Here is a 121,896-nt window from a genome sequence, read left to right as displayed (position 1 = left end):
CCAGAGACAATCAGGGTGGGGTATTGTTTATAGGTTGTTACTGGGGACAAGATTTAGTTTTGGATATGCATTATATGTTGCTGTTATCTTTATTATCTTCTTGTATTTTTATTAGACCTTACTGTGAATGATCAGTCAATTGTTTAATTTTACTGTATATTTATATTGTATATAGGATATTTTCATTATTCCATTGTTTATATGACTATTTAAACGGCAGCTAATGAATTATCTTATCTTATGGTAAAGCATGGCTTACCATGGAAAAGCAGCACACAAATAAATGAGAATGACAATGATCTCCGGTCTGTCCTGTGAGCCCAACACAAGATGCCATCACTAAAACTCAAACCCATCCAAATTGTAGCTCCTTCTTCTCACATATTTATCTATACCCAAGATTGGTTCCAATAATGTTTTACAATTAAAAGATACAAAAAGATACAATATATTTAGGATATGTGGAGATGTTAAGGTAGCCTATTCTGGCTCCTGGCAGTTGATGTGTTGGTCCAGATTCTTCCCTCTGGAGAGGGAGGAAAAAAGGAGCTGTGGATAGACTCAGGGACTGGCTGACCTATTTTGTTTGATCTCAACACAGAGAAGCAGTCCTTTCTGTGATCTGTTTTCCTTTCACATACATATGCAGGTGCTGCTCCATAATATTTTAAAGTATGATTAATTATTTCCAAAACCAAGCTTTTATTAAAGAGGACATTCTTATTCTGGAAATGAAAAAAAAATCTGCCACATTTTTTCCCCTTTCCTAGTCTGCTTGCACTTCTTAAATTGTACATTATTTGCAGTGATTTGTGAACATTTGGTTACTGGTAGTAAGAGTTTGTTTTCTTGCTTTGTTGCTTTCTGAAGGACCCTTTTGAAAGTTGTCCTATGGTGATAACTGCAAAGCTTCAGATCAAAGTCTACTATTTGCCCATAAGATAACTCAGCTGAATCTCAACATGTATAAATACAGTCTGGCTCTGGCAGTGGATGAGCAGATCCCTACCACTCCCTACATGCTGCAGTGGGATGATTTGTTTTATAGATCTTCCTGAAGAGGTTGTTGCACAATTTTCTCTGTCAAGCCTGGATTCATAAAAGTAGCTCATTCTCTCTTCGTGGTGTGGAATTGAACCCAATGTCAACCATGTTAACAGAAAATAGTAAGTTAGCATTGTAAGACAGTATGTGAACAACACTCCATTACCAGCAGGGGTGAGAAGCCTTTCTTTTGCGGTGTTTTTTACACTTCATATGCAATGGTTTTTCACCAAATCAACGAGACCGTGAAATATTTGTATCATAATTTAAATTTGCAGAAGGTGAAGTCCTGTAAAAGAAGTTGAAGGCATGGTAGGAAAAAAACTATGATCAAACACAAAGGACCCTCATAAACTACAGAAACTATGGCTCTTTTCATTACCTTTTAAAAAAATGGGCCAGATTCTTCCTGCACTCAATAAATTGTGTCAAATTTCATAGGGATAGGACAAATTGTCTGTGGCACTTCCACAAGGTTTATAGTGAAATCTGTGCAGCTCATGCACACAGGTTTTGTGCACCATCCATGTTACAACTTTGTAATCAAAATGCCAGCTCCTACTTTTTTTAAACTTTTAATCCAGATTTCCTCTTAACAGACTTCTGCAGTAAGTAAAAAACAACCCATTACACATCCACAGTCATTGCTGGTATGGAACCTCATTACTTTTTTTGGGGGTGGGAGCTGGTTTGTCACATGTGTGATGGTCCTTCACTGGGTGGTCCCTATCACCACACCCCTACTTCCATTTGCTCCTCACCTGAGTACACCCTAGCCATTTGTTTCCAGCAAGCAACATGAGTGTGCCTATTTCCCCTGACTGCCACATGCTGAAGGCTTGCTGGAATTTAGAGCAGCTATTCTCTCAAGGTAATTTTTTAAAAATAAGTGGTACACAAGACTGCAAAATAATAAATAAACAAAATCCCAATTCCAGGGGGAATTACCTTGGAAACAGTAATCATAGTACATACATTAGGACTTCTAAAAAATGTTTTAATGCAGAGGTCTTCCATAAGACTTCTTTATGAGAATTCCAGTAAGCTAAACATCAGTCATTTACACAAGACCTGAATCAAAGATAGAGATGGATGTTGCATCCCATTGGGGGGGGGGAGAACCACCGCAACCCTCAATTTTGACCACAGTGAAACATGATAACTAAAGGCTAGTAACATTTACTCTGGCTCACTTTTTTGTTTTGTTTTTAAAATGTGTGTGCTCACAGGTACAAAAATACCTGCATGCATGCCCAGAACAGAAAAAAGGTAGTGGGTGGGGGGAGTGATTGAGGGAAGAGGCCGCAATACAAAGGATGGAAACATTCCTTTGCGGACTGCTTAATGGTGTGGGCAGGGAACAGTGGAATAGTTATGGAAAATGTGGATCTGAACTACCTGTTTGCAACATAAATCCCGCATCTGGAAGCACTCTTTGACTTTATAATAGATAGAATTCAGACTATATAACATTGGGGGGGGGAGGAGCCTATTGCCCCAACTATGCAGCCACTTTCATAGCTGTATAATTTTCTGTGTGCAGCCTGGAGAAGCAAACACATCATGATTTTGTACATAGTAAAACATTACTGTGTGTGTTTTTAAAAAGGACAGCCAGTTTAGTATTAAGCTGTTACTAGCTTGCAACATCATGAAGTCAAGATCACAGTGTAATTCTAGTGCTCCTAGAGCTTCCTGGTGCTATTGTACTGCATGTTTAATAATCAAAAGTAAAACAAAAAGAAAAATAATTTGGCTATAGCTGCTTCCAAATTCTATTTATACAAGTACGAATGTTTCCCTTGACTTTTATAGGCTATTACAGCCAAACCGGCTCAGTATTTTCCATAAGGAGAACACTTTTTTCCTATTAAATTGAACAGAACCCATTCTCAGTTCTTGGCCTCTTCTTCTCCTAAATTCTATTTTTTTTTAAAGTATTGCACACTTCTACTGTGGTAAGTAAAGGACAGCTGTAATGGCAAAAGAAAACCCAAGTGATAACCCAAGTAATATTTGCTTTTGTGAGCAACAGATTATGAATATTTTTCTCCCCTTGGTCTTTAGTTGCAAGAATATTTGCATAAGCCCCAGATACTTTTCTCTGTAGAATTCACCTTCTGCTGCTGCTTATTCGCCTTCTGAAATAAATGCCACATAAATATCATTTCAGGTATAAGGGAAGCATAATAAATAAATAATAAATTTTATTTTTCAGCCGCCTATCTGTCCGGGTTAGGGACACTCTAGGCGACAAACAACAAGAATAAAAACAATACATATAGATCAACATAATCAAATTTTAAGCTAAAAAACCATTCATTAATTCAGAACACAAATTAATCTGTCCCAATCTTGTAGGCCTGCCTGAACAGCCAGGTCTTCAAGGCTCGGTGATAGCTGGACAGGGAGGGAGCATATCTGAAATCGAAAGGGAGAGAGTTCCAGAGGGTGGGGGCCACAACAGAGAATGCCCTCTCTCTGGTCCGCACCAGCCTAGCTGTTCTCACCGGTGGGACTGAGAGAAGGTCTTGCGAGGCTGATCTCGTCAGGCGGCACAATCGGTGATTCTGGAGGCGTTCCTTCAGATATACTGGGCCGAAACCGTATAGGGTTTTAAAGCAGTATGAGCATTGCCAATGGATGCATGAAGTAAGAGATTATACATCTTGTGATTTGGGATTTCCACTCCATGCAAAAATATGTAGAGAAGAAATCATGATAATAATAGGATGCTAATCTCTTATGAGGTTAAACAAGGGGTAGCTAACCTGTAGCTCTCCAGATGTTACTGAAATGCAACTTCCATCACCCCTTACTATTGGCTATGCTGGCTGGGGCTGATGGGAGTTGTTGTTCAACATCTGGAGGATTATGGGCTAGTAACTCATTTATACAAATATACCACTGGGATGAATTACAACGTGTGAGCTTAAAACCGAATATTCAGAGGTCATTGGAATTATTTCTGTTGGCTTTCAGAAAATTTGTATAAGGAGCTTTTCTGAAAGAAATTAAATTCTTACTGCAAATATTTTTAAGCAGACAGAGCCATTAAGATTGAAAAACAACAACCCATAGCCCCATAAAAGGCTACATGGAGGTTTTGGAGAGTTTGTCTGGCAAATATGTGTGTATTGGGGGGATGGGGAGGACAGACAAAAAACCTCATTCCGGTATTCAAATAATACAGTACCCAGTGAAAACTCCTCAGTCTGTCTTGAATGTTAATTTCATATTAGTATATGACCAAAGTTGTGTTAAAGCTCAGATCTACGAAGTAAAATATAGAAATGATCTATATGCCCCAACAGAATTCACAGATGGTTTAAGGGCTGTTAAAACTTTAAAAAGAACAATGTGGAGATAGATAGCATGATTCAAATAAAACTTGACAACCTGAGAAACTTTAGCAAGCTTTCCATTAACTGTGAGTAGCAGCAGAAATAAAGAACAATGAGAGTTGTGTTGGGCCTTTTTGAAGCTAAAAGATTTTGTACTATACCAGTTTTCACTGGAACTATTGTGGGGGGGGTGAAGAGAGATAAATATAAATTGCATGCACATCTTTATGATGAGAAAAATAATACATGGGACAGCATGGCTAGAATTCTGTGTGTGCACATTTACTGCACATTGACACAGTGGGGCTTGCATCTGAAAACCTTCATAGGATCGATCTGAAGTTTTTAATAGGATGAACAGAGAACCAGTTCAGAAATTCTGTCAGAAACTTAGTGAAAGATGAGCTCTTAAATTTTCTCTTTGAATGTCCAGTCTTTGGGCTATATCCCAATACCCCACAAGCAGCATTCTGCTTCTATAACAGGACTTCACCTTCCTCTCCTCTCCCTGTGCCCTGTCAAATCTGCTCAGAGGATCCCCCAACCCCCCGAAGATCTTAAGTGTGCATGGGGACGCTGCAGAGGAGAGGAGGGGGAAGATCTGTTGTGCAAGTAAACATCTGTTGCACAAGCAGAACAGCAGCTTTGATTTCAACCCTTAATCTTTAATGTGGAAATTAGGGGATACCATTCAAACAAATTTCAGTATTGATATATATATATAGATTAGTGCTACACAGTAACAGTACAAAGCTGCAACCTCTGTATGAAATAACTGCTGTGACATTCCAGATGGAGAACTGGCAAGGCTACATGGCTAACAAATGTTTACAATGCTTGAAAATGGTTGCTGGCATTATGACAAGAGCTATAGAATATGGAACAGATGAAGATAAATGTGAGATCCAGGCAGTAACACACTCGGCAGATGTGTGCAGAAATTAATGGTGTGGTAGCAATAACAGATTCAGATGTGTCACAGTTAATTCATCTCCAAACCAGACTGTAGCGTACCAAATGTTTGAACAGCAGGAAAGGGAAGGTAAAATTCTTGCTGTGCCAGGGCACCATTCATTGTTACAAACTGCACCAGAAATTTTGCAAATCACATCTGGAACAACTGGATTGTTAATTGTAAAGGTTAAAAAGTTACTTTAAAACAAAAAACAAATATTCTCTGGTTTTATGGTATGAACTTTCATGAAATAGAATGTTAGAGAATCAAAACATCAAAATATTGTCACTGTGTTTACTCAACTATCAATAATAACTGGGTAAAAATGCTCCTGTTGTATCCATGAGTTTTTATAAGATTGAATAATAAGGTAAAAAGCTAAACATGTTCAGCTTAATAAAAAGTTTTAGAATTCACTAAATCACATTTCCATTCATTCTAGTTTTAGAAGTGCATTAAGATCATGTTTGTAACTCTGTAGCATTTTAAGTTGCATACAGATGCACACAGCTTCAGCAGTGAACATATTCATTTCTGTTTAGTCATTAGTACTGTGCTCTCACTGGATCAGGTGCTGGGGCAACCTGTCTTTTTGGTTTTCAGCAGAAGCCAGATATGCACAGCGCTGATTGGCTGGCCATGAAGCTCTCTTTTCACTTTTCAAAGCAGGGCTGTGCACGGCATTAACTGGCTGGTTCTTGTGTCAACCACAAAACCTGCTTCTTCCTCTCTCTGAACAGTTTTAAAACAGTGTAAAAATCCTTTCTCAAGAGTGCTGAACAAATATTTTATCAGATAAACAGATCAGGCACTTGAAGAAGAATAAAAAACCCCAAGCAGCATACATAAATCATTTTATTGTTATGTGCCTTCAAGTAGATTACGACTTATGGTGACCCTATGAATCAGTGACCTCCAAGAGCATCTGTTATAAGCCATTCTGTTCAGATCTTGTAAGTTCAGGTCTGTGGCTTCCTTTATGGAATCAATCCATCTCTTGTTTGGCCTTCCTCTTTTTCTACTCCCTTCTGTTTTTCCAAGCATTATTATCTTTTCTAGTGAATCATGCCTTCTCATGATGTGTCCAAAGTATGATAACCTCAGTTTCATCATTTTAGTTTCTAGTGATAGTCCTGGTTTAGTTTGATCTAACACCCAATTATTAGACTTTTAAAAAAAGAAGCAATCAGGATGGGCAGAGCAAGCCAAACCCCCAGTATGCTAAAAGGAGTGACACAAGCATCAAGCTGCCATACCAGACTCCCACTTCTGCCCTCCGGGATTAGTCAGCAGAGGGCCTCAAAACAGGGTGGGACTGAGCTGGCTTGGCATCCACCACCACATCCTGAGTTAGTTTCACTGCCATTGCATGATGCCGTTAGACTGGATGAGGCCAGATCATCCTGCCCCTCCTCATTTTGCTGTGGCTGCTGGGAGCAGGAGGGGTACAGGTGTGGCAGTGGCTCTTTTATTTCACAAAGCCCCCCCACAGGAGGGGGGAGTTTGAATTGCACCCTTAATCCTCAGGTTGTGCAGGCTGGAAGTAGGGCTCAGTCTGCAGCCAAATCCCCCTCATCTGCTCCTGTTCATAAACATGGCTCTGCATTCCCTTTGCTTAGTTTTGCAGCCCACCATTTTGTGTAGTTTGGAGAGTTAGGAATCACTGACCTGGTGCTTAATGGGGTGAGTTTACCCCTGAAGGACCAGGTCCACAGTCTTGGGGTCATTCTGGACTCCCAGCTGTCCATGGAGGCTCAGATTACAGCAGTGAGCCGGGCAGCTTGGTATCAATTATATCTGATACAGAGACTGCGACCCTACCTTCCTGTTCATCTGCTCCCCCGAGTGATACATGCCCTGGTCTCCTCTCGCTTAGACTACTGCAATGCGCTCTACGTGGGGTTACCCTTGAAAACGGTCTGGAAATTACAGCTGGTACAGAATGCGGCGGCATGCTTCCTTAAGCAGAGCCGTCGCTGGGATCATATCACCCCAGTGTTATTAGATCTCCACTGGCTACCAGTTGTTTACCAGGCCCAATTCAAGGTGTTGGTGTTGACCTTTAAAACCCTATACGGTTTCGGCCCAGTATATCTGAAGGAACGCCTCCAGAATCACCGAGTATGCCGCCTGACGAGATCAGCCTCGCAAGACCTTCTCTCGGTCCCACCGGTGAGAACAGCTAGGCTGGTGCGGACCAGAGAGAGGGCATTTCCTATTGTGGCCCCCACCCTCTGGAACTCTCTCCCTTTCGATCTCAGACATGCTCCCTCCTTGTCAAGTTTTCGCCGAGCATTAAAGACCTGGCTATTCAGGCAGGCCTACAAGATTGGGACAGATTAATTCCATGCTATATGAATTGAAGGATGGTTTTTAGCTTACATTTGGTTGTGTTGATATATATATGTATTGTTTTTATTTCTGTTGTACGTCGCCTAGAGTGTCCCTAACCCGGACAGATAGGCGACTAAAAAATAAAATTTTATTATTATTATTCCTTTTCACTTGTGTGTAAAATGGCATATTAAACAGTTTTCATCCCAAACAACTTTTAAAAACAGTGCTTGCTTTGATTGTTGGTTTTCAAAGTTGTGATGGATGCTGCTGCTTATAAGCCACTTTACTTTCGGCATTAGGTGATAAGGTAGCTTCCGAGCCATTCATTAAGGAATCCATTTACCAGGAACCCTATACACCAAGGGTAACAGTGTTCTGCTATTACACCTTTAGTTCTCTGAAAAATTAAAATCAGGCTTCAGCTTCACCTGTTGATGTTGTTCTCCCCTACAAACCACACAGGGTAGATATTCATCATTTCAATGTGTTTGTATAAGTGAAGGAGCCACACAAATGTCTGCTAGTTTTAAATTATTGGTACAGGAGCTGCGAGGTACTCTTGTGTAAACAGGAATGCAAAGAAGCAAAACGAGCAGCCAACAGAAATGGAGAGTCTGAGAAAACAGGAAGAATATTTCTTTTCATGTAGCTAGCTCAGTCACTGTAGAGCACAATTAATATAGATACTCTTTGTGAATAGTATGCGAGGCAGGATGGGGGGGAAATAACATGAAAAACTGCATTAGTTTCTGATGATGGGTAAAGACTGGAGTAAACAGGTGCATATAATATAAAGCAAAAAGTCTCAGTGTATGGGAATGTTGGCTTCTTTTACAATCTGATGCTAATCATCTGCTACCTCCTTGTATTTCCATTTGGTGACAAAATTCTCTTTTCTTTTAAAGAAAAAATACTTTTATAAATGAAGCTGAACTGAAAGAAAAGCTAAACATTACATATGCCATTTCAATCTTGGGGTAACCACAAAGTAATACCTTTTCCCAAGAGGCCAAAGACTGGAGGAGATCTTTTTTGGGGGGGGGTGTCCAAACCAGTGCTTGCTTCCATTTCACTTTCAACAACTTAACAAGTGAAAATCCTCTTTTTTCTTCCCCCAACCCCCTGGCCTTTTTTCCTCAGCTTGCTAGGACTTGATACTGGATACCAGAACCATACCAGCACCAAGTTTTAAATTATTGGTACAGAAGCTTCAAAGTACTTACACACAAATAGGAATATGGAGCACATAGGAATAAACTGTGGACAGTTGTCTTTTTCAAGTGGGATTCAATGCCAAATTCAGGTCACACAAATTTGATTTAGAGAGGCAGCGAACTCATTTCTCCCCCAAAATCAGGCTTTTTGCAATAAGGAAAGGGACAGGAAAATGCATTTGAAAGTGTGGGATAATACTTGCTTGACACAACGTTGTATAACCTCCCTGCAAACAAATCGGGATGAGTGCTCAATAAATAATGTCATCAAACTTCCCTGCAAACTATGTGCAAACAAATCAGTATGAATGCTCAATAAACATGTCATCTAGAAACAACCTATATGCAACAAAGCACTTCCCACTGGGAGAAATAGCTGCAGTTACTTCAAGAGCAAAGAATAAATCACGCAACATGACAATAATTCATGCAATGCAATCCTTTACATGTCTACTCAGAAGTAAGCCCCACTGAATTCAATGTTATTTAGTCCTAGGTAAGCATGTTTAGGATTGAAGTCTTAAAGAGAATGGGTGCATTGAATAACAACAAAAACACACAATAGTTTTAAATAATTATAGTAGTGCTAGCCCTGTTCTTTGATTATTTTGTAGTAACGGTGAAAAGGGGAAAGCAGTCATCTCCAGGTCCAGTAGTGCCCAGCTGCCTTGGATTTCTATCATGAAAAGAAAGGTGGGGTATAAATGTAATAATAAATAAATAAATAAATAAATGAACAAATTTTATTTTCAATTTCTTTCCTAATAATCCATAACATGAAATTAGCCATTTTCACAGCAGCCACACATTGGATCAACATTTTCCCTAATCCACTACAACCCCAAGTTCTCCTTGTTCATTCATCTCCTCTTCAGTTCATTCATCTCCTAATAGTGTACATGTGAAATGATGATGATGATGATGACTATTATTTGCCCCAACGTACGTAATTTTACACTTGTTTACGTTGAATGGCATTTGTCATTTAACTGCCAAACACCATGTTTGGAGTGAACTTTCTGGAGTTCCTTGTAATCTCATTTTTAACTATCTTCAAACAATGTGGTATCATCAACAAACTTGGCTCATCTCTAATTCTAGATAATTAATTAACAAGTTAAAATGCTCTGGTTCTAATATTGATCCTTGACAGACCCCACTTCTTACATCCTTCCACTGGAGAACTGTCAATTTATTTCTACTTTCTCCTTCCTGTTATTAATCAAACTATTATCCTACTCCACCAGTGATCTACAGTAATCTCCAGAAGCAAAATTCTCATTTTTATCAAGGACAGAGGGAGAAACTGCCTATGTAGTGATATATTTTGTAATGTATATATAATGCTAAAATAGGTTTGTTTCCATCATCTGTAAGAAGCTAAGAAACATTAAAATGCCCCCTGAAATGTGTTATTCATCATTCTACACACACACACAAACACACACACACAGAGAGAGAGAGAGAGAGAGAGAGAGAGAGAGAAATTCCTTTAAGATGAGAACATGAATGTGCATCTGCTTGCAATCATCTTTCTTTCTCTTTTGAAATGCTATCCTACTGATTGAGCAGAAATGTGATTCCTCCCAATTCATCCGTAAAGTGCCTAGTGGATTTTTTTTTCTGAAAAAGGCTGGATTCTTGCAAAATGGAATAAATGTGTCCTTCATAGGTTGGTCCTAGTGGTTTTTTAAAAAATGTAATGAATTTTTCTTGTACTGCCCAGTTTCTTCTTGCTTTTACTCCCAGAAGTTCAAGGTGTACTTAAATAAAGAGCAACTTGTTGCTGTAACAGAAAAAGTCATTTCTTCTGGCCAAGCACAAAGACAGGAAGCCAATTACTTGAAAGGTAATTAATACAGTATGTGTTTACTATAGGGTTGGGAATTTTTTTAAAAAATAACAATTTGAATTTAGAGAGAGAAGAAAAATTTCATATTATGCTAAAAAGTCAAATGCAGGCTGGTAGAGATTGTGGTTTAAACGTTATGGAGTTGTATACTGTAATATTTTATTAGCTGAGGGAAATATAGCTTATGAAAGAGGTTTCATTTAGTTCATTCTGTATATATTAACTGCAATCCTCCACCTACTAGCATATTTAACAGAGCTTAGAAAAGTTACTTTTTTGAACTACAACTCCCATCAGCCCAATCCAGTGGCCATGCTGGCTGGGGCTGATGGGAGTTGTAGTTTAAAAAAGTAACTTTTCCAAGTTCTGCATATTAAGCTGTATTCAGTGTGACTTCTCTCCAACAACTCTAGTGATATATAGAGATCAGCCTCGGAAGAGCGTCTAAAAATTCTATAGCAGCAAAATCAATCATGTTTAAAAGCTGAAAGGTTGAAAAACTATAAAACCCTTCACTGTTATGAAACCTAAATCTGGAGCACATATGAAATAATATTGTTTACAAGGAATCTGAAGCCTTTTTACGCTACTTCTTTTGGGCACAATCTACATGATCTTACCAAATCAAGGGTGCAATCCTATGCACACACAGATCCCCTAAACACGGTAAGACAATTCTAAATAAACATGCGCAGGATTTTGTACGATTACAGACCTGTTCTTTTGCAGCTCTCTGTAACTTTAGTGGAGGTTTCACATGAGTTCAGAGTATATTGTATCTTATATCAGTTGAAACTGTAAAGTCTAGCCTGTCTAAGGACTGATATTTTGTTAGATTTTAAAAATTCTCTTGATTTGCGGAAGGGGTAGCCATGTTGGTGTGTACCTGCAGAAACAAAACAAAACAAATAATTCCTGTTCAGGTAGGCATTTGGGACACATATGGTTGCTTTCTTTTAGAAATTGTTTCAATTGTTGTGGTTAAGGCTGGATTCCTATACACACTTAACTGAGTGTAAGTCCCACTGCAGTCAATGGGGCTGATTTCTGGATACACAGCACTGCTAATAACTTTAGATGGTACTTTGTATTTTTATCCTTAGTCTCTCTCTGCTGTCTTAGTGGTTTCATTGTTGTTTTACTGTATTTATTGTTATCCAAATGTTTTTAAGGTTAATCTATTGGATTAACTGTCAGACTCACTGAGGAAAAGTGAAGTAAAATGTGTTAAATAAATCATAAATAATAAACGACACCGCAAAGACTAACATTTATTATGGAATAAGCTTTCATCAACTGAAGTAGCATTCCCAAACCTTCAATCCCCAGATGTTGGATTACAACTTCCATCATCGCAAGCAAGCATGGCCAATGGTCAGGAATGTTGAGAGCTGTAGACTAGCAACATCTGGGGACTCAAGCCTGGCAAAGATTGGACTAGAGTCTACTTTGTCAAATAGGTCATGCTTAAATACATAAAATGTATAAGAAATTGTTAAGTATTTAAGGTGCAGTAAATCTCCTTGTTATTCTTCTCAGCTGGATTTTAATTGCCAGTTCAAAACAAGGAAAAAATAAATGTATGGTTAAATAATCAGTATGAGGTTTGCTCAGCCATAACTTTGATTCAGATGCTTTAAAAATCACTTAAACTACTGGTTCATCACATTGCAATATATGGTATAAAAGGGTGAAGTATTTTGATGCATTTAACTGAGTGACTACCATTTTGGCTCACAATAAAAGAGCAACCAAGTCAGGACAGCACATGTTACCAAATTCTTCTAAGCTACACAGGAAGTGGATTGGACTGTGAAAGACCAACCCAAATTCTGTTTACATTTTGACAAATTTGTAGGGCAGTCCAATATCTCAGAGAGGAGGTCAGGTCTCCTGCTCCCCTGGTGCATTCACTATAGCTGCCCAATTTCCCTACTTTTTAAAGTTTGAGAGAAATATCTGTTGGCTATAGATATGTTCTTAAACCACAAGGTTTTTTGCCTATTAGTGTATTTCTCTGCTTTTTAATCCAGGAGGTAAGAAATGGGTTCCTGTGCAAGCTTGGTGAGAATGGATTGATCATTTGCATGCTTATTGAGTTCAGTGGGATTTACTCCCCTGCAATCATGCTTAGGATAGGTGAAACTGACCACAGGGAATGGGGAGGGGAGCAGGAGGAAGGAGGGGAGGAAGGGCAGAGGGGAGCAGGAAGGAGGTGCAGGGGAGAAGGACAGGTTTGATCATTTTCATGTTTATTGAGTTAAGTGCGATTTACTCCCGTGCGATCATGCTTAGGATAGGTAAAACTGACTGGGGGGGAGCGAGGGACGGCTGGAATGGGCAGGGAAGGAGGAAGAAGGAACAGGGGAGAGGAGAGGGGAAGGAGGGAAAAGCCAGGTCTGATCATTTGCATGCTTACTGATTTCAATGGGATTCACTCCTATGTAATCAGTGTGGTGTAGTGGTTAAGGTGTTGGACTACGACCTGGGAGACCACGGTTCATATCCCCACATAGCCATGAAGCTCACTGGATGACCTTGGGCCAGTCACTGCCTCTCAGCCTCATGAAAACCCTATTCATATGGTCGCCATAAGTCAGAATCGACTTGAAGGCAGTACATTTGCATTTTTAATCATGGTTAGGATAGGTAAAACTGACCATGGGAGAAGAGCAGGGGGAGGGGAGAGGAGAGGGAAGGAGAAAGGAAGGGGAGAGGGGAGCGGAAGGAGGGGGAGAGAAAAGGAGGGCTTTAGAGGGGGAGAGGCAAAGGAAGGGGCAGGGGAGGGCAGGTTTGATCATTTGCATGCTTATTGAGTTCAGTGGTTTTTACTCCTGTGCAATCATGCTTAAGATAGGTAAAACTGACCATGGGGAGAGGGAAGGAGGGGATTGGAGGGGGAGGGGGAGAGAAGGGGCAAGAGGGAGGGGATAGGAGGGAGGAGAAGCGAGGGTGGGTTTGATCAGTTGCATACTTTTTGAGTTCAATGGGATTTATTTCTGTGCAATCATGTTTGAAAATGGAAATGGACTGCCTTCAAGTCAATCCTGACTTATGGCAACCCTATGAATAGGGTTTTCATGGTAAACAGTATTCAGTGGTAGTTTTACCATTGCCTTCCTCTGAGGCTGAAAGGCAGTGACTGGCCCAAGGTCACCCAGTGAACTTCATGGCTATGTGGGGATTCAAACCCTGGTCTACCAGGTCGTAGTCCAACACTGACCTGGAGGAGGGAGGGGAGGAAATTGAATGGGTGGGCACTGGGCAGAAGGGAAGCCCCTTTCCTTTCCAAAAGGAAAACATTGTGAACAGTATCATTGCTTTTTAGGGTTTCCCCCACTTTTTTCTTCTACACATGCAGGCACATGTAGCCTCTCACCCAAATTTAAACCAAAGCTGTCCCTGGCCACATCCACACCAGACGTTTCTTTCACTTTCGACAGTCATGGCTTTTCCAAAAGAATCCTGGGAAGTGTAGCTAGTGAAACGTGGTGAGAGTTGCTAAGAGATGCCCTGTTCCCCTCACAGAACTTCAGTCAGAGTGGCTGACTTAAACCACTCTGGCCACTGGAGCTCTGTCAGGGGAATAGCAGTCTCCTCTCAGCACCCTTCACAAACTACACTTCCCAGGATTCTCTGAGGGAAGCCATGACTGTCTCACTGAATGAATGAATGAATGAATTTATTTTGGTCATGGACCAGCCAATGACTGTCTCACTGAAATCAAAGTCTGGTGTGGATGTGGCCCCCTGATGAGCCAAGCCAAGCATCTATGAGTCTGGCTTTTAGAACACTGACAGTTGGTTCTTACTGAACATGTTTGACATTATCATTCAGTTCACTGCAACATTTCTTAAATTAATTAAAAACCACCCAGGCATTTTAAAAACTTTTAAACTGAAGAATATGAAGGTCAGAGTATGGGGCAAGGTCAGTAACAGGATTACAGATCCTCTGTGAACATGGATGATTTTTAATGAATTTTAACAGAATATGAGAGCTCAGAGAAAAAAGTCTAAAAGTGGTCTGGATTTTCTCTCTCTCTTTTGACTTTGAACTCTCGATGCTTTCTGACTGTTTTGTTTATCGAGATGAAAATTGAGAGGGTTGTCAAGCAAGCGTTTCTGAGTTCAGGACTATAAGTTTTGTAAGGTTTTGTTTTGAAATGAGCTTATGGGAAGCATCTGAATGGCATGGGGGGTATTTTCAATTTAACACTGTGAGATGTGAAAAATTCACGCTGGCTATAGTATACAGCCACTCTTGCGGCTGTATAATCTTAAACGTGGCAAACACAGCAGCTGCCAATTATTTTCCTAGAAATTTTCCTTCTTTTGTTCCTCCCTTCTCCCCATTCCCTCCTCCTAATAAAATTTCCGTCCATCCACGAACACTGGGCTGCGTCCATGAGCAACAACTTGGTAGTGGCCCGCACAGCGGGTCTGCTACCAGGCCGGGCTTCTAGCGCCTCACACTCTGCAGTGCACACACCGCTCAGCTTCGCCTTCCTGCGCCTGGAGCCTCGCTAGGACCTCTCTGTTCTGCCAGCTCCCCCTCTGCCCCAAGACCCTTGCCTTTTCCTCTTGGGCGCCATCCGTCTTTTGCTTTTCTTCTGGTAGGTGAAGAAAGGAGCGCTTGGTAAAACGCCCTCGGAGATTGCCGCCAAGATGTTGCTGCCGCCGACGGTGTCTTGCTGGCCCGGCCGGCGGGCGCTCTCCTTAGCTGCCCTGATGCTGGTCATTTTCATCTGCTTGAGTCCCGGTGAGTCAGCCCCGCGCGCACAGGAAAGGGTTGGGGCGAGAGAGCCTGCCCCACAGTCAGGAGAACTTGAGGTTCATTCCTCCAGGAGCTAGGAAGAGGGAAGGGGAGGCTTGTGTGAGGAAAAAGGCGGCGGTGCGGGGGGGGGGCGCATGCAGAATCAAGGCAGAGGGGTGCTGAGCGTGGGAGAGGCAGACCATTTTCCTTCCCGCCAAAATTCCTTAAGTAGTTCGTGCCCGGACGGGGGATGTAACGGCACTGGCAGAATTACTGTGTGGTCAGAGTCGTAGAAATGAGCCCCCCTGTAGGAACACATTAATCGAAAGGAAATTTTGAAGAAACTCTGTCCTGGTCATAGGAAGGTTGACAACGTTTTTCTTTTCCCAGCAAGGGTTCTGTGCCACTTAATAAGCAGAAAGAGAATAGATAACGGGATTGGTAGAGCGGTATAGCCCAAAGTATAACGGTTACCTTATTTTAAAGCAGGGCTGTCAAACTTATGTGAACTGAGGCGGCACAGATTCTCCACACAGCAGGTGCCCAGGGACCAAACGCACACGCTTTAAAACGTAGCGAAAAAGTCAATACTACTTTTGTTCGTATATTTTTTTCCAGTTATTAAAAGTGTGTGTGCATGTGCTCAGCTCTGCAAAGTTATCTCACCTAAAAAAACTTGTTGCATGAGTATACTCAATATTTTATGTATAAGTGCATTTACTTTGCTGTAATAATTCCCATGCCTTAAAGAGCCAGCTGTGGAAACAATGATATAAGTGCTTTTTCACCACCACCCCAGAACTCAGTCTCTTTGCTCTTCCAGAGGCATCTCCTGCTGGCAGTTTAATACTTTGTGAAATAAGTACCACAGGGCAGTCTCTTCCCCACCCCCCATCCCCTAAATGATTGTATGTTTGACACATCTGTTTTAAAGGCATAGACATAATATCTAGGCTGGCATATAGCAATCCTTGCAAAATTACAGCTGGCAGTAGAGTCCATTATGCATCATTCCTTAGATCAAGGATAGCCAATGTTCCAACTCCCATCTGCTCCAGCTAGCAAAACCCATTGTCAGGAATGGCGAATTATATACTTCGACGACATCTGGAGTGCACCATGTTGGCTCCCCCTGTCTTTGTTATATAATTGGGCCTCAGGTGCCAAACTCGAATTACCATGACATCCCTTACTTCACTGGGGCATGCATAAATTCCCATTGCTTCAAAAGGATGTGTGTGTGTGTATTCTTCCGTGAAATAAACATAGAGAAAGGGACCTTCATTCGACTATGGAAGCATCTTGTTTTCCCTGCAGGCTAAACTTTCTCAATTAAGAAACTTTCCTATTAAGAAAGTAGTACTTTGTAGGAAACCTTGTAAATATTTTGAACCTTTGGTATCCTGATTTATTTAATTCGATTTTGGATTCATTAGGTGTTTCAAGAGGAAATAAACTTAAGCTGATGTTTCAAAGACAGGAAGGTAAGCTTGCACTGTCTCAGATGTCACACACCCTCTTTGCTGCTACTTGGTCAGAAAACAACAGCTAAGTCAGGCCAGAGTGACACATTCTGCCAATAGATGTGCCCTGTGTGAAAAATACTGAGTGGGTCTGATTGTTCCCAATTCTCCCAGAGACCTACTGGGATAACTGGTTCAGGTAGGTTTTGTTGGTGGGCTCTTGCTGTGTTCGTATAAGGTGTTTAGGAAGAGTCTTAGTAAAGAGGAACATGGGTGATGCCACCCCAGTTTCAGTGATCGTGGGTAGATGAGGGCAAGGCTATCTATGCCTTGTTCCTCACTCCCACTCTTCTCATGGACGGGTTCCTCGTTGCTCATCTGCTATGTCCACTGGCCTGTGTGTGCTGTTGTTTAACGCCAGATCGGTACACAGTAAGACTACACTCATCCATGGTTTGATCACGGATGAAGATGCCGATTTGGTGTGCATTACTGAGACCTGGGTGGGTGAACTGGGAGGAGTTGATCTGACTCAGCTTTGCCCACCTGGATGCTCGATGCAACACCAGCACAGGCTGCTGTTTTAAAGTGTTTTTAGTGCTTTTGTTTGACGCCCTGGGCTGCTACTGGAAGGGTGGGATATAAATCTAATAAATAAATAATAATAGTTTGTGGCCTGAAGCCCTATCTGCCTCAGATAGCTGTGAAAGGAAGTAATTTGCAGAAGACAGATGGCTTGTAAAAGAAGATACTTAATCCTTCTCTCATTTATCTTTCCCCTTCCACAACCCTCCCATTAGGGTTCCAGACCATGTTTGCAACAGAAACATGTCAGGAAGCCCAGTTGCAGAGTGTTTAATCCTGCATTGGGTGCGTAATCCCATTCCCAGCAGGGAACAAGATCATGCAGCCAGCACTGCAGGATTCAATCCCTGCTCATCAAATAAGTTTTTTCAAAGGCTTTAAGACAGCTCATGAGCTTCTGTTTGCTCAAACGAGAGCACAGGGGCTTTTTGCAAGTCTCCTCCCCACTCCCTCTTTAAGTCCCCGACTTCAGAATCTTAAAAGGGAAGCAGAAGGGATTTTACCAGGTTGGCAGGACTGCCTATTTGTGAATCATGTGATGTCACAATGATGTCATGTTATTGACAGACAGGCAGTCCTCTCTCCTGTGAAATTTGGGAGATCCTGATAAAGGTTCCCCATCCATTTTACAAGGTATATATGATGACTGCTGTTTCAAGATACGAGATGAAGGTGGAACATACAGTTCTAGACTCCCATTTGATGACATATACCCAATCCTTTATTTTTATGCTAGTGCAATACACAGGGAAACTTCGCAGTCATTGTTGAGCATCGCAGAATACCTGTTATACCGAGTTCTCACAAATGTTTGATAGTTATTTTTTGGTTATATGATTTTTAGAATAGATTATGTATATAATTTATTGTTTATAAGAATTTATACTTATTGTACTTTAGACAGAGCTGGGGAACCTGTAGATGTTGTTCGTCTCCAGCTCCTATCAGCCCCTTTCACCTGTAAAACCTAAAACACCTAATTGCTGTAAGCTTGGAAAAAGTGACATTATCATCTGAGTGAGCAACCTTGTATTTTCTGGCTCTTTCATTTCAGCTCCTGCTCCAGTAAAGGCAGATGTGTCTGTCAAAGAAGATAAGGCCAAGGAGTTTTTGAACAGCCTGAAACGTCAGAAGCGCCAGCTGTGGGATAGGAGTCAACCTGATGTACAGCAGTGGTACCAACAATTCCTCTACTTGGGCTTTGATGAAGCTGTAAGTGGCAACATTTCCTGCTTAAAACATCCAGAGACAAAGATTGTTGTATGTAGTCACTTACAAAAATACTCAATGAGTGGTAGATAGACCTGTTATGAACATTGTTTCAATACTGACTGTGCAGGAATCTGAATCCACTTAAGGTGATTTAACTATGTCTTCAGGATATTGCCCCTTTGTTGTCTTAGCTGTGTAGGGAAGAATTATTTTGAAGTATCAGTTGTCACATGGTATGCAAACGTTTGCCCAGTGTGTAGCCATAGAGAATATGAATATTTACAGAAGCATAAAAGGGTCTATTCTAAAAAAGTTGCCTTGCAGTGGCATCATGGAGGCACTATGATTGTATTGTGATCACCTGCACTACTTTACTGTTAAGTCCTCAAAGGAATTTGAGAATGGCAAGGTATTACCCTTTTCTCTCTATTCCTAGAACCCCAATGTTTTTTTGCCAGAAGTTGTTCTGACAATTAAACCATTTTGATTTGTCTTGTGCACTCTCTATTCAAGGTGCACATGATTATTGTGAACCTAGCAGGGGTACAGCAGTTCAAAAGTTTTGATGTACATTTAGAAGTCTCACAAGTCTGAGCATTGAGACATCTGGTTCTTACTGCCCATCAATTTTAGGTGTAAAATTTTTGGTTTTGAACACATAACACATAATGACGCTGTCAGAGGAAGGCACCTTGAGGTGTCTTCCCACCCTTTAAAGAGAGTAACAGCAGAAGCAGCTTTTAATGTAGAAGAGATATAGATTGGCCATCAAGTTAGAAAAGCAACCATTTTACTACTTGGTGTATAGGCAATAGAAAGAACACCTTTTACACTACTAAAGACTATCTTTAGGAGTGTCGGCAATTCCCTTTTTAAAAAAGAAAATATAAATTATAAAGTGTAACTTTTTGATAGTTTTCTTCTAAATATTGTGCAGAACAGAACATACAGATTTTGCTCTGGTGGATTACACGACAATTTGCTAGCACACATTATCTGAATAACTGGCAAAGGAAAATTTATTGAGTTACATTTCATAGCTGTTGTGTTTGTTGCACATTTTGGGAGACAGACTGAAGGCAGTTTTTTTAAAAAAATAGCAAGGCTAGGAAAACTAGGATTACCCCCCCCAAATGTAAACTACTATTATAATTTCCTTGTTTCTAAATCTTACTTTTTAAAAAAAATCATAAATGGGTTCCTAAAATTAGGCAGATAAGAAGAATTCAATAACACTAATGAAGTCATTATGGTCTTAAAAAGCCACATTGTAACCCAAATTGTTATATTTAAATAAAGCATACACACACACACACACACACACAAAAGGATTTTTTTGCATCCTTTCCTGAGCATAGACAACAATGAGATTGTTTTCATTTGTAGTGATAGTGCATCATCATTGGGATAGAACAGTGAAATGAGATAGTGCCTTATATAGGAAGCAAGTAGTGACTTTATATAGCAAACATTTTGTGGGTTAGGGGGACATAGGTCACAATTTGCAATAGAGTTCTAATTTTATAGAACTCCAAAGTTCAAAGTAAAATGTGAAGCAAAGTTTTGAAACCTCTCTTCCCCCATCCAAGATACAACTGAGCTTGGTAAATTGTTGAAAACAGCTTGTTGTCCCTTTCCATGTCTAGAAATTTTCAAATACCTAGCTAGCACAAAGTGTTTAAATACATAAGGCTTTTGATTTAACATAAATACTGTGCAAAGTGTGTTCAACTTGATGTTGTATAAGCATCAGTCATGGGTTATATTTTAAAATGTTAAAGATGCATGATATACAAACTTCAAATCAACTTTTTAAAAATTGTTTAAAAAAATTATAAAACTTCTCATCGTTTACTGCCAGATACCCAACTAGAAGAATATTATCTTGGCCTGCATATAAAAGAATTGCATGCATTAGTTTAGGTAGCAGTATGAATAACCGAGAAAATCTTCAAATGTGGCACAGGAAGTTATTACTATTCTTGTAGCAGCGTACTTAAGCATTTATACAATGAAGCTGCAGCTTTTAGCTAATTGCTACTTTTTTTTGTATGCAGAAATTTGAAGATGATGTCTCCTATTGGTCAAACCTAGGCCGTAGTGGCCACGAGTATTACGGTGGTTATTACCATCACCATTATGATGAAGATGCACCTATTGGCCCACGAAATCCACATACCTTCAGGCATGGAGCAAGTGTCAATTATGATGATTATTAATCTCATTTTTTCTTCTCTTTGCAATACACGAGGAAGACTGATAGCCTTTTATGCTCCTTTGAAATTAATTAGTTGATTATAAACACTAAGAAAAAATTAAATGTTTTTATATCCACTCAGTAGCATACAATGTATGAGTTAGAATTAAAATTTCCTGGGGTTTTTTTTACCAGTGTTTTGGTGAAATAATTTAACTCAGCATGGATCATCTTATGACATTTCTGTCGCTTGAATTACATTCCAGTCTAACAGTGGACAACCTATGTCATATGGCTTATTGCAGAAACAATGGCTTACTAATTGCAAAGCAGTATGTAGGATTACAATAGTTTATCTTTAATCCTCCAAGGCAGCAGTATAGCACAGCTGCATTTATAAAGCATCATTATACTATAATTGGACAAGGGACACCACCACCTCCTATTTAGCACCCTTGTCAGATGCATTTCAGGAACAACCAATTAGGCAATTCACTGCTCACAAGCATCTAGCGGCAACTATACTTCCAATACTGCAGAGGTAGACCTGTGTGAACAATGTATATAAAAGAGTTCTCTCTGGCCAGTTTCACATCTTAATACTAAACCATGGTTTAGTGCTGGGTGGATGAACCTGAATGAACCCAAGCAAAATATGGGGCTCACATGCTCTCCTGCCCTCTCCACCTCCTGTGCAGCCACAAGGATGACTTTGGCAGAGCTTCATTTCACTTTTACAGAATCCCAAAATAATTTTGAAGCTGTCTTGTTAAACAACAGTTTGTGTTAAACCACTGTGCCTGGTTTAGACATGCCAAAGTTGGCATTCTGTAAAAGTGAAACTAAACTCTGCTGAAATCCTCTTCCACATTGGGGGGGGGGTATGGTTGAGCCAGATGCTTTGGTTGAGCTCATTCATGCCTGTCCATGTAGTGTTAAACTATGGTTAGAATTACATGTGACCACAGACAATGTGCTTTACTTAAAGCAGGGATGGGAAACTGGATCCAGTTGGTAGGTTGGATCCTTACTTCCCCCAGCCTCCACAGACCAAGTTTGACAGGTGGGCAGAGCTGTCTATCTGACGTCAAAACTGACTTAAAAGGATTACTGGTACAGGCTAGGACAGACAAAAGCTGCCTGTACTGCTGTCACAGCTCTGATGTTTTAAACACAGCATATTACTACAGTGGCTGTGCATAATTCTCCTGCCACTGTAGTCCTTGATGAGGGCAGTCAGGAAGAGCAGAGGTTGAACAACCATCCCTACAGGTGCATGCATTCCATCCAAACAAACTTGTTCGGTGTTAAAATGGTAAAGAACAAAGCAAATATCAGGGGACTGGAATGTGGGTTACTTACTAAGATCCAGATCATTTTCTAATCCTTTAAATAAAGATCATACTGTTTGTGTACTTGTAAACTAGGTGAACATGAATAACTGGTGGGAATGAGTGAATTAGTACTGCAAATAGCAGTGTAGTGTCATCTGTGTTTGCTACAGGTAACAAAAAATGGGCAAGGTATATTATTATTAAAGTCCATGGGATTAGCCTTGACTAGCCTGCACTTCATGAAAAGCACTCAGCTTAAAACCTTACACACTACTGGTCAAAGACTACCAGTTACTGGGGGGGGGGAACACCACAAATGTAAGTTTGGTTTTGGTTGCTATATCTTTTGTCAATATGCATGAGCGCACAACTACCACCATGGTATTCTTACATGAAAAAGTGAAATATGTAAGTTTCATATTTTATTAAAATAGCATATTCAACCACTGGTAACCAATAATACATTAACTTTTCCCCTGCACAACACAGTAGTGATTTAAAATAGCATTTATCCATGAAAGTCAGTGAAAATATTTTCAAATTCAAGTGTGCAACTCTAACTAAACATTTGGGAAAAAAACAATTTAATAAAAAGAATACATAAAGCTCTCATACAGAATTTTTATAACCCTATAATACTAGATGCCAGTGCTTTTAGTCATCTGACAATACTGCTTGCCTTTTTTTCTTAATGCATAGTATCTCTCATTTAAAGTACCCACTTTTTATAAATAAATTGGCATGTTCCCATCCCATCTGCAGCTTCACAAAGAAACCAGGAAATAAAACTGTCAAGGACAGTCACAACAAAATGATCTCACAGTAAGATATAAAAACTTGAAGATACTAGAAAAGAATGCTTCTATCCTATTTTACATAAAAAGACAGATTTAAAAAGTGCAAGGCAAAGATTGCAGTTTTCTTATTTAGGCACATCCACTTCTTTAAAAGCAAGCTTCAGAGTGAAATTTCCAGTTTTTCTTCATGATACCTGTTTTGAAGTCTTTTTTCTTTTAAACAAATCTTTTCAAACAAGGAATTTTTTTATTTCCTGTCCAGCTTGAGGAGTTTTTAGTTATGTCTGGTTCTTCCTTTTTTTATCCTGGCAGGTTTTGGTTTAGGAATATATTGATTATTTGCTTGATATTCCAGTTCTTTGCGAAAGTAATGAATTGCTTTATTTAATCCTTCTTCCAATGGGACCTATTATGAAAGAAAAGTGATATAGCCAATGATTCTAGTCAGTTCTTTACAAATATGTTACAAAAATGCTTATTTGGTTATCGCTATTGTCGTAAGTATATCAAATATGTTTATAGATACTCTGCCAAATAACTTAAAGACACCTTCTGCACAGCGGCGTCACCAGCAGGAGTGCGGGGAGGTGCGGACCTCCGGTGCGCGCCCTCCCATGCGTGTGCGCTCCAGGCTGGTGGTGGAAGGCCCGTCCCGGCTTCACCGCCAGCGAGCGGGCACCTGCTTTCCGTCTTGCCTGCCCGCCTCCGAGGAGGAGTTGGCTGCGCTGACCCGGAGCGCTTCTCGGCTCCTTTGCTGGGCAACGGCGCAGGGTGGGGTGGCTCTGGGTGTCACCCCCCTCAGGGTGTCACCTGGGTGCGGTCCGCACCCTCCGCACCCCGGTAGTGACACCCCTGCTTCTGCATTCAGAGACAATTCCTCTGAAAACTGAACGATTCTTTCAACTGGCCTGTCAAATAGGTAACTAGCTTTCTTGAGATACCACTTTCTCATTTGCCCACCTGAGTTCTTTCTCTTCTACGTTATTAGCAAAATATTTGGGATGAAGGAAGCATATCTCAGCCTTTCCCAACCTTTGGGCCCCCAGATATTGTTTGACTACAATTCCCATCAGCCCCAGCCATCATGGCCAATGGTCAGGAATTATGGGAACTGTAGTCCAGCAACATCTGGCAACCCAAAGGTTGGGAAAGACTGGCATGCCTCTGTCTTCTAGTGAATCTTCCCTTTTCCACCAGCAGTCAGCAGAGGAAAGAACAAAAGACACTGCTATGACATGAGCCCGGGACTTCTTCAAAATGGATCTCTAGTTAAATCTGTCAGCAACCACGGACTAGAGTACTGCATTCATTAAAATGTGTACTGCTCTCAAGTCGATTCTGACTTATGATGGCCCTATGAATAGGGTTTTCATGAGGCTGAGAGGCAGTGACTGACCCAAGGTCACCCAGTGAGCTTCATGGCTATGTGGGGATTCGAACCCTGGTCTCCCAGATCGTAGTCCAACACCTTAACCACTAGGCACAGCCTCTTCTGTTAGCTTGGGGAGGGGAGGGAGAAAGAAGAGTTGGGCTCCTGTAGGAATTTTTAAAGCTACCTGACAAGATATTAGACTAGAGTCCCAAAGCCCTGTCTGAGGAGCTTTGTCAGGCATCACATAGGGTAAAGTGGCTGGTGAGTTTTGAGGGCACAACAGGTGGAGTGCACAAGCTGTTATCTCCACTTTTTTATGCCTCTGTTTATCACTTCCCAGCCATGGAAGCACATACTGCTTCTGCTTATCAGCCTACTTCCTGCTATGGTTGTCTGGAAGTCCCCTCCCAAGCTTACTAGATGTCTATTGGAGCCAGTTGACAAACTTAGTAATCAGCTTTCTCAATTCTACTTCCTCTAAATGTTCCAGATTTTCTTCATTCAGGAGTGGTTTGAATCATTACCCACTCACTTAAATAAACTGAAGCCAGGATTATGGCAATTAGTTATTCTTCAGGGAACTTTCATCTCTTGCCCCAATATTTTTCCTGACTCTCTTTTGCACGTTTACAAACTATGCAACCTAGAAACAAGTTAGTGAAACTTAATAAATGACTGCTCAGAAGTAAGACTCAACAGTTAACTGGGACTTACTCCAGGTAAGTGAGTATAACATTGCAGCCCAAGCACCTTGCCTTCACAACCTGGCAGAATCATAATTAGGATGTAAAAGTTCATACACCAGCTGATATAAACATATAGTAAAATAAGGACATTCTTGAATGCTGCTTGCTCCTCCATGAAAAGACTTTTACAGGCAGGCCCCGCTTTACCTTTCGGTGTTCTGCTAATGCGGCGGCTTTCAATTAGGGAAAGTCCCCACTTTAAGGCGCTTGTTCCACTTTTACGGTGGTTTTTGCTCGCTGTGTGCCATTTTTGCGCAACACGCACCATTATCTTCAATGGGTTCTGCTTTTCGACGGCAGTCCGGAACGGAGCCTGCCATATAAGCGGGGCCTGCCTGTACTAGAGAAAATGGAAATTAGCACTTACTATGAATTTCTACTTGCAGATTAGGTTGGAGGACATTCATGATGCCTCTCTCTGGACATGATAGGCAAGGTCTTTAAAGCCTTTTGCCTCCTCTTCCAGGGGGAGGAGTTGCCCCGCCCTCCAGACCAAACTGGCAGAGCAGAGAACAACTCCTCAACCCCAATATGCAGAATGCACAAAAAAGAAACAGAACAAAGTGAAAAAACAGGAGAAAAAAGTAGCAACACGTAGACGCAAAAACTAAACATAACGTGCAGTATGTAAGCAGCAGGCAGAAGCCCCAATCCCCATACCCAAAATATTCCAGAGGGTAGTACAGAAGAAACAGGAGTGGGAAGAATGTCCTCCAACCTAATCTGCAAATAGAAATTCATGGTAAATGCCAATTTCCATTTTTGCCAGATTAGGTTGGAGAACATTCTGTAGACAGGATGTAGCAGAGCAGTGAGCCATACAGGGAGGGTTTCCTCTGATCCCAAACTACTAACGAACTGGCCTCTGGAAAACCTTCCTGCCAAAAGCTGCATCTGCTGATGAAAATGAATCTATCCTGTAAAGTTTGATGAATTTGTGTGCAGAAGCCCAAGTAGTCACCCTACATATCTCCACAATTAGAAAACTCCCTTTATATGCCGCTGAAGTGGCTGCTCCCCTCAGGAAATGTGCTGTGACACCCTTATGGGGATCCTTGCTCAAGGCTCTATATGCCCGAATGATGGACTCTCTCAACCACCTAGAGATAGAAGACAATGAGACCTTGTGGCCCTTTGAAGGACCAGAAAAGGCTACGAACAGAGCTTCCGATTTTCTGAATTCCAGCGGCCTACTGAGATAAAACCATAGGGTGCATCTTACATCAAGTGAATGCCATCAGCACTGCTGACAGCATTAAGGGTTAGGCCAAAAAGAAGGGAGAATCGCCTCCTGTGTCCTGTGAAAAACTTTCACTTTAGGAATAAAACCCGGATCGGGACACAAATTGACCTTGTTCTGATGGAAAATGCAGAGTTGGGGGTTGGTGGAAAGCGCCGCCAGCTCAGAGACTCTTTGTGCTGAAGTGATTGCCATGAGAAAAACAGTCTTAAATATCAACAACTTAAGGTCACAAACTGCCAGAGGTTCGAAGGGAGGACCAGTTAAGGCGGACAAACTCAATTTAAGTTCCAGGTCGGAAACCTGTGAACTACACGGAGCGAAATCAACGTCACCCCTTTGATGAACCTCTTATACAGGTGATGGGAGGACAGAGACTCACCTCAACAAGAAAGAATACTGCTGCGTGCCGCCACCTTCCTCCTTATTGTATTCACTTAAACCCCTGTCAACTCCAACCTGTAGGAACTCAACATCTTTCAAAAGGGGGTCCACCTTCGACTGAACACACAAGCCTTCCATGTAAAACTATACATTCTATTGGTAGATGCTCTTCAAGATGCTAGCAGGGTGTCCAAAACAGACCCTGAGAAGCCCAAATCCATCAGCCAGACCCTCTCAGCCTCCAGGCTGTTAGATAGAAGAGATTTGCTGAAGGTGAACCACTGGGCCCTGTATCAGAAGGTCAGGTAGAGTGGGGAGATGCCAGTGATCCTGAACTGACAGGTTCAGCAGGTCCAGAAGCCAGGGAAGTCTTGGCCAGAACGGGGGCAATGAGGATGATCTCTACTCTGGTGTGGCAGATCCACCTGATTGTGCATTGAAGAAGACTGAACAGAGGAAAAAGCATAAAGTAGCCCCCTGGGCCAATCCATTTTGAGGGCATCGGTCCCACTGACTTGTGGATATGGAAGGCAAGGGAAGAACCACTTCAGCTGAGAATTCGGCAGTGATGCAAACAGGTCCAACACTAGCATGCCCCATTTTGCTGTGATCTGCTGAAACACCCAAGGGTTCAGTTGCCACTCCATCTCCATGATGATCCCAGGCTATGGTCTGAAGGCACATGAGGCCAGCACCCTGCTGAAGCTAAGCAGGGTCAGGTCTGGTCAGTGCCTGGATGGGAGACCGCCTGGGAACCATATGTAAGCTGCCTTGGGTTTCTATCATGAAAAGAAAGGCGAGGTATAAATGTAATAAATAATAACTGTATTGCTGAGCCAATCTGCCATCACGTTGGAGACTCCTACTAGGTGTTCTGCTTTCATTGACGCAACATTCCTCTCTGTCCACCTAAAAAGATGTTGGGCTTTGGCTATCAGGCCCTTGGATTGAGTGCTGTTCCACTTGTTGATATAAGACTTTACCGAGGTATTGTCTGTTCTGATGTGAATATGTGCCCCCATCTTTGGACCGAAAGCGCACAACACCAGATGGATGGGCCGCAATTCCAAAATATTATGTGCAGTTTCATTTCCCTCAGGGACCACATACCCTGGACCATCTGGGTCCGCTTGTGGCTCCTCAACCTAGGAGACTGGCATCTGTTGTGATAATCAGGCGACTTGGTTCCTCCAGATCTGGCTCTGCAGAGAGGTGCTTCGGTGTCATCCACCACCTGAGGTGACCTGCCACGCACCAGCTAGCAAGTCTCTGTGAGGTGTAGAGGGAAAGAAGGCATAGCACGTTGCGCCAGCTCATAATTAGTGGTCCGGTTGAAGTTAGCTGTGGGATCCGCCAAAAACGCAGCCCCTCTGCTGCCGCTGTACAGCCATGGAGGGAGGGAACTGGGAAAGCAAAACTTTTTTTTTAACAGGGAACAACCAAGGGGAAAGAAGGGGGCACAAACAAGGGAGAACCCCCTGCCCCAACAAACAACTACAAACACTCAAACAAGGAAGAGGAGAACAATAAAACACAGAAAATAAAAGACTAAACAAAAAATAAAGGCTCAAGACACTGGGAATTTTCTTCCCAATAGAAAAGGCGATACCACTCTCCAGCTGAGGCAGGTCAGGTCTGGAGGATGGGACGACAACTCCCCCTGGAGGAGGAGGCAAAAGGTTCTAGAGACCCTGCCTATCACGTCCAGAGGGAGGCATCATTCTGTCTACAGAATGTCCTCCAACCTAATCTGGCAAATACACACCAGCACAATTTTAAAACTTTGACAGCTGTCTAGACTGGACTTGCATAAATAATTAACACAACGGAATCTATTAATGTATAGGATTACACTGTTGTATTACTGCCTTTATTACTTTATTTAGGCAATATATACCTTGCTTTTCATTACAATTAACCCCAGAGTAGAGCACCATATCAAAATATATAATACATAATAAAACAATCTGAAAAATCAAAACTACCACATATAAATACGTATGCATGTGTATGAGCTAAGAGGACTGGTATTAGTCACACAATTCTACTCATATTAACTTTTACCACTCACTGGACTATATATAGTACAAAACTACTAGTTTCCACTGGAAGCAATAGCAGGGCACCACATAGGCTTAATTTCAAATCTACACATAACCTGGTGGGATATGCAGACAAAAAGCATTATACTTTTCTATCAGCAGAGCAATACTAAGAAAATTGATGTTAAAAGATCTCAAGGCAATTCAGTTCAAAGGTAGAAGGCACAATTAGTCACTACCACTCAATAATGACCTACCGTTCAATAAAACTGGTTTTAAAAGGAGCAGAGTTAGAAGCACATGTACACATTTTCTTTCACTGTCTTTGTTAAATCATTGGCTTTTAGGAGTCCCTGCTGATTTGTTCTAGATTTAACTAGCTTTGCTCTAGATTTAACTAGCTTTGCTGTTTGTATCAAGAATGAATACCAGAAGTATGGCTATTATCCATCAAGCAGTAGCAGTAATATTGATTTCTGTTAAAAATGCTCTTTCTGCAATTCTCAAAAGGAGGTAGCACAACACACAAGAAATTTCATTAGATCTGCCCTAATCCAATTGATTAGGAACAAAGAGCAGTATTCAGTTGCTAATGATGTTACATTTCAAAAATATTCACACACAGCACTGTTACTCTAGCAGTACATACCACAGGTTCCCAACCAAGGAGTAACTTGGCTTTCCTGATATCGGGCTTCCTTTTCTGAGGGTCATCTTGAGCTTCTGATAGAAACTGGATTTCACTTCCACTGCCTATAAACCCCCCCCAAAAAATATTACTATATTTGTTACTGACAATGACTGTATGTTATATTTTCAGCCATTACAAACAAGCTGAAACAGAGCATTCTCAATCTCGTCCTACATTTCACATGTATTCCAAGACAAGCTGCATCAAAGGCTTCACAATAACACAGCTTCCCTAACGTATAGAGCACATAGTCAACAAACCACACAGGTTCTATGCAGTTATAATGCAGGCCCAATCTTCCTTACCATTGTTTGGAGATTCAGAAGGTTCCACCCAGAGTTAAGCATAAGTAACAGGACTGGGGAATACTAACTTCCTTGCCCTCTCTTCCCAACCCCCCCACCTGAAAATGCTCCACTGAGAGCTTGGATATTCTGCTGAGTGGACTGGGCTGTGGTACAGGTGGTTGCGGGGGAAGGGAGGCACTTTCCATGAGTGGCGCTTCTGCTACTCCATAATACCTGATCGAACTTAATTCAATCCAGAGTTTTCTGTGGGCATGCATGCCTTTCTTCCCCTCACAAGTGAATTATTTCCTTTTATTTTCATCATTACTCTTATTCCACTGTTTAATTCCTCACCTGATGGGATAACTTCTGAAGCACAAAGTATGCTCTGATTGTGTAGTCTTGTGAATCATGCAGGGAATATGCAGGCCCCTTGCAGCAGCCATCTACCTCAAACTTGTGAAGCGGGGCAGTGGGTGGAGCTAGCACGCTTCTTCCCAGTTTACCTCATGAGGTTCTAATTGTGTGGGGGATTAGAACACTCAAATAGGGCGATGGTTAGCATGACATTGGCATCCTATTTCCTCCAATTATAGCTCCAGGCCACAGCTTGCAACCTTGCAGGAGCAGCTCACCCAGTAGGGCAGCTTTCCAGCAGCAAGGTTGCTGTTGCTTACTGGGAGAAGGGACAAGGCAGCAGTAAGGTTGACACAGTGTGTCTGCACCGTACTGACCTCCCCACTGACTCACCCCACACCTCTTGATAAGCAGCAATGATCCTGCTACCGGGAAGTGCTAGTGCTATGGCTCCATCCCATCAGGTGATTTGTCTCTGTACCCATGCAGCACAACGATATATATCAACTGAAAGAAGTATGCAAGATGTACAGTTTGTTCAAAGTAAATTATACGTCATACTTACCAACAAGTTTCTTAATTAACTGGGCAAATTCTAGAATAGAGTGCTCTTCTGGATTCCCCTAAGAATATAAGTAGTACAATTAAAGGGTTGTTTTTAAAAAGCTTTATTTTGCAATAAGGTAACTAGTAGAGTGATATGGATTCAATCCTAACCTCTGCGCCATAAACAGAATGGGTTTTTCTGCCTTCCCCTTCCCTCTGCAGCCTATGAAAGACTATCCTGAGAATTGATAAACCCTCTAGAACAGAACGGCACATGATGCAAGGAGTTGCAGCAGAATGATCTCCCAAATAACAGGGACACCCCTCCTTGTGCAAGTGGAAGAGCTAACTGCTTACATACCAGCACCCTTTGACTGAAGACTATGTCAACAATTCTTACTAAGTTTCAGAACCAGAGTGAAAATCTACAAGTAATATTTACAAACATGAGAGTTAAGGTAATTTGGTTTTCCTATTACAAACATGGGAGATGAAACTTAATTTTAGTGGGGACAGTCAGTTTGCCGTAACACATGCAGACTGCCACACACTGAACTGGAGTTATAAATTTTGGCCTACAAAGATTTCACTCGCAATCAGAACTGGTAGTATCTGAAGAGGAGGAAGAATGCCAGCAAATTCACAATGTTGATTGTTCTCAGTATGTACTCTGTTGCTGAACATGTGCGTAACAAAAAGAGGAAAGGAAGGGTATGTAGCTACTATAATTCTCATAACTTCACGGTATCAAAGATTTCCCCCCATTACTGGATCCAACTGATTTTTGTCTCTTCATTTAATTCCTGTACAGGATCTATATCAAGGAGAAGGTTGGAAGAAAACTGCTTGTTTACCAAGTTAACAGGACTGCTGACATTGCTGTTCATTAAGGCCACCAGCCCATTCACAAGGTCACTGGGGAAACAAACAAACAAACATGACAATACAGCTTGAGTAGAATGTAGTATCCTCAGACATTTACTGCCTGACCTCCAAAATGCTGATTCTAGGAAAAACTAATGGCAACAGTTCCATGCAGAGGTAGCTGTAACAAAGTGCTGGCCCTGAAATAAGAAACCATGGAGCCTTATTGGGAGTCCAGCAGAGCACATTACGGAGTGAAGCAATACATTTCTCCCTTAACCATTTCCACATAGATTTTCTTGGTACCAACCGCAATGTCAAAACAGGATACATTCAAGGAGTGCTTAGAGGGAACCATGTGAATCCGTTATCAAGCACCATACAATCTAAAAGTGCTGAACACTTATTAGGCCAAGAATTTGGATTCTGGTGGTTATCAGGGCATGTGGACAGCCTTGGGCCAAATACTGCTATTCAGTTAAAAACCTGGTGAAATCAGAGAGCCTTCTCCTACCCCTCAAGCTTCCCAATCGATCAGGCTGTTGCTTCAGTCAATGAATGACAACAATTGACAAAATGATACAAAAACCTCCAAAAAAAGTAGTCATAGTTGACTATAGCAGCTAAGATGACGGCAGCACTGTAAAGATTAACCAATTTTATTGTGTCTTTTGTAGTCTAGAGCTTACTTCCGTTGTTAGTGCAACATAATCTAAAATCCCTGCTGGCTAAAAGCATAGGTTCTCTTTCCAAATACAAATTGCATATCCATACTGTAAACACAAGATGGCAGTAATGGATTGAGGTTTCTAAAATGACAATCGTTTTCAACTCTAGAAATATCAACTAGTGTCTTTTGAAAGCCTGCACCTGCAGTTTGGATTTTAAACTTCAGATAAAACTAGTCACTTCCAAGGTACTTATCTCCTAACTTTGTGAACACAGAACAGATACAAAAATTTAATATTTATTTAATTGCAGTGGCATCCTAGACACTGGAGAAGCGGGATACTGAAAGGAATCTTTAAAGGAACACAACAAACTGGTAGCTCCATGAAAATGTTTGCTTCCAGTGGATCAACTGTGAGTCTTATTTAAATGCAACAGTCAACATGCCACTAAAAAAGCAACCATCTATGCAAGCACTCTACATGGCTAGGATTTGTATTCAGAAAGCTCTCACACCATTTGCTAGCCAATCGTAAATACTGTCTGCATTCCAGCACAGCATCTACCTGTGCCAAGGATTGCTGGTGTTCCAGTTATGTATACATATGATCTGGCATATAGAGGTAAGAGCTTTTTTAAATGTGATATCGGCTGCATTCATGTACTTTAAGTGCTTTTCAGTGGCATATGTAGTTATGGTCTTTAAAATGGCGGTAGAACAGTGATTCTAGGGCAAAAGTTATTTACCATACACAGTTTTAGTGCTGGGGTTTTATTGCAACCATCAGTAAGAATCCTAATCTGCATAATTATGATAGTCATTTGGGACAGTCACATATATGTGCCATCAGGTGGACAGAAGTTCTGCCCAGCAAATGGAATGGTAATCTACAGAAGACCATATGCCCTGGATGGCAGGTAATTCTGGGTAGAAGTCCCTGACTTCTATTGGTGCTGAGACATACTTTCGCCCTAGAGCCTAGAGAGCCACTGCCAATTAATCACAGTAGACAATACTGAGCAGGATGGAAGAATGGTCTGACTCTGTATAAGGCAGCTTCTTCAGTTCAACTAGTCAAAAGGATCTCTCTGAATCAGCTTTATGATAAATGGAGCAGTGTTAACATTCAGAACAATGGTTCATTTTTCCCCCAGCTCCCTCTTTTTTGGACTTCAGATTCCATGAGTTACTGTGCCCTCAGTTGCTGAGGATAGACAGAAGTAGAAGGGGCACTTGGTGAAGTTCTCATCCAAATTTCTTCCAGTCATTTATGGTTTCAAATTACCAGATTGTGTTTCCAGAGCAGGACCAAGGAATTAGAATATACTTACTGCTCATTAGATATGTTGTAAGCCACTTTGGGGATATTCTTGTGAGAAAGCGGCATACAGGTAATGAGGATGATTTTTCCTTAATGTCCCAGTTTTGTTCACACTGCTATACCTGAGCAGCTTGAGGCAGTTTTTAAGTTAATGTAATTTTCCTTTGTTCAAGACTACTTATGTGCACCACTGGTATGTGCCCATTGATTAAATCGCAGCCCAAAAAGGAACTGTAATTGATCATACAAATGTATCAAAATTCCTTTTTGCATGACAAATATATGCAAAATTTGTCATGCAAAAAGAAATTTTGATACATCTGTATGATCAATTACAGTTCCCTTTTGGGCTGCAATTTAATCAATGGGCACATACCAGTGGTGCACGTAAGTAGTCTTGGACAAAGGAAAATTGCAAGTACTGATATGCATCAACAGCTATTTAAAAAGCGGAGGCAGGGGGAAGACATGAATGGGATACTGCAGAAAAAACTGTGTATGTCAATTGCAAAATTAACTGAAGAAAATCTTAAAGTTAAATCAGAAGGCAGAACAGAGTGAACCCACAGAATTCTTAACATTCTGCTCAGTAGAATTTCAAGCCTCAATTTCTGACAATACATCAGCCAGATTGTGAAAGAAAACAAAGAAAGAGGCCTGCTCACACAGACAGTGTACAGTGCCTTGTAAAAGTAATCAGACCCCTGACCAATGCTCTCCTATTACTGAATTACAAACGGTACATTGTAATTTCGTTCTGTATTATATTTTATTTTGAAACACTGAAACTAAATATCAATTACTGTAAGGTGACATTGGTTTTATGTTGGGAAATGTTTGTAAGAAACATAAAAAACTGAAATATGTTGCTTGCATAAGTATTCAACCCCTGTGCTATGGAAGCTCCCAGTTTACACAGATGAAAGAAATTGCCCTATTGAAGGCACAATTACTTCACCATTGGCCTCCACCTGTGAACCATTAAAGTTGTTGTCATACTGTCAGGATAAAACCCCCACTGTTGAAGGATCATTGGTCAGGCTGTGGACCTGAAGGAAAATGAAGACCAAACAGCATTCTACAGAAGTGAGAGATAATGTAATACAAATGCATTGATTAGGGAAAGGGTACAAAATAATATCCAAGTGTTTGGATATCCCAGTGAGCACAGCTGGATCAATCATCAGGAAGTGGAAGCTGCATCACATTACTCAGGCACTGCCAAGAAAAGGCCGTCCCTCAAAACTCAGCACTCAAACGAGAAGGAGACTTGTGAGAGAAGCCACAGAGAGGCCAACAATCACTCTGAAGAAGCTACAGAGTTCAGTAGCTGGGAGTGAAGTAATGATGCACCAGTCAACCATATCAAGAGCTCTGCATAACACTGGCCTGCATGGGAGGGTGGCAAGAAAGAAGCTGTTACTAAAAAAGTACCATCTGAAAGCACGTCTGGAGTTTGCCAGAAAGCATGAGTGCCCCAGCTGTGATGTGGGAAAAGGTTTTGTGGTCAGATGAAACCAAGAAAGAGCTTTTTGGCCTAAACTCAAACTGCTATGTGTGACACAAACCTAATACTGCCCATGCCTCAAGACACACCATCTCTACAGTGAAATATGGTGGCAGCATCATGCTGTGGGGATGCTTCTCATCAGCAGGGACTGGGCATCTTGTTAAAATCAAAGGAAGAATGGATGGAGCGAAATACAGGGAAATACTGCAAGAGAACCTGATTCAGTCCACTAAAAAGTGAGGCTTGGGAGGAAATTCACTTTTCAGCAGGACAATGATCCCAAATACAATGCCAAAGCAATCCTGGAGTGGCTCAAGAACAAAAAGGTGAATGTCCTACAGTGGCCCAATCAAAGTCCTGATGTCAATCCCATTAAGAATCTGTGGCGCTCTTTGAAAATTGCAGTCCACAAGTGACGTCCAACCGACCTGAACAACCTGGAGTGAATCTGCCAAGAAGGCCAAAATCCCTCCGACACTGTGTGCAACGCTGGTACATACCTACCCCAAAAGGCTTAAAGCTGTTATTGCAGCAAAAGGTGGCTCTACCAAATATTAATATGTGGGGGTTGAATACAATGTATGCAAGCAACATGTTTCAGTTTTTTTATGTTTAGAAACATTTCCCAACATAAAACCAATGTCACCTTACAATAATTGATTTTGAGTTTGTGTTTCAAAATAAAATATCATACAGAACAAAATTACAATGTACCAATTGTAATTTAGTAATATGAGAGCATTGGTCAGGGGTCTGACTACTTTTGCAAAGCACTGTATATGAGCTATGTGATGGAGAAGGAAATGCATGTACGATTGCCTAATCCCATTTGTAAAACAAAAAATTCACTACTGATGCTAGACTTATATTAGTGGTGTTTTTGTAAAATTCAGTCTCAGACATATCATGAACTGACTCCACATGGTAGGGATACACACTATCTGGCTGCTAGTCATTGAAGAGACTAGGTTTCAGAAAGAAGTTAATCATGGACTCCAATTATTCCTCCTTTTCAAGTTTAAATGCAAGGAAGAGGCATTGGTTTGAAATATTAAGAGATGTTATTATTCATAATTTATGTACTGATTGTTAAGACAGGAGAAATCACACATTAAGCTGCCATTCAAAAGTGTTGTGAAATACTGATCTAAAGACTTGGGTATACATATTTTAAATAAATAAATAAATAAAATAGTTAACAATGCAGAGAAAACAGCAAAAAACAAACTGATGAAACCACTAATAATGAAAAGAGATAAAAAGCAACATATTGAGTCACTGCATGACTAATATTAAAATAAACTCTTCTTTTCCCCAGTACTTCATGTTAATTTTATTGTTTTGTTCAGTGTCATTCGCAAGGTATACTGAAACAAGGAAGATAAAACAAAAGTACCTGACATACTGGAATGCTCTGGTTTGAGTGCCAGGCCCGTATACCTAGGGGGAAAAAGTAAAATCAGTATGCTGTTTACTTTGTACTGATATAACTCCTATAATTCATTTGTGAAAGTGTGTTGAAAACAGAATCTGTCCTGATCCAATTAGTAATTTGCGTACCTGTGGCTAGATGCACAGTAAAGGTGGATCATATACCTCAAGAACATTTGAATAATTTTCATAGGGTGGCATAAATGAGTTTCACTAGTTTTGCAACCAGAATTTGGCAGGATTCAGACTGACCTAGCTACAGATTTAATTCTCCTTTATCTACGTCATTCACTTCTCATAGCACCTCTACACCAATTTCTGCCAGTCTTTTTAGTGTACCACCTACAAAAAACATTTTTAAAGAAAAAAAATATTCCGTTCCAGTTCATATTACATAAATTTTACTTTTGCTTTGTCAAGTGAAAGAGAAAGAATCTGTGAGTTGATAAAGGAAATAGACTTGAAGTCATCCCCAGTGCCTTTTCTGACAGTTTGCAGAGCTGAAGAATTTGCACCCTTTTTCTTTTCTTTAGTGGAAATTGAGTGACTGGGCACATCGTCATGTGCTCTAGCAACAGTCTTGTCGACACACACAGGCTACAAGAGCTCTGCTCGTACACAGTTTGCCAGAAAACAATGCATTTCAATCTTCTGTAATTCTCCAGGGTGAATCTCATGAGATTTTACCGTTCTCCAAATTGAGTGTAATATATCAAAACATCCATGCTGGAGAGCCCTCCTGAAAAAAAGGTTTATTTTTGCAACACATCTCAGCTCTGCCCTTCTAACACAAAGTATTAATGCAACAGAAAAAGCTAGTTAGGAAACAAATGCATTTTTAAGAGATCTTTAAAAAAACGTAATGGGCAGTTTTTCTTATTCATTTGGTGGTAATCCAATGGTGTCATCTGCCCTTGGAAAAGGTAGGGAGGTGATTTTTAGTAATTCCCCCTCACCCCTCCCTTAAATCTGTTCTGGACTATTGGGGGAGTTTCCTGAACAGTTTGATGGAGGGCATGGAGGGAAACTGTCCCAGAGTTGTCTCCCTCCCTGTTTCACTGATGGATGCCTTCCATCAAAATACCTCTGGATGCTACCCATAGCATTTACAGATACAAGAATGGTAACTGAGGCATCCAACTACCAGATACTGTTTGATCACATTAGATAAGACTAGGGACTGGCTTACACATATATGCTTGTCATTTCTTAACTGTAGCATCAAGTGGTGACTGGATATATGAACAGCAGTCACAGATAAATCACCAGAGACAACTGCCATATAACCCAATGTCAACTCAAATACATAGTTCAACAGAGGTGGTTCACACATTTGGAAGAGAGGCATCAAGTGCTGAAAACAGCAACAACAATGTACATGCATGTATCAGTTCTGTGTGGAAAACAATAACGAAGATCTATCTCCCATTAACAGTGAAATATATTAGTTGACACGATGGAATTTTTCAAAGCAGAATATAGTATGTAGGCATGCAACTGGGCAGTCACCATAAGAACTGATTTCTTAAAAGGTATCATTTCTGCACAATTTTAAGACTTTTTAGTGAACATACTGATCCAGGACCTTTCAAGTCCAGAGTTCATGCTCTTAAACCTACATAATTCAAATGTGACATTTCACAAAATGACAAGCTATTCACTTGTGTCTTCTCTGTAAATCCAATGAATTGTAATTACATTCAGACAAGGTGGTGAATACATACAGTTAAGGGCTCTCCCTGAAGAGCTTGCAGGATAAAGTTACTAACAACTCTGCCATCGTTCATGTGCATCCGAGGGCCAAAAGTATTGAATATTCTTGCAACTCGTACTTCTACGCCCTCCTGAAAGAATAAGAGAAATTATATATATATATAAATCCAACATTCCCACAGTGTTCAAATTACATCAGAATAGGGCATAAACAAATCCTAATCACTTAATATAAATATAGTATGGTTTTAACACATTCCATACTATGCTGTCTAATGACAGATGTACTACCCACACAGTACTGCTGTTCTCGGAACTATTTCTCAGAGATCTGTCTTTGGGTGTTTAATACAGTAGTCTGTTAAAGAGGCCCCAGTCTGAACTAAACGGGCTCCTAATTATTTATTGTTCATCTACTTAGACCATCTGGTGCATGAAACACTTCAAGCAAACAAGCAGAACTAACACTGCAGGGTTTAGCCTCTGAGCCAAGGTGTTTATACCCAAGCTTGAACAAAAATAGGAGGCAGTCTGTGCCACTGGTATAGTATCCTCTCTTATTTATATGATCTGAAGTGACTCAAAAATTCTCCAGTGAGACAATCTTGCATTTCACCAGGATTGTTCACTGACACTGGCCAAGTGATATTATTATTATTAATAATAATGATAATAATAGAATAAATAGAATTTATATCCCACCCTTCCTCCCACAGGAGCCCAGCATGGCAAACATATCAACAAAAACAACTGAACAACAAGAAAAAGAAAAGCAATCAAAAACACAGTTTAAAACGTTTAAAAAAAATAGTTGTGTAGTAACTCATATGCCAAACAGTTTTGACACTAACGAAATGTTATGATCAATACCTGCTTCATATAGGCATAGCACATTGTTTCAGCAACTCTCTTTCCTTCATCGTAACATGCTCTAGGTCCTATGGGGTTCACATGACCCCAGTAATCTTCATTTTGTGGGTGAACTTCAGGATCTAAAGAGAGAGAAAAGAGAGCTATCATGAGTTTCCCCCACTATCCAGTAACATGGAATTAATGTTATTATGCTCTCTACAGAATGGTGGATACCAGAGCTGAGCTAAATACCAGAGCTGAGCCACAATAGCAATTTCATTGAAGCAACCCCCACCCCACAAAGCATTGATCTTACTTTTGGGGACTATTTTCAGCTACCATTTCATCTACTGGTGTTGCTTTGATGCCGTTTTTCTCTTAGCTTTGTTCCTCTTTGAGCGATCCCAGCCAATCAAGGACCACATGTGGGATGCAATGTCAAGACACTACATAGCCAAACTAAGGCATTCACTGGCTTCACCAGGTGCAAATGAAACCCACTTAGGGTAAGGTCAATGCTTCTTATATTGGTCACATGGCTCAATCACAACTAATTAAGGATGATAAACACCCCACAGCCTTTTTACAGTACCCCCCATCTAAACTGGAAGAAGGGGGTGGATTTTTGACACCAACAGTTTTTTCAAAATAGGTTTCCTCTTTCAGCTCAGCTGTAGTTGATACTTCATTCTTCATGCAAAGTGCTTCAGTGTTTTGCCTCAGTTAATATAAAATAAAAATAGTTATATAAAAAGCAATTGCCACTCCCTCCCAATCTTGACTTAATGTTTCCTTTTTCCTGCCAGCTGTGAAAACCAGATTGAATCCATTCTTATGTGCCACAGTATCATTTGATAAAGGATACTTTAATCTAATGAAGAGCCAGATGTTATTCAGAGCTAACCATTTTTATTTGGTCTGAAAGGTAAATGGAAACACACTTATCTTCTAAAATACTTTCCCATGGATTGCTGGATAGAGGAAGACAAGCCCAGGGGTGGGGAACTGGATCCATCTCACAGATCTATGCAACCACTGACAATCGGCTGATTGTTGGGGCTTGTGAAGAGCAATGCAGGGGGCTTGGCATAGGGCTGGTGCCTGCAAACCCCTTTCTGGCCCACCCACTTCTTTACCTGCCCCACCCAACGAGGTGGGTGTGACTTGATCAAAATGAACTCTTAGGCCCATGGATTGGAGATTCCCTACTGCTGGGCTAGGATAAAATACAGGGACTCAAATACACAGAGCCCTTTCATTACCACAATGGTGGAAGAGTCACTTGTCTGTGGCTTTGTCTCACTTCACTGTTACAATACATACTACAGAGGCTGAACATTATGCCAAATTTGTACAACGTTCACCAAGTCAAACAGCAAATGAATACTGACTGAGGCAATACAACGGCTTCAGAACCCTGTACACCTCAAAACAGGAGGCATCTGAAGAGCAACACATTCAAACAGCAGTGTCCAACAGGTTTTTTTATATTTGCCAAATTGTAGCGAATGTGTTAACATTTTTGCCACATGACCAAAAAAAATGATTTAACTGTGCTTTGAGGGTAGAAAAATACACAATAATGTTTTGAATTATTTATTGATATAATTCATGAGAAATCTGACATATCTTTTCGTTAAGTAGTGTAGGAACATCAGGCATACAATCAGTTAGAATACATCACAGCTCCACCTCCAAATTTTTGTCCAGTATCTGCAACCTGTATTTTGATTTCACCATTTTTAACACAGAAAAAGTTGATTCACAGAGCCACATTGAAAAATTGAAAAGAGTTTTGGAATAACTGTATTTAGAACTCTGAACTCATTTTGATTTAAAATATGTCCACATTATAACAATTGAATCATCTTTCAGATGCTCAGTGTTTTGAAGTAAAATCACATCATCTCAAAAAGGTGCCTCTCCAAGGAAAGAAGCCTCACAAGCTCTTAAGATAGTTGAGAATTGTAGATGTTAAACTGCAATGGATCATGCATGAATTCAAAAACAATTCTGCACTTTTCAAAGTCAGAAAAGTGTATAGGATCCAAGGACAAATCTGTGATTGTTAAGGGCACAGGGTGGACACTTCTTTTAATTGGTATGTGTACAAAATTATTATTTTTTAAAAAATTAAAAAACAGGTGGTAGAAGTAAAATACCAGTTCGCCACAGGTCAATAACCATTTCACCACATCTGGCGAGTGGAGACTGTGTTGGATACCAAGGCACTAGAAACTCCCAAGAAGGATGTGTCAAGGCTTTATGGTGCAGCATCAACTAAGCCATATTATACCACACACTGGTGTTTTATTTGCTGAATGCGATAAAAAATATCTTAGGAACTGGTGACTGAAAAGGATAGTAATCTATAGAGAAGGCTGAGAAAGGATCAACCCTGGGGCATTGGTGTAAAAAAAATATATCACAATTATCTACTCCAGTGATTCAGGGAGATTAATGCTCCCCACTTTGAAAATGGAGACAACATTTAACCAAATGTTAAACATTTACTTAGCCTTTTATTTGCATGGGAGTGGAGAAAGAACATCTTTAAATAACATGAAGAAGCACAGAAAGTTCCAGACTGCAGGGCAGGGGGAAAAATTGTAGGAAAACAGCAGACTGTAAAGAATGATGAACACTTAACAAGCGACGCTTAAAACAATTCTAAGAGGTTTGCATATTGCCTTCAGCAAATGACCAGTTCCCAAATCAGCCACTGCCAAGCAAAGTTCACTTCTTACCTCCATATACTTCAGAGGTGGATGCAAGAAGAAGCCGTGCTCCAACACGTTTTGCTAACCCTTTAACAAAAGAAATGAAAATGAACAAACTCACATTTCTTATACACAATTATGACCAAAGCTGACTAAGCAGCTAAAGTTCCGCATTTCTTTCAGTAGTGGGCTTTGTTGTAATAGCTTTCAAATCAAATTTTAACTCCTTGTCCACAAAACATGAAAAACAATGCTTTAGAGAGTCCATGTTACTCCTGCAATGCAAGCCTCCTGCAACTCTGCTGAACCAATGTGGGTTAACACAACAGAAGAGCCTTGTGGCATCATAAACAGTCATTACTGTACCATAAGTTTTAATGGACTACTAGAGCTCAAATTCGTGGGTGCATCTTACTTGTTTTTGCTGTGAGAGACCAACATGGACACCCCACTGGAAGTTATATGGCTTATAAGCAATTCTCGAGAAATGCTTCCTCTTTTCCTGCCATTCAGGATCCTGCCATGAATGAAAACATACAGTAGGGCCCTGCTTCCCGGTGCTCCACTTCCCGGCGTTCCGCTAATGCGGCAGCTTTCCTCCCCTCTTTAAAAGCTGGTTTTGCCGCTTTTGCGGCATTTTCGCACAACGCGCCCCATTAAACTCAATGGAGTTCCGCCTTACGGCGATTTCCGCTTTACGGCGGGGGTCCGGAACGGAACCCGCCATATGAGCGGGGCCCTACTGTACTTCAAATTTTCTCAGTGCTGCAAGAAATTCCCTGCTACTTTGTTGAAGATCACAAGTATCCATAATAGTAAATGAGCCATCCACACCTACATATCAGGTAGGGATACTACCAATTATAGGTCAAGAGTCCCAAATTACAGCAATGTAAAAAGAAGTTAGGAATAAGATTGGCAAAAGAATACATATTTAACTGACCCCACAGTAACTGACAATAAGCAATCTCTTCACCTGTTCTGTGTAATACCCATTTATATTTGTATATAATTATAGACAGTAGTCTGTACAACTCAATTTGCCTGGGATCCTTGTCACCGACCTTTTACTTTCAATACAATCCCCAGACCCAGCTTTGTGTCCTGAAAGCTGTGCAACAATCCTATACACCGTGCTGTTAAAGAGCCCTTGCCCATCTGTATCAAGCAATTGCAATGCATATCTCATCTCCAGATTTAGGAATTCCTTCCCACCCTTCCTTGTCACGCCACCTTTTGTGGTTGGCATGGGTCGAATAGGTTTGGAACTCTTCCAACATGTGTTTTGACAGCAGCATCGAATGCAAACTTCTGAATGGCATGAAAAGGCATTTGAAGATGGTACAGGAAGTTATTTGTGCATTTCCTGTGACTAATATATTTGGCCTTCCTAAATTGCCAAGAACATTCTCTTCGTAATACCATCAGTCCAGCCTCCCTATGACCATTGGCCATATCCATGGTTCACCCCATCACATTTGCTCATGCAGGTGCCCACCTTGTGACTGCTCATGCAGGGCAGAATTACACTATGTGATTGCCCCCAGGTATGTAGTCATCCAGGGTCTCAGGAGGATTTACTTTTTTGGGAGCAGAGTCCCAGCAGGGTCCCTGTGTCTCCAGCATCCTATCAGCCAATCAGCATGAAAGGGGTGTGTGTTCAGCACTGATAAGATGCTTCCTTGTCCTTTCCTACTGAAAGGAAGTGAGTCAGCCACCGGGGAAGATTCTTTTTCAGTAGGTAACACTCTCCCCTTTCATCCTTATTGGGCTCCTAGGGATGTCTGCTGCTGTGGCAGAAGGCATCAACAAGGATCTCATTCTCAACCCAGAAGCAAACAAAAAAAGTGTGTGTGGCTATGACTATCATGAAAGGTCCCTTCACTTCTGAATTTGCCACAACGCTACTATTGCCCCTAAAAATAGGGGTGAGGAACCTGTGACACTCCAGAAGTTGCTGGACTACAACTCCCATCATCCCTGACCATTGGCCATGCTTGCTAAGGTTGATGGGAATTCTACTTTATTTATTTATTAAATTTATATTCTGCCCTTCCTTACAGAAGGAGCCCAGGGTGCCAACTGTAGGCCATCATCTTCCACAGATTTCTCACCCCTGCATTTAAGTGTTTAGGTTCAAACATGGACACCAACTTGAAGCAAAAAGGGTTACCTTGCTGGTCTTATAAGACTATTTAAGGCATTTATAGACAAATATAAACATTTGGAATCAGGATGCTGTGGCTTTCTTCAATACAAATTAGCAGGAAAGTACCGTATTATTTCAATGAACATTAAACTGCTCACTTCGTATCACCCATTAATTTACTCACCCAACATGTTCAGTGTCCCTATCGTGTTGGTCTTTAGAGTCTTGATGGGATTATACATGTAATTTGGAGGAGAGGCTGGAGAAGCTAGGTGGTAAATTTGGTCCACTATGAAATAAACAATAAGAAAGAATAATTACTTTACATTACAACTTAGAAAGCTGTAGAAATGATTTGAACGTCAACAAATATGATTTCATAACTTTTCCAATATTCTTCTAACATTACTGTGCACAGCAAAGGTGGGTAAGCTCAGGTGCCAAAGACAGCCCTCCAGACTCCTCTCTCCACCCTCAGGACTTTACCCAGGCAATACCTCCTCAGGATGCACCCCTTACCAGCCTTGCTCTTCACTCTCCTCAATGCTTTTGCCAGGCTGGGATATGTCCTTATTTATTGTTTGAACTGTGATAATGCCTCTTCCTTGCTGGCGGGGTATGTGTGGAGAGACAGAGAGGTGCATGTTGTGACTTTTGCATAGCTGGAACATACTCTACAGTACCAAGGTAAGAGTCACATCTGTTGCGCCACCAGCCACTGGCAAGCAGCCTCAGGGTTGCCCGCAAGAGAATATGAGCCTCTGGCCAAAAATGGTTCCCCCATACAGGGAAAGACATACATGTATATCTAAAATGCAGCTCCAATCTCACATGTCATAACATTTGTTCCTGTAAGGGCTCCTAAAAGATGCAGCCTGGGATACAGGGAACATAGCCAACTCTAAACAACTAGGGCTGTTTTGCACATAGCTTGATCTCTCATCACTTGATTATTCAATATCTGAAAAGGGGAACTCTCTTCATTGAAAGCCACATGGAAGTTTTATCAGTGATGATCAGTGCAGTAATCAAACAATGGATGTTGAGTATTCAATTGTGGGATCTTCTGAATTAGATTACAAGGGAACATGGGATGGATACATCTTGGGAAACAAACTTGGGATGAAAAGGGGATGGGAGAGTAAATGACGGAACTGGCAGAAGAAAATGGAAGGTTGGGTGGGGGACAATGGTGAACAGCAGTCCAGATCTGGAGGCAACAAGCAACCAGCTCTTCTAGGCAAGAAACAGGCAATCTGGAAAGCTGAATTAAAAAGGCAAATGGAAGAAGGGGCTCTGTGGCCCTGTCCTGCCAATAAGAGAACCAGGAGTTATAATTAACATGTGTTGCTCGGGAAGAGCCCAAAGGGCCCTCCTTTCTCAGGCTTATCCTGCTGCCCTCCCACTAGTTAAAACCTCAAGCTCAGTGAAGAGTACATTAAAAGAGGTGAAGCAGGCAATGATCATGTTACTATGGGTGTACAAGTAGGGTAATGGTCAGGTGGATATAAAAGTGGGGAGAATGTAAACGAAGAATAGATCAAATTGGTAGCTGAACACCACTCAGTTTGAAATGCACGTGCTATCTATTAAATCTTTCTTCCAAACACCATTTCACATCCAATGTAGATCTTTTATAATTGTCCCCCAGACAGATTATTGAAATTTTAGTACTAATTTTTTGGTATGTGTGTTAAAGCCAATTGGATTGCTATTTCTGGGACACAAACTGACTTTCAAAACAATATTAGAGAGAAATATTCATCTAGATTTTGGCAAGCCAATTCCAAGCATTCACTTTTTACAGGCCAGTGTGATTCCCATATTCTGTGTTTTCTCCTTGAAACAGACACACACAGACGCTTTAAACTGTGAAGTATCTTCCCGTTAAGAGAGTCACGTTGGAATTGCCTTTCATTATATTCAACAAAAGGAAAACTCATGCCCAGCCAAGGCTGAGATTGTGTACTAAAAACAGGCTGCTGATTTAATAATGTCCCACTGATATAATTTAACCAAAAGCTCTTGACAGTTTAAGAGAGGTGTTGCAGGCCATTAGCAAATTCCAACTGTGCAGCTACACCCCCACAATCCAGAAGCAAAGTCATTAGGGGATCCAATTAAGCTGGAGTCAGGGATTGGTGGAGAATCTCATTAATCCTAGTTTACAATACAGTCTTGCTAACATGGCAAATGCCCCCCTTCTCAGAAAATGTGCACCTACTTCAATATTTAATAATATTTATGATGTTCTGTAGTCTTATGATCACAGAAGCAAAGGCATTCTTACTGAAATAAGTCCAGCTTTTAAAAAGCACTTGTCTCCAAGATTCTGTTCACCCAACTTGACAATATTTGTAAAGACAAGTGTATTTTGAAGACAAGGGGACAAAGCAACATGCCTGTACACATGTAACCTTTAAAGGAACTGAGAGCCAGTGTGGTGTAATGTACTGTGACCTGGGAGTTCGAATCCCACTCAACCATGAAGCTCACTGGGTCACCTTGGGCCAGTCACTGTCTCTCAGTCTAACCTACCTCACAGGATTGTTGAGAGGATAAAAGGGGGAGGGGAGAACCATGTACACCACCTTGAGCGACTTGGAGAAAAAGTGGTAAATAAATGTGATAGATTAGGATGGATCGATGGATTGGATGGGATGGGAGGATGGGTGGATGGATGGAGTGTCATTCCAATGCCTACATGCTGGAAATGTGACCGTTACTTCTTGAAATCAAGAAATAAAGTCTGAATATATTCAGTGTATTTATTTTGAAGTTTCCTTTAGACTATGTCCATATGTCAAAATGAGGTGCACTGGAAGGCAGGACTGGGCACCATCTCACTGCTTCATTAATCTGATTCCCATGTACCACTTAGTCAAACCATAGCTTAGCATGAACCATCAAACACATGAGCTTCACAGCGAGTAGAGAGCAAGCACTCCGTTCCTCGTTCACTCCTGATGTTACTGCGCTGCTGTGAGCTCAGAATAGTTTGGCTTAAGGTCTGAACCAAGGCTCATGATCTCTCTCAGTCCAGACAAACCATGAGCTGTAGGCAAGGTCTGTTCAAAGAATTACCACTCATGGTTTTTGAGGGGAGACAAGTCACAAGCCTGGGTGTTGACATAATGCTAAGCCAAACCATGGTCTAGCTCACAGCAGCAGGACTGGAGGAGCAAAGCTGCTGTGATTTTCTCACCGGGAGCCCACAGAAAAGCTCGTCTGTGATAAGTCAGGGTTTGGCTTAGCATCACAATTTTTATTTGTGTTTTTATTTTACTCCTATTGTCAGAGTGTGAAGAAGGCATAGGTAAAGAGATAAAAGTGAAAGAAAAGGAGCACAGGGATAAACAGCTCTATCTCTGTAATGCTCGCCTATGGGGATGTGACAGAAGCAGAACCCACTCCCAGGTTCCTGAGCCCACTTCCATGGCAATAAGCAGAGTCAAGAACTCAAGGATATCCCCACATGGTTTCATTGAATTCAATCATGTCAAGGGAGAACAGTATTAGGTACTTGTGATGTCAAGATGAAGGCAAATTGGTGGTGGTGGTGGGAAAGCCTTCTCCACTGTTCTCGCCCAAATTCAAAGTGGCTCAAACTTGGAGAGCATTTGAAATCAATCAGATTCTAAAATGACATGATCTCTAGCCACAATGTGCATCTGAGATCACTGGGAATATGGGTTATCTCCAACCAAATCTTTCTGCTCATGCAAGGACTTCCACTTGTGAAATAGAACTTCCCCTCTCTTGCCAACCCGTGCCCCCCTCCAAAAACCATGTCCTGCTTCCCGCACAACTCTCCACAGCAGATCTGGGGGGGCCCTGGAAGGCACATGGGGAAAGAAGTGGGAGGAGACGTTCCGTTGCACAAGCATTTGCACACATGGACCAGCTTTGATGGAAATGACCCTCTGGCATTGCCCAGAGTCCTGTCCTCCACCACCCCCAATTTTGTGGGTTTCATATCTTCAGCTGCCCCTGTGGTGACAGAGGTACTTTCTACGCTCTCAGAAGCAATCACATAAAGACTTTAGGAAGAACTATGGAATCTGCCAGACACACAAAGATGTTCATTTATGAGAAGACAGGAACAACTCACTAGTGTTTGTGCAAAAGACAAAAGCTTGTGTTGTCAGGCAACTCACCTTCAATGTAGAGGGGCTCTACGACATCATGATTAATCAGTTCAAAGTTCTCGTGGCCAATCCAGTGTTCCACGTTTCTTTTCCTGCCCGTAAAGAAGTTGTCCACAACTGTAACTTCATGGCCATCCATCATTAGTTTGTCAGTAAGATGTGAACCCACAAACCCTGCTCCTCCAGTTATCTGCATTAGGACAGTTTGCATATAAATTTTTCTTCTCTTTTAAAAGGAAAACACCAGACAAAAAGTCCACAAACATGAAATGAATCAACAGCAGCTTTCAGAGTTTCTAACATCTTGACAGAGCTAGGGGAAGGGGGAAACAACTCAGTTTTCTTTTTTATATTAAACTTCAGAGAGATATCAGATTCATTTCATTCTTCACTTCATGCAACCATAAGCCTTGCAGGACTCAGTTGCTCCTGGGAGATCAAAAGTTAAGTAGGGCTTTTTAAATTATTATTGTTATTATGGTTATTATTATTATTATTAATTCCATTTGTATCCCACCCTTCCTCCCAGCAAGAGCCCAGGGCGGCAAACAAGGCACTAAAAACACTTTAAAACATCATAAAAACAAATCCTAAAATACATTACCTGTTAGGTAAAATAGCCTGCCACAATCTCAAGGTAAAAAGATTTCCCACCTCAAAATTCGCCAGAAGAAACAGAAATAAGAAAAACTAGGAACCGGAACCACACAAGATTTCCACCAAGAAGTATTGTGCAGAATACCTGTGTTTCTTGGTATAGGTGTACTTTTTTGCAATTCCATCTTCCAAGAATGGATCAGAAAACAGTAAGCACTCATAGAATTGTGTGGCTTGTATCCCTTTATTTTATTTAAAATCAGAAGTACTGTCTGGATCAGTGATAGACCCAGATGATGTTGAACTCTCATCAGCCCCTGTCATCAGTCAGTGGTCAGGGATAACTGGAGTTGAAGCCAACCTTTGGCTTCTGGGCACCATGTTGATTTTTTGGTCTGGATTAACTCCAAATGGAGATACAAACATACAGAAATAGCATTGGATGTCATGCTGCAGGTGGGGAGAAAGTTCATATTTGATTTACTACCATATATTAAAAACAACAACACTACCTCCCTGCATTTGGAAAATTCTCATATCTCATCTCACTTTCTGACAAGCGAGCTTTCCATACATGGGAATGATTGCCACGCAGGAGGACTCACACACACAATTACCACCAGACTGAAGCACAATTCTAGCACATTGCCCCATGGCAAATGTCAAGGCAAAGTGGAGTAAGTTTAACACTGTTACACCCTCATTTTCACAATATCCAGGTTAGGACTGTAAGAAAGATAAACTGATAAAAGAGTAAGAAAAATGCATTTTGATCAAATGTGCCTTTTCCTTACACCTCATCCAAGTTTCTTGCATCAACTCTGCACGGACAATAAGCCAGAGCTATAGGTCACTCGGTCCACAGTTGGGATACAGAAAGCTCCATGGTTGGTGCTTTTTAAAAGTTCTCTCATTTCACACAACATTCCAAAGGGTGTAGAAAATAACCAAGTACCATTGAACAAATGGGCTTCAGTCTGATGAGGCAACTTCCTAAGGGTCAGTTACGTAACAGCCACATTCAGTACTCAACTCCAAATAGCAACTGTGAGACTACAAGTGATTACTGATCCGCTAAATAATGAACAGTAGAAGACTCTTATTGCTACTGAAAAACAGTGAAGATCTCCAACAATGCACTAACTTTGCTGTTTATTTGTTAATTAGCATATTACACATATATTAGTATATTACACTGGTTATGCATACTTTATAACAGAGGGAAATTAATTTGCTCCTTAGACGGAATTCATTAAAAAAAACCCAGGTGTTAGCTTTATGAAATGTGTCTTTCAGCAATGGGATTGGATCTAAAGAGCTGCTTGTATTGGGGGGGGGGTGCAGGAGCAAGAAGAGGAAAAATGTCCTGTTCTGCAAGCTCATTGCTCTTAGAATCCAAGCCACTGATGAACACACAGTTAAAGGGGGGGGATAAAGACCTTTAAATGGAACTGAATTCTATCTTAAGAGCTGATACAGCACTCAAGACACTAGATATCTGAATGTGTCTTAAGTTTTTAAGATGTAAGCCATGACAGACAATATATAAATAAATAAATCTGAAACATCAGAGGGGAGGCAGTAAGTTGGCAAATATATTTATAAATACAAAGGTTTGATAAGTTAAGTAAAATTTCCTGACAATTGCAGATAAGAGTACAAAATGTATCCCAGTTACTAGACCTTAAATATATAAATCAACACAATACATGGAAGGGTGTAGCTTACAAAAGGTTATGTCGCAACAAACAAAATAGTTTGTCTTGGAATAGGAACAGGGAACACCAATACTGTAGATTAGAAGTTTACACCAAATGTAAGATTTGGCAATTTGGAAGGTGGTCCAGTTCACTATTATGGGGAAATCAAAACACATCAATAACTCGTTTACCTTTGGACAGAATTGGATGAAATTTGTAGACACAATAGCCCCTTCTGAGGGGATGCATGTCGCCAAATTTCAGAAGGATAAGTGCAGACTTTCTCTGAAAGACCAGCCTTTACATTTTTGGAAAAGTTAAAATATATGAAAACATATATTACAGAGGTGCCCCTAGAGAAGTAAATGGCAAGATTTCAGTTTTGGTGCAGGGGTTAAGGAGGCATGAATTTTAAAAGTATGTGGGTTTAAGGGGTTGTTTTTTGATCAATTAACAAGAGACAAGTTCCTTCCTTCTGTATGCCTCCCAAGAACATTGAGATTTGAAGTCAACCATAGAAAAGTAATTCCCTGATTAGAAACTAGAGCTATCAGTCACCAAACCACACTCCCCTCCTCCTATTCCCATCTTTAAATGGAGAGCTTGCGAAGATGTAATAATTTGAAAGGCAGTGACAATCCAACTTCTCTGTGACCTCAAGCTTTTGAGACAACTCTCAGGTTTCAGCAGTAGCCCGATTCAGTTTTGGATGCCTTGGAACAGTGGCGTACCAAGGGTGGGCTGGGCCGCCCCAGGTGCAGTCAATAAGGGCGTGCCACTACAGCCGCCGCTCACTCCGCCATGTTGCCGCCCCCTGCCTGCAGTAGTTGCCAGAATGCAGGAGAGGAGGGTCCCCTGGGCTGAACGACTGGAGTGGAGGCCCCAGCAACAGCATCCCCAAGCAGGGCCAGATCATGGAAGAGGAAGAGGGGGGCCATACTGCAGAGAAAGAGACAGGCTGCAGGCTGGGATGTGCGAAAAACTGGGGAGGGGTGGAATTAAGTGGGTATTTGCCCACCCAACCAGGTAGCCTGTGTCTTGCCCACTGTGTGGTGCCTTGTCTTCCTGTTTCTCTTTCTCCTCCACAGTATGGCCCTGTTGGAGAAGCTATTGCTGAGGCTTCCACTCTATTGTTTGGTTGGGGGGACTCCTCTCCTGCCGCCTCCTTCTCTGTGGTGACAGTGGCGGATTGGCAGCAAATCCATAGTGGCTGCCGATCTCATCCCTACAATCTCCTTGCATGCTGATTGGCTCCCACAATCTGTTGTGGGAAGGAGAGAGTCAGGAAGAAGAGATTCATGAGCAGTTGAGAGTAAGAGGTTTAAAGAGAGGCAAGGAGAGCAGACAGTCAAGCCCAGGTATTATACAGCCACAAGAGTGGTTGTATACTATAGCCAGCGTGGGTTTTTCATATTCCGCAACGTTAAATTGAAAATACCCCCCATGCCATTCTGATGTTTCCCATAAGCTCATTTCAAAACAAAACCTTACAAAACATAGTTCTGAACTCAGAAACGCTTGCTTAATAACCCTCTTAATTTTCATGGCAATACACAAAACAGTCAGAGAGAATAGAGAGTTCAAAGTCTAAAAAGAGAGAAAAAAAACCCAGAGCCCTTTTGGACTTTTTTCTGTCAGAGTTCTCGTAATCTGTTGAAATTCATTAAAAATCAGCCATGTTCACAGAGTACCTGTAATCCTAATACTGACCTTGTCCCATACTCTGACCTTCATCTTCTGCAGTTTAAAAGTTTAAAAAATGCCTGGCTGATTTTTAATTAATTTAAGAAAATTTGGCTGGCAGCCTATGATAATGTGGGGCATGCTCAGTAAGAACCAACTGTCAGAATTCTAAAAGCCGGACTCACAGCTGCTGGGCTTGCCTAATAAGGGGGCCACACCCACACCAGACGTTGATTTCACTTGAGACAGTCATGGCTTCCCTCAGAGAATCCGGGGAAGTGTAGTTTGTGAAGGGTGCCGAGAGGAGACTCCTGTTTCACTGAGAGAGCTCCAGCGGCCAGACTGGTTTAACAGTCAGCCACTCTGACTGAAGGTCTGTGAGGGGAACAGGGCGTCTCCTAGCAACTGTCAGCACCCTTCACTAACTACACTTCCCAGGATTCTTTGAGAGAAGCCATGACTGTCCGAAGTGAACTAAAGGCCTGGTGTGGATGTGGCCAGGGAAAGCTTTGGTTTAAATTTGGGTGGGAGACTACATGTGCCTGCTGTAGAATAAAAAGGTGGGGGGAAACCTGAAAAAGAATGATACTGTTCACAATGTTTTCCTTTTGGAAAGGAAAGGGCTTCCCTTCTGCCCAGTGCTCACACACCCAATCTCCTCCCCCTCCCCCTCCCCTATGTCATTGTTGGACTATGACCTGGGAGACCAGGGTTCGAATCCCCACATAGCCATGAAGCTGACTGGGTGACCTTGGGCCAGACACTGTCTCTCAGCCTCAGAGGAATGCAATGGTGAAACCACCTCTGAATACCGTTTACCATGAAAACCCTACTCATGGGGTCAACATAAGTCGGGATCGACTTGAAGGCAGTCCATTTCCATTTTCAAACATTATTGCATAGAAATAAATCCCACTGAACTCAAAAAGTATGCAAATGATCAAACCCTCCCTCCTATCCCCTCCCTCTTGCCCCTTCTCTCCTCCTTCCTTTTCCCCTCCCTCCCCATCCCCAACCCCTTCCAATCTCCTCCTTCCCCTTCCCCCTCCTCCCTATGGTCAGTTTTACCTATCTTAAACATGATTGCACGGAAGTAAATACCACTGAACTCTATAAGCATGCAAATGATCAAACCTGCCCTCCCTTCCCCCTTCCTTTGCCCCCCTCCAATATGCTCCTTCCCACTCCCACTCCTCCTCCCCCATGGTCAGTTTTTACTATCCTAACCAAGATTGCACAGGAGTAAATCCCATTGAACTCAATAAGCATGCAAATGATCAGACCTGCTTTCCCCCTTCTTCCCCTCCCCTCTCCTCCCCTCTTCCTTCTCCCTTGCCCACTCCAGCCCTCCCTCCCCTCCGGTCAGTTTTACCTATCCTATGCATGATTGAGTGTCTCAATTTGCACAAGATAAAACAGTGGAAGGTGAAATATATTCTAGCAAAATGCTAGGTGTGCTCTATGTTTTTAATTGACCATGCCCACCTTGCCTTAAATGAAGTGGTTTAAACATAGGAGGCTGAAAACATGCATCTTGGGCAGGCTAAGTTTGTTTTTTCCAACAGCTAGAGTCACTCCTGAATTAGCAACATATTGTAATCAGTCTGATTTTACATCAAACTGCAGTTTCAGATTCAACTGTTAACGCACCCAAAATAGAAATAGAACATAACCTCCAATTTGAAACACAAAAGGCTGTCTTCACCATCATGTGACACTGACCAATAAAAAGGCTTTGAAATTAATAAAAATAAATTTGAGACAGGTTTCTAGGATGAATAATGAGGGAAATGAAATTTTTAGATTACATTCTCTGTAGAAACAATAGTAACACAGGAATGAAGCAAAGTAAGAACACCAACAAATATACAAAAATGTAATTCTCCATCTTTGGAGATGGCAGGTATTGCCACCACTCACTATATGCTCAGAGGCATATGTTACCAAATTCTTCCAAGATGAGGGCTTGCTTTTAAAAAAGGTTATGGAGGGAAGTGGAGGGGGGGAGAGGTATGTATGTAGGTGTGCTTACTTACTGAAGGGGGGCTTGCTCAAGTTGCGTGTGTGTGTGTGTGTGTGTGTGTGTGAGCGAGCGAGAGAGCGAGAGAAGCTGTAAGGGGGCATGGCATGACTCATGAAGGGACCCTGCACTTCTAAATTTGCCACTACACTACTGTTTCAAATTAATAACAAAATAATAACAAAATAACAACAACAACAACAACAACATAATAATAATAATAATAATAGTGTAGTGATTAGAGTGTTGGACTTGGACCTAGGAGACCAGGGTTGAATCTCCACTTGGCCATAAAGCTCACTTGATCTTGGACCATCAGCTGTTTCTCATCCTAACCTACTTCACAGGGGTGTTGCAAGGATAAAATGGGGGGGGAGAGAAGCATGTGTGTATGCCTCCTTGAGCTCGTTGGAGAAAAGGTGGGGTAGAATATAATAAATAAAGTGGTCCCCAGGGAGAATGAGTCCCTTGGGCTGAAAAAGATTCCCCACCCCTGCCTTAGAGAATGGGAAGAGAACCTTCAGCAGTGGACTCTGCAACAAAGAATTCTCTATAGCAGGGATAGGGGCCACGTCATCCTCTAGACGCTGTTGGATGCCAACTCCCATTATTCCCAGTCAACATAGCCAATGGTCAGGAATGATGGGAGCTGTAGTCCAGCAGCACCTGGAGGGCCACAGGTTAGCCATTCCTGCTTTATAGTGCTGCCGCCTTCTTTTTAAACACGGACGATGCTTTCCCCATCACTGATGTTGGAAAAAGAGCTTAATTCTTGCCTGCCATAGAGCTTTTAGAGCAGGGTTGGGCAGCATGTGGGACTTGTTATTTATTGTAGGCGGGGAAAGCTTGGAGAGAGAGAGAGAGAGTAAGGGCTGGAGTGGGTAAAGCTGAGTGGATGGAGCGATGGAAGGAAGAGGGAGGGGAAAAGCTCTATGCAAGTGATCGGTTCAGACCTCTGGCAGAGTGATTTACCCCTCCTGGAAATCTGCTAAGTGTAACCTGCTAACCACAGAATTTCAAATTTATTCATAACCTTTTAATGCCATCCTTTTTCTACGGAATTCAAAGTAGCATTTTAGCCTACTGGCGGAGTTAAATTAGGCTGAGAGATAGTGAGGCCCAAGGCCATTCAGCCAGATTTACAACTGACTGGGGATCGGAACATAGATCTGCCATGTGGCTGTAAACACACTAGTCACCAGATCAAAACGTTTCCATTCACCACACCTGAAGGGGGAACAGATTGATCTGCTGATCAGCTGCAAAATCTTTGAAGCTAATTAAAAAAAAAAAACATGCTCAAGCTGCTCCCAGGAGTTTTAACAGTAAAAAGGGGCAGCATTTGACTCGCATTGTGTGCCCCCATTTTCAGAAAAGAGAGGTGGAGACACACTGGAACCGGAAGAACAGGGAGTGTGTTTCTGAATGTTTCCGAAATAGCTGTTTTAGAACTGCAACTCCCTTGCAAAAGCAAAAAATCTTCTACAGCCAGATCCCAACCAAGGCCAGTGGAAGTGAATCCTACTTATTTCCAAGTCAACATGTTTAGGATTACATCCTAGCAATCCAATCCCAAGCAGGTTTACTCAAAAAGTAAGTTCTGTCAGTAGTGCCTGGAGTCTTAACAGGATTCTTATTGTTTGTATTGGTTCAGCCTCTCCCTCCATTAAGCCACTTTCTCCTCCACTTTTTACCTCAGCCTATCACCCCATTGAGAGCCAGTGTGGTGTAGTAGTTAAGGTGTTGGACTATGACCTGGGAGACTAGGGTTCAAATCCCCACACAGTCACAAAGCTCACTGGGTGACCTTGGGCCAGTCACTGTCTCTCAGCCTCAGAGGGAGGCAATAGTAAACCACCTCTGAATACCGCGAAAACCCTGTTCATAGGATCGCCATAAGTCGGAATTGACTTGAAGGCAATACATTTACATTTTATCGCCCCATTAAGCCACTCTCTCCTCCACTTTTTTACCTCAGCCTCTCCCCCATTAAGCCACTCTCTCCTCCACTTTTTAACCTCAGCCTCCACCCATTTATACACCCTTGCTCGCCGCCTCCTCTTTTCATCTCAGTCTCTCATGTCCCCCCAATTTGCGTCTCCCCTCACTTTTCTCCCTCAGCCTCTTTTCTCTCCACACCTATTTGCCCAATTCCATTTAACTCTATGTCCCCTCCCCCACCTTAATTTAAAAAAACCCTCAAGCCCCACTGACCCTCTCAGCCTGAGAGTGCATAGTGCGGAGCCCATGGGAGGAGTCGCCAAGCTCCCTCAGCAGCCCCTTTTCCCCTCCTTCCCATCGCTGCTTCCCTCACTCGCGCCAAGAAAGACTGTCAAGCGGCAGATCCTACTCATCCACCGAGGCTCTTTCTCTCCGCCTTCCACCTTCTTAGTCAAGGTGACAGTGGTGGTAGATCGGACTATTGCAACTGTGAGGGGATTATACAATGGGCAGGGTTTTGTTTTTGCTTTTTTAGCTTCCCCCGCCTGCCTGCTAGAGAGACAGAGACAAGTCCCCATTTCCCCCCATTGACACAGCAACTGCCACACGAGAAGACATGGAAGCAAAATATGTCTATAGGAAGCAGTTGGTCCCACCTCATTAGGGCCCCACGCAAGGTCGTATAGAAGAGGGGGGTGTTAAAAAATGATCTGCTCCGGGTGTCAAATACACTAGGTACGCCACTGCCTTGGAGGACAGCTCTTCACATCAGAACCACCCCAAATCTGCAGTTTGGCTCGGGAGTCACCCAAACCAAATGAACATCCCTACTGCAGATTTGTTGTCAGTATCTAGCACTTGTATTGCGCAAGCTGTTCATTTTGATTGATAGGGCTTGCCAAAGGTTAGCACAATCATCCAAGACATTTAACTTACTGGATGATATACATCTCCTTCCTAATAAAAAATATCCTTCTGGGTATGGAGGAATGACAATTACTACTTTATTTTATTAAACTGGTATTTTTCTCTTCATCAGATTTGCATATCTATGGTTCCCAGACTCTCTTCCATGAAGTGCTCAATGTTTAGGATCAGACCCTCTTAGTTTTACATGCCTTCAGCTTCTGCCATAATTTGTACTTTGTGCCATTCTGCCCTTCTCTGGAGACTATACATTTAAAAGCTGAAAGCAAACATATTTAGAAGAGTAGACATCAATGGGGCTTCTTGTAAGTAAAGGGGCTTAGAATTGGGATGCCAAAGAATTCTGAAAGCCACATAACAATCTTGGGGTGTTACGTGCAGGTTATAATGCCACTGAAGACTACAAAGCTCCAGTTCAATGAAACAATAAAATGCTTATCAAAGTGACATACACCAACCAAATGCTTTAATCAGAGACCAATGCTGCACTCATATTAACATCAACAGGATTTTTCATTCACAGATTCAACAGAAAGCTCATGACAAATACATTACTATTAGCTAACAGTCAATTAGCTTTCCTGTCATTTAATTATTAGGAATATTTTAAGTTCATATTTGCATTCTGCAACTTCTACATGTTAGAGAGTTACGACAGCCAACATTCTACTAATGTCACCTGTTCACTTGGGTCACTTTTTAAAAAGCTTTCCAGAAGTTCGACACTGAGCGATTCTATTGATATCACCTGCTCATTTTCATCTTAATGAAAGGTGCATTAATTGTTTTTAAGGTTATACCAGAAATTCTAGAGTTTGAGCTCCACCATTTGAACAGTTTTAATACCACACCTATTATCTTATAATTGCTTTTTAAAATAATGCAATATCATGTAAGAAACAACCAGGAGAAGAAAGTTTTGTTTCGGGGGAGGGGGGTTCCTGCATAAAAACGGTGTGAAAATAAGAGCCCATAAACAGAAGGGCAAATTGCATAAATGTTAATTATTTGCACCCTGGATACCCAGTCTCTAAGGCAGTGTTTATTTTATTTATTTGTTTCATTTTTAAACCGCCCATAGCGGTGTTTCTCAACCAGTGTGCCTCCAGATGCTGTCGGACCACAACTCCCATCAGCCTCAGCCAGCATTGCCAATGGTCAGGAAAGATGGGAATTGTGGTCCAACAACATCTGGAGGCACACCGGTTGAGAAACACTGCTGTAAGGTCTACTTCACAGAAGTCTCTTTAGTGTAGAAAACAATTTAAATTGTGTCATAATGGTTTGTCATGTGATGTATGCACATGTGCCTATTTCTAAGCACTTGAAGGTAGCTTATATGCAGGTTGCAAGGGCCATACATAGAGCATGCAGACAAACATGTACTATGCACATGATTCACACTACTTCTGACCTGGAGGTCCCTTTTATATAGCCAATTTTGCATTGTGAGTACTGCCTGAACTAGAGGTTTGGATTGGCAGCTGGAGCAGGTTGTCTCTAGCACTTAGTAACTATAGTTATTCTGCCTCCGATGTCAGAGCTAACTGCATCCACAAATTTGTCTAAGCCTTTGAGAAACCATCTAAGCTAGTGACCTCAACCACCACACAATGAATTCAATAAACCCTAAGGATATGTTTTTCCAATGTTTGTCCTTTAAAAACTGCAACCATCTGTTTCTGCTGCAGAATTTCTGTTCACTACAGTCCTTGCAGTGGGAAGAGGCCCTTTCAGTGGTGGCACCCCATTACAATATGTTCTCCCCAGGGAGACTTGTCTGGTTTTCACTTTGTACTTCTTTCAGCACCAGGTGAAAACCTTTTTATTTTCCCAGGCATTTTAATTTCAACACTCTAAAAATCTGAAATTGTTAAAAGATTTTTAAAGATATGCTATTTTCTGATGCTTCTGAGAGTTCCATTATATTGCTTTTAACCTCTGTTGTTGCCTTTATGATGATTTTGTGATAATTGTTTAATTTTATTTTGCTTTTATATTTACTGCAAGCCGCCAATAGAACTTTCGATTAAGGGGCAGCATGCAAATACTGTTAATAAACAAATGCACACACTGAAAAAACAGAGGCTGCTAAGTCAGACCAAAGATAATCACACAACACATATTTTGGAAAAAAACCTATTCAATTAAGAGCATCACTTCCCAAATCCTGACCTTAAGCCAGTTGCCCATATTTTGCATTTTAAAACAGAGAAATGTTAACTCTTTCTAACTAGCTGTCCCCACCCCAGGGTTCATCATGGTATTTTAGCCTTTCCTTCTGAGATTTCAAACGACAGCTTTCATGTGACTCCCCACAGATGCCCACTTAGCTTCAACAATATTACAACACTGGGTGCTCAGACCACTCATGGGACCTCCATTTTTCAAATGATCAATTATTCCTTCTTAATTATAACATTGATGCACCAAATTAGAGCTATTGCCAAAATTAAAATCAAATCAGAAGAAGCTAACAACCTAATATAACTTTGTTTTCAATCTGTGCCATGCCAGAGATGTTGGCTGCTGTAAAGTTTCTTCTCAGTAAACCTATTTGATACACTAATCAGTTCTGAGCAAGCTGCTAACTTACCAAAATTCTTTTACGATCCTTTTCGGATAGGAACTTCACCGGTGGATACTTCTGAGTAAAACTATGAAACATTTCAAAATGGAAGCATAAAAACGTTAAGCCTTATTGAGGTTGGTATATACTTCTGCATGTACATGCCCTGTGATGTACTGTAAACATGGCATAATTCATTAATAATTAATTAATGTTGGGTTGTATCCAATGTTATTCCTACTCAGAGTAGACCCACTGAAATTAATGGATATGACTAAAGTCCATTAATTTCAGCAGTATAACTAAGTTTTACCATTGCTGTATCTGCCAATTATATTTTGCCTCAACGGGCCACCATAACTGTTTGCTGATGCTTGACATATTGTTGACTGTAGCTTTGTGGCTTTGCACTAGGGTAAGGTGGGGAACCCCATTTTCACCAATACCCCATCTACCAATTGCAATTCATTATGCAATATCTAATATCATTACAGAAGATCCCTCAACTTCAGGGGAAGTTTATGATCGGCACAGTGGGCTTCACTGGGTAGGAGGAATTGGTCAAAATCAGGTGCTCTGCCTTGCATAAGCAACTACTTGAAACAATGGGAGTTGTAGCCCAGCAACATCTGGAGGGCCACAGGTTTCTTAGCCCTGATTTAGGCATTATAGGAGCAATGTGAAACGAAGCCACAGAAGCCTGCTGGTAACATATGAATTGGTTCAAGCATGGAACTCAGTGATATGTTCACCCACATTCTGAATCTTATGAGGGTTGCAGATATGTTTGTCTCAGACTGCATTCATTGACACACTTGACTACAGAAGACTCACATATATTAAAATAACTAGGGCAACTGGACAGGTATACAAAATAGGCTTTCAAAAGACCATGCAATATTTCCTTCTGTGACAATGTTATTTGATTTTTATTTATTTATTTATTTATTGTTTCGGTATGGAATAATTAGAATAAGTATTAAGGTAGTAGATGAAAAGCCAGTTTGCTAAGAAGCACCCCTGCAGCTTTCTTAGCAGCTCTGCATCCTAACACTGAATACCACTGAGATTCACAGGCATGCTGCCCTGGTCAACTATTTTTGACTGACCAGCATTAGCCAGCAGATTTTTAGCATCACAACTTCCAAGTGACTCAGTGTGTCTCACTTTTGACTCCAGATTTTACCAATCGCTCTTCATTAGGGTCACATTCTAGACACAAACCCCATTTAAAAAAATACAAAAGAGTAACTCCAGGAACATAAATAAGTTACAAATGAAAATATCTCAGGGAAGATTTTTTTTTTAACTGTATGTTACAGGGACTGGAGTGGGAGAACTTTGAAGTCTACTGAAAATACACATTTTACTGGTTACAGCACTGGTTAAAACACTCTGCAGTTATTTACACATGAGCACCAACCGCAAGGAGGAAGAATATTGAAGGTACACCAAGTACCACTTTTCACCAAATATTTTATTTGGTACAAATGCACCAAATCAATAAACCAGGCCAATAACCTGGGAAGCCTTGCCTACTAAACCTTGCTGAACTTTAAAGACTTAGCTGATCAAACAGCAGAGCTCTTTTAGAAGTCTCCAATATCAAATGCTGTGGCATAAAGCACCTGAGATCAGCTGCTTGAGGTCCAAGGCTAGTGTTTGTTTACACAATGAACTGATCTGCAGCTTCTGTCACTCTTATCTCAATTTAGTGGATGAAAACAGAAACAGAAAATGCTTCTTTGGTGCATAGTGAACAATGCCAGATGTACCAGCAGTCTGTAATAGTACATTCTATTACAGGCTACTATGAATATAAACACGCAGTGAAAGGGAAAAAAATAAGTGGTGACAGTTTTAAATATGTAACTAGGTCATGGTGACTTTTTTAAAAAAATAATTCCCCAGACTCCTGAGGATTTAAAAAACTAATTCCTAATTGCTAACATCTCCTTTTTGAGAAAGGTACTCAAGAGAGTTATTCACATATAACTGCAGGCCTACTTGAATGAAACAGACTATCTTGATTCATTTCAATCTGGTTTCAGCACTGAGATGGCTTTGATTGCTCTGGACAATCATTTGTATTGGGAGAGAAACAGGGGAGTGTGTCCCTGTTAATTCTCCTTGATCTCTCAACAGATTTTGATAACATTGACTATGATATTCTCCTGGAATGGCTTTGCGGATTGGAACCGTTGTAATGGTCCGGGCATTGGACCAGTGCCTGGATGCAGTGGTGGGATGGATGAAGGAAAATAAGCTAGTTTCAATACTGGCACAGTAGAGGCACTGTGGGTGAGTGGTTTCCGTGTCCAAGAAATTGGTCAATTGCCTGCTCTGGACAGAGTTGTACTCTCCCTGAAGGAGAAGTACACAGTCTGGGGGTGATTCTGGATCCAGCTCTGTCACTAGAGGCCCAGGTGGCCTCAGTGGCTAGAAGTGCCTTTTATCAGCTGCACCTGATGAGACAACTACAACTATTCCTGGACTGGGACAGCTTGGCCACAATAGTTCAGGCATTGGTGACTTCAAGATTGGATTATTGCAATGCATTCTAGGTGGGACTTTGCTTGCACTTGACCCAGAAACTGCAGTTAGTGCAGAATGCTGCAACTAGATTGCTGACAACTGTGAGACCATGTCAGCATATAACCTCTGCTCAGAGATCTGCACTGGTTGCCAATTTGTTACCAGGCCAAGGCCAAGTTCAAGTTCAAGGTGTTACTGCTAGCATGTAAAGCCCTCAACAGCTTGAGACTAGTTTACTCACGAGATGGCCTTACCCCGTACGTGCCCACTCAAACACTTCCCTCTGTGGAACAGGCACTGTTACAGGTGCCACGTAATACACGTTCCACACTTGTAAGAAATTATTCTTTTAGAGTGGCAGCACCTACTCTTTGGAACTCCCTGCCTATTGGCATCAGGCAGACGCCTTTGCTGTAATCCTTTTGGCACCTCCCTAAAACGTTTCTGTTTAGGCAAGTGTTTTCAGACACATAGAAGTTGGTCTGTTTTATTATTTTCAGTTGGTCGCTATTTTAAATTTGCTTTAATTACTTGTTTTTAACTGTTTTCTTTATAATTTTAATGTTTTTTGTAAATTGCTTAGAGTGGTATATAAAATTTTGTTGAATATAAATAAATAAATACATACATACATACATACACACACACATACAGTAGTTTTACACAAGGACATTTCCAGAGAGTAGCTACTGGGCGAATTATGCTCTGCCCCACTGCAGTTGTATTGTGGGATGCCACAAGATTCTATTTTGCCTCCCAATGCTGTTTAACATATGAAGCCACTGGGAGCATCAGGAGGCTTTGTCATCAACATGCTGACAACATCCAACTCTATGTCTCTATACCATCTGAACCAGATTAAGCTGTATTGGTGTTGAACCAGTGCCTTGAAGTTTGCAGAGAATTGGTTTCACCTTCTTCCTATTCATAGGTTTTCACCTCTCCACCTTGTCCAAGTTTTAAATTCCCTGTTATTTAGAGGAAGAACTCTTAAGTTTAGTTTTGTAGGCAGGCAGATATGGTAAAATAAGATATCCCCCACCTACTACTGAAACATGTCCCCACCCCAAACTCTGAAAACATCACTACAGCAGTTAAAACAGAGTTGCCTCAAAGATATATACACCCAGGAGCTCTGCTATAAGCACTACCCTTAAGCTAGAAGGGTTATGTTTTCACTGAAGAACTGCCATGCCAGTAGGAGCTCTTTCAATGTTGTAAGGCAGCACTCAACTCAAATATTACTACCAAGGCTTTTTATATTCATTCAGTACAAGACACGTGGCCAAATCCCAAAACAGACATACCTTTTCTCCAGTTCTCGGATCTTCTCCCTTAAAGGTGCAACAACCTAAAGGCAAAATTAAAGGTAAATAACCAGTATGTATCCTTCTCCACAAGAACAAAAAACCAAGTTTTCTTCTTTGCTCCTTAACCAAGATCTGTAGCCAAGAGCTTAACCATAATCTCGAGTTCAAACGACACACTAAGCAAACCTTGGCTTAGCTGCTGCACTGAACTGAAAGGATGAGGAAGAAACAAAGTGGCTGTGATCTCCTCCTGGGAAACAGTGCATTCACACTAAATCATGGTTCAGATTATCACTACGTGTTAACACAGACATAGAAGAATATAGAATAGGTGCTGCAAGTATTTGCGCATTAACACCACTGAAACTAAGATTAAGAATGCCAACATGGTCTCATGACTCATTTCAATGGTTACATAACACTGGGGGCTGTCAGGTACACATTTGGTGTGCAAAGGAAAGGAGGGCATTATTTTGGTTGCATTAATAATATATTTTTATATTTTACTGATGAATGGGCCATTACCCACTCTTAGAGGCTGAGGACATGGTGAGGGCAAATAACAACAACAACTATATAAAACCATGTCCTACAAACATGTAGTATCTCAAAGTAAGAATACAAAGGGACAAAATCTACAAAAGAGCTGAAAGATTATGAGCTCCAGCAACATTTGAAGAGAAATAAATAAAAAGGAGGCTGCTTCATTGAGGAGACAGAATTAAAAGGAAAGAAGGCACACAACTGGCAAGGTAATAATGATTGGAAAACATTGAAAGTCTACAAAATGAAGACTATGGGGAAAGCAAAAATAATGCTGAGTACCCAGCGTACTGACCTCTTCAATCTTATTTTCTACTTTCTGGTCACCATTATCTTGGATAGATCTGTTGGAAAGAAAACAACAAGAAAAACTTTTTAAATGGCCAATGTTTCATCAACCCAGCAGTAAAAATTAAGCTAAAACAGGGATGGAGAACCTGCAGCCCTCCAGATGTTGTTGGACTCCGAACTTCCATCAGCCTCAGCTAGTACAGCCAATGGTCAGAGGCAATGTGAACTGGAGTCCAACAACATCTGGAAGACTGTAGATTCCCCATGCCTGAGCAAAATTAAATGTTAAATTCATGAGCGTATTTCAATATCTAAGGTTTAGCACTATGCCTCACCATAGTCGCTGTGTAGCTCAGGGATGTGCAACCTGTACCCATCTACCCCCCCAGATGCTGTTGGACTCCCAACTCCCAGCCCCAGCTAACATGGTTAATGATGTGAGTCCAGAAACATCTGGAGGGCCATGGGTTCCCACCATTGCTCTACAAGGACCATACACTTTCAACAATTGCCAGCCACATGTTTCTAGGAAGTTCACAAGCAGAACACAAGGATGATGATGATGTTTCTCTCCAGATTACAGTAATCGAACGACTCTGAAGAGTTGAAGCTACACCCTTACGTATATGCTATGCTATAGTGATCTCAGTTCCCCAAATGCCAGCCATTATGTAGCCAAACATCACCACCCACAGACAAGACAGAAGTATCAGCAGACTCGGGGAAACCCCGAGGTTTGCTAATGTACAAAAGAAAAAAATCTTTAGGAAAAAAAGAACTTCAGGGAGGGAAATCCCCTAAAACAGCCCAATCCAGAGAAAGCCCAGTGGGTATGGAATGATAACTGACTGTCGTGGGGAGGGATACAGAAAACAAAGAGGAAGGGGAATAGAGTGACTGGAATGCTATACAGAAATCACTCTGCACTGCAATATTTTATTGAGCATCCCGCTCATCATCAATAGTAATCAATAGACTTAGTCTCCACAAACACATAATAATGTCAAGGCCAAACCTGGCTGGGCAACAACTGCATGGCAAGATCTGCAAAGCTGGTCCTACCCACATGCTAGCCTTATGTCAGTGGTTCTTAACCTTTTTTGTGTCACAGATCCCTTTGAGAATCTGATGAAAAAATAAATAAAATTTATTTTATTGCACTGGAAATTGATTTTCTTTTGCACCCAGTTCATGGACCCTTGAAGTCCATCCATGGACCACTTAGGTGTCCATGCACCATAGGTTAATAACCCTGCCCTATGAGGAAGCCATTCCTATGCCACTTTTTTAAATCAGAAAATGTACCAATTCCCACTGTTCAACAATTTAAAAAATCTTTTAACAAGACTAATTGAAAACTTAGGAACAGTTTTCTCAAGAATATTCACACAACTCAGCAGGAAATATCTGTGGAACACTTCAGTGCATGTTGGTACATTTAATTACTTCCGACACTCCCTGGAAATAAATAAAGAGTATATCACTTATTTGAGAATCCCTATATGGATGGAATCTTCAAGGGGAAAAAACCCTCCTCAATTATTCTTTAGTTTATGTTTTAGGGATTGGTTCACTACACACATGAACAGCATGTAGGATCTACATGTGTTGAAGCACAAGAAAAACTCCCAGGTTCATGCACACCCACCTCCTGTACACAGAATGTCATGTTTGGCCTTGAAGGTTGGCTTACACAAGCACTATCCCAAAACTGACATTCTACAAGAGGCAGGAGAAGCACCTGTAAGTTACGACTTAATCCTGTGCCCCCTCATATGTCAGAAGACTGCGACTATCAATCCTTGGTAAAAAAAAATAAAAATAAAAAAATAAAAAGGGCTGATTAACCTCTGGCCCTTCCTGGTGGACTGCAACTCCCTATCATCCCCAACCACTGGACATTCTGTCTGGGGCTGATGGAAGCTGGAACCCAGCAACAACTGGAGGGCCACAGGTTAGCCACCCCCAAATCAAACTGTTGGTTACTTTACGAGTCATTTGTAAAAAAGGTCATTGGGTGAAACCATGTTCTGAGCTGAACCCGATTAATCTTATGGGCTTCAAGAGCTGAGACCACAATCAGAGCTATGAAACACTCCTAATTATATGGATCTGTGCAGTGCAGAACCCAGCTCACTTTCAGCTATGCCGCCTCTGCAGGATAAGCACCAGTAAACATTTATTTTTATCACCAGAGTAATCCAATCTGGCTCTCCACATACAACGGAAGGAATGTTGTTGTTGTTTTTGAAGTAGCATACAGTTATTTTTGGAAACATAATACCGCTGTATGTGATTTCATAATATGTAATAGACGTCGTGTAATATTGACTGCAAATCATGAAAAACTAACTTTGCAATAAGAACCTATCACTGAATGGTAACTAGAATTAAACTCCATATCTTTTTTAACAAAAAGAAAAACATAGCTGCAGAACTTTAACATTTTGTTTTGCTTCAGTGTGCTCTATAATGAGAATAATATTGATATGTAGGGTTCATTTTCACTGAACCTATAAAGTACTTAAATGCTTTTTTAAAAAAAACTTGCTTTATATATATGGGTTTTAAGTAAGAGTTTGAATTTAATAAGGAGTACAGACAGCAAGCGGCCTGTTTGCAACCATTCCCCCGCCCCAGCAGAGAAAAATGCATATCAAGTGCTCAGAGCCAGTTCATATAATTAACTGCAAATACTGTGGGGGAAACAAGAACTTACACATGTGGTCTATTCCCATGAGCACTGTTAGCATTGAAGGGCCACAAGGGGATTCACAGACTTTGATGGATCTGCTTTTCTGAGGAAGGTACACTCCTCAAGGCAGAAATCCATGTTCTATGAAGTTCAACAACCCTCACGCCAATGTTACACTGCTCACAGTCTGAGAACCAGCATGGCACAATGGTTCAAGTGTCAGGATTAGGAATGGGGTGACCTAGGTTCAACACTCTGCTTAGCCCCATGAAGCTCACTGGTGGATTGGGGGGGAGGGGCCTGGGCCAGTTGCCGTCACGCAACCTAACCGAGTTGCTCTGAAGAGAAAATGGGGATGGGAAGATCTAGGGATGCTTGAGCTTCCTGGAGGGTAAAAAGGATAAAAATAAGAGTGGAATACCTCCTAAATGTAAGAAAGCCAGTTGTAGTAATGTATGATGGAAACCGGGGTGTGGAGGGGTGAGAGTAAGGGTATAGGGTTGTATCCCATGCTGCCTGAGCAGCATTCTGCTTGGGCAGTGAAACGTTCCCTTTCTCCCCTCTCCCCCCACACCTTCCAAAAACAGGTCCCCCAAATCTCTGGATCAGATTTTGAGGGTCCACAGGGGACAGGAGAGGAGGGAGAAGCTCCACTGCGCAAGCAGAACAGCAGTGTTTGATACAACCTATAGTATATGCAGAAGATGACAGTAACAATCTCTTCCCCACTTTGATAAAACTAAAATGGGTTAAAGCATAGCTAATTCCAACAACGATATTGTTCAAAGACATAGGATCCTTTCAAAACAGCAATAGTCCACTTCTACATACACTCCACTATAAAAGTACTGCTGAAGGATGTACATCCCTTCACCAAGGCATTAAGGTTCCCAAACGTTTTTCCCCCACGGACCACTCGAAATTGCTGATGGTCTTGGCGGACCACTTGAATTTTTTGCCTAGTGTAGCAATTGTAATGTGCTGTGCTAGATGCTATATGATTTTTAATTGTATTTTATTTATAGAACTCAAATGGTAATAGAACATGCAATACAATAAAAGAAGCCATAAAAATACAATTAAAAATCAACATGAACATTTAATGCATACATGCTGTGGACCACCTGAATAGAGCTTGCGGATCATTGGTGGTCCATGGACTGCAGTTTGGGAACCCGGGAATAAACTACTGCTGTTGTTCCCTAGTTTGCTCTCCTATGAAAAAGACATCAATGGCTCCCCCACATTCCACTGTATTAAAGTAGTCCAGAGGAGACAGTCTCTGAAAAAGCACATTCTGTTCTTCTCCCTAGGAGAGTGGAGATGGTTACCCCAACACAGGGATGTGGTCCTCCAGATCTTGGCCTCCAACCCCATCAGCCCCAGACAGCATGGAGGATGATCTTCCTCAGCAAAAATCTACCCCTAATACCAGAGCTGTCTACACTGTAAATTTTAAATATGTTTTGGAAAACCTATGCAATTTGCTTAACACCACAGATTCCAGGTATTTTCTTTAGCATATTATTTGCTTAAGAGGAAATCCGGAAACAGGAAGCTTTGAAATAAAATCATTTATGCAGCACCCACTAAGCTTATGGCTTTTATTTATTTATTTATTTGATTTATATCCTGCCTTTCCTCCCAGCAGGAACCCAGGGCGGCAAACACACACTAAAACATCATAAAAACAGACTTTAAAATATATTAAAACAAAAAAATTTAAAAAAGTTTTTAAAAAAGCTTTAAAAACATCTTTTTTTAAAAAAAAAAAGGTTAAAAAACATATTAAAAAGCAATTCCAACACAGACGCAGACTGGGATAAGGTCTCTACTTAAAAGGCTTGTTGAAAGAGGAAGGTCTTCAGGAGGTGCTGAAAAGATAACAGATGTGACTTCACATATATCTACCATGGCTTCAGCAGGTTTGAACAGAAAATAATATTAACTGTTTAATATGTTTTGCATCCTGAGGGTTTCCATGAGAGGAAAATGTGGGAAAAGGAAGAAACAGGGTTGCTTTACTTGGGACATGCAAACACAACACCTACAGCAACAGAAAGGCTTTTGTTAACTGGATACATGTAAGCTACACTGCTGGAAATCGGGTAAACAAACGGTCTGCAAAACTGTCTTCCTGCATACACCCTTATATAGGTAAGACTCCCAAGCTGACTTCTGTAGTTTTGTTCTGTGAATAAGTGCACTACGTCAGCTCTCAGCTGTCTTTCTATGAACCCCAAACTATAAGCATTACTTTTTAAGAAGTTTGTGTAGCATTGTCAGGAGCCAGAACTGAACACAGCCACAGATTGGCTGCATTCAGACATCACACTGACTAAACCATAGTTTAGTGCAACGCGATTGAGCTGAGTCTCCTCTGAGGCTCATGTGCTCCGCCCTCCCACACAGCCAAGAAGCTCAGAGGCTTTTTCTTTCACTTAACTGCGGTTTATTGTGTTATCTGGTACAAATAATTCTAATTATGGTTAATTTCAAACAAGCTAACTTCAAACCATGGGTTATGAAACTGGCTTGTTGAAACTAACCGTAGTTTGGTTTAGCCATAGTTCCTTGTTCAGACAACACGGGAAGTCGCTATTAAAGGAAAATGGAAGCAAAGTTTCCAAACTCCTCTGAGTTGTGCAGAAGAAGGAAAAGAAGAGAGGGAGAGCACATGAGCTCAGAAGGAAGCCAGGCTCATTCACGGCATGCTAAACATGGTTTAACATAATGTACAAACACAGTCATTATTTAATGTTTTCCTGGCTATCTTTTAGATTCTATGTTGAATCAACAAGGAAAAGTTTAGCCAAGGAGCAGAAGTTATGATGGATTATCAAGCTCATAAACCTCATTCTGAGAAGTGGTTGACCTAGAACGTCAGGGTGTGAGCCCTGTCTTTCATCAACTTTTGAGGCAATGAAGGAGCACATATAAACTCTTGCTTTCTACAGGAAGGCAGAAAGCCAATGGGGTGTAGTACTGAATTTTGGACCAGGCAGACCTCAGTTCTGATCTATGCTCAGATGAGCTCTACAGAGAAAGGGCTGAACCCAAATATGGAGACAGAACCAACATTTGTGGCTCAAGACATTTTTATCATAGGGATAGGATACATTTTGTGTTCTGCCAAGAATTCCACTTTTTATCTTCAGATGTAAAAAAAAAGCATTCAGTGTTACCTTATGTTGAGTACATTTCCCCATACAGCTGTGGAAAAAAAGAAGAATGAATTAGCACTGCATGAAAATATTTTTGAGTCAATTCACTATACATTCATTTCAGACATCACTGAATTTTGCTTTATTAGGGCAAGAGTAGCTATTCCAGATAACGAGTTATATGGTGTATATCAAATGATTATAATATTCGATGCTGACTGGCTAGTCTCATCCCCTGTAACTAGTTCCACAAGGGCGGGGCTGTCACTTCCTAAACTACTGAAATCCTCTCCGGTTTCAGCCCCCTCCCTCTGCAGACTACTGGGCCCCTCCCTTGGATCCTAGTACTTCTCTTCCTCCAGATCACTCTGTCAGGAGCCCTCCACAGAGCCCATGACAATCTGCCCTACCATGCCTGGTGCTGGCACCAGCCTTGTACAGGATTGTAGTCAAAGTGGCTGTAGGCAAAACACTATTTTCTTTCCATCTCAGTCCCCTAGCTGCTGCTGCTAAGTTGATTAGAACAACTGATATAATGGGTGGAAGTGCTGTATAAATCATCATTATCGTCAAAAGCACTGTTTTATTTTCACTAAGAAAAGCAGAAAGGAGCCAGCAACAGAAATACAGATCTTCTAGAATGCTTTCAGTGGGGAGAAAAGATAGAATATGTTTTAAAATAGGAAGTATCGAAAGCTGCAGTAAAAGCTCAAAATATTTTAAGACAGGCAAAGTCACACCTGCTCGCAATAAAATGGTTACATATAAATCATTCCTGCTAGAAACAACTGTGTTCTGCTTGTTCCCCTAGGAATGCAGAAGTGAATGGAAGGATACTCTGGCCTCCACTACCATCCAGAGCAAGGTGCCCCATTCCCTTCTGGGCAACTTTCCGGGGACCACATGCCAATGGGAGGTGAGGCCAGAGGCAAAAGCAGGCAGAGCAATAGGTAATTTTTACCTTTGTACAGTAGGATAGTTGCCACACACACTCACCCCTCTCTATCATCCAGCCTGACAGACATGAAGCAAAAGCACAGTTCAAGGTCACATTCCTGCCAGTCAGAAATATTCAGGGTGCAAAACAGGGCAAGTGAGTGGTGTGGCCTAGGGAGAGTTCAGAAGGCCAGATACAGGATCCTCTAGAATCCTCCAGGACCACATTTAGTTCCCAAGACTGGCATTCCCCAGAACTCTATGGTAAAAGAAATGCCAGCCTGGCTCCAGCCACGAGGTTCCCCAACCAGAAAGAACGCTAGCTGCCCCAAGTATTGACAGGGATCAGACAACCCTAGTTTTTGCTACTGACCAGAAGACTAAGGGCCCCCAAGAAAAGGTATCATTTATATCCAAGCAAGAACACCAGCGAGGGAAGATCAGGCTGGATATAAATGCCTGCTTACAGTTCATTGATTCATTCTGGCACTGTCAAACTCATTTATCTTCTTTATGCTTTCCCTCCATTCCACCTTGCTTGCCAATCTTGTCTTTTCAGTTTGCAAGCTTGAAGGCAGAACTTGTGTCTTGTTTTCACTACTGGCCTGTGCCTGCCAACCAGTACTGTACTGACATTTTGACTGATGAGGGCATTTAGGACCATTTCGTTTTGAAAAGTGGGATTAAAAATGGAGTAAACGAAGGTTTGCAAAGGATTTGCATTACTCCCTGTGTATTTTCCCCTTAGGGATTTCACAAAGAGAAAGAGACAGATTCTATAGTGCAGGAGTGGCTAAACCTTTTCAGCCAGAGGCCACATTCACTATTGATCAACACTCTGAGGACTGGCTAGTAGTGGTGAGTGTGGCCACAACAGACGTGGGTGTGGCCCCCCCACATCTACTCTATCATGCCCACAGAGACATGAGCACACAACAGAGGTGCAAACACACAAAAAGACACACACCACTACTACCCCTGCTCCTCTGCCAACTAGCAGAGAAGGGGAGGGGATTCTCCTACTGTTGCAATGCTGGGCCCAGCTCCATGATAAGGATGTTATCCCTCTTGGTCCTCCCAACCCTCTGTGCTGAACAAGGCACCTCTCCCCCTCCTTGCGCATTGCTATTGCTAACAGGTTGAAGAGCTCCAGAAACCAGAAGAGCTCCCATCTGTTCTGATGCTTTCCAAGCCATCCTGGAAAATATTGGAGCAGACGAGAGTGCTCTTTTCCATTTTCTAGAGTGTTTCAACTGGCTAGACATAGCAGTGTACAAGAGGGAGGGGAGGTGCTTTGTTCTGCATCCTTTTCACAGCCACCCCTAATTTTTATACTAGCGGCAACTTGGGTTAGGTAGGCCCAGTTCACCAGCGCAGCTATAATGCTTGTTAACTCTCGCTTTTATCTGAGAAGCGGTGTGGCCTCAAAAGGGCCTTTGCCAACTTCTAAGGGCCAGCACACACAAAATCATGTGTGCGTTGGCATACAACTAAGTTGAGAATGGTTAGTGTGAGCTGGGAAGTATGTAGGATGAACTGGCAGCCATCTTTGTGATCGTGGCTACATTTTTCCATCAGCTTCAATTATAGAGGAATCTGCTACCTCACCTGATTAAGCTCATCTTTCTGCATATGGTCAGGTTGCCTGTACATCTGACTGCATCAAGAGATTCAGCAGCATATATCAGTTCGTTCAAACATTATACTATGGATGAGTGGGTTAAAGACCAGAAGAAATACAAGCATCTTTTGGAACACTTCTTAGCTATGAACTACTGAATACAATTAGGAACAGAATGTTAGCTCCCTCTTAGAATGCTGAAATGAAATGGACTGCCTTCAAGTCGATCCCGACTTATGGCTACCCTGTGAATAGGGTTTTCATGGTAAGCGGTATTCAGAGGGGGTTTACCATTGCCTCCCTCTGAGGCTAGTCCTCCCCAGCTGGCTAGGGCCTGCTCAGCTTGCCACAGCTGCACAAGCCAGCCCCTTCCTTGTCCGCAACTGCCAGGGCAACTGGGCTCCTTGGGACTATGCAGCTTGCCCACGGTGGCACAGGTGGCAGGGCACGTAACCCCTGAGCCACTCACTGTGGGGAAAACTTTAGCTGGCCCTTTACACCCAGGAGACACAAGCGGGGATTTGAACTAACAGACTCTGGACTCCCAGCCAGGCTCTCCTCCCCACTGTGCTAGTCTAAGAGAAAACATTAATATCAAGTATATTCTGATTAGTACTTTTGCATTAACAGTAATTTGTTGTCTTAAGCTACTGAAGTGATCACAATAAGAGCACCCAGGCATACTTATTTAATTTTAAACTGTTAAGAAAATATGGGAGAAAACTGAAAGAGATAAACAGTTAAGGGAGATTTTATTATTTTGATGATAAGCAGTGTAAATGCAAACAGCTTTATAACATTAACGCTGCCTATTATGAGTAAAACAATCCAGTAATGCCAACCTTCTCTTTAATATATCCTGAAACTAGACACAGTAAACATCTAAATTCTTTGGTTCTTGAATAAGCTTGTTTGAACAGTGTGCGTATGTCTGTGTATATTTACATTTTATTACTGTATTTTTAGTATGCTTTATGACATTGTGATACATTGTTGTTAAGTTGACCCAAATAGTTCACTGGCACTAGAAGGGTGGAATAGAAATCTCTATATAAGCAAACAGAAACACACACATGTGCACACACACAGAGCACTTATTCAGTAACTCCAGTTTTCCCATAAGCTGCTTTAGGGCATATCTGCACAACTCCAAGGTCCATTTACTACACAAGTCAAACTTACATGTCACATTTAATGGACTGGTTGCTGGTCAGCCAGGTTGCTAAGAACAATGGAGCATATAAAACAAACCTTCCCCAGATGTTAAGCATGCCATATTAACAATGTTTATCATTTGCAGAATCCATGGTTGATGAATTCGCTGCTCCATGGTGCTTAAGATTAAGAAGGTGGCAGAGCAGCTTTTAAACCAATCCCTGGGGGAAGAGTGTTCAGTTAAGGATGAATCATCCTTAAGAGTTGATGGCAAAAATGTTTATGATTGTCCAGAGGGGATGGGGTAGGCAATGCAAATATGGGGGCGCATGATTACCAAAGATGGGGCAAAACGCACTTGGAAAGAGACACCATGCATAGAACTTTACATACTAATGCTAGAAGCCTCCAAGCCAAGGTGAGCAAGCAGATGTACTTGGTCTTAAAGGAGGTATAGATGTAGAGGGCATAACAGAAATCTGGTGGAATGGAAAGAAAAAGGGAAATATATTTCTCTCTGGATAGAAATGTTATAGGAAGGAGAGGAGGAAAGGGTGCACTGGGGTGTGTGTGTCTTCCTTTACATTAAAGAGGGTATAGTCAAAGAAACTAAAAATCCCCAAAGGGTTGGACTTCACAGAATCACTGTGGGTGGCAACACCAGACACCAAAAGTAATTTAGTGCTGGGGATATACTATCATCCCACTGACCAAAATACCCAGGGTCATCTTAGATGGAGAATGAAGTCAAGGAGGCATCCAAAGAAAGATGTGTTGTTGTAATGGGTGACTTTAATTACAGTCACAGAGACTGGGTAAATACACTTTCTGGTCACATCAAAGAGGTAACTTTTCTAAAATGCACAGTTGGGCAATACATTCATTGGGACTAACCATAATGGCAGAAGAGTGTGATGAGCTTTTGGATTATCCAGAACTCTCCATCAGGCAAGATGCTACACAAAGCAAGGGGTGAAGGGGACAAGGGGGAAAAGGACTGATGTTGTGGCCAAGAAGTTAGCTTGTAGTCTCAGTTCCAAGATGGAGATTGCAGGCTGCTTATGTCCCTCCCAGAAGTTACAGCTATCAGTGTACAAACCTAGGATTCTGGGGTGAAGAAGCAATGGCTGCGCCCCATTTCTGAGAAATTACAGCCTGCCTTTTAACCCTTATCTGTCCCAAACCTTAAACAAAAAACACAGGGACACGTACAGATTGGTTAGCTTAACATCTGTTCGGGAAAAACAGTTCTAGGAAAGAACATTTTTAATCATACAGAAGATAATGATGTCATGTGATTGACAGGTGGGTTTACCCACCTGCCAAATTTGGCCTGGTAGGGGTGGGAAGATAAAGATCTGGCCTACTGGCCAGAAAAGGTTCCCAACCCTTGATCCCAACTGTTCACAAACCTCATGTACCTACTTTAAAAGCTTGCAATTTAGATTGTAGAACCAAAACCCTGGGATAATTGTGCTCAATTCATACTCACTTGTAGGATGCCCGTCTTTCAAGTGAATTAAGGAGGGAATGCACAGTTAAAAGGATCAATGCATCTGATGAAAGAGCTCGAAGATCACAAGTGTGGGTAGATCACACATGCTTGTGCAAGTTAAGCATAGTCCCTTTTTTACACCATTAGAGCCAAAATGGTAGGACCTTACAATGGATATAACACGTTACATGGAAGCAACAAACAGCAAGTCCTAGAAATGCTCTTGATGAAGATTACATTTCAGGTAATGAACAAGATAGTAATTTAGCAGTTTAAAAAGAGGAAATAGGGATTGTTGGGCAAATAATTGGACAAATAGGGATGGGCAATAATTGGATAGATATGAAAGCATCCAAAATTAAATAATTTTTCTTTCACACACTATATCAGGTATTGGATGGGGGAGGAGCAGTATGTGCTTTTTATTTTTTAAATTGGTTTGTTCTATTTCCAGCATCTCCGTTCTGACAAAATGAGTGTGCATTGTTTGACAGAAAACACTGGAAACAAAAGCTCAAATGAATGCAGTGACAGCATTACTCTGATCAAGCTGATATTTAGTCACAAGACCTTATTCGGTCATATAAACAAAAAGGCAATTCTTTATTAACATCAAGAAACTTCAAAGCCACCAACCTGCCTTTCACAAGGCATCTAAAAACCTGCTTGTGAATCCATTAGCTGCATTTTACCATTAACTACAATGGACAATAAGCCTATTGTTCCTGTCACGATTTAATTACAGAACCACAAAGTTAACTAGACATGTTACAGTTTTAGGCATTTCACCATGCCAGACCATGCCAGACCTTCAGCATGCCAGACCTATCTATCTATCATGGTGCACCTATCTTTGCAAGCAGAGCTGTCAAAAGTGATATACTGTACCTTCCATGGAAGCCAAGATAAAGTTTGATGTTTTGCTCCAAGACGCAACAAGCAATCATTAGCTTTAAAGTTGATTTCAGTATCTTCTCCTTCACAGGCATTTTGTAACAGTCATTGCAAGAAGTTGTTTTGCCCTCTCTTAACTACACCTCTGACTGCAGCCCCTTATCTGGACCCATTTGGACCCAACTTTTAGCCTGTCTTTGTTTCGTACAGAAACTGCCTTGGTGGTTGTGGTAATGACTTTCGCATGGACAGTGTGACCCCATTGGTTCTCCTGGAATCTTCAGTAGCTTCACATACCGTTAACCAAGGTATCTGTGTAAAGTGCCTATCTGAGATGGAGGAAGGCGAAGGAGGATTGGTGGCACCATGCTCAGATGGTTCCACTCCAATCTGATTGGCACATTTCAGAGAGTGGTATGGAATGTGTTCTAACCTATTTGTAGCATTTGAGCAGCACAGAACATTGCCAGGTTCATTCTCATCCCCATGTGTTTCATATCTACATGAAACCACTGGGAGAGGTCATGCAGAGATGTGGAGCGTGGTTTCATCAGTATACTGGATAGCATTAGCTTTGAGATGTACTGTATTGCATTATCTTGCATTTTACAGAAGTCCAGCAATTGCCATTGCTATATAATAAGTGATGTGCTGTGAATAGCGACAACCAGGGCAATGAGGCAAAATGTTGCAGTGTGGAGTGCTTCTGCTCAAGGTTTGAGCCACTTAATTCCATGCCTCCACTGCTGGTCATTTCCCCTGCTCAAATCTGCCAGTATCCCATGCCCATTGAACAAGCTCAATTTTCATCAAGCTGCTCAAGAGATGCGTGGAGTGGACATACATGTGCCCAATACCAGCTACATTAAAAACCTCCTGGGGACATTTAAAAAGCTTCTCATTGCAAACCAGACAATGGCCTATCTATACAATGTGATGATGGTTCTTCCTTACCTGCTTTATATCCACATTTCTCTTACTCCTTCTTTTCCCTTTTCTGCCACCTAGATTTCTTTTTTTGGGGGGGTGTTCTATCAACAGTTAGCCAGCATTCCATGCACAGTGGGCACACTCAGTTCTCATTACTCTTTCTTTGGAGGGGATGTCCCCATCTTGCAAGGTTTTTCCTCCCCTTTTGTGCACATCTTCAAACCTCAGGGTTACCCTGAGTAATAGCAACAGCAATAGTAACCCTGAAAGACCAATACTTCTTTCATGTGAGAGTGGTGTGTGTTTTGGCTATATCCATATTAACTTCCAACCTTCTGTTTACAGTATGTGATACTGGAACAAAGTACTCTGATCCTGAGCACATATAATCTCCCCAAATTCCAATTAGAACTTTTACCTTAAGGAGTACATCTATTTAAGAAAGATAGTGCAATAAAAAGAAATCATCGTCTAGGGCTCCAATCCAATACATATTGACTTGGAAGTAAGTTCCATTGAACCCAATGGAGCTTATTTATGAGTAGATATGTATTGGACTGCAGCTTAAGTCCACTTTATCCGATACTAATCACTTCTATGTCTCTCTCATATGGCTTAATGAAGATGAATTAAATAATCGTCACTGCTGATCTTATTACACATTTTATTTATTTAAGCTATTTAGATACCATTTAACTACTAAGGTTTCTAGGTGGTGTTCCAACCACTTTAGTACCTACAAGTCTAAGTGTCCAACTATCAATGGTAAAAAAATAACTCACTACTCATCAGAGATGCTTCCCCTACACAAAGAAAAATATGAGACTGGGGTGCAAGGCTATGCATCCAAAATGATTCAAATGGCCTGGCAACACAGGAACACTTGACAAAAGAAATAGACAAGGCAGTATCTCAAAGTGTAGCCTGATCTCACTGAGGAGAAAATATGTATTTAAGTTTTTTAAAAGATACAGCTGCTACGAATTACAAGATAAAGTTTGCCTTTTCTTCTCTATACACAACTGGCTCCAAAAACTTTGAACTACATTTTTCAACAAACTGTAAGATTATCCAAACACCTGCAACATTCCAACAATCACTTCCACTTAAGCATGATCGAGAGTTTGCCCATATAAACAACATTCAAACATAAGTACGCATTTCTCGGAGTCTAACTAATGCCTTTGCATTGGATGAACTGCATCTAGGATATTTGTTCAATATGTCAATATTAATATCTTATCATATTCTAAATATGACTCATCTGGGGAACTGTTCGACTAATGGTAATGCTTGAAAAAGAAAAAAAATGCAGAGAGGCCATTGCCACTAAACCACTTAATCATTTTACAAGAAAGCATTTGGACAGATATTGCCAACACAGTCACCTGTAGAAGTGGATCAATCTTTTTAGCTATTATAATTAGAAATCTACAGAGTATTGAGGCAAATCAGAAACAACCACACATACCACCTTTCAGAATGTATTTATTTATATGTTTCTTCAGGACCAAGCACTCACAAAGCAACTTACATCGAAAAAATAAAAATATAGTGCATCAGGCAGAAACAGTGATGCAGGATGGGAAAATTTTCAATGCTTTATTTCCAGGGGCGGGGGGGGGGCAGATCCCTGTTTCATAACAATGAACAGATGCCAACTGCAAGTGAGTATTAGGCAAGCATGGCAGTTTCAAAGGGTGGTTCCGCTTACACAACAGGCTTCCACTTGCACCGCAAAATGTCCCCTCCTCTCTTCTTCCCTGCAGTCCCCCATTGACACACCCTCAAAATCTGCCCCAGCAGGTTGGGGGATGCTCTGGAGAACATTTTGGGAGTGCGCTGAGGTGGGGGAGAAAGAGGAAGTTCCACTGCGTAAGCGGAACTCCGCTCACGCAGCACTGGATACAGCGCAAAATGTTTAGCTTTAATTAATAAATACAAGTAAAATAAACATGCTAAATTAGATTACTCTCTAGAGCAGCCTTTCCCAACCAGTGTGCCTCCAGATGTTGGACCACAACTCCTATCAGCCTCAGCCAGCATTGCCAATGTTCAGGAAAGATGGGAATTGTGGTCCAACATCTGGAGGCACACTGGTTGGGAAAGGCTGCTCTAGAGCATCAGAAAATTTCCCAATGTAAATGGAAAAGTTTTCCCAACTCAAACTTTTCCAGAAAACCCACATCACTGGGCAGACTATGAAGCAATGAGTGGATGCAGACTAATATATGCATCCTAATTCAGTGTCTGTCGTGCAATCCTAACCCCATTTACTTGGGAATAAGCCCAGCTGAATTCAATAGAACTAAGTAGACATGGCTAGAATTGTGTTAAGAACATAAGAACATGAGTCTGCTGGATCAGGCCAGTGGCCCATCTAGTCCAGCATCCTGTTCTCACGGAGGCCAACCAGGTGCCTGGGGGAAGCCTGCAAGCAGGAACCGAGAGCAAAAACACTCTCCCCTCCTGAGGCTTCCGGCAACTGGTTTTCAGAAGCATGCTGCCTCTGACTAGGGTGGCACAGCACAGTCATCATGGCTAGTAGCCATTGATAGCCCTGTCCTCCATGAATTTGTCTAATCTTCTTTTAAAGCCATCCAAGCTGGTGGCCATTACTGCATCTTGTGGGAGCAAATTCCATAGTTTAACTATGCGCTGAGTAAAGAAGTACTTCCTTTTGTCTGTCCTGAATCTTCCAACATTCAGCTTCTTTGAATGTCCACGAGTTCTAGTATTATGAGAGAGGGAGAAGAACTTTTCTCTATCCACTTTCTCAATGCCATGCATAATTTTATACACTTCTATCATGTCTCCTCTGACCCGCCTTTTCTCTAAACTAAAAAGCCCCAAATGCTGCAACCTTTCCTCATAAGGGAGTTGCTCCATCCCCTTGATCATTCTGGTCTTCTTAGATCACCAAAATTCTCTTAAGGAAAGGAAATAGTAAAAAGGTAAGTTTTATGCCCTTCTTGAATACCAGAATTTAAGGGACCAAGGACTGTTAACTGGTAGAGTTTTCCAAACTGTGAGGCTACCACCCAGAAGGTCCTGTCTTGTGTGTTCACCAATCCAACTGATTTCATTGGCAGGCACACAAGCAGGATCTCAGACAAATATCTTAGATTACAGTCAGGGAGCAGGTAGTCCTTAAGGTAATCCAGCCCCAAACCATTTAGGCACTTAAAGAAATAGAAGATGATATGAAAATTTGCACTATACAAAAAATATAACTTTAAAAAAAATCAGTTCTCTCAGGAAGGACTCTTTGTTGAAACCTGGTTCCATTTTATAAAGGTAAAGGTGTCCCCGCACTTGTAGCGCGAGTCATTTCCGACTCTTAGGGTGATGTCTTGCAACGTTTACTAGGCAGACCGTATATATGGGGTGGTTTTGCCAGTTCCTTCTTCAGTCTTCCTTTACCCCCCCAGCGTATGCCGGGTACTCATTTTATCAACCATGGATGGGTGGTAGGCTGAGTGCACCTCGACCCCTTTTACCAGAGATTCGACTTCCTCCTTCCATTGGAATCGAACTCCGGCTGTGAGCAGAACTTTCAGCTGTGTTACCGCCACTTACCACTCTGCGTCGCGGAGGATCTTGGTTCCATTTTATAGTCACAGATATAGCAGCACCACAACTAATTTGTCTACTGCAGAAATGTAGTAATAGTAGTAGTAGTAGCAGTAATGATGGACAAAGAGAGGTTAAGACACCTCATTATGTTCTTAAGCAGGGAATGTTCAGGGAACTGACCTTGGCCCCATTTGCACTATATCAGCCTTTCCCAACCAGTGTGCCTCCAGTTGTTGTTGGACCACAACTCCCATCAGCCTCAGCCAGCATTGCCAATGGTCAGGAAAGATGGGAGTTGTGGTCCAACAACATCTGGAGGCACACTGGTTGGGAAAGGCTGCACTATACAGATAAAGCAGTGTCATACCACTTTATGGTCATGACTTCCCCCAAAGAATCCTGGGGACTTGAATTTGTTAAGAGATCCCTGGGAAGAGGGATCATTGTTAAACCACTCTGGGAATTGTAGCTCTGCAAGGAGAATAGGAGTCTCCTAACAACTCTCTGCACCCTTAACAAAGTACAGTTCCCAAGATTCTTTGGGAGAAGTGATGACAGTGTAAAGTGGTATGATATTGCTTTAAATGTATAGCGCAGATGGGGCCCTTGATTCTCAGCTCCTTTAAGAGATGTGCTCACAGGGACCAAATACCCCTACCACCTACCTTGGACTTTGACATTTTTAGGGAGGTGCAGAGTGAAGGCAACAACCTCCTTAAGCCTTATTCACAAACTTGAAATAGATACATAACTTTATTTACTCCACACTATTTATTCTTCAGGCTTCATCACACAGAATTTACTATCTCAAGATAGCTACTGAGACCATCACCATTCTAGAGGAACCTAAAAACTCACCTCAATGGCCTTGCCATGCAATCTGGATTTAGTGCTAAAAATAGACATTTGTTCTATTGCTTCTGTTACACAAATCCTTTTGTTGTCCAACACCAGTTTCTGAGCACTCTGAAATGAAGTATTTCATACCTCAGACAGTGTAATGCTTTGCCTTGATAGCATAGCTGTTGCTATTGTGACTGGTGTGGGGAATATTGTCTATTATTAGCCAAATTTATATACTACTTAATCATCCATAACCTCTAAGCAGTTTACAGAAAAAATATTTCATTATAAAATTGTTAAAATCAAGTGCAGGGGAGGGGGTCAAATAACTAGTCGGAATTAGTATCTCAGGCACCTAGCGTTATAGCTTACACCATAACTAATGACAAGTAATCCACCGCACCATACGTTGATATGTGCCAGCTTGTGAAACATTTGATTGAGGTTTTTATTATTTATTATTAGGAGGGTGTGAAGTTTTTACATTTTACGACAGCATGCCCTGCTGCATGCAGATTATGTCACAGTTCATTGGCTGAAATGAACTTGTGGCACACTGTCAGTAATCACATTCGAATGTTTTCCTTCATTATCCACTTATTTATTTATTTATTTATTTATTTATTTATTTATTTATTTATTTATTTATACATGCATGCATACAAACCTGCACAAGCCGCCTCCGTGGATCAAGTTCACCCAAGGCAAATTACCCCTATAGCAGGGGTGGGGAACCCTTTTCAGCCCAAGGGCTACAATCCCTCATGGGAAACATTCTGGGGGCTCTATGCCAATGGTGAGCGGGGGCAGGGAATCAGATGAGACTCTTACATTTGTAGAGCAGGCCACATTCCAACCACATAGAAGCCAGAGGTTTCTACACCCCCTCACCCCATCTCTCTCTCCAGGCAAGCAAGGGGCATTGTTTTTGTTCAAGGGCACATTTAAGCAAGCAAAAGCACTGTGGGAGTGCTCAGGGTTCAGTGCAGGGCCGGTGCCAGACATGTGCACCACTGGGATGGATGAGGTCATGACTTGGGGAAAGGTCCAAATGCCAGAGTCCTGGAGGACTGCATTTGTCCCATGGACCAGAGATTCCACACCTGTATAGAAAATAGGGTAAGAAATCAGTTGCCTCCAGGAAAATGTCCTCCCCAAGGCTCCAACACCTCCAAAATGTAGAGCTACTTGAGTTGTCTACAAGAGGTTTCAGAGTATAAGTAGTCTTCACTGGTTAAAGCAATAAACTGAAGTCCTAAGGCTTCTCCTCACATTGCAGTTACATGACTATAATGCCCCTAAATAAGAAAAGAGGCATTAAATTACACAAGGAATTGAGAGTGTTCTTAATTATTCCACTGCTCTATCTGGACTGTGGTTTCTCCTTGTCAGCATTCAAGCTAACATGTGTAAGGGGAATGGAAAATTTCGAGGAACCACCAGATAACCTCTGGCAATTTTCTGCTCACTCTTTATCAGTGCGAGAAGACACAGTGAAGGGTTAGCTCCAAGACAAAAATGCTGCAGGAGATGGAAGAGATTGATGCAGTCAGAGATTACGGGAACATCAGTATCAGTCTCTATATCTTACAAAAGGTGGTACAAACCTAACACATTTCAATAAATTGGCAAAAGCCAACACCTTATGTACCCATACATTGCTTTTCCCAAAACCAAAGTGCTGACCATTTTGGAAAAATCATTCATTGTCAAAATAACTCACAACATAACACGAGCTACTGCAAGGAAAAAAAGCACAGTGGATTAGGAAACAATTAATAGCCATGTACATGGGACTCCCAAACCCAGCTACTGCAATCCTAAAATGTATAAGCCTGAGTGTACAAAAGTCCTAAACTGTTAAAATGTTAGAAAGCAAAGATGCACGCTCGAAGCTATTTTGCTGTTGCCTAGAAAGTTCTAACGACACACATACAAACCCTTCACCACATATTCATCACACAACATAAGCTAGGTCCCCAAGGCAAAGTGCCTTTCATGTTTTTCCCAGGTTGCTTTAACTAGCAATGCCCGCACTCTTGCCATCTGTTGCATAAATACAATCAAGGCAGATTGTAGTAAGAGTTTTTCAGGATGGGTACCTGAACAGCGATACACAGAATTAACAGAAGGAACAGAGCACACTGTGTGTGCTGCACTGCTTCCAGACACCAAGGCTCACCTCTTAAGGCTCTGCTTCCCTTTTACACATATGTGTGCATGCATACAACAAGCTTGCATATACACATGCTACTCTTCTCCAATCCATTTGATTCTTAACAATATGTATCCCACAGAGTCAAAAGGAAGAGAAGTTATCCTAAAGATCAAGCACAAGTAACCAGATATAACAAGATACCATATCGGAACTTAGAGAAACCATGGTCTGCTGCCTACCAGATCTGTCCTGCAGCTTTCAAACATGCCATTTTAAAATTTTACTCAAATCACTGGGCATACCTTCATGCATGCATACTGCAAGGTGATAACCTCCAAAGCTGAATGGACTACTGTCCACTGCTATAACATTCATAGATATGACCACTGTCATCTAATGGAGAAATGGGTCCTTACCTTTTCTCAACAACCACAGTAGCGCTCAAACATGTAGACACTACAGTGAAACCCAAGTTAGGCTGCAACTGAGTAGCAGAGCAGATGTTTTACCTGCAGAAAGTCCCAGATTTGATCCGTGGTATCTTCAGTTAAAGGATCAGGTGGCAGGTAATGGGGAAAACAATGCCTGACATTGTCCTGAGTCGGCTAAAGCAGACTTCTCCATTCTGTTGCCCTCCAGATGTTTGGGACTACAATTCTTATCAGCTCCACCCAGCATAGTGAATAGTGAGGGATGATGGGAGAAGTCACCCAAAACGTATGGAGAGCACCAGGTTGGGGGAGACTGGGCTACAGGAACCGCCCAAAATAAGGCAATTGCATGTTCAATTTCCTTGCTACCTCAGCCCTCATGTTACAAACCATGCACAGGCAATTGAAGCACAAGCTGTTGCTTTATTACTTCATGTTAGCATCCTCTGATTTTTAACATCTGAAAATGTGTTGTACTTACAGCAATTTCTAAATATTCATTACATTTTTATAGTACCATTCCCCCCAGGAGTTCAGGGTGACATGCAAGGTTGTTCCCCACATACCTAATGTAAAAATGAACATGACTAACTCTTCTACGATGTTCCCCCCAATCCATACCCCAACAAAGCGCATTGTACTGTGCACATTGCCAACAGTTCACCTGAATAATCTTTTGCATGCACAACGCTACATATTTTGCTACCTCTCAAACCCAAATATTTGCAACAGTGTAAAACATCAGCATCTGTTTCCGTGACATTTGCGCATATCTATCCCAGAAAAAGTACACAACATGGCCCCAACCTAGAATGAACTTTCTATATGCATAATTCAGTATCTCCAGCATGTTTTTGAAAATATCCCCAAACTGACTCTTCCTAATGGGTATCAAAAGTCAAATCCTACTTGTGGTTGTGGGATGGACATGACAATTCAGACAGCCTATTTGCTACAGCGCAACTGCTGCAAGGTGGGGCAGGGAGAAGAGAGAATTTAAGTCTGATCATGGGCAATTGGTGTTGTAAATAAGCCATTAGTTTAGTTAAGAGAATCAACAGCAGAATTATCATTTATATTAGCCTCCCCTCCCCTTCCCCCAAAAGATTTTGTGGTAAACACTAATTGTAAACAGAGATAACTACCTTTTTGTTTGAGCCAGTCTGCAATCCTAACCCCATTTACTTGGGAATAAGCCCTATTGAATTCAACAAGGCTTACTTCTGAGCAGACATGGCAAGGAGGGTACTGTCATTACCTGAAGGTACAGAAATGCTTTTTTCCTTCAGTGTCAAACACCCACTCACCCCATGTCTCCAAGCACTGCGGTCCCAGCGTTCAAACACAAGACTCAGGACCGAACCTTGAGGCACATTTAGGGTCGGAAATTGAGGTGCTTTGATTTTAGACTTTTCTATAGTTTTGACAAAAACAAGACTGACAGAAAACAGACTCGAGATGGACGAGAGTTTCTCACCTCTTTTTAAAAAAATAATAAACAAATAAGGCTTTGATTGTGATGGGGTTTGTAAACTTCACGAGAAAGTCGGCCCTACCCTAACCCCCGAACTGTTTGCAACCTCCTGAAATTGCTATGTCACATTCCCCCCGCTCCGCCCCCCGGACGTAGCTCTTTCCTTCCCGCGTTTGGTGCAACACTTCTGATGCTGCACTTGCAAAAAGGAGAGAAAGAAGAAGGAAACAGCACACATTTCCCCCCCCCCGTATTTAGGGGGAAAGAAGGGCTCCCTAGTTTGCCAAACCGCATGAAGGAGGTGAATGAATGCGAGCTGCTACCACCACCACCACCATCACCACTACTACACCCCCGCCACCGCTCCACTTACAGGCGACGTAGGCGATCAGGGCGAGACCCATAAGCAGCTTCATCCTTCTCCTCCTGTTGATGGCAGATAGCATGCGCTGAAACGTCCCTTTACTCAGCATCCCCAGCGGGGAGACAGAAGCAGCAGCCGGGAGCACAGCAGAGCGCAAACACCAGGAAGCATCTACAAGCCCGGGATCCCAGGAACGCCACTGACCTCTTCAGCAGCCCGCCGCGCCACCAGCGGCAGCAGCAGCCGCCGCCGCCGCACCAATTCCTCGCCGCGATATCACGCATGCGCTTGCGCATACGCGACGCTCCCCCGGTTCAGCTCGCCAGTTCAACAGGGAGCGAGTTCCAGGCGACGGAAGGAGAAGCGTTGACGCGACGGTGGGAGAGTATGAGGTCACACTTGCTCGATGCGCATGCGCTTGAACAGTATTTCCCCCCCCCCTCCCCGGCACTGTACCCTTAGCTCGCCTCTTTTGACTGTGGTGGTGTATTTAGATTAGGAATAATAGAGGCGGTTGAAATTAATAGATGTATTTGAAGTATATAGGTATGACCAGAAAATGCATTTTTCAATCCGCTATGAGCTCAAATCTTTTTATTGAGAGAAGACCCCCCCCCCATACAGAGAGAGCGTGAGAGAGTAATAGTTACAGTGATGTTAGATGAGAATAGTCCAAAGTGAAATATCCGTGTGGACAGTGTTGCCAAAAAGATTTTTCCCCACCACTCACTCTCCAAATGCACCAAAATCAGACCGTAACCCATTAGACCTCGTGTTTTATAACATTTTTGTTATGAGGAAGGTGGACAATAGAATTTAAAAGATTCAGAAATGCTCTGTGTGCCCCTGTGTGTTGTATTTAAGTTTAGAACTGCAGATATAAACGTGTATGTCGTTTAGATCTGAGAGAAGTACGAGGGTTTTGTATTCCTGGTTGTTTTAGGTTTAAAAAATGCTGTGTGTGTGTGTCTGGCTGGCTACTCTGAGAACACAATGCTGGACTAGATGGGCCTTTGACCTGATCCAGTAGGAGCTTCCTGTGATTATTATAAGATGTACTGTTTATACAAAGGATATCTGTTGTGGAATCACCTTATTAAATACAAACAGAGGTTCCTCATTAGCGACGAAGGTGCACTCTGTTCATCTCATGCCATTTATTTCTGAGGCTTATAGTTCCTAATAACCATATCTCCTTTGCTCAAGTCTGGGAGCCCACCGTAGTTTGTGAGGAGGACTTGGTGGTGCTTAGGCTGCATCACACTTTGATTGGGTAGAATATTGCATACACATTTTCCTTCTCAGGAAGCCAGTTGGCAAGCATCTCCTTGTCTTTATACCTTTAAAAAACAAGCATATCAGATTTAACTTAAAAATCCTCCTCTCTGTCACTGGCTCATTGTGTGGTGTTGGGTATGTTACTATGGTATCCTTTCAATCAAAGGGGTAGCCAGCTAGCCATGGCTACAGCAGAAATGAAACAATAGTCAAGTAGCACTTTAGACACTACATAGGAACAGAAATGCAAATAATGAAAAACGCAAGAAAATATCTGAAAGTAGATTTTTTTTAAAAGGCTAGATTTTGGCTACACAATTTCATGAAATACCTAACAGAGAAAAAATAATGAAATTGAAGAATTTGTAAAACCACCAGATTCTGATCATAAAATACTTGACATCTACTAGATTTCCCACTAGCAACTAGACAGGAAAATTTGTCCCCAGATGCACCACTAAAAACACTAGATTTAGTGGAAAAAACACTAAATTGGCAACAGTGCACATGGAAAAACAGGCTGCAGATATTCAAAACAACAAGCTGACGCATATCCATATGAAGTGGTTTGCATCCTACTCCAGTTTGCAAACTATGTCACTCAGGCAGAACCTGAACGGGAACATTCCATTGTAGCTAACTTATAAGACATTGGAGGAAAAGCTGTAAGGAGATAAGATACTCTTTAGGACCTCCCTGTGTCAAGTGGAACCACTTAAATAATCCCCCCAGTACAGTTTTCAGAACAAAACAGCTGGTCTAGGGATAGGATCCATGGGCTAGTGTGGTAACAGGCAGTATCGATTCAAGTTCATTCTTCGTTCTCTATCCACTGCTTTTGCCGGTCCAATTGTTTTCTCCCCAAAAAATGCTATTAATATCAATATTTTTAAAGGAAATACCAATAAATTTATTTATTTATTTATTGTATTTGTATACCGCCCCATAGTCGAAGCTCTCTGGGTGGTTTACAGCAATTAAAAACATCAAAAACAAATATACAAATTTAAAACATCTTTTAAAAACAATTTAAAACACAATTTAAAAAATTCAAAAGAATTTAAAACACATGCTAAAATGCCTGGGAAAAGAGGAAAGTCTTGACCTGGCGCCGAAAAGATAACAGTGATGGCGCCAGGCGCACCTCGTCAAGCAGATCATTCCATAATTGGGGGCCACCACTGAGAAGGCCCTTTCCCTTGTTACCACCCTCCAAGCTTCCCTTGGAGTAGACACCCGGAGGAGGGCCTTAGATGTTGAGCGTAGTGTACGGGTGGGTTCGTATCGGCAGAGGTGTTCCATCAGGTATTGTGGTCCCAAGCCGTGTAAGGCTTTATAGGTTAAAACCAGCACCTTGAATCGAGCTCAGAAACATACAGGCAGCCAATGGAAGTGGGCCAGAATTGGTTTTATATGTTTGGACCGTCTGGTCCCTGTTACCAATCTGGCCGCTGCATTTTGCACAAGCTGCAGTTTCTGAACCATCTTCAGAGGAAGCCCCACGCAGAGCACATTGCAGTAATCTAACTTGGAGGTTACCAGAGCATGGACAACTGAAGCCAGGTTATCCCTGTCCAGATAGGGGTGCAGCTGGGCCACCAACCAAAGTTGGTAGAAGGCACTCCATGCCACTGAGGCTACCTGAGCCTCAAGTGACAGAGATGGTTCTAGGAGAACCCCCAAGCTACGAACCTGCTCCTTCAGGGGGAGTGCAACCCCATCCAGGACAGGTTGGACATCCACCATCCGGTCAGAAGAACCACCCACAAGCAGCATCTCAGTCTTGTCTGGATTGAGCCTCAGTTTATTAGCCCTCATCCAGTCCATTGTCACAGCCAGGCACCGGTTCAGCACATTGACAGCCTCACCTGAAGAAGATGAAAAGGAGAAATAGAGCTGTAACGCACTCCAAAGCTCCGGATGACCGAACCCAACGGTTTCATGTAGATGTTGAACAGCATGGGGGACAGAACTGACCCCTGCGGAACCCCATACTGGAGAGTCCAGGGTGCCGAGCCATGTTCCCCAAGCACCACCTTCTGGAGCCGACCTGCCAAGTAGGAGCGGGACCACCGCCATGCAGTCCCTCCCACTCCCAACTCAGCCAGTCTTCCCAGAAGGATACCATGGTCGATGGTATCAAAAGCCGCTGAGAGATCAAGGAGAATCAACAGAGTCACACTCCCCCTGTCTCTCTCTCGACAAAGGTCATCATACAGGGCAACCAAGGCTGTTTCCGTGCCAAAACCAGGCTTGAAACCCAACTGAAATGGATCCAGATAATTGGTCTCATCCAAGAGTGTCTGAAGCTGGCCCGCAACCACTGGTTCCAGGACCTTGCCCAGGAATGGAACATTTGCTACCGGCCTATAGTTATTAAGATTTTCTGGATCCAGGGAGGATCTCTTCAGGAGTGGTCTCACTACTGCCTCTTTCAGGCAGCCAGGGACCACCCCCTCTCGCAGAGAGGCATTAATCATCTCCCTGGCCCAGCCGGCTGTTGTCTCCTATATTGTTTCATCGCTCTCAGCTCTGGGGTATACCATGGAGCTGTACGAGCTCTACACGGGAGAGGGCACTCAGGAGCAATCATGTCAACCGCCCGGGTCATTTCTGTATTCCACAGTTCAACCAGGGTTTCAACAGGAGCGCCAGCCCTATCAGCTGGAAAACTCCCCAGAGCCCTTTGGAAACCATACAGATTTATTAGTCTCCGAGAATATGGTATGGAATGATCTAACAAGTTAATTTCTCCAACAGAAAGAGAAAAGTATGAGGTTTAGGAATTTTATCAGCTGCTGATCAGGGACTGAATCAAGGGTTGCCATGACAGGAAGGAGGAAAAGGCTGTTCACTCACACTCTGGCTCATTGGGCCCAGAGGGAGAGAGAAAGGGAGTGAGGCAGTGGCCACAGCAGCAAGGAACTGGATCCACTAAGGATATCCCATCCAAAGACCCTGAAAAACCTAGAGCCACCCTGGTTCTGAAGACCCCCTTAAAGGAAAAGGCAAAAGCATTTAAACTGGTCCTGAGGATAATCTTTTGGGGGGGCTGGACGAAGGGGAAATAACCATGACTGAGGAGGAGGGAAGACCCCACCCAATTCTGAACTCTCATGTATAGTGAGAGAAGAAGAATCCAGAGAAAGAACTACTCACATCTTTAACGATAAGATGCTTCTCTCACACACTTCCCTTCCCTAATCTAACACTAATCCTAACTCTAACCCTCTGTCTAACCCCCTGGTGCCCTAACTTTCTAACACTCTTAACTCTCTAATCCTCTACGTCACACACACTCACTCTCACACACTCATATACCCTCACTCAGGCATGCTCAATCACACACACTTGCTGTCATACTCTTGCTCATTCACTCCCACTGGATCACTCATTTGCTCACTTCCTGTCTCTTTCCTTACTGAATATAGATATGATGTTCACAATTGAAATCAATTTCAAGTAAATGTATTTAGAATTGAGATATCAGTCATGCATTCCAACCAAGGCACAAGGGGTTTGTTTGCGCTTAAAGGGCACCATGTCATGAACAATGTAGACACTGTTCACTCTGGATGAGATAATGGAATTCCTTCCCTTCAGAAACTTAACTGAAGTCCGAGGATGAGCAACTGTTAGTAGTACTGTAAGACCTTCTTTGTTGTGTTTTGCTTTTAGTGATTGTGGTCACTTCTGAGGACCTGTTTACTGAGCGAATGCTGATTTGTTCACAGGGAGATTAGATGACACCAGCTATTTATTGAGCATTCATTGTTTTTTGTGGTGGCATCAAGCAAATATTATCCCATACTTTCTGGTGCATTTTTTATCACTTTCCTTACTACAAAATGTCCAGTTTTGCAGGGGAAGGTTTGTTGTGTAGGAGCTCCAAATCAGCTTTAATTGCACAACATGAGTTTTCCAGTATGTGATTGATAGTGACATTCTGGAACCACCTGGGTTAATTCTGTAAAAGAGCCACTGATGGCTTCCAGAAAGGCTTTGAATTTGTGTGAGAATTAAACACCTTCAAATAATATAAACTTGAAACATTTGCTGACCTAGGAGAGAGAGAAATATTATTTATTTATTTATAAAAATATTTGTATACCGCTATTTCATTAAAAACAAAGCGGTTTGCAACATGTTTAAATCAACAGTAATAGAATTTTTAAAAAATACAATGAAAACAAAGGTCAATTGTTGCAAAAAAAAGGCATGTTCTTAATTGTCTGCATAAGCCTGGCAAAACAGAAAGGTTGTCAGCAGGCACTTAAAAGTTAAAACAGGAGGCGCCTGCTGACACTCTGTTAATATATATATATATATATATATATATATATATATATATACACACACACTCACATTTTTAGAATATTACCGTTTTCTCAAAACAAACCCAGTATCAAAAATCATGACTTCTAAACCAGGTTACTCTTTATGTTTCTGGTATGCTTCCGCTCATAGCTGCCAATGTTCATATTGTCACTAAGGATTGTATTCAACAGTCTTACTCAGAATAGACCCATTGAAATTAATGAACCTGTCTATTATGCCATGCCTATTAATTTCAATGGGCTTACTCTTGAGTAGGTCTAATCTTTGTGTTTTGCTGGGCAGGGGCATTTTGTGTGTGTGTGTATTTTTAAGTTTATTTTTATTCCATCTTCCATATGTCTCTGCAATGGTAAAATGGAGAGGAATGAGATTTTTCAATACTGGAGCAGACTGTGCTTCTATAGATAACCAACTGTCACATGCGTAGTCATTTCTTGTAAACTTCTTGCATTGGAAAACTTTGCACAAGCAGGAGGATAGATAGGGTTGCCAGGTCAGAAGCATCCCAAACCCTGACATTTCAGGGGCAGGCCCTAGTGATGTCACAGGGTGGGCTTGAGTGATGTCATGAAGCATGAAACATTAAGCATCAACCACAATTGCTTGGAGCATACAATTTAAACAAAAATATTTCTATCATTGGAAATTAAGATAGAAATCTTAGCTAAAAGGTGGAACCTGGGTAGGGAACATTAAATCTACCTACAACCTGACCCGGGGGCTGCAGTTAGTGCAGAATGCTGTGGCACAATTGCTGATATGAATGAGACTCTATCAGCACATAATACCCCTGCTCTGAAATCTGTACTGGTTGCTGAGTTCAAGGTGTGCTTTCCATGTTACGGGTGCACCATAGTACTTGTTCTGCTTTTGTAAGAAAGCAGTCCTTTAATATGCAACACCTACACTTTATTTATTTATTTATTTATTATTAAATTTATTAGTTGCCCATCTGGCTGGGTGTCCAGCCACTCTGGGCGATGTACAAGGTAAAAACAGTACATAAAACAATTAAAAAATTTAAAAAACAGTAAGAACCTAACCCGCCCCAAAAGCCTGCCTGAAAAGCTAGGTCTTCAAGGTCCGGCGGAAGCTCATCATAGACGGGGCATGGCGTAGATCATTTGGGAGAGAATTCCACAGGGTGGGGGCCACTATTGAGAAGGCCCTCTCTCTAGTCCTCACCAGTCTAGCTGTTTTAACCGGTGGGATCAAGAGAAGGTCTTCTGAGGCTGATCTTGTTGAGCGGCACCCCTGCCGATGCTGGAGGCGCTCCTTCAGATAAACTGGGCCACAACCATATAGGGTTTTAAAGGTTAAGACCAACACCTTGAATTGGGCTCGGTAAACAACCGGTAACCAGTGCAACTCCTTCAACACAGGAGTGATGTGATCTTGCCGGCGGCTGCCTTTAATCAGATGAGCCGCCGCATTCTGTACCAGTTGTAACTTCCGAACCGTTTTCAAGGGTAACCCCACATAGAGCGCATTACAGTAGTCTAGGCGAGTGGTGACCAGGGCATGTACCACTGGTGGGAGCAGATGGTTGGGAAGGTAGGGGCGTAGCCTCCGTATCAGATGAAGTTGATACAGAGCTGCCCGGCTCACCACTGAAACTTGAGCCTCCATGGACAGCTGGGAGTCAAGAACGACCCCCAGGCTACGGACCTGGTCTTTCAGGGGCAAACGTACCCCGTTAAGCACCAGGTCTGTATCCCCCAACCTTCCCTTGTCTCCCACAAACAGCACCTCGGTTTTGTCAGGATTCAGCTTCAGCTTATTCCTTCCCATCCAGCCACTCACCGACTCCAGACACTTGGACAGGGTTTCCACAGCCAACCTCGGTGAAGATTTAAATGAGAGATAGAGCTGCGTGTCATGCGCATACTGATGACACTGCAGCCCAAATCTCCTGATGATTGCGCCCAGCGGCTTTATATAGATGTTAAAGAGCATTGGAGAGAGGATAGAACCCTGTGGCACCCCACAAGTGAGAGGCCAGGGATCCGAAACCTCCTCCTCCAGTGCTACTCTTTGGTATCTCCCAGAGAGGAAGGAATGGAACCACTGCAATACAGTGCCCCCTATGCCTAACCTCTGCAGGCGGTCCAAGAGGATAGCGTGGTCAATGGTATCAAAAGCCGCTGAGAGATCAAGGAGGACAAGGAAGGTGCATTCGCCTCTATCCCACGCCCTCCTCATATCATCTACCAAGGCAACCAAGGCTGTTTCAGTCCCATGCCCCGGTCTGAAGCCCGACTGAAATGGATCCAGATAATCCGCTTCTTCCAAGTGTGCTTGCAACTGTTTAGCCACCACCCGCTCAATCACCTTGCCTAAGAATGGCACATTTGAGACTGGGCGAAAGTTATTCAGATCTTGAGGGTCCAAGGAGGGCTTTTTTAAGATTGGTTTTATTATCGCCTCCTTGAGCAGTGATGGCATTACTCCCTCTTCAAGCGATGTATTTACCACCAGCTTGATCCCCTCACCCAGTCTATCTTTGCAGCTCATAATGAGCCACGAAGGGCAAGGATCGAGTAGGCAGGTGGTTGGCTTTAGGGTTGAAAGCACCTTGTCCACTTCATCAGAGGGAAGAAGCTGGAACCAATCCCACGCCACCGAAGCAACACTGGTCACCTCTGGCTCACTCCCTGTATCCACAGTGTACGGAATATCACTTTTAATACGATAAATTTTATCCGCAAAGTGTTTAGCAAACTCGTCACAGGAGACCTTATCATGCTCCATCGGTGCCGGAGCACCTGGACTGACCAGGCTCCGGACCACTTGGAACAGTCTCCTGGGACAACACTCTGCAGATGCAATAGAGGCAGCATAAAAATCTTTTTTTGCTGCCCTTATTGCCACATGATAGGCTGCTGCAGCAGCTCTAACATGTGTTCGATCGTCCTCAGAGCGAGATTTCTGCCACCGGCGCTCTAGCCGTCTCACCTCCCGCCTCAGAGTTCGCAACCGTGGGGTAAACCACAGTGCCGTCTGAGTTCTGTTCAGGGGGAGAGGGCGTTTTGGAGCCACTCGGTCTAATGCCCCGGTGATCGCGGCATTCCAGCCCTCCACCAGGGCTTCAGCCGAGTGGCTGTGTGCTTGCTCCAACGTATCCCCAAGCGCATTCAGAAATCCATCAGGATCCATCAGACGCCTGGGGCGGACCATCTTAATGGGCCCTCCAACCCCACGGAGGGTTTGTGGTAGCAAAAGGTCCATCCTCACCAGATAGCGGTCTGACCATGACAAGGGGGTGATGGATGTACCCCCAATTTTCAGATCACTCCCCTCCTCTCCCGAGACAAACACAAGGTCGAGTGCATGACCGGCTACATGGGTGGGCCCCATTGAAATAAGGTGCAGCTCCCAGGAAGCCATGGTTTCCAAGAAGTCCCAAGGTGCCCCAGTGAGACTGGTCTCTGAATGTATGTTAAAGTCCCCCAATACCAGAAGGTTTCGGGACTGCACCCGCACATCCGAGACAACCCCCAGCACCTCTGCCAGGGAGTCCGTCGTGCAGCGGGTTGGGCAGTACACGAGCAGAATCCCTAGACTGCCCTTTGGGCCCAACCTCCAGTACATGCAGTCTGCTACCTTGGTCCCATAGAGAGGGGGTCTGGTGAGAACCAAGGACCTTCGATAAATAACCGCCACTCCCCCTCCCCGACTACCAGCCCTCGGCTGCTGTGCATACGAAAACCCAGCCGGGCACATGGCAGCCAGAATAGGAGTAGAAGCTTCATCTAGCCAGGTTTCCGTAATACATGCCAGGTCCGCGCCCTCATCCAATATCAAATCATGGATGAGAGATGTCTTTTGGGCAACAGACCTGGCATTGCACAGCAGCAATCGAAGGCCAGACTATGGAGTCAAGCATCCCCCAGCTATCTGTTGGTTCCGGGCAGGCCTGGAACGAGGGACAGATATTATGCATCTCTCTCTGGTTCCTCTTATCTGACCTGACCTGCCCCTAGCTCTCCCCCAGCATCTGCCGCCCAGCCTCGGTATACAATGGCCTCCCACCCTTTCCCCCTCACTCCCCTGCGAGTAGCACATGCCCCAGTGTCAGCTTCCGCCGCTCAGGCAGACGCCCGCCCTTAAAACAACCCCCCCAAAAGTGGTGGAGATGGCGATGATAATCCACCAGGGGCAGTAGCAGCAAGTTCCTTTTCCCTAGGTGTGATGTTCTCCTCTTCCTGCCGGCCCTAGGTCTTCCAGACCACCTCAGCCAACTTATGCATCCCTCCAAGAGGGACAGATGGTAAAGGTCAGACCGAGCTGGATGGGTATCTGCGGCCGGTCTCACAAGATACTCGTGTGCCAGGCAGAGGTCCCACAGGGAAGGATGATTATCTAACTTTGGAACTCCCTGCCTATTGACATTAGTCAGACCTCTTCATTGTACTCTTTTCAGTACCTACTAAAACATTTTTGTTTAGGCGAGCCTACCCAGGCATGTAGAAGCTATTGTGTTTTTTTATCTTTTAACTCATTGTTGGTTTTAATATTTTGAATGTTTTTAAATACCTGTCTTTAACTGTTTTTGCCAATAATTTCATTGTTCTAATTCCTTCTGTAAACCACTTTGAGGTTTTTTACCATAAAGTGGCATATAAATGTTGTAAATAAAATAGATAAATAAATTTTGGAGTCACTGTGGCCCTTGGGTTTCTTTCCTCTTTTAAGAACAAAGGAATCTGCCTTATACTGAGTCAGGACATTTATTGCCATCTAGCTCAGTACTGAGTACATGGACTAGCATTGACTCTGTAGCATTCCAAGCAGTAATCTTTTCCAGAAATTGAATTTTGGACCTTTGCATGCAAAGTATATGCCTTACCACTGAGCTACAACTCTTTCCCTGTTTAAAAAAGTATATTTTTTTAATTGTTCTTTTCAATTCACTAATGAATGCACAGCATACCAAGGGCAGATCCACATGATTCATTTAAAGCACATTCAACACACATTTGAAGCACATGAATTACTCCACAGAATCATGAGAACTGTCGTTTGTTAGGTGGTGGGGACTATAACTGTGAGGGGATTCTTTGGGGAAAGTCATGCACTTTAAATACAAGTTGGATGTGCTTTTAATGTATTGTGTGGATATACTTAATAAACTTTGCCTCCCTGTAAATCATTTTAATTAATTTTTTAAAATGGAAATAAAAAGGAAATAAAGTTTACTGGATGAACACGGGTTACTCACCATCTCTCAGCTTAATCTGCCCCTCAGAGTGAAAACAACAGAGGGTGGCCATGGCCACCCCAAAGAAGAAGGGCATACTTAAAATAAGGAGGAAAAAATAACGTACAACCATAGTGTGAAATCAGATACTTATTGGGACATAGCATGAAGAAATATTTATATAAGCATAACTATCAAAGATATTTATTATTTACACAACCTGTAAAAATATTTATAGTGCAATCCTATGTTTGTTTACTCAGAAGCAAGTCCCAATGTATTCAATGGTGCTTACTCAAACAGGGAAGTCTGCACAGAACGGCAACCTCAAGTGATAAGGAACTTCACTCACCCAACTCAACTTTCAGAATCATGCCACTTTAAGCTGTTTTGCAACTGTTTATATTTTTCATGGTCACTGGATTTTAAATGGATTTATTTGTTCTTGTGAGCTGCCTTGGTTTCCAGTCAACAACACTACCTCACAGGGTTGTTGGAGAGTATACACATACACACTGGAGATGTAAAAATACATACATCCCATATAATAGTTTACTATTAAAACCAGTTGGTCATTGCAGATTTTTTTAAAAAAAATAAGATCAGTATTAGTTTCCTACATAATAAAAGCAGTGATACCTGAGCAAGCCCTGCCTAATTGGTTTAAAAAATTGGATTAGAAGGGGAGAGAAAGTTTTACAACACAAACACAATTCTTTGCTATGTTCATTCAAAGGTCCCATTAATTTACAGAACAATCCTAACCATGTCTACTCCCCTCCCCTTGAGAGAGTATTGCAGGATCAAAAATCCAACAAGCACAGTCGAAGGCTTGGGGACCTCACACAGCAACACCAACTGGTGTGTTTGCATGGTTCTCCGGTAGACGTCTCCAAAGGTGCCTTTACCTACCACACTAGCAGGGGGGCTAGTGCAATTGATTACGTTTGTATCTTGTGTCTTGTTCCCAGAAGTCCGTAAATCTGAGGTGGCAGATAGAATCGAAAGTGATCATTTTCCCATCATGACCACCCTGAAGTCCTTTCAAGGGCACCCCGCTGCTCCCCCAATAAATCTGGAGGGAATCCAAGTAGCTGAACAGAGGGTGTGCTGGTCTGTGACCTTACACTCGTCTGTTTCACAGCACTTGAGCAACACTGATCTACTTGCGCTTAGGCATAATTTCTTGGAGGCAGAGATTAATGTTCTTGAATCTTACCAGCTAATGCTTTCCCATTTGAGACCTCTACTGACCCAGACAAAACAGTACAAGGCCCTTTGGTATATGGGCAATAGATGGTTTGACCAGGATTGCAAACTTGCAAAGAGAAGCCTAGTGAAGTATGCATGGTTGGCAATTAGCAACCCAGGGACATTTGTTCACGACCAACTAGCGACTCTACGTGCCGCTTATAAAATATTGATAAAAAGGAAAAAAGCCATATACGCGAGATCACAATGGCAACAACTAGAACAAGCGATCAGGGATGGAAATGAGCAGTTGTTCTGGGACCTAGTGGCCAAAGGGATGCAGTCATATAGCCATTTAGTAGCAGGCCAAATCTTGACCTCAGTCTGGTTTGAACATTTTAGTAGGCTATATACGGATACGACTGTTAACAGCAAACCCAACCTGCCTCCTGAGTGGGAGAACCTCCCGCTGTGGTCTCCAGTTATGGTGACACAAATTGGTGCCCTTATTTCCTCATTAAAGTTGGGTAAGTCGCCAGGGGAGGATATGCTACCCCCCGAACTTTTCAAAAATTTTCAGCAGTGGTGGGAACCCATTCTGGCCAAGCTGTTTACTTATCTCAACAACACCGGGGCATTCCCCGTGAGTTGGAAACAGAGCATTGTAATACCTATCTACAAGCAAGGGGAGAAACAAGGTCCGAGTAACTATCGACCTATTAGCTTATTGGATATTGGTGCCAACCTATATAGCAAACAGCTGCTGATCAAACTAGAAGAATGGGAAGCAATAAATCAGGTCATTTGCCCGGAACAAGCAGGATTTAGAAAAGGGCAAAGTGCCATCGACCACTGCTTCACTCTCTATTATGTAGCTCGGCAGAGCATTCAAGGGCCTACAAAACATCTCTATGTGGCTTTCGTGGACTTGGTGGCCGATTGATAGACCATGCTTGTGGTCTAAGCTTGCTAGAACCAATATCGATAAGCGGCTGCTGTTCTTAATAAAGGAACTGTATTCCAATACGAATGTGAGAATTAGAGTAGGACTCTCAGGCTCTTTAACCGATCCAATAGCGGTCGATAAAGGGGTAAAGCAAGGATGCCTTCTTGCCCCGTTCTTATTCAATTTCTATCTCAACAATATAGCCTCAGAATTACAAGGGTAGAATATCTGTGATAAAAATGAATGTATTACCGAGAATGATGTTTTTGTTTCAAACAATACCTGTAATATCCTCTGATTTACCTTTTAAACAATGGCAAAAAGATATTTCTAAATTTGTATGGCAAGGAAAAAAACCAAGAGTTAAATTTAAATTACTTCAAGACGCTAAAGAAAGAGGAGGACTGGGATTACCAAATTTGAGACTTTATTTTGCTGCCTGCTGTTTAGTCTGGATAAAGGAATGGATCTTATTGAGGAATAAAAGACTATTGGATTTGGAGGGCCACAATCTGAAGTGGGGATGGCATGGATATCTATGGTATGACAAAGTAAAAGTAAATGTAGACTTTAATAATCATTTTATAAGACGTCCTCTGTTGAAAATATGGAATAGATACAAACCAAGGTTTTATTCGAAAATACCATTATGTGTCTCAAGTCAAGAAGCTTTTTATAGAAGAGAAATGTCTGGAAAAGAGAAATGGTTAACTTATCAAGAACTATTAGAAAATGTACATGGAGAATACATAATGAAAGAGAGAGAACAATTGATAAAGGAAGGATATAGTTTTCATTGGTTTGCCTATTTACAATTGTTAGAAAGATATAAAATGGACAAGAAAATGTATGGGTTTGAAATAAATAAATCTGATTTTGAAATAGGTTTGTGTACAAATGATGAAAACATAATTGCAAAAATGTATAAACTTTTATTGAAAATGGATATGGAGGAAGAACAAGTAAAAGAGTGCATGGTAAAGTGGGCAAAAAATTTTGGTCATAACATACAAATGGATCAATGGGAAAATATGTGGAAAAAAGGCTTGAAATTTACATTATGTTATAATCTTAAAGAAAATTTTTATAAAATGATGTACCGTTGGTACATGACTCCAGAAAAGCTGTCAAAAATGTATAGTAATGTCTCTAATGTTTGTTGGAAATGTAAACAACAAGAAGGATCTTTTTATCATATGTGGTGGTCATGTAAAAAGGCGAAATTATTTTGGGCACAGATAGGTAGGAAGATGCAAAAAATTCTAAAGATAAATATTCGGTCAAAACCAGAATTTTTCTTATTGGGTTTTATGGATAAACAAATAGAAAAGAAATATGGAAGAATAATATTATATATGATTACGGCAGCAAGATTATTATATGCACAAAAGTGGAAAATGGAATCAACACCAACAATGGAAGAATGGTTATTGAAATTAATGGACTTAGTAGAAATGGATAAATTGACATGTTTACTTAGAGAAAAATCGACAGATACATTTCTTAAGGAATGGAAACCTCTCTTAGACTTTTTGTTGAAAGATCAAAATAAAATGATGATACTGGGATTTGACGATTAATTAAGACAGCCTATGGAGAAAAGGGACTCTGTATGTATACATTAAGGGACAGGTTTGATGTATATTATATACTTATAGCTGATCTGCGACAAATCGGAAGTCAACTATTTTATTTTCATTTTTTTGTTGATGTATTGTTATGTCTTTTTGACTTTGTTTTGTTTGTTTTTGGAAAAATTTGAATAAAAATTATTAAAAAAAAAAAAAAAAAGAATTACAAGGACCAGCCTTTTTCCCACCTACAGTGGGGAATAGGAAACTCTCTCTGCTTTTATATGCAGATGATATGATCCTGCTTTCGATTACTCATATTGGCCTAAAGAGACTCTTGAACCACTTGGGGGAATACTGCAAAAAGGAACACCTACAGATCAATTATGTAAAAATGAAAATAATGGTCTTCGGGAAACGACATCATAAATTTAAATGGTCCATAGGGGAGCACCAGATTGAACAATGCCGTTCCTTTAAATATCTGGGCATTCAGTTCCAGGACACTCTTTCCTGGAAACAACAGCTTGTCCCTGAAAACTACAGCATCACGAACATCTGGTGCAATCCTTAGATTTTATAGGTCAGTGGGTGGTAACCTGGTGGCCCCGGCTTTGAAAGTCTTTCAAAGTAAGGTCCTGGCACAGATCCTCTATGGAGCGGCAGTATGGGGTTGGGATGAGTCACTTTTAGCCAATATTGAGTCCATCCAAAATAGTTTCCTTAAAAAGCTCCTGAGGCTAACCAGTGGAACCCCGGCAGCATTCCTCCGTGCATAGACTGGCCTCCCTCCAATTAGTGCCCGTGTTCACACCACCTTGCTTACATTCTGGGGTGCTATAACAAATGCTCCAGCTAAGGTATTCCTGAAGGCCTGTCTCAAGTCTGCCTCGTCTGATAGAGATTGGCTTAATAAACTCTCGTCTGTCCTCAGTAGATATCATATACCGGTCCAGACCACTCACCCACAGAGTAGAACTAAATATTGGGAAGCTATTACCCGCCACTGTGAATGGATGGATAGACTGGTGATTGCCAACTCTAGATTTTCCAAATGGTATGGCCTGTACAAATATGATCAGCAGAGGGCAAGCTATCTAACTTACCCCATCTCGGTGCAGTTGAGGCAGGCCTTTACAGTGCTTAGGCTGCAGACGATGCCAACCTCGGTTCTGTTGGGCGGTTATCAACAGATCCCCTGGGAGCAATGCCTATGCACCTGTGGGGCCACGGTGGTGGAAGATCTGCCCCATTACCTTCTACACTGCCCTCTCTACGCACACCCCAGGGATAAATTCTTAGGCGATATGATTAAACAGCAGAGAGATAGCCATGATGTAAAGGTTATTTCTTTTCTTTTAGCCGACAAGGAGTATTCAGTCACTTTTAGGGTAGCCCACTTTGCACAAGCTGCACAAAAATTAAGGGCTAATCATCTTGTTATATTGGAGTCGCCGGGACAATAGACTGTAGCGCGGCTATCCTGCTGAGAGGTGTTGAAATCACACCAAGAGTAGGCTACCCTTTCTTTATATTACTGCTAGCATCTGTGGAGTGTATTTTCGCTAAGCGATTTTAAGTTTATACCATTTGTTGTATTTTATTGCAAGATTTTAATATGTGCTGATTGTTTGTCCGCTTATTTGTCTGTCTGCATTGTGACTGCCTACAGCTATGCAATAAAATTCTACTACTACAACCATGTCTACTCAAAAGTAAGTCCTATTGAATTCAATGGAGTTTACTCTGGGTATGTGGGATTAGCATTGCAGCTTTACTCCCAGAAAAGCGAGTATTGGATTAAAGCTTCATATTGGAAAGGTTTCAAAACCCTGCCCTCTTCAACAGCCCAGGAAAATTTAAACTTGTTTGACACCTGCACACGAGAGAAAAAGACTGAAAGCTATATGCTTACTCATGATTTTCAGATAAGCAGGAAAAAAACAACAGTTTTCTGGCCTTGCAATGGGGTCTAGCTACTGCCTGGAGGTCAATCACAACCCTGACTTCACTTATTGGCTACAAGCCTGAAAGGGCAAGGTTAGAACAGCCAGCTACAAGTTCATTTAACAGAAGCTGTGGGGGGCGTGGCTAATGTTTTTGTGTATATCTCATGAACCAGTGAAAACTGGAGACCTGGTAACCCTATATGGGTACCTATCACACGTTCATACACATACCCCACTTCTCTGAGGGAAAAATCCAGAACTGAAGCCCCATTTGTCACATGTATTTAAAGAATTTCCTGAGCCAGGCTGTAAAGTTGTGTGTCACGTAGCAGTGAGTGAGATTCCTTCTGAGGAAAACAACACAGACCCACAAGGCCTTAATAGCTATCACCAGTTGCTAAATGCCCTTTTTAGGAAAGATCTTGGAATGCCAATGCTTTGTGATCTCTCAGCTGCAGGTGGCCCTGGATGGCACTGATTACTTCAATCTGTTAGTCATGGTTAGTGAGGAGAGAACTTAACCATGAGCCTGGGATCAGATGATATGCTAAGCCAAACCTTGGTTTAGCTCAGCATGGCACTGGAGCAAGAAGGACCAGGGAGCAGCAAAGCAGCTGTGAACTCTGTTCTGTGAGCCCACATGCTCATGCTGTCCTGGTATGCCATAATTTGGCTTGCTGTGTGATGTGAACCAGACCTATGTGTTTAAATGCATTTTGAAAAGTTTTAATCTGGACATGCTGGCATGATTTTTAATACTTTTCAGCAGTGTTGTCTTATAATATTGTGTTGTGGGTGATATTATATTTTATTTGTTTTGTTCTAAAACTTAAAAGGTGGAATATAAATATATACATTCAAGAAATAATAAAATGGAAAAGAAATGAAGTATGCAATCTGCTAAAAACAAGAGTCATATTAGGGTCTTCCTGTGATATGTAGGAGAGCAGGTATAGAAAATCAAATTTTCTTTTGAGTCTGCACTGAAAGCTGACTATTTAATGGAAGTTCATATATTGGTCCAAGTGGGCACTGTTTGCCTTTGAAATGTGTTTGCCAGAGTTCTCATCAAATACTAAATTTTGTTTGCATATTTCCTATTATTTGATCAAATAGGTTTGTCCTTCATTTTAAGGGCAAGCATATACTAGTTTTGTTTATTCATATCCAATTTGCCCGTTTAAACTCTCCTGATCTATTTGGACAGCAGTCCGAAGAACTGCTGAAGCTATTTTAGGAATCCATATTGTGTCACCAAAAAGATTGTCATTTATCAGATGTTTTCCAAACCTTTTCTGGAAACAATAATCAGGGACACATAAATGCTTAAAGGTTCATGTCAGAGAGAGTAAAAGATTTTTTGTGCAAGGCAAAACATTTAGTTATAGAAGAAGCCTTAACTAATTAAAGCTAAACCTAAATTCACTTGCAAATCAAATCAAGAGTTGTTGTTTTTAAAGAAGAAGAAGAATGCTATTGTATTTTCCAGTGTCAACTATCATTTTGTACGCCCCCTATTCCGACCAGTAGGAAGTTTGGGGCTGTCTGTACATCAGGGGTGGGAAGGGAAGCCTCAGGCATGGGGACTGAATGTAGGCCTCTAGGACTCTGTTTGGCCCTTGGGTCTTTCCTTAGGCCATGGCCCCTCCCCCAGCTTCAGCCCCTGCCCCCCAGCCCCTTCTCCATGCTGCCTTCACATACTTTTGCTTGCCTGAAATGTGACCTTGAACTATGATCATGCTTCTTTGCCTGGGTAGAGGTGCATGTATAAAGAAACCTTCAACATTTGCAAGGCTAGAAGAATCACAACCATTGCTCCACTCACCTTTGACTCCACTCTCATTCCACACTGGCATGCGGCCCCCAGAATCTTTCCCATGAAGGACTGTGGCCCTCGGTCTGGAAACGTTTTTCCATCCCTGCTGTATGTGTGCTCATTTTCTATTAGAAGATGGCCCTGAGAAACACCATGTATTGTAAGAACCTGTTTCTTCAAAATACAAAAATTGGACAAGCATTGTAAGGTTCCATTACACAAGCAGCACGCTAGTTCTCAAGCCATTTCAGCTCTTGCCTTCCCATATCCCAACCATTTCCTCATATGCAGGTGGCCTCCAGACCACTGTTCCAATCGTCTCATAACTTCCAGGCTACTCTAACCCACTCTACATGAGAGTACCCTTAAAAAGCATTTGGAAACTTCAGCTAATACAAAATCCTGCCACCAATTATTAGCAGACATTGGCTGATCAAAACATAGAATCATTGAATGGTATAAATATTCACAAAATGCATAAAAATGATAAAAGCCCCATTCATGTCTTATTCACCTGTAAGGCATCATCATGTTTATATGGAGTGGGGCTGTTTGGGGACTTCAGGTCTAGAATCACAGGCTACAACCAGGTGTCCCAGTCTCCCAGACGCTCTGTTTTCAAATAACCATAGGCAGTGTACAATGTTAGGGTGGGACTAAAATGGCAGCCCCGCTCCAATTACACCCCACACGATTACACACTACACATAAGAAATGTGTGAACAGAGCTAGAGTTGGAAGGGTCATTGAAGGGCATCTAGTCCAACCCCCTGCTCAAAGCAGGTCTTCAGTGAGAACACATTTTGTTTGATCTCCACTGGCTGCCCGCCTGCTTCCAGCTTTGATTTAAGGCACTGGTTTTGAAGGCCCTAAATGGCTTGAGACCTGGGGAAGTTATCGACCATCTTCTGTTTATGCCTCCTCAATCATTCTATTTTGGGAGCTTGTTCTAGGTGCTAATATCAAATATGCTTGGTAGGTGATGAACAGGAACATGACCTTTCCAGTATTGGCACCAATATTGTAGAATGTCCTCTGATGAGCACTGTCTGCCAGATCTGCTTTCTCCCTAGTTCAACCTCAAAAAATGGACCTGTGTTTTTCAGGCAGTGATGCTGCCACTAATCACCACAGACCCTCTTCAAATGTCCCATTGTCTTCACCTTTAGCAGCTGGGGACATTTTAGCTCTCTCCCTTTTATATCTGTGTGTGATTTTTAGAGAAATGTGACATATTCCAGTCCAGCTATGCTGTAGCTATCTAGACTTCCAAGCATTTGGAAACTTCAGCTAATACAAAATTTTGCCACCAATTATTAGCAGACATTGGCTGATCAAAACATAGAATCATTTAAGGAAGGATGAAACATGGGATAGAAATCTTTACAACAGATAAATAAATGAAGAATCCAGCTGTTTAAATCTGGGCTTGACTGTATATTTTATTTATCATTAGTTTGCTGTCGGCATCCAACAGTGACATGTGAAATAAATTAAAGTACTCCCCCTGCCCTTTAGAATTTGAAGTGTTCTTGCAGGGAACTGTAAGCTGACTGAGATATAGAATTGTACATATGGCTGACAACTAAGGAAATAATGGATTGTGAAATGTACTTCATTTCTGTCATATCAATACAGGTATGTTTACTTCCCTCCTTGTTTGTAGTATAACACTGGTAGGGGAAAGAGTACCAACAAGAATATTGATGTGTATATAGTCTCTGAGCTCTCCCTGGAACGCATCTAAAAATAGTATCCGTTATCAGAATGCCCACAATCATGCTGGTATAAATTTTGCTACTATGTAATATCGTGAATATGTTTTTGTTGTCTTCTTTGCCTTTAAATGTTTATGTGACTGAAATAAATGGGAGAAGCACACGAACACTTCCATTCACATAACTGAAGCTTGCACAGGAGAATGTTCTTATTGCGTGTCCAAAGTAAATAAATAATCCTGATTTCAATTGTCCAGTTCAGGTCTGCTCCAGAAGCAGATTTTGGGGATGCACAGAGGTCTGCATGAGGGGGAAAAAGAAAGGAAATGTTCTGTTGCAAGAGTGAAAGTCTGCTCATGCCGTCTTGGATATAATCCACTGTATCTGCCATGCCCGTTGGATAAACCTGTCCAATGAGCGCTTCTCTAAAAGTACCCATAATGTGTTTGTGTAGTCTTCCATGCAGCCATGTACACCCATGATCACTATGCATGCCTTTGTTCAAAACTAGACCTTCTTGATTAACACCTGTGGAAGGTGTTGCTCTGTTCCTAGATCACCAAGTGATACCAGGATCAAAAGTGAACCATTGAGCAACTGTGAAATCCATACAGTATATACTGATGTTTTTATTTGTTGTAATTTTGTATGCTGTACATATACCACCTTGCTGTATTCTTATGAAAGTGCAATCTATACTTTTTTCAATAAATTTCATAAAATACATTCTTCACCTAATGAAGGATTTTGTCTCTGCATAGATAAGAACTTTAATGTTCTACTTTCTAGGTGAGATGGACTGGAGACCCAGGTAAGCAAGGAGAACATCTGGCATAAGTACCATCCACATGAAGTCCATGGAAGTGTAAGCTCTACACAGCAAAGCAGGGCAGGGAACCTGTGGCTCTCCAGATGTTGTTGGACGTAGCTCCCATCATCCCTGACCATTAGTCATGCTGCCTGGGGCTGATGGGAGTTGGAGTCCAGCAATATCTGGGAGGAATCACCCCTGCAAGCAGCGCAACCACAACATAGCTGAGGCTAGCTCATTAGTTTCCCATAATAGCACAGGATGGGCTGGATCCTGTAGAAATCATCCGAAACCATGGAATCTGTTTTGTGGTGTGGGAAAGCCGGATATGACCAAAGGATTTCTCCAACGAAACAGTGCCCTTTCTGTGTTTAATTAAGATAATCATATTACGCCACTTAAGAAGTTTCTTCTTAACCCATTTCTTTGAAGATGTTAGTACTGTAGCAGCTCCAACACATGAGAGACAGAATAAAACAACAGAAAGACCAAATTTTCTTGTCAAGAGCTCACATATCCTTTCTTGGGCTGAGAACACATGTGAGCTATCCTGACTTTCCCATAAATTCATGTCTCCAATTCAAGCTCCTTAAGGTTCCTGTGAGTTCTGAACCAATGGAAGCAATTTTTTGGTCCTCCAATGCATTAACTGGTATATACCTGCCAATTAGGATAACACTTCATGCATCTGATGAAGTCCATTCTGGTATATGAAATCCTCTGCCATAATATATTTAAGGTGCCAGAAGACTCTGTTGTTTTTAAGTGGTACAACTTACTTCTGTGTCTTACCAGCAGGGGTCATGCCATGACCAGGGCTGCTGTGTTATCCGTGCATCTGGAAGTTTAAAGGCAACTCACAGGACTTGTTTGATTCTCAGGATCAAACAAGATTAAGTAGTAGCATAATCTGGGAGGATGCTGTCACCCTTCAAGAAGCTAATTAAGGACAGCTTGGTCTGCTATTTGTGTGGCTGAACTGCATTCTTCCATGCATTTCTAGAAACATACATTTTGATACTCTACTGAAGATTTGTTGTGGTGCTAAACATTACACATTAAAAAGGGGGGGAGGCAAGATTATATGTATGAACTTGGTCAACTTCTTGACACATCTTGCATTTTTTAAAATTAGAATAAGTATTTACATTAGTGAAGGGGAAACCCGTGGCCCTCCAGATGTTACTGGTTTACAACTCCCTTGATTAGTATCCTTTATTATTGGCCAAGCTGGATGGGACCTGAGTCCAACAACATCTGGAAAGCCACAAGTTCCCCATCCCTGATTTAATCTGTGCCCTGTGCTGTGATTAAAGTCTAACTGGAGAATCTGTTTTTCTGTCGGCAAAGCTGAGAGAATGTGAATTATCCAGAACAACCTGATGAGCTTCATAGCTAGGAACTGAGATAAACCTGGTTCTCCCACATTTAAACCCAGCACATAGTCCACTTTGCTGCACTGCACGTTTTGTGAAAGAAGGGGTAGACACCCAAACTCTATTTAGATACATTTTATTGGGATATAACAATTCAACCCTAACAAAACCAGAACCAATGCGGAGGGAATAGTCTTACCAGCAGCAGTGCACAGGGCAACCAGTTTGACTATCCGCTTGCAATGCTCCTTGGCTCATGTCTGAGCCGCTTAACTAACCAGGAGCCCTCTGCTAACAGTAAGTGAACAGAAGCCTCCTCCCCTCAACAGCAAATGCCCAACACTGGTGGGTGACACCTACCTACAATACAATGGGCAGCACTTATCACAAGACCTTCCTAGCTTCTAACGTTTGCATGCCCATTAGCACTGATGAACCACAGGGGACTTTTTTCCCTTCAGTTGTGACAACAACATAACAAAGACAGCTCAGATAAGCCATATAGGAAGGTGCCTTTTTCTGTGTTAGACCTTTGGTCCACCTATCATTACTGTCTACTGGCAGTGGCTCTCCAGAGTTTCAGACAAGGATGTTTCCCAGACCTACCTGAAGATGCCAGGGGCTGAACCTGGGCTCTTTTGCATGCCAAGCATGTGTCCTGCTGCCACTGACCCATGGCCCTCCCCCAACAGCCCACAGAACTGCAAACATGGCAACAGCCCCCTGAATCACACATTTATAAAAAGTCAGAATCTGAATTTGACAAATGTGGAAGGTTTAAGCAGACCTATTTCATGACAAAATACTTCCTTGGTTACATCAAAAATATAGGACCCATTTCAAATACATTCCCTTTATCAAAGAAAGACAATGTAGAAATCTGCCGTTTTCAAGAACTCTTGTTACCAGTCAGGATCCCTTCAACCAGAAAAATTCTGAGAGTGATACCTTTTCCTGTTGGGAACCAATCGATTTCTCCATATTCTGTCCTTACAGTAGCCTCTTGTCCAGAGTATAGGTTGCGCATGAGAACAATCAGATGCTGTGGCACCCCCATTTCTTTTAAAGTATTCCATATTTGAACCTTTAATAGTGGTGAAAGTGGGAAGAGATGGGGAAATATTGCAGAGGTCTGGAAAAATGTTTTTACACACATACATCACTGAGCATAGAGTAACATTTATAGGATCCTGGAAATCTCATCCACGTTAATTGCTGAAGCATATGCACATCACTCTTATTGGGAAGAAGGGCAGGATATAAATCTAATAAATTAATAAATAATAATAAATACTAAATTTAGAAGACTGGGTAGATTAGGAAGATTGTGGATCCCACATGTTTTCAGGGTATTAACAGAGTGTTACTCCTCCTTCAGTCTCCTAAAATAACAATTCTTTTAAAACATATTTTATTGGTCAATGTTAATGAAGACATGCCCCCCGCCAAAAATAATTCAACTGTTGAGAATGATTAAAGGGACAAACCAGTGAGTGATGTCTTCATAGCAGCCTTTCCTCCATTAGGAGGACATAAACGGGGTGAGGGTTTCCAGACGGACTAAATATTACAAAGTGTTGTTCAGATATTGCAGATAGGTAGTTAGCAACAGGTTTTTTTTAATTTAGCAGATTTAACCAACTGAATTAAATGGAGGAAATAATACAAGGTAGCATTTGATACTAATGACATTGCGTGGACTCTGCAAAAAAAAAAGTGCATGCATGAGAAGCACCCATTCCAACAATAAACCCATCTGGAAGTGCAGTGGTGGCTGGTGCATTTTCGCACTGGCGGGGTGGAGAGCAGGGAGGCCAACAGAAGGTGAAGCTGGAGCCAATGAGAGAAAAATTATAGTTTTGTCTCCATCCTCTTCCCTGCTGAATTCTATAATGGCAACACTGGAACTGTGAGGCCACTAGTTGCCTACAGCCGTCCACTACTGGTGCAGTCAGAGCCAAGGGCAGGTGCAGTCCATGAATTCTATTTGTAACATCTGTTAAAAATGGTACATAACCATTTACTGCATTTTATACTAAACAGATACTGTTACACTCTCCCCACTGAGTGGTGAGAAGTTGTTATTATTATTATTATTACATTTATACCCCACCTTTCTTTTCATGATAGAAACCCAAGGTGGCTTACATAGAGTTCCCATCCAGGCACAGACCAGACCTGACCCTGCTTAGCTTCAGCAGGGTGCTGGCCTCATGTGCCTTCAGACCATAGCCTGGGAGCAGAGGTGCAGCAATTACCTGGGTTTGTTTTCTTTTAAAAGGAGGTCACTGCAGGCTTATTGACGTTTTGCTAAGACTCGCATTTATTTACAAATACTTTGGTTGAGTACAGGTGGAGGTCTTGTGTAAAAAATCAAAGCCAAAGTCCACCAATCCCACAACAAATCTTCAAGCAGCCCAGTAGCTTAAGATGTTTACAAAGCCCAAATTCAGCTCCTTGTGTCTTCCTCACACTTCCAGATGACCTGTATATTGAGCATTCATCCTGATTTGTTTGCAGGGAGATTAGATGTTGGGCTCATGGGAGCATTAATGAGTTTGCTGAGCACTTCCAGCACAAGATCTTCTGCATTCGCCGGGACCTAGACTCCCATTTAATAGCAGTTAGTCCTAATGAGGTGTCCTAATGAGGTGTCTGGAGCACAGTCTTGTCATGTTTTGATGGATGAGTTTCAGTTGGTTCAGTTTGAAGACGTGGACAAGGTGCTTGGACAGGTATGTGCAACCACTTCGGTACTGGATCCTTGCCCCTCTTGGCTAATAAAAACTAGCAGGGATGGAACAGTTGGCTGGGCCAAGGAAGTGATTAATGCCTTTTTACAAGAGGGAGTGGTCCCTGGCTGCCTGAAAGAGGCGGCGGTAAGACCACTTCTGAAAAAACCTTCCTTGGACCCAGAGGATTTCAGCAGCTACAGACCAGTGGCGAATGTTCCATTCCTGGGCAAGATCTTGGAGCAAGTGGTTGCTGACCAGCTCCAGGTGCTATTGGATGAAACCGATTATCTAGATCCATTTCAATCGGGTTTCAGGCCTGGTTTTGGCACTGAGACGGCCTTGGTCGCCCTGTTTGATGACCTATGTCGGGAGAGAGACAGAGGGAGTGTAACTCTGTTGATACTCCTTGACCTCTCAGCAGCTTTTGATACCATCGACCATGGCATCCTTCTGGAGAGGCTTGTGGAGTTGGGAGTTGGAGGCACTGCTTGGCAGTGGTTCTGCTCCTACTTAGCGGGTCGTCTCCAGAAGGTAGTGCTTGGGGAACATTGCTCGACACCGTGGGTTCTCCAGTGTGGGGTCCCGCAGGGTTCAGTTTTGTCTCCCATGCTTTTTAACATAAGAACATAAGAACATAAGAAGAGCCTGCTGGATCAGGCCAGTAGCCCATCTAGTCCAGCATCCTGTTCTCACAGTGGCCAACCAGGTGCCTGGGGGAAGCCCGCAAGCAGAACCCAAGTGCAAGAACACTCTCCCCTCCTGAGGCTTCCGGCAACTGGTTTTCAGAAGCATGCTGCCTCTGACTAGGGTGGCAGAGCACAGCCATCACGGCTAGTAGCCATTGATAGCCCTGTCCTCCATGAATTTGTCTAATCTTCTTTTAAAGCCATCCAAGCTGGTGGCCATTACTGCATCTTGTGGGAGCAAATTCCATAGTTTAACTATGTGCTGAGTAAAGAAGTACTTCCTTTTGTCTGTCCTGAATCTTCCAACATTCAGCTTCTTTGAATGTCCACGAGTTCTAGTATTATGAGAGAGGGAGAAGAACTTTTCTCTATCCACTTTCTCCATGCCATGCATAATTTTATACACTTCTATCATGTCTCCTCTGACCCGCCTTTTCTCTAAACTAAAAAGCCCCAAATGCTGCAACCTTTCCTCGTAAGGGAGTCGCTCCATCCCCTTGATCATTCTGGTTGCCCTGTTCTGAACCTTTTCCAACTCTAGAATATCCTTTTTGAGATGAGGCGACCAGAACTGTACACAGTATTCCAAATGCGGCCGCACCATAGATTTATACAATGGCATTATGATATCGGCTGTTTTATTTTCAATACCTTTCCTAATTATTGCTAGCATGGAATTTGCCTTTTTCACAGCTGCCGCACCCTGGGTCGACATTTTCATCGTGCTGTCCACTACAACCCCGAGGTCTCTCTCCTGGTCGGTCACCGCCAGTTCAGACCCCATGAGCGTATATGTGAAATTCAGATTTTTTGCTCCAATATGCATAATTTTACACTTGTTTATATTGAATTGCATTTGCCATTTTTCCGCCCATTCACTCAGTTTGGAGAGGTCTTTTTGGAGCTCTTCGCAATCCCTTTTTGTTTTAACAACCCTGAACAATTTAGTGTCGTCAGCAAACTTGGCCACTTCACTGCTCACTCCTAATTCTAGGTCATTAATGAACAAGTTGAAAAGTACAGGTCCCAATACCGATCCTTGAGGGACTCCACTTTCTACAGCCCTCCATTGGGAGAACTGTCCGTTTATTCCTACTCTCTGCTTTCTGCTTCTTAACCAATTCCTTATCCACAAGAGGACCTCTCCTCTTATTCCATGACTGCTAAGCTTCCGCAGAAGCCTTTGGTGAGGTACCTTGTCAAACGCTTTTTGAAAGTCTAAGTACAGTATGTCCACTGGATCACCTCTATCTATATGCTTGTTGACACTCTCAAAGAATTCTAATAGGTTACTGAGACAGGACTTTCCCTTGCAGAAGCCATGCTGGCTCTGCTTCAGCAAGGCTTGTTCTTCTATGTGCTTGGTTAATCTAGCTTTAATAATACTTTCTACCAGTTTTCCAGGGACAGAAGTTAAGCTAACTGGCCTGTAATTTCCGGGATCCCCTCTGGATCCCTTTTTGAACATTGGTGTTACATTTGCCACTTTCCAGTCCTCAGGCATGGAGGAGGACCTGAGGGACAAGTTACATATTTTAGTTAGCAGATCAGCAATTTCACCTTTGAGTTCTTTGAGAACTCTCGGGTGGATGCCATCCGGGCCCGGTGATTTGTCAGCTTTTATATTGTCCATTAAGCTTAGAACTTCCTCTCTCGTTACCACTATTTGTCTTAGTTCCTCAGAATCCCTTCCTGCAAATGTTAGTTCAGGTTCAGGGATCTGCCCTATATCTTCCACTGTGAAGACAGATGCAAAGAATTCATTTAGCTTCTCTGCAATCTCCTTATCGTTCTTTAGTACACCTTTGACTCCCTTATCATCCAAGGGTCCAATTGTCTCCCTAGATGGTCTCCTGCTTTGAATGTATTTATAGAATTTTTTGTTGTTGGTTTTTATGTTCTTAGCAATGTGCTCCTCAAATTCTTTTTTAGCATCCCTTATTGTCTTCTTGCATTTCTTTTGCCAGAGTTTGTGTTCTTTTTTATTTTCTTCATTCGGACAAGACTTCCATTTTCTGAAGGAAGACTTTTTGCCTCTAAGAGCTTCCTTGACTTTGCTTGTTAACCATGCTGGCATCTTCTTGGCCCTGGCGGTACCTTTTCTGATCTGCGGTATGCACTCCAGTTGAGCTTCTAATATAGTGTTTTTAAACAACTTCCAAGCATTTTCGAGTGATGTGACCCTCTGGACTTTGTTTTTCAGCTTTCTTTTTACCAATCCCCTCGTTTTTGTGAAGTTTCCTCTTTTGAAGTCAAATGTGACCGTGTTGGATTTTCTTGGCAATTGGCCATTTACATGTATGTTTAATTTAATAGCACTGTGGTCACTGCTCCCAATCGGTTCAACAACACTTACATCTCGCACCAGGTCCCGGTCCCCACTGAGGATTAAGTCCAGGGTTGCCGTCCCTCTGGTCGGTTCCATGACCAACTGATCTAGGGAATAGTCATTTAGAATATCTAGAAACTTTGCTTCTTTGTCATGAGTGGAACACATATGCAGCCAGTCTATGTCCGGGTAGTTGAAGTCACCCATTACTACCACATTTCCTAGTTTGGATGCTTCCTCAATTTCATATCTCATCTCAAGGTCTCCCTGAGCATTTTGATCAGGGGGACGATAGATCGTTCCCAGTATTAAGTCCCTCCTGGGGCACGGTATCACCACCCACAACGATTCTGTGGAGGAGTCTGCCTCTTTTGGGGTTTCGAGCTTGCTGGATTCAATGCCTTCTTTCACGTATAGAGCGACTTCGCCACCAATACGTCCTTCCCTGTCCTTCCGATATAGTTTATATCCAGGGATAACCGTATCCCACTGGTTTTCTCCATTCCACCAGGTCTCGGTTATGCTCACTATATCAATGCTCTTCTCTAAGACCAAGCACTCCAGTTCTCCCATCTTGGTTCGGAGGCTCCTAGCATTAGAGTACAGGCACTTGTAAGCAGTGTCTCTCTTCAAGTGTCTTTGGCACTTGTGGTTAGGCCTGTGGTAATTTTGCTCTTCTGAATTTATATCCTGTGCCCCTGCTCTCACAATGCCTACTTCTAGGCCTACCCCTTTTAAAATTTCATCATTTCTTTGGTTTTTATCCCAGGGGGGAGGTTTATTCCGAACCGGACCTTTCTCAGCTCCTGTCGGGTTTCTCCCCTCAGTCAGTTTAAAAGCTGCTCTGCTACCTTTTTAATTTTAAGTGCCAGCAGTCTGGTTCCATTCTGGTTCAAGTGGAGCCCGTCCCTTTTGTACAGGCCCGGCTTGTCCCAAAATGTTCCCCAGTGCCTAACAAATCCGAACCCTTCCACCCGACACCATCGTCTCATCCACGCATTGAGACTGCGAAGCTGGGCCTGTCTGGCTGGTCCTGCGCGTGGAACCGGTAGCATTTCTTTTTTTTTTTTTTTTTTATATAGTTTTTATTCAAATTTTTCCAAAAAACAAACAAAACAAAGTAAGAAAAAACATAACAATACTACAACAAAAAATAAAAATAAAATGGTTGACTTCCGATTTGTCACAGATCAGCTATAAGTATATAATATACATCAAACCTGTCCCTTAATATGTACATACAGAATCCCTTTTCTCCATAAGCTGTCTTAATTAATCATCAAATCCCAGTATCATCATTTTATTTTGATCTTTCGACAAAAAGTCTAAGAGAGGCTTCCAATCCTTAAGGAATGTATCTGTCGATTTTTCTCTAAGTAAACACGTCAATTTATCCATTTCTACTAAGTCCATTAATTTCAGTAGCCATTCTTCCATTGTTGGTATTGATTCCATTTTCCACTTTTGTGCATATAATAATCTTGCTGCCGTAATCATATATAATAATATTCTTCCATATTTCTTTTCTATTTGTTTATCCATAAAACCCAGTAAAAAAAATTCTGGTTTTGACTGAATATTTATCTTTAAAATTTTTTTCATCTTCCTACCTATCTGTGCCCAGAATAATTTCGCCTTTTTACATGACCACCACATATGATAAAAAGATCCTTCTTGTTGTTTACATTTCCAACAAACATTAGAGACATTACTATACATTTTTGACAGCTTTTCTGGAGTCATGTACCAACGGTACATCATTTTATAAAAATTTTCTTTAAGATTATAACATAATGTAAATTTCAAGCCTTTTTTCCACATATTTTCCCATTGATCCATTTGTATGTTATGACCAAAATTTTTTGCCCACTTTACCATGCACTCTTTTACTTGTTCTTCCTCCATATCCATTTTCAATAAAAGTTTATACATTTTTGCAATTATGTTTTCATCATTTGTATACAAACCTATTTCAAAATCAGATTTACTTATTTCAAACCCATACATTTTCTTGTCCATTTTATATCTTTCTAACAATTGTAAATAGGCAAACCAATGAAAACTATATCCTTCCTTTATCAATTGTTCTCTCTCTTTCATTGTGTATTCTCCATGTACATTTTCTAATAGTTCTTGATAAGTTAACCATTTCTCTTTTCCAGACATTTCTCTTCTATAAAACGCTTCTTGACTTGAGACACATAATGGTATTTTCGAATAAAACCTTGGTTTGTATCTATTCCATATTTTCAACAGAGAACGTCTTATAAAATGATTGTTAAAGTCTACGTTTACTTTTACTTTGTCATACCATAGATATCCATGCCATCCCCACTTCAGATTGTGGCCCTCCAAATCCAATAGTCTTTTATTCCTCAATAAGATCCATTCCTTTATCCAAACTAAACAGCAGGCAGCAAAATAAAGTCTCAAATTTGGTAATCCCAGTCCTCCTCTTTCTTTAGCGTCTTGAAGTAATTTAAATTTAACTCTTGGTTTTTTTCCTTGCCATACAAATTTAGAAATATCTTTTTGCCATTGTTTAAAAGGTAAATCAGAGGATATTACAGGTATTGTTTGAAACAAAAACATCATTCTCGGTAATACATTCATTTTTATCACAGATATTCTACCCATTAATGACAGTTGTAGTTTATCCCATCTTAGCAAGTCTTTCTTAATCTCTGTCCATAATTTTTCGTAATTATTATGAAACAGCTTTGAGTTTTTATTTGTCATGATGATGCCTAGATATTTCAACTTTTTTTCTATTGTAAAATCTGTCTTGTCCATTAACTCTTTCTGTTCCCTTAAAGTTAAATTTTTCACCAACATCTTTGTTTTTTGATTGTTGATCTTAAATCCTGCTAACGGTCCAAATTCTTTTAATTTGTCCATCAATATATGAATTCCTTCCAAAGGGTTTTCTAGTACAATTATCAAATCATCAGCAAATGCTCTCAATTTATATTCTTCTTTTTTTATTTTTAATCCCGAAATCCTTTTATCTTGCCTTATATCTCTAAGCAGCACTTCTAAAACCAGAATAAATAAAAGGGGAGATAATGGACATCCCTGTCTTGTACCCTTTTGTATTTCACATGAATCCGTTAAGTCTCCATTAACAATTATCTGGGCCTTCTGTGATGTATAAATCGATCTGATCCATTTTATAAAGTTGTCTCCAAAATCCATTTGCTCCAAAACCTGGAACATAAATTTCCAATTCAAATTATCAAATGCTTTTTCAGCATCTAAAAAAATCAAAGCTGCTTGTTTATCATTTCGTTGTTCTAAATATTCCAACACATTCAAAACATTCCTGACGTTGTCACGTAATTGTCTTTTAGGTAAAAACCCTGATTGATCTTCCTGAATAAATTGTTGCAATATTATTTTCAATCTTTCAGCCAAAATCATTGTAAAAATTTTATAGTCATTATTCAGTAGAGATATTGGCCGATAATTTTTTGTTTTAGTTAAATCTTGGTCCTCTTTAGGTATTAATGTTATATTAGCATTTTTCCAACTATCCGGTATCTTTCCCTCTTGCAAAATAGAATTCATTGTAGACTGTAAGGGTAGCAAGAGTTCTTCCTCCAAACATTTATAATACATTGCAGATAGCCCATCTGGTCCTGGCGCCTTTCCTAATTTAATTTTATTTATAGCTTCAGATATCTCTCTTGACGTAATAGGGCCATTAATAACTTGTCTCTGAAAATCTGTAATTTTCGGCAAATTCTGTTTAGATAAATACTCTTCTATTTTTTCAGATGGAATTTCTTGACACTTATACAATGTTGAGTAATATTGATGAAAAATCTTTTTGATTTTTACATTATCTGTCAGCGTCTCATCTCCTTCTTGTATCTTTAAAATAATATTTTTTTGACGTTCTTTTCTTAATTTATATGCTAACCATTTCCCAGGTTTATTTGCAAATTCAAAAGTCCTTTGTTTAGCAAAATTTAATTTCCTTTCAATTTCTCTAACTGTCAACATTGATACTTGCTTCTGTAACATTTTAATTTGATTTACAATAGAAACTTTAGCTGGATTCTTTTTCAATTCTTCCTCTTTTTGTTTTATTTCTTCCAAAATTAATTGCATTTTCTGTTGTTTCTTTTTTTTTAATTCAGAATTACATTTAATAAAGTATCCCCTCATAAATGCCTTACTAGTATCCCAAACAATATTTTCACTTGTTCCTTTATATAAATTATATTCAAAGAACTCCTTTAATTTCTTCTTACATTCTTGTACTACTTTATCATTCTGTAATAAAGATTCATTTAGTCTCCATCTAAATCCAAGATTTTTTTTTTTTAAAGTTAATATCACAGGATTGTGGTCCGAAAAAGGTTTTGGTAATATATCCATTTTAAAAATATCCTTCGCTAAAATTTTTGACATCCAAATCATATCAATCCTCGAAAATGTTTTATGTCTTTCTGAAAAATAAGTAAATTCCTTTGCATTATCATTTATATATCTCCAGGTATCCACCAATTCTAAATGTTCCATGAGTTCAAAACAAATCTTCGGTAATTTACCTTGTGTCTCTTTGATATTTTTTTCAGAAAGCCTATCAATTTTTGGTGAGATTACCCCATTCCAGTCACCCATGACACACCAATGCTCATATGAAAACTCTGACAATTTTTCCATAAGTCCTGTATAAAACCTTGTTTTATCTTCATTGGGGGCATAAATACCCACTATCAAAATGTTTGTACCTTGTAAAGTAATTTCAACCCCCACAAATCTACCACTATCGTCCAATAATACCAATTTAGGAAGCAATTGTGGGTTAATATAGAGAACAACTCCATTTTTTTTTTTGGTCCAGCTGAAATAAATTCTTCACCCAAATTTTTACAAATCAAATATTTGGAATCTTTCTTCTGAATATGAGTTTCTTGTAGACAAATTATATCCAATTTTAATTTTTTCAAATAATGAAACACTTTCTTTCTCTTCTGCGCCGTGTTGGCTCCATTTATATTCCAAGTTAGGTATTTGTAATCCATCATTAAGCGTGTATTTTAAAATTTGCCTGATGCTCCTTTTGATCCATCATCTTCCTTCCCCTCCTCTGCATATCCTTGTTGACTTTGTTTCCCAGGAACTATATCCATATCTTTGAGTTTATCTTCTTCCATATCTTTTGAAGCTTTTCTCAAGAAGTCCCTTGCTTTTTGAACAGTATTCAGTCTGTATTTCTGTTGTCTGAATGTAAAAATCACTCCTTCTGGAACGTCCCACCTAAATTGAATTTTGCATTGCTTAAGTTTTTCTGTAAGGAAAGCATATTCTTTTCTCTTACGTAAAAGTCTAATAGGAATTTCCTTCATCACCAGTATTTCCTTACCATCAATTTTAAAGGTATATTTAAAGTGTTGCTGTAAAACCATATCTCTGGTCGTCTTCTTTACGAAATGAACAAGCACATCTCTTGGAATTTTTTTCATTGTTGCATATCTGGAGTTAATTCTATAAACTTTGTCTATTTCAAATTCCATCCTATCTTCATTCAAGTCCAGAAATTTTACTAAAGCATTAACAATTTTATCTCTAATGTCTTCACCTGTTTCCTCAGGGATTGCACGGAATCTCAAACAATGCTCTTTATTTCTCATTTCAGTCACAGCTAAATAGTCCAAATTTTTTTCTAGTTCCAGATTTAGTATATCTGTTCTATTCTCCAAGGTTTGTACCTTTTCTTTAGTATTTTTTGCATCTTCCTTTATTTGCCCAATTGTCCCTTTAATCTCATCCACTTGTGTTTTAATATAGTCTTTTATATCTGTCAATTCAGTTTTCATTTCCTGTTTCATTTCCTGTTTTATAGCATTAATCCCTTCCATTATTTTTTGAAACATTTCTGGGGGTATATCCTCTTCCTGTGTATCAATAGAACCTCTTCGCCCCTGGGCCTTGGTTGTTTTTTTAGTTGTCATTTTCAAAAAGAGGCCTTTAATTTCTAATATTAATCACTGTTTCAGAACCTAAGGGCAGTCTATTTCTTTTCTTTTTTTCCCTCCACCAAAAAGAAGAGTTAATATTCCAGGCCTATTATTGAAATCCAGCCAGCACAACACAGTCCTTATCTGCTTCCAAGAATGCAAAACAATTCTGGTTGCCAAGACTAAACAATTAGTAGCATATACGAGCAGCGGATTCATCCAACAAGAAATAGTCCAAAGAGAAAAATAGTCCAAAATATAATAATTACCTCTCATCCGTTTTTAAACTTTAAAAGTCCAAATTCAAGCCAGCTTTTTGTCGTAAAAAAAGTATATAAGTTGTTTATATTTTCTTTCTTCCTTAATTATATTTAAAAGAGAAAAAGTATGACTCACCCAGGTTTCTCAATTGCTGATTCATAAACAAATCCCTTTTATTGCAGTAATTTAAGCCGAATGATAAGGTTTAGGCAGAAGTGGGCTCGCTGGTTAAGAACGTTTTTTTTTTTGAGAGAAGAAAAAACGCTTCGCTTTATTCCAGTTCAGCTTGCGTGGAATTCCTGACTCCGTCTTCAGCCGATCGGCTTGCCTTCTTATCTCAGGAATTTCCTGATCAATTCCAGCCGCCGACAGCTCAACGAAGTCTTGTGGAAGATCTGATCGGTTCTCCTATACCTTGGAGAACATTTAAGCCAGTCCAAGATTCCTCTTGGCTGGCTTTTAACCTGAAAAAAGCTTCCTCTGAGGCAGAGCTCCCTCAGAGACAACCACCAGCCAGCACCACTTCCCGGAAGTCGGAACCGGTAGCATTTCAGAGAAAGCCACCTTGGAGGTCCTGGCTTTCAGCATCCTACCTAGCAACCTAAATTTTGCTTCCAGGACCTCACGGCTGCATTTCCCCATGTTGTTGGTGCCAACGTGCACCACGACCACTGACTCCTTCCCAGCACTGTCTACCAAACTATCTAAACGACGGGCGATATCTGCAACCTTCGCACCAGGCAGGCAAAACACCTTGCGGTCTACACGCCCATCACACACCCCACTGTCTATGTTCCTAATGATCGAATCACCCACTACAAGGATCCCTCCACCCCCTGGAGATATATCCTCGGCACGAGAGGATAGCTGCTCATCCCCCAAGGAATGGGTCCCTTCTAAGGGATCGTTTCCCTCTTCCTCAGCTGGATGCTCTCCTTCCCCGAGACCATCATTCTCCATGATAGCAGGAGAGCTATCATCGTTGGAGTGGGACACAGCTATAACGTCCCTGAAGGCCTCCTCCACACACCTCTCTGCCTCTCTCAGCTTTTCCAGGTCCGCCACCTTGGCCTCAAGGAAATGAAGTCGTTCCCGGAGAGCCAGGAGCTCATTGCACCGAGAGCACACCCACGACTTCTGTCCAACAGGCAGATAGTCGTACATGCTGCAGGCAGTGCAAAACACTGGAAAGCCCCCACACCCCTGCTGGCTTCTTACCTGCATAGTTTTGTTTAAGGTTTATTACGTCAATGGGTTGGAGACTGCGGTTTAGTTGAGGTCAGGGAACAGACGGGCAGAGTGGGGGGCCCTGGCCTCCTCGCCCTGCTGCCGAACTCGCTCTGCTGCTTAACTCGCCTTGACGCTTTGTCAGCTGGGGCTCCCTCTATAACATCTATATGAAGCCTTTGGGTGCGGTCATCAGGAGTTTTGGAGTGCGTTGTCATCAGTACGCTGATGACACGCAGCTCTACTTCTCCTTTTCATCTTCCTCAGGTGAGGCGGTCGATGTGCTGAACCGTTGCCTGGCCGCGACAATGGACTGGATGAGAACTAACAAACTGAGACTCAATCCTGATAAGACTGAGATGCTGTTGGTGGATGGTTTCTCTGATCGGATGGTGGATATATACCCTGTCCTGGATGGGGTTACACTCCCCCTAAAGTAGCAGGTTCGTAGTTTGGGAGTCGTCTTAGACTCTTCCCTTTCACTTGAGGCTCATGTAGCCTTGGTGGCTCG

The 121,896-nt window shown here is 41.6% G+C and overlaps 2 protein-coding genes across 5 annotated transcripts; one reads left to right on the top strand and one right to left on the bottom strand.

Moving 5' to 3' along the window:
* The first annotated feature begins 10,471 nt into the window (after nt 1-10,471).
* On the top strand, nt 10,472-22,755 carry ECRG4 (ECRG4 augurin precursor). Of its 3 annotated transcripts, none has more exons than XM_061626774.1 (5): nt 10,473-10,743; nt 15,366-15,507; nt 16,938-16,985; nt 18,604-18,761; nt 20,819-22,754. In XM_061626774.1, the coding sequence occupies exons 2-5, from the start codon at nt 15,414-15,416 to the stop codon at nt 20,978-20,980; spliced, it is 462 nt and encodes a 153-aa protein (XP_061482758.1). In that variant the 5' UTR covers nt 10,473-10,743; nt 15,366-15,413; the 3' UTR covers nt 20,981-22,754. The 3 variants fall into 3 exon arrangements, with proteins under 3 accessions (XP_061482760.1, XP_061482758.1, XP_061482759.1); XM_061626775.1 differs by lacking the exon at nt 10,473-10,743 and adding an exon at nt 11,352-11,412 and having other exon boundaries at nt 20,819-22,755; XM_061626776.1 differs by lacking the exon at nt 16,938-16,985 and having other exon boundaries at nt 10,472-10,743; nt 20,819-22,755.
* Nucleotides 22,702-86,342, bottom strand: UXS1 (UDP-glucuronate decarboxylase 1). Of its 2 annotated transcripts, XM_061626772.1 has the most exons (16): nt 85,994-86,342; nt 70,129-70,156; nt 64,253-64,301; nt 63,412-63,455; nt 59,597-59,657; nt 48,142-48,322; nt 44,169-44,273; nt 41,863-41,922; nt 39,134-39,255; nt 38,275-38,394; nt 36,516-36,559; nt 31,609-31,669; nt 30,774-30,831; nt 29,523-29,626; nt 25,355-25,547; nt 23,382-23,495 (listed from the first exon to the last, which is right to left on the bottom strand). In XM_061626772.1, exons 1-16 carry the CDS (start codon nt 86,091-86,093, stop codon nt 23,470-23,472), a joined length of 1,356 nt encoding a protein of 451 aa, XP_061482756.1. In that variant the 5' UTR covers nt 86,094-86,342; the 3' UTR covers nt 23,382-23,469. The 2 variants fall into 2 exon arrangements, with proteins under 2 accessions (XP_061482757.1, XP_061482756.1); XM_061626773.1 differs by lacking the exon at nt 25,355-25,547 and having other exon boundaries at nt 22,702-23,495; nt 85,994-86,337.
* Nucleotides 86,343-121,896: the final 35,554 nt, after the last annotated feature.

Source organism: Rhineura floridana, chromosome 5, assembly GCF_030035675.1.
Source record: "Rhineura floridana isolate rRhiFlo1 chromosome 5, rRhiFlo1.hap2, whole genome shotgun sequence".
Classification (NCBI taxonomy): domain Eukaryota; kingdom Metazoa; phylum Chordata; class Lepidosauria; order Squamata; family Rhineuridae; genus Rhineura; species Rhineura floridana.
Note: the sequence above shows the minus strand (reverse complement) of the source record. Positions and strands in the feature narration are given on the sequence as shown.

Excerpts from the sequence above, each read along its gene's own strand:
- UXS1 (XM_061626772.1), bottom strand. The coding sequence starts at position 86,093 with ATGCTGAGTAAAGGGACGTTTCAGCGCATGCTATCTGCCATCAACAGG. Across the intron at positions 36,560-38,274 it reads TTCAGGGAGAGCCCTTAACT|GTATACGGGCCTGGCACTCA; the intron begins GTATGTATTCAC and ends TTTTCCCCCTAG. Across the intron at positions 29,627-30,773 it reads GTTAATTAAGAAACTTGTTG|GCAGTGGAAGTGAAATCCAG; the intron begins GTAAGTATGACG and ends GGGGGTTTATAG.
- ECRG4 (XM_061626775.1), top strand. The coding sequence starts at position 15,414 with ATGTTGCTGCCGCCGACGGTGTCTTGCTGGCCCGGCCGGCGGGCGCTC. Across the intron at positions 15,508-16,937 it reads TTTCATCTGCTTGAGTCCCG|GTGTTTCAAGAGGAAATAAA; the intron begins GTGAGTCAGCCC and ends TGGATTCATTAG. Across the intron at positions 16,986-18,603 it reads GATGTTTCAAAGACAGGAAG|CTCCTGCTCCAGTAAAGGCA; the intron begins GTAAGCTTGCAC and ends CTTTCATTTCAG.